Here is a 124383-nt window from a genome sequence, read left to right as displayed (position 1 = left end):
GTAGTTGTTGTTTTTGCTATGTCGCCAAATGTTGGAGTTTATTGTTTCAGGGTTTTCTTTTGCGTGGGTTGTAATGGGTGAGAGTTCTTCTTGAGGGACCTTCATCAATGTTCCGGGTGTAAACCATTTCATCAGAAGCCACGCCAGGTCTTCAGGAGCCAACTAGCCAACTGGAGAAAGAAGAATTTGGACTCATGACGTATTAGTAGGACTGTAAATGAGAAGGACTTGAAAATGCAACCCTGAAACAGGACCTTGCAATTGTAACGATTAAATGTTGATGTTTTAAAAGTGTTAATTGTAAATGAAAAAGTAAAAGCATTAATTTGTTGTTTAAAAATTGTTGTTTGCAAGCTCAAGATTATCCCAAGTACTGCCCACCAGGGCCCAAGTTTAGCAGAGGTTACAAATGGCCTTTTTTCCAACCAGTGGGGCTTGGAAGTGAGATTGCAAATATCAAGTAAAATTCGCCTGCAATGGAAATTGTGCAGCAAGTTAGGGTTTGATCCCCATAAAACTGTTTCTTTTGTTATGTAAGTTCTTTCAAGAGATGTTGCTGTGTTAATTTGGAAACTTACTGTTTTGGCAGTTATATGAAGGAAGGGATTCCAGCTTGCAACCCCAAGCATCCTCTTCTGCAAACTGTCATTGGCTGAATTGGCAACATTTACCAAGCTGCCAGTGCAGCTGGCTTAAAAGGGAAAGATTACACTGTTGGTAGCTTTCCAGATTCACCAAATGTGGTTCCTTCGCAGAATTACCGAGTCTACTAGGGAAATGGTACATTGTGCAATGATTTCAAGAGTTGCATTACATGATTACTGGTCGAGGCGATCAGAATTTTTTTTTTGGTGGGGAGAATGCTGTAACCCTCCCCATGCCCAGAATGGGTTGGCCCAGAAATGGAGTTGAGCCCAGTATAGGGGTGGAGACTCCAGAGTAAAACCATATTTGTTGTTTATAAATTGTTGTTGCAGCTCATTCCAAGCTACTAAGCCGAAACCACTGCTGGAGAACCCACAGTTAGAGGTTACAACTACACACCTGACCTCCATGGGCAGGGCTTGTTAGGATAATTATGTACTAGATACTATGGGCAGAGGCAATCTTTTTGATTTATCCTACTCCCAAGAGGAGCCCCGTGGCACAGTGACGAGCTGCGAAAGCTACGCCACTACAGTCAAGCTTTCTGCTCACTGGCGAATTCAATCCTGAGAGAAAGTTGGTTTCAAGTGATCCAGTCTCAAGGTTGACTCAGCGCTTCCATCTTCTGGGATCAATGATAAAATTAAGTATCCAGCTTCAGCTGGGGAGGTAGAAATGGAGAGATGACTGGGGAAGGCAATGGCAAACCACCCCATAAACATAACCTTGTAAATGTTGTGTTGTGATGTCACTCATAGATCAGTAATGACCTGGTGCTTGTACAGGGGACTACCTTTATCTTAAACCTTTTTAGGGTCTTAAAGGAATCAATGCTTTGAATCCTGTCTTGAAAAAACATGTCCAGCCAACATGGTTCTTTTAACACAAGGGTATGACTTCTGTATCCAGTCCACAACAATAGACTAACTGCAGCATTTTGGGCCAAGTTAAATTTATGGCAGTTTACAAACCAGCCCTATATAAAGAGCATCACAGTAATGTAGCCCGGATGTGATCAGAGCATTGATCGTTGTGGCTAGATCATGCTTGAGGAACACCCCCAAGCTTCATACCTACTACTTTGGGGGAAGTGCAACTTCCTCCTTAACAGATTCCTTAGTCTTTGAGCAAGCACAATCATTGACTAGCAACAGCCAAATCTTGACTGGATTGAGCTTCAGTTTACTGGCCTTTATCCATTCCATTACTACATACCTATCTGACTTAACATCTGTTAAAGAGAAACAGAATTGGCATCATCTGCATAATCCCCGATGACTCCCATGAATTTCATGTGTAGATAAACAGCATGGAGGCTACCATCGGTCCTAGACCACCACCTCCTAGAAATTGGCCACTCTAGTGGCATGGCTACCAAAGAATGATGCCCCCTACTCTCAACCTGGCCAGCCTCTCCAGAAGGATATCATAGTCGATGGTATCAACATCTGCCTAGAGGTCCAGGATAACTAACGATGACATATTCCCCCTGCAGTCACCTGACAAGTCAGATGATCAGGGCCACTTTTACCCCAAATTCAGACCTGAATCCATGTTGGAATGGGTCTAGATAATCCATCTCCAAAAACTCCTGAAGCTGCATAGCCACTACCCACTCAAGCACCATGCCAAAGAAAGGAATTCTGGCCATCAGACAGTAATTATTCAGATCAGTGAACCCTTGAGGCACCTTCTGCAGAAAAGTTTTCAGAGTTGTCTGAACTGTATTGTTAGCAGAGAACCTTTATTGCCTCCTGGACTCACTCAACAAACCTAACCTGGTTGGACATCAACAACCATGAAAGGCAAGGGTTTAATCTAGATATGGTGGGTTGAACAAAAAGCAGATTGTTCACTTCATCAGATATCATCAAATAAAAATCATACATATATCTAGGACCATATTGCATTCCAGAACACGCTACAAGATTTTCTCATAGCTATGAGATTTTCTTGTAGTTGAGGATATGGACCTGGCCTGTATCATGAAACCTAGGTTCAGGAGGGTCTTCCTCCATGAGATTTCAGGTCTTCCTCCATGAGATTTCTCCAGGCTTCGCATGTCTCCACCAGTTGTGGACCCAGGGCCAGGGTGGTGGTGTTGCCATCTTGATCCATAATTCCATCCCCTTCAGAACAACCCCCTTCCCAACGATCTCCGGCATTGAGGTAGTGGGCCTAGTGTGGGAAGCTGCTGAGAGGCTGGCTATCTTCCTGGTGTACAGGTTGCCTAGTGCACCAGGGGATAAGATGTCTAGATGCTGGAGGTGGCGCATTGTTGGGGGCACCAGGGGGGAGGCTCACGAGCATGCAAGGCAGCACACATTGCTTTTGCGGAAAGGGTACCCCAACACCGAGGCGGGTGTCTGAGTACAGCCAAACAATACACTGCTTGGAAAAGGCTCCTCTCGCGTGCAGCATTGGCCTTTCTCCTTCCCAAAGGTGGTTTTGAAGAAAAACTGCTGACATTACCCAGGTGACTCTCTGGGCCCCAATATGTTGTATGTGCAAATGCTTAATCCTCTTTGTTTCAACCCCGTGCTCTTTGCTCTCTCTCGGTTGTGATAGCGTTCCCCGCCGCATGCCTGCCCTGTTTATTTTTTTCTCTTGTAAACTGTCAATAAAAGGGCTTGGGGGGGGGGGAAGCGGGGGCGGCAAGGGATTGCTCCCCAGCTTCTCTCACTGGCTTTAAACGAAGCATGCTGTCTCCATTTGCTTGTGTAAGACACCAGCTTGAGCGATTAGGTGGATGTTGAGTTTTCCCGACCTAGTAATCTTTGGGAAACTTAAGTGTCCACATCGATGACACCTCCTCTGGAAGTGGCTGTGGACCTGACATCATCCATGGCAGAGCTGGGACTCTCACTTGCAAGAACTGGTCCCACACATTCAGCAGGTCACACCCTGGATTTGATCTTTGGGATGGATGTTAATATGGTCCTATACTGTATAGACAGAGTGCCATGGTCAGACCATTTTGTCCTGAAGCCATGGCTGGACTTGGCTACCCACCCCAGTCTAGGCGACAAGAGTATTTTTGCTTGCCTGCAGAGTCTCATGGATCTGGTGGGTTTCCAGAATGCTCTGTGGGACCCAAAGGCTGCAAGCTGCCTGGATGACATGGCCAATTACCGGAATACTAGATTTTCTGAGGCCATTGACAGGATTGCTCCCTGGCGTCCTCTTCACCCTCACCTCTTCCCGCTCCTTGGTATACTGAGGACTTGCAAGGTATGGAGTGGGAATTGAGACAACTGGAGGGAATGTGGCAGAAGTCTCATGACAAGGGGGCGAGAACATGTTATAGGACATTTATGAAAATCTATGAGATGGCAACAAAAGATGCGAAGAGGAACTTCTTCACATCTATGATTGCATCTGCTAGCTGTCACCCAGCTCAATTATTTAGAGTAATTCAGTAACTTTTGCCATTATTGTTGAGTTCAAAACATGAGACATTGGCCATTAGCTGTGAGACATTTGCAAGCTTTTTTGAGGATAAAATCTCATCCCTCCGCCACGATCTTCCTTCTGCCACTTTTGATACAGTAGTGGAACTGGAGGCTGCTTTGCCACCTTCTGGTCTCATCCCTCCGCCACGATCTTCCTTCTGCCACTTTTGATATAGTAGTGGAACTGGAGGCTGCTTTGCCACCTTCTGGTCCATTTTTAGACTACTTCTCTCTGCTCTCCCCAGATGATGTCAATAGGGTCTTAGCTGCTGTTAGACCCACTACTTGTTTGTCCTGGCTAATAAAGGCCAGTAAGGACAAAGTGAGGCAACCTGTTGGATATTGTCAACCGCTCCCTTATTTTTATTTATTTATTTATTGTTTCGATTTATAAACTGCCCTATCCCCTAGGGGCTCCTTGAGCAAGGAGTGTTCCTGGGTCAGCTGAAGGAGGCAGTGGTCTGGCCACTCTTAAAAAGACCATCTTTAGATCCTGGTGATCTGGTCAATTACCATCCAGTATCAAATCTCCCATTTCTGGGTAAGGTAATTGAGAGCGTGGTGGTGGAGCAGCAGCACATTTCTGGATGATGCATCAGCGTGGGATCCTTTCCAGTTTGGCTTCTGCGCTGGTCACGGGACAGAGAAGGTACTAGCCGCCATCACAGATGAAGTCCACTTACAACTGGATGGAGGAGAAACAGTACTGCTGGTACTGTTAGACCTCATTGCAGCTTTTGATGTGGTTGATTTCGATCATTTGATTCACTGCCCCACGACCACTGGAATTCGAGGCTCAGCTTTGAGCTGGGTCTCTTCTCCAGGGTCGGAGACAGCATGTTGCACATGGTGACATGCTCTCCCAGTGTCACCCGATTTGTTGGGGAGTGCCGCAGGGAGCACTTTTATTCCCATTGCTGTTTAACATCTACATGCGTCCCCTTCCCCAATTGGTGTTAAGGGGTTTGGGGGCTGGGTTATCCTGTATACTGATGACACCCAGCTCCCTTCTGTTCAATCAGAACAACTGCCCTGAAGCCTACTTCAGTGTTGTTTGGAGGCCATTGGGTGAAACACAGCAGACTGAAACTAAATTAATCTAAGATGAAGGTCCTCTGGCTGAATCGCAGTGAGAGACTGAAGGGTTTTCAGCTGCCGTTGCTAGAGGGAATGACTTTACAACCTGTCCCTGCTGCCCGCAGTCTTGGGGTGTTTCTGGATGCCTCCTCCTCTTTCTATGGAATTTCGCTAAGCACACAGCATTTTTTCCACCTGCTCCAAACACGGCCGGATGGCTCCTCGCATCTCACTCAAGCTTTCCTTGATCTAATACTGTGATCCATGCAACGGTCACCTCCAGGCTAATTACTGTAATTCGTTTTACGCTGGCCTGCCCTTAAATCTGATTCAGAAGCTGAAGTTGGTGGAAAATGTGGCCGCGAGGCTCCTAAGTGGGGCATCAATGAGGGGTGATGCATCCCCCCCTTTCTCCACTAATTGCATTGGTTACCGGATCAGATCAATTTAAGGTATTGGTTTTCATCTTTAAGGCCATGAGTGACCCGAGACCTGCATACCTCCAAAACAGCATTACCCCGTGTGTTCCCCAGGCAAACTTGAGGTCAGCAACTGTGAACCTCCTGGTGGTCCCCAGCCCTACCATTGTTAAATTGGGCTCAACCAGGACCAGGGCCTTTCAGTCCTGGCTCCGCTACCTGGTAGAACATTCTGCCCACTAACACCAGGGCCCACCAAGCCAAGGTTTTGATGCAATTCCACTTGGGGCCTCCGCAAGTAAGAAATGCAGCTGTTCCGCCAGGCTTTGAAGTTGAGGGGCCACAAAGAAAAAAAAAAATTGGAAACTTCAAAGAATTGTAATGGTATTTCATTCTGAAACTGCGTGCAGTTGCTGGCCTGAATTCTTAATCCCTATTGGCTTAAATAGCATCTGTTTTTTTTTTAAACAAAACTTTGTTTTGGAATTAAGCTTTTAGTTAATTTTAATTTAAATGTATTTTAACTATTTTAGATTGGATTTTAACTATTCTGTTTTGTTTGTTTATAAAAATTATATTTACTAATGTAAGCCCTTGTGAAGAGGGCGGCATACAAATCTAATTAAATAAATGAATAAATAAACAACCTGTGATTGAACTGAACTAACCATAGCATCCAAGTTGTGGTAGATGCAAACTATTTCATCTACAAAAGTCACTGCCAAGTGTTCATAAATCTAAATCTCACCGGATAATGGTCAGTTTACAACAAAGGTAGAACAGAAATTCCCTTTCCCATATCTTGCACTTTGTTCTTCAGAGAAAACCAAACCAAGTGCATGTCTGGCTACATGAATAGTGCCCAAACGACATTGTGAGACCACAATTAAGGTTCACTAAGGGAGATTTTAATTGATGAAGATTTGAGCTGTTACTTGAATATAGTTCCTTCTCCCACGGAAATCAAAGGTAAATCTACAATGGTAAAGGCTTCATAAATATATAGCAGAAAAGGTAGGCTACTACCTTCTGTTTGTACTCAAACGAAAGTAAAAGTATGTAGTAGTAATTTCCTAAATGCTTTCACTCTAATTTTTTTTCACTTGCCTATGTCTAAAAATGTCTGAATCCAGTAGATGAAGTTAAATAATTTCTCAAGTACAAATATACATTCTTTCAATAGTTTTATAATGAAGTTTTATGAACCGATCCTACCATTTGGTCCAAAACAAGATAGCTTATCCCACAGCATATAATGAAGGCAGATTTCCTTTTTCTATCAAAACCAGCTCCAGTCAAGAGCTTTTGTTCTCGCTCATGCATGCACACACAGCTTGCTAAAGTTGCACGTTATATCTTCTATACGTTGGAATAAACATATTCTTGAAAGTCTAGATAGCTTTATAGTCTAGATCAGGGGTAGGGAACCTGCGGCTCTCCAGTATGTTCAGGAACTACAATTCCCATCAGTTTTCCCTACCAGCATGGCCAATTGGCCATGCTGACGAAAACTGATAGAGATTGTGGACCCTGGGCTATCTGGAAAAAGTTCTCTGAGTTCTGGTCTAAAATAGTCTCTCAAAAGCTTTTAACTATTACGTTAGTTTTATGTTTCTCCATTCCTATGTAGAAAGGATACCGGAATAGCATTTTAACATGTAAAATGTAGCATACAAAAATATTTAACGACATTTAAACGCAGCCATTTTTCAATCTTTCCCAGCAGCGTGTAGATTGAATGACTGAACTCTGGCCAATTTTTCTAAGGTATTCTTGAGAAGACAGCCAGGCACCTTTAGCAGGATATAACTCATTACTGTCACTTTTGTAGCACAGAACATCAACAAAATAAGTTGTTCTGTAGTGGAACCAGTACAAGTTAGACAAATTGTTCAGTGAATACTGAAACTTGCAGGGGTGAATTGTGTTTGATCTTGAGTTTCCTATAAACCACTTTATATATCCAGATGCAGAATAATACTGTGACACATTTGCCTGGGAGAAGATCACCTGATAAACATACCTTGCTCGAGTTAGCAAAATATGTTTATCTCTTAGACAACTTGGGTTAGCCCCAGAAAACCTATCCTATAAAGAACAATGTCACCAATAAAAATATCAAGCTTTTATTGCTGACTGGTCCAAGAAGGGTCAGTTAAAAAGACAAAAAATTCAGTACCAGGCTCATGTCCTTTAGTCTTAATATCTTCTCAACCGTCAAAAGCAGCACAGCTAGGAGTTAGAGAAATATAGGCAAGTTCTGCCGAGCACAAAAAAGATGTCTGTGGGATAGCTTAAAGAGGCGACTGCTTCTTTTCACTCTACACCCAAAATAGGATGTCCAGGGGACGTCTTAAAAAGAGATAGCTGCCAGTTTGGTTCTGCCTTAAGGAAAAAAGATGCACTTGGCATTTTCAAGTCCTGGAAAAATGGTAATGGGTTACCTGTACATTCTAGAATTACCTGTGCCTACACAATGTGTTTTCCAATGCTGACATTACTGTTAAATGCCTGACCAAAGGACACTGGCGTTCCTGCCTAGGGACATGGGGTACCCCTTGTCCCCGGGCGCATCGATTGAGGTCACGTGGGGGGCGCCAAAACATCCTCTTATACAGCGAGGGATTGAGCAAGCCCTAGAAAGCAGGCACTGAAGCAGCCAGACTGCTCCCAGTGCCTGTCTTAGCCCTGCCCACTCTGTACAACGGTGGCCTGGAGTGTCCAAGGGGCGGGGGAGAAGTCCCACTGGGCTCTCAGGAGCAGAACTGGGGAGCTCCGCCTCCCCTCCCTCTGGGCAACTTAGCTTGCCTCTATTAAGCCTTAAATTAAGTGTGGCATTACTCAGAAGCCTTCTCCCGACGGGCACAGGAAAAGGCAAGCTGGAGCAGGGGAGCCCAGAAGCAGCAGCAGAACTGAAGATGATGCTGGCGTTTGCTTCCAGTAGAAGCAACTTCAGATGGGGGGTGACTCTGTGAGAGAATCTTACATGCTTAAAAGTTAATTCCCTTTGCACTGGCTTGGAGCTGTTTCTCAGGGCTAGCAGCCTACCTCACAGGGTTGGTGTGAGGACACAATGAATTAGGAAAGGGTGGGGAGAGAGCCATGCCTGTTTTTGCTGGGGGGGGTAGGAGGTGATTTGCGTGGGAGAATGATGCTGATGTTTGCTCTTTGGTAAGCAGCCTTCAGATGGGGGGGGCAAGTGACTCTGTGAGAGATTTTTTACATGCTTAAAGTTAATTCCCACTTGCACTGGGTTGGAGCTCTTTCTGAGGCTAACAACCTACCTCATAGGGTTGGTGTGAGGACACAATTAGGAAAGAGAGTTGGTGGGGAGAAAGCCATGTATGTTTTGCTGGTGGTGGGAGGTGTTTTGTGAGCTGGTGCAAAAAATCATTGTTTGGTCGTTGTGTCGGGAGGGTGAGTGCGATCCACATACCTGGGAATTGGGGGGGGTGGGGGGGGGCACCAAACTCAGATTTTGTCCCCGGCCTCCAGTTTGCCTAGATTCGCCCCTGCCAAAGGATGCAATTAGAATACATAGTAATATTTCAATTTTCTTTAAAGTAAGAAGAGGCCTCAGAATATAACATGTGGGCTAGACAGACTGTGAGCTTAATGTTACTTTATTCAATGAAACTTACATCCCTAGTATAATTCCTATTATTCTAAACAACCACTCAATTGTTTTATCACCTTCATTTGTATCTGCATCCCCTAGAGTTTCAATGACTAATCTAAGTCAGTCTACTCAACCTGTTTGTAAAATATCTTCTATGGATGTACAGCAGAACCCCCTGAGGCAAACAGCACCCCCCCCATATTGAAAGAGTTAAGCCATACTCTTAAAGCTATATATGCATGAAGTATGGGATAGGAAGTAGGGGAACTGAGCAAAAGAGTAGGGATTATATGTTGTACATTTCTTTCCCAGGGATTCTTTCAAGGGCTCCTCATTTTCAAGCTTCTCCTTACATCAAGAGTTAGATATTGATTTATTTAGTATGTCATTCTTCCCCTCACGGGTTCAGGATGGCTTCCAACATATAAAGAAAAAAGATACCATACAATAAATAACATTTAAAACACAAATAGTGATTTAAACCTCTACTCTTTTATAAATGAAAGTTGATTTTTTAAAACTCAGACTAGAACAAGTATGTGCAACTGTTAGCAATATCATTCCTACATTATTGAGCCTTGTTGTATGTGACTGGAACAAATGAAACATATTTTCTAAACCTTATGTCATCCTTTCCACAATAATTCTTCTTTTTCTGCTACTGTACTAATTAAGGGCAAAACTTGCAACCTGATATATATATGATCTTTGCTGACAGTCTTTAAATAAGGTAAAGGGTGTATTTTTCTAGAACTGTGCAGCACAGGTACAACAAATACACAATAACCTGCTTGGATATGCTGGGGTGGCAACCCTATAAATTAATTTCTGAAGAATCCATTCATTAGTAGCCTTGCTCAAATGTTGCAAACAGAAGCCCATGGCTTCCATTGTTGATTTGATCCTTTACATGCTGGGTCTTCCACTTTTCCTTCTGCATTCCAGTTTTTCTAGCATTACCGTCTTTTCCAGTGAGTCTTATCTTCTCAATGTGTGACCACAGTGCAATAGCATCAGTGTAGTCATTTTAGCATGTAGGTAGAGTTCAGGCTTGATTTGCTCTAGAATAATTATTGGTCTTTCAGGTGGTCCAACACATTTCAAATATGCTGGATTTGTTACAATTAACTGACATACAACACATGGGAAATAAGGATGTTTATAAAATAAATCAATAAACACAACAACTGTCAAAGCTGGAGAACATTTCAAGGAACAGAAGTCAGTTTCTGAAGTATAGAAAGAGAATTTCTTTCCCACTCAGCAGTACCAAATAGGGCTGAATTCTTCTCCTGTACCATTTAAAGTTGAAAATTTAGATGGAGACAATTAGATAAAATGGATTATATATAGCTTTCTCTAGTAAGGAATTGGGCATAATAGTTAAGAAAGCGGGCCAACAGAGAAACATTACTAGTTGTTACTTCTTTTCAGAGAAGAGTTTACTAGTCATTTTTCAAATACCACCTAATTACAGTGGTGTGCGCGCTAAGTGCTGAAGTCGCTTCGGTCACATGGCAACGCTATGAGTCAATATTCTCCAAAAGTTCCATCGTTAACAGCCTTGATCAGGGCACACAAACTGAGGGTTGTGTCTTTCTTTATAGAATCAATCCATCTCATGTTGGGTCTTCCTTTTCCTGCTGCCTTCAACCTTTCCTAGCATAACTGTTTTTTCCAGTGACTTTTCTTCTCATTGTATCGTGCTAATATGACAATTTCAGTTTAATAATTTTAGCTTCTAGGGACAGCTCAAGTTTGATTTGATCAAGAACCCATTTTTTTGGCAGTCCAACGTATCCGTAATACTCTCTTTCAACATCACATTTCAAAGGAAATCACAGTGATACATCTTATAAAATTGTATGACTTCTCCCATGACTGCATAGTTTCAGGGATCATGAAGTCCATTTTTCTCCTTACCAGTGTTCTCCAGTCCAAAGCCCAGATCCCTGCTTCAGGTAAGAATCAATGTTCCCATTACAATGGAGCAGGCCATCAAGCAATGTTCCAGATCTATATTGCCAAGAAACGTCACTGCATCTGTGAGTAGCTTCTTGGAATTTGCTAACACAAAGTGCTTCACAGAACTTTACTTTGGATAGCTCATTCACTGAGTGATACCAGCTACATGAAACATTCTTCTCAAGATCTTGGAAAACATGGCATTTCCCACTGATGTGGTGCAGAGAGAGAGAGAGCGAGCCAGCAATCCCTCCAAGGCTAACTGAAATCAACTGATGACACATGATCAATAATCTGAAGGAACCATGAAGTTGTCTGGTTAGAATTCCAAATGCTCAGTACGATCAATATGAGGAATGCAATGCAGGGCACACAATCTGGGAATATTTAAATATTAAATATTGCAAACTTATATTTAAATATTTAAATATTAAATATTGCAAACTCACTGCAAACTATTGTTGTGAAAACAGAGCAGCACAAGAACAGTGCTGTAAAAAAAATTCTATTCATGGGAAAGAAGTGATACTGTCCCCCTATATAAATCATTACAGTGGATTTAGTTCAATCCATAGCAGAAGCTTCCTACAAAAAAGGGGAAAATGCCAAACTGCTATGAGCAGATGAGACTTTTCTCAACAAGAAATAGTCTTCTTTCTTTCTGAAGAACACACATGTAAGAAGAAAATTCACATACAGGAAAGACTGAAATATATTTTTGTTCGACAAGTATTACTTTGCCTAATAATTCAAATTTTGGAACAAAGCAGAGTTCGCAAATCAGGTTCTCTCTCTTATTTTGTATAATTTATTTTGCTTCTGCAAGTTTTGGTAGGAGGAAAGAGCTACATATGGCACCGAAGCCATGCCTTTTGATAATAGGAAATCTTATTCAATAACTGCTCTGGTTTCTGAAATTTCACCAAACGTTATACATAAATATTCAAGCCTTCTTTTTGATATTAAAAAAAGCAGAGGCAATTTCATGGAAGTTGAGTTTTGTGGCAGTTATATTCTGCAGGATTTTTAGTTTTCTTTAATTGCAGTGCAGAGACAGCCCTGCCCACAGGAAATCATTATTTCCATTCTAGCCCTCCACCAACCTTACTATCATCTGGCAAAAATGGTCATTACTATGCAGACTCTTTAGAATCCCTCAAATAACCCTTAAGGTAGTCTACACATTTTTTGTTGAAGTTCTCATCCAATGCATGACGTTTCTCCTATCTGATTTTCAAGAGACTCTATATCTGGAGTGTTTTAACAGGTGCAGCAGGATTTGGAACCATGGTGAGCACCATGATATATTTTGCACGGTTCATATCATTACCTACTAATCAACAGCAGAGAGTGAACGCTTAGTAAATGACGCTCTAAAAGGAGCAATGAGTGGATCAGTCCATGAGGTAAATGGAATATACTTTGGAATGAGCAAGTTCCATCCCCTAACGTCCTGTCTTAGCAGATTCAAACCTCAGTAAAGTCACATATTTGCTCCCGGGACTTTTGTTTATGGATGAACCTTGCTCACTGCACTTTACACTGGGATTGCAGGATTCTTGCGTGACAGCCATCTGGGTTACGCATCCATACAGAGACTTGATCAATGAAGTTGGCCAACATTCTGGTCCTTCCAGCAGCGAATGCTACTCTGCTACTGCAGAGGCCACTCTAGCAGATGGATGTTGTCTTGCACTCTCCCACCTCTGTCTGCAAAGAAATGAAAGAACCCAAAAATCAGATGATAGGGACTTCTCCTCAAACTCAATAAATCTTTGAAATATTGCTTTTTGGCTATTATTGAAAAAGTCTTCATTGCAATAGCAGTAAGCCTGGTCAGACACTACACTCACTCAATCTGCAATTTTGGACCTGACTTTTTCACCACCTTCTCCCTTGTTTTATTGCTCAAATTATTTTTTAAAAAAACACAGGAAACGGTGCCATTGGGGTGTCTCACTTTAGTTTAGGGCACGACTACCTATGGTTAACAACTTGCCAGCGAAAAAGGACTTCCCACCTTGGGGAGGGATGAACCAGCAGAGGCTAGTGAGGCTAGTGGTTCATCCCTCCCCAAGAACCAGCAGAGGCTAGTGGTTCATCCTTCCCCAAGGGTGCCTGAGGATGCAGGACCCTGAAAAACACCCTGGCTTTCCTGCACCAGATATGTTTCCGTACCTTTGCATGAGGCTGGCTAAGGGTATTCCTGAGAAAGGGGGGAGCTGGGACACTTGACAACACTGGCAGGTGCCAATGGACTCCTGGGGGGACTTGGATCCATTAAGAGGACGGGGTGTGTACCACTGACAGCCAGCTAGCCTCCTTGGACACAGCTAGCCTCCATTTCCATCCCTGGGCTCTGACAGGTGCTTGCCTTGGACGCTGTGCTGGGTGGTTCTGATTAGTGCTGGCTGCCCTGTCCATCAGAGACCGGCCACCTCCCCACAACCTTGTTTGGCTTCAATAAGGAAATAGATGGACAAACACAGGCAAAATGAAAGACAAAAAATCTAACAAGCCACAGCATCAAAAATGAAAATGAAGAAAAAAGTCAGAAACAGTAAAATCAGCAAAGATAATTATAGCTGGAGAACTGGAGAATAAATCACTACTTTTGCACTGAGTGAAAGCAAAACAAATTTTAGCAACACTTAAAATGTTTTTTTTCCAGAACACTAAATAAGACAAGTGATAAAATAAGTCACAGGATTTCGTGGTTCCTAAATGGAGGAAAAGGAATAATAATAGCATTCTCAGTGAGAAGGAAAAGGTGGTGGTAGTGGTACAGATGCAGGAAGAAGATAGAACAGTGCAGCTTTAGCAATAAAACATAAACTAGTAAGAAAACAAACAAACATCCAGTCAAAAATATCAACAAAAAAACAAACAGAGAGTTGAGAGGCAACATAGTAGAGCTGTAAATCCACAGCACAGAAATTATTGACAAACAGACTGGTGCAGCTGCTGGGACCACCTTCTTTTAAATATATTTGGTTCACCTGTTGGCCCACTATTTTGGTGCTCCTGACCAAGCCAAACTAATCCATGCTACTGTAATCTCTAGACTAGACTACTAGAACACTCTGTATATGGGGCTGCCTTGGAAGATGTTTCAGAAACTTCAACTGGTGCAGAAAATCGCAGCAGGTCTTCTGCCTGGAATTCAGCTGCTTGGAGCGTGCTGGTCACCTATCTGCTTTTGGAACCAATTCAAAGTGCTTGTTATCACACTTGAAGTTCTCTCATAGCTCTTGAGCTGCATCACCAATACAGTCTCATGCACCAACTGTGCTCTTCTGATAACCTTCTCCTGACTGTACCCTCACATACGGTAGTCTGTCTGGCAGCAGTCTGCTCACAGTCATTCTTTGTGGTAGGTTCAGAGTGGATGCACTTGCTGTATTTAGGAAAGTGTGTCTGATCTATTCCAGAGGGCATTTTGTGTAGGGTAAATGGCTGTTTTAACTGCATTGGCTTTTACCTAAAGGCACTTATTCTTGAGTAGTGGTTTTAATTCACTGGACACTTACAAGGTGTTTTTGAGGTTATGTTAACCTCCCTGCGTTTGTGGAGACAAGGTAGAGTATGAATATTTTAAATAAAATGAATAATAGGACCAACGAAAAGGAGAGAAAGAGAAAAACTCCCAAGACCATTTCTTAAGAAACTCCAATGGATAGGGGAAGGAAAATATGGAAAAACAATGCCTGGAAGCAATAAAAATATAACAGCCTATAACCACCAAAACCCAAGGAACACAACAGAAAGTGACAATCAGCTTTTGACTCTATTGATTATCTACAGTATAGTCAAAACAAGAGATAACTGGAACAACATTAATTAGATAGGGAGAGCTGGGTTCAGTGTTCACTTAGGGTCAAACGACACGAGACTTTCAAGAATCATTTACAGTCTCGTGAATTGGTTCTAACCCAGGAAGTTCACTGAGTAGGCCTGGACAAATTACAGTTTGTCACGCAACCTAACAGATAGGTGCTGTTAAGATTAAGATAGGATAAACATTGCCTCAAGTTCCTTGGAAAAGAGACCGGATACCCAGGTGCTAAGTATCTAACATTCTTAGGCAACCAAAAGGTTCTAGGATGGAACCCATGTTTTCCTTTTAGAAGAAGAAACTTGAGGTCAGTTCTCAACAGGGTCAGGAGAAAAATATCATGCTGCCCTCTAGTGACCAGATCAGCAAATTGTAGAATGACAAAGATCTCCAGGAGACTTCTAAAGGAAACTGCCCCCTCTCCTAATCCAACCTCATAAAAGAAAAACAACAGTGGTCAATCAGTCTCTCTCACCTCTCAAAAGCATAAACCAGTAGGTTAAAGTACCAGAATGGTGCAAATATTAATGCTTTGTTTCTTTATAGCATCTGCTCTAATTTTGGGCTTTAAATATTACAATGCTGAGGGGCAGAGGATCTTCCTTTCTTCTTCGCAGAATCCCAAATGGAATCATTTCATGTCATTCTGCATATGTGGAGGGGGGGGGGTGTTCTGGATGTTATTCTGGATGTTACAAAGCAGCACAGGGTTCTTCTGTTTCCCATCCTTTACAGAATCTCTAAATCAACTCACTGAATCCTTTCAGTGAACCAACAAAAAGGTTACAGAAAAAGTAAAATCTCTCCTATTTGCATCCCATTCTTTATCAGAGGAACTCAGGATAGCATATTTGGTTCTCTCTGATTTCATTTTATCCTCACAAAAAGGGAACAAATTAGATATAACAGTAACCAGAGAGTATGTTTGCAGAATACAAATATGCTTTTACTCCTTAACACTGAGCAAATCTGACCATGATACCAAGCAGGAACAATTACAGAAATACCCTTCCACATAAAACATGCAGTTGTATGGTGCCACTGGATAACCATTAAACAAAACAAGCTTGTCATTTCAGTGGGCAACCAAATGAGTCCTAAAGTCAAAGTAAACTAGTTACTTACATTCTCAAGTCCTTGGTGTGGATTCTCTGAGATTTGCAAAGCTGTTACCCTGGCTCGTTTGTACAGTTCTTCACTGTGTTCACCTACAGTCTCATGTTTCCGTTTTGGAGAAGTACGGCCCAAGTAGGACTGTCTTGGCACTGCAAAAGGGTAGAAAATTTGACTTTAGAGAGTCAACAGCTATTATCTAAGCATGCAAGTGTTTGCAACAGTAGGAGGACACTGCAATGCAATAGCAGAACAAACTATATTCAGATGACCTCTTACGGTGTATCAGATTTTAGAACACACCCCTTTCTCCTTCTACTTTGAACATTAAAAATGAGCTTTATCAGATGTGAATTCCAGCTTTCCTACTTAAATATCCTATCAAAGCCTCCCAGATAGGGCACTTTTATGTAACAAAGGGCTTAGAAAATGTTTTACTGATTAACTTAGCTACTAAGTCTTACAGAACTTCTAAAGAAGTCTAATGGAAGTCAATAAAAGTTATACCTTGCTGCCTCTACCTCTTATGCAACCAGCCATTTATGATCTTCAAGTGCCCACTAAAAGATTGATGTAATTTACGGACAGCTCCTACTCACATGTACTAGTACTGCTTCCCTGTCCCTGAGATGGGTCTGTGACTGGGCTGCTGAGGTCTTCCATGCAGGAAGGGACAGAAGCCAATAAACCTGTAAAAAGTAACACAATGTTTCTATTAAAGAAAGGCATCACTTTTAATTGAAACACAGGCATATTACTGGAAATGTTAAACTGGGTCAAGACCCAGGTATTGGTTTGCAGAACATCCTGCCACCTCTTACAATTGAAGATCAGAATAACTGACCTTCCTTTGAAGCATCTTATTTAGTTCTTAAAAGCTTATGGCAGCAACTGATTTACACTTGTTTCTTGAAAATGTTTATAAACTTCTTTTTTCCAAACATAATCCCACAAACACTGAAACCAACAAGTTTCAGACAATCAACAAAACAGAAGGTCAATTTCCAAGGGTCCTTTTAAGTAATGTAGCCATACACCTCCCCTCTAAAGATCACCAGATAAGACATTTCCCATGTTTCTCATAGCCTCCCAACCCAAAGGACTAGGGCTGCCACTGAAAAAGTGCAAGTGCAAGCTGAAACCAGCATTTCCATTAAAAGAAAAATAGGGAAGACACCTGTCTGTCACTATTTCAACAGGACAATTGTGCAAGCTGTGTAAAGTGATGCACACATTTCCCATGAACAATGGGATAAAAGAATGGGATTAAGTTGCTGTATTATTCCTGTTACATTGACATGAACATTCAATTCAATGCCAAGTAAACACTGAAGGTAATGATCCAAATCTGGCTACCTACATCAGCACCATGTAAATTCAGAATTTTAATATTAACCATGTTGATAGCAGCCAGAATCTCAATCGCTCAGTAATGGAAAAAGGAAATTCTTCCCACATATGCAAGATTGCCTTAGGAAAATATATTACGCTTATGAGCAAACAAGCTGTTAAGTTTCTAAGAAATTTTACAGCAAGAAATGTTCACAGAACAGTGGCATTCACTTATTAGGTACTGGAACTCTCACTAAATCAGTGTTCATCAAGAGATTTTACTTTTTGCTTAGAACTGTCTATGCATGGTCTTATTCTTCAGTCATTACAATATGGCAATTGTATATATTCATGTGGCTTGCACAGTTGTAAGTGTATATATGTTTATAAATAAATATAAAAGATAGCGTATGCTTTTAAAATGATTACTCAGCCCACAAGCAGTAAAAGAATAAGCATTTTATTATCATAAAAGCAACAGTCCATAAGGGCTAATCTCATGTAGCAACAAAGTTCAGCTTTGAAAGTGTCCAATTGTGGCTACAACAGCTGAATTAAGATGCTGCTTATAGCAAGAAATGGCTACCTGAATTTCTGTTATCTGCTCTAACACTCACGCAACTAAAGCGCATTAAGATTATTTGGGAGAGGAAAGTGTAAAATGGAATAGTGTGGTGGTTAAATGTGGTATACTTATTGGAATGGGACATTTTGACAGGTAAAATACAAAAAAGGAACTGTTTCTAACATTGTGAATAAATGGACCTTATTTGTTGTGGAATTTGGCCAATGTACTACTGGGTAGAGATATTTTTAATTCCCAGAGGATAAGTACAATATTGCTGTTAATTTGACATTTTAAAGGGGAAAAATTGCTCATAATGTGGAAAGCAACACAAATTGCCTGAAAATGAGACATCTGGCAAAAAGTGATAAAGGTCTGAAGATTTTTACAAATGTCAGAACAGATAGTATAACATGCATATATCCCAGTATATGTTTTGTTTAGTTTTATACCAGTTTTGGCATCAAATTCTACCATTATCTTCTTTCTTCTGCCTTTATAGGTAAATATGCTGAGATGGTTTTCCTGCACCAACCACGAGAAACAGACTCTTTTGACCCAGCACAAAACACTGCTCACTTGCAAAAGGTAAATACCAGTTTTACTACAGAAACTCCATGGCAAATGAAGCTATCTGTACTTACAGAGGCCTCTATAGCGTGACAGCTGCTGGTAAATCTGTTTCATGCGCTCAATGTTCAGACGACTGGTTTCTGCATGATTCACCATGGGTTTGGGATAGTCTATACCAATGATACATTTTGCTGCCTTCTGCACTGACTCAGGGGCATTCCAGGGCTCATAGATATAACGTGAGGGAAAGCCTTTCAGTTTCGGCAGGTATTGTCTGTAACACAAATTGAGATAGACAGTATTGTTCATTCTGAATTATAAACAGAGCTTACATATGATCAGACAATCAAGCGCCCCAATTCTAGGGATGTTTCATTCTTGAAAAGTTCACTGAAAGAACTGGTCAGTTTTGCCATGGCCCAGGCAGACGCAGCTGAGCTCAGGGACTCAGAGGACTCTTCGGAAGAGGAACCAGATGCTCCAACACAGCATAGCAGTGGAGCTGCAGGAGGAGGTGGGCTCTGTAGAGTCAAACCCAGGGCCGCAACTGGACACTAGCATGGAGGCTGTGGGATCAGACTCTGAACCACAGCCAGGGACCTACTCAGAAGCCCCTCTGCCTTCCAGTAGCAGATCATTTGCAGGGACTCTGGCTTGCTCTCCCCCCAAATCCTCTGAACCCTGTCGGCATCACTAGAGAAGGTTGTGTAGTGACCTGCAGGGTCAAAGGAGGAGTGCTCACTTGGCAACCCGGCACCTCAACAGCAAAGAGGAGTGTTTGCAGGAATGGGGCTGACACAACCGCCAGGTGCTGGGTATCTCCAGCTTCTAGGGCAGCACCCTGTGAAAAGAGCCTGGGGACAGGATGCAGCGTGGAAGCACCATGACTGCTGTTGCTGCTCGAGCCGTGTGCGTCTGTGTCTTGTCTCTTTCGTGTCGACCTTGGCCTGGACTCCTGGATTTGTGTTGATTGGATTACCCTTGTTTGGACTTGACGCTTGTGAGTAGGAGCTATTGGTGTTGACCTAGGACTGAACTTTAGCAACGGATTATGTGTGTGTGAGTGACAAATATGCTCACCTGATAAAGTCACCACTAGGATCTGTACGACGCCCAAAGCCAACAGGACAATAGCAGTGAAAGAACTGTTGGAAGAAAGCACTACACGAAAGCCACATCCAGCTGCCTGCATTCACACTGAAATCGGCATCCAGCAGCAGCTCATCAAATACCTGTAACAAATCAGAGCAAGAATCCAAATGAAGATAACCTTTTAAGGCAGATTTCAACAGCAGTGTCATGCTAAATCAATGGTACAACTTTTGAGGAATGGATGAAGAACTGAGACTCACTGTAAACTCGATTACAATTACTTGGGTCTTGGAAAAAAGACAGAAATGTGTTGAACAGTCAACTACATCATAGCTTTATGGTATATAATGAAAGCCAAACTAATCTGTGATTGGGAGGTCAACATGCATTTATGAACATGTCTACCTGCTTAAATTGAAACAAAGGTCTATTTTTAAACCAACACAAAACAGGCAGCTAAACTCTGCCTCATTTCCCTCACTATATTTTAATTATTTTTTTGATTTCCAGCTCAAGGAAATAAAATGCAAAAAACAAAACAGTACAACAAGGCAAGGTTTAGTTTCTCTCACCAACATACTTATTTTTTTTTGTTTGGACCTTCCCACTCAGAAACTTTAACAATGGACACATGTTTATCAATGCTTCTAGCTTTCCCGCAAGTCTGGAAAAGTACCTCTCTTCAATCTCAAAATGCCCATTTATACTCTCATTCAATCTACAAAATTAGACTGCATCCCAAATAATGCTACATTGTTTAAACATACCCAGCTGAATTTGGGTTTTGAGTGTATGTCAGTTTCAGCTGGCTTTTAATTGGTCTTCAAACAAGATTCTTAGTTTTTCCTATTAAATTGGTAGTGGGATCTCCTTGATATATTTTAAGCCTAGACCAGGGGTCTGCAACCTGCGACTCTCCAGATGTTCATGGACTACAATTCTCATCAGCCCCTGCCACCATGGCTAATTGGCCATGGTGGGAGGGGCTGATGGGAATTGTAGTCCATGAACATCTGGAGAGCCGCAGGTTGCAGACCCCTGGCCCAGGCATAGCCAGAGTCCTCTAGAAGGGGAGGTGAATCCCGAGAGTGCATTTGCCAGCATAACATCTGAGCTGAATTTCTGCTTCCCTGTTACATCAGAACTGCCAGAGGAGCAAGAGCCTTCCAGCAAGAGCCAAACAGGGCTTGGCTCTTGACCCACAGCTCAAACCTGTGGCCAAGTCAATTCCTGACCAGGCCAGGATAGGATATATACTGAACTCTGTGTTTTGTTCTATTTACATTTTGTAGGCTGCTTTGGGTCACCTCAACAAATCTTTCAACCAAACCCATAAAGATGAACTTTATTCTGGAGGCCATTCTTAACACCTTTATTCAACAGTTTCTTTTAAAAGTGTTCTTCGGTCAGACTGTGGTTCTGTTTGATAAGCTTATCTCTTATAGGAGGTAATATGTGGCCGTGATGAATCTATGGAACCATTCTAGAACTCTCAGTTGCCAAAGCACACTTTCTGCCTCCACAACTCACCTTCACGCCAGCCTCCCAGCTGATCCACAGATCCCCTCTGGTCAGAAAGCAAGCCACAGCATGCCGAGCCAGATGATGAATCCAACCTTCCTGTCTCAACTGTGTCATAATGGCATCAATCCAGGGAAATCCCGTCTTGCCTTCTGCCCACTTTGCCAAAGCTTCAGGATTCCTGTCCCATGGGATCTGGATGCAGATAGGGTTTCCCTCCATATGATCAAATTTGGGATTGTTTGTTGCAGCTGTATAGAAGAATTCTCTCCAGAGCAACTGGCCGTATAGTGATAGTGGAGGAGTATTATTCCGCTTCACCTAGAGGAGGCAGGAAACAAAATGTGCATAAAACAGATAGAATTGGGACTTTTAAGTACTCAAACACTTGCAAAAGCTTTTACTGCACAAATTGATGGTGGAGTGGGGGGCCGAGGCAGTGGTATCGCCTTCCTTGACACCCTCTCACAGACAGACCATTTGTTTTGCAGATTTGGAAGAAAGGGAGAAAAGAAGAATAAAAACAGAGAGGAGATGCTACACCCCTCAGCCAGTTATATAGTTATGCATAAAACTAATGATCTAATGATTATTTTTGCACATGCTGACTGGCAAAGGGGACTGCAAACCCTTGGGAAAGAATAAAGCACAATCTTAGCCACTGCCACTATTTTAGGCAGTCTGTGGAGTATGGGAGTAAGTGAGAGGTATAAGAGTGTTGGGTAGTTCCCCTCACCTGCATGCTCGATCTTTATAAATCAGATTCACACCTCCTTGTGCCTACTCTGTGAGAACTTAGTTGCCTTAAGGTATAAAAAGTTTTCTTATCTGCCTGAAATGTGGGAATGAGGATCCCTTGGGTGAGTTATACAACCTCTGAACCCCAAAAGGTTTGTGTATGTGTATGTATGTGTTTCCTAGTAAAAGGGCCATTTGACTAGTTAATAAGTCTAGATTTAATTCCAATATTTTGAAATGCAAGATTCTGAAAAAAAGGAATCAGGCTGGTTATGCACACAAAAATGAAGTTCCTCCTCCATCCTCCTTTAGGATACACCAGGCTGATGGGCTCCTCCTTTAGTGACTGAATCATGGGAAGAAGAAAACACATTTAGCCAGATGCCATGCTCATGTACCCAATTCAGGGGACTAAAATAAGAGTGCAGGGACACTTTTAAAACTAACAATTTATTCCAGCATAAGCTTTCATGAGTTAGAGTTCACCTCAAGAGATGCACTCTTGTTTTATTTCAATGTTACATCAAATACAGCTACTCATCTGAAATTGCCAACTCAGTGGAGGACTTGTAAGCAGAGTACATGTTTTGTGTACAGAAAGCACTAAATTCAATCCTTAGCATCCCAAATTGAAGGATCTCTTTGACAGACCAGTCACGACTCTAAAGTTGTGGAGAATGGCTGCCAGTCCCAGTGGACAACACTACATGGAGCAGTAATCTGACTCACGCAGTTGAGTATGATCACAACTTCGGATATGTTTACCCAGCATAGAGATAAATAGGTTTTCTTTCTTTAACAGGATATTAATTAAACCAGGTCTACAACTGGAAATAAAGAACAATCCAAAAAATAATGCAGCTAAATAATGCAGTCACATTGTAAGGAATAACCAAGACATTACAACCTCTGCCACAGCAGTCTTTACTAGAGATGTGTAAGGTTTTAATTTACTAAAGATGGATTGTTAATGTTTCCTCAAATGCTCAGTCATCTTGATTCTTGGCCTAGATAACTTCCATGTTTGTTTCTCACCTTTTTGTATAGTTCCCAGAGACGATAATAGAATAAGCGACAGGATAAGCAGCCAAAACGAAGGTAGGGGCTGAGCCCAGTGGGACTTGCCAGCAATGATTTAGCATTCATCCTTGGCCTTTCATAATTTGCAACCCATGCCTGGCAGGAATAAAAAAGAAAAACATGATTTAAAATGAATATGAAAAATAAAATTCTGTAAACATTTGTCATCAAGAGCCGCTTACTGCTTCTTCAGTATTCAGCAGCTACATGATGGGAAGAAGAGAAGTACCTCAGCTATCCTATACCGGAATGACTACTCAACATGATTTGAGGCATATGACATACTTTTCCAATGTATTTCTTGAAAACATTTCTATGCTTCCTTTCTATCCTCATCTTTCACTAGTTCATGAAACCTGGTTATCCACCTCTGATAACAGCAGACCTTGCCTAATCAACTACTATAAAGTAAGATAAAAAACATGTCATGGATGCCAGTATAGCAATACGAGTACATATTACATGCACACCAACTTTTAAGCATAGCAAGCCAAGTCAGAACACCACAAAGAATATTTTTTACAGCACAACAGGGATAGAGGCACAGGTATAGCATGAAATGTGTGGGGTAAGCCACACTCAAAATAAAAAATCTTTGTAATAGGAAATACTATGAAAGGCAATTTAGGATGTAATGAATATTCAAGGAGAGAACAACAAATAATGAAGGTCTTTGGCTTGTGACACCTTGATGTAGCCAAGGAAGCAAAAACTGTACAGTTATTTTTTAACATCATTAAAATGCTGATGCATTTATCCCGAACATGTTCAGGACAGTTTGGCAGTTAGCAGTTTAAGAGCAAGTGGTATGGCAGAGGTGGTATTGCAATGCACACTTAATATGGGCTTACCTTTCTTTCCAGATGCTTATCCAGACGAGTTAAAGCTTCTGTCTCCCCTCCCTGCCAAATGGCAGAGGAGAGGCCATCAGAGGGGAAACCTAAGGAGTGAAGACAGGAGTAGTGGTTAACCTTAAAAACTAACTGGGGATTCAAACCTGGTTTTCCAGGTCCTAGTCCGACATCTTAACCATTGCACCACACTGGCTCTCTTTTAATGCAATACTGCTACACATTTGCTAACTGGTCAATTATTTAATGCAGGATAACAACTTCCTGTAGATAGAAGAGGGTGACATTGAATAAGGACTTGTACAAGGTAAGTAGAAAAGCAGTATTTTCTCAAACAGAGAGGAGTTAATTTTTGTGAAATTAACTTATGAGCCTTGAAAACAAACCCCATGATGAAAACTCAGACGGACAACCACAGTTTAGTCTGGAGACACCTCAGGTAACAGAATGTCATGGACTGGACAGAGAAAACAAAGTCTTTATGCTCATTTCTAAATTTAAATAGTCAGCATGCTGTAATTCACAACATTGCATCTACTTGTTAGGAATTAACTAAACGGCAAAATAGTTAGGACTGGGACATAGTAACAAAACTACTAGGGCACTAGAGCAGAATTAAAGGGCAAAGAATTGATAGATGGTTGCAGCAAAGCATTTAAAATGCTCGAATTTCCTTTCATTCTGCTTTCAGTTCATGCCATTTGCTATGTCTGTAAACAAAGCAGTGTCTGGTTCTATTTTTTCAGTATTTCCATAGCAACACGAAGGCCAAAGCATAAGGCTTTACAAATGATGGCCCTGATTTGCAAACATCCTTAAATAAGAATTGGTTTATTTGCTAACACTGCCTGTCACTAAATAAAGTGGCTGGACTCCATTATTTTATTTACTTAAATATCTTACAACATCTTTTTCTCTTCCTACATTTTATCCTAACAATAATCCTGCTGGCCAGATGAGGTCGCAAGAGAACAACTGGCTCAAGGTCACACATTAACAGCTTCTGTGGCAGACCAGGGACTAGAACCTGGCTCTCCCACACATTAGTTCAAGGCTCCCAACTACCACTCCACACTGAAAACAGCACAAGCAGGTTGCCCACAGATGGGGCAATGGTGGTATATCTACATCTTCAGCAGATTCCCCTGGTATGCAGAAAAATATAGTTTTACAAATTTACCAGAACAAAAAGATGCTGGAACAATTAAAAACAAATTAAGGTATCTGATCTGGTTATTAGTATAAATGCCCCCATTAGGAGGGGAAAACTTACAAACTGATGCATTCAACTAATTTCAACTCACAAGGGGCTTTAAAACATTTCTGGGCCCAGTTTTTCATGTATAACTTCCTTTTAACTATTTGCAATTAGGCAACGATTGCTGCAAAAATAGCCGAATTTGTGGTGTTCGGTAGAGTATAAGAGCGTTCTGATTTGTTTTCTCAAGATGCACTGATAACCTGAAACCTTTTTCTAAATCTAGGCCAAAGCAGGTCAGTCAAGAAACAAACTGCAGCCTATCTCGAATGCACAAGTCCAAAAAAAGTTGGTGAAACCGCCCCATGTGCAACCTACCTAGCTCCTCCAAGGATGGAACCCCATATGCCTCATCATGATTTTCCTGGATCTCTGTCTTACATTTTTCCATCTGATTGCTTGTTATGGCAGCAACTGGCTTTCTGGGAAGTTCCATACGACTAATGATGGCCTGGAAACGCTTGTATGTAAGAGGAGGCTTGTGCCCATTCAGTTCAATTATCCTGCAAAATAGGAAAATGCAGTTACAGTTTTGCTGCCATGAGATATACAAGGGAACTGCAGCTTCAACAATGATGCCTCTTTTTTTCAAATCAGATGTGGGGGACAGGTAAGACAAAAAAATGCACAAAACAGACATTCATATTTATTCTGGTATTTCCTACTTCTACCATTAAAACAGACCAGATTACCTAATATGGCCCCTTCACAGTTTTGTCCTGAAAATCCTACAGTGTCCTACAGTGTCCCAGTGTCCCAGATAAATTCCTCCTCAATAATATCAACACCTAGAAACAAACCTTACCATGAACCTCTTCTCATTTCTTCACTCTAGGGACAATATCCCAAGGTGTAGCATAATCAGGACACTCATTCTGTATATATTCTTGTACAATGGCTTCAAGTGTTCCATAGAAGCAAAACCTTAAGAACTTATAGCAAAACTACCTTTTTTTCCTCTGAGAAAAAAAGTGTACAGCTAGGAAAGAAAAGAAATGGGCTGCTCATAGAGCCTGAGTTGCCCAGATTCCCAACAATAGGTTTCCATTTAAAGGTTTGATAGCCCTTACTGATGCTCAGAAACTAACACTTCAACAGCATTTATGTATAGCCTGTTCCCCAGTCTAACAATTTTGTTCACATTTGTTACTGCAGTTAAGAAGGCTCAAACAGGGCAAGGTGCTATACAACTCAATTAATTTCCTGTATGGTTAAGGAATCATATGGTGTGTGCCCTTGGGAATAATCATGCTCAAATATAACCAGGGGATGATCCCTGGATGCCACTGAAAGATATAAAATGCAGCTTATGAGGAAGTTTTCCATTTTCCCCGAGTAGCTGAATGAGTTTTAGAACCTTACATATCACCACATTGAGCAAGATGTCATATATTCAGAATGGTTCCAGATACAGACATCCACTGTAGTGATGCAGGTTTTACACAAATTATGTCTAATATGAACACTATTCAAAAGTTTTTGGCTTTCAACCACCTTGGTATTGAAGAAGTTATTAACAACTAGGAAAAAAAGAGAGGCAATGGAAGAGTAAAAAGTGTTGCACAAAAATCAGAAGCAGAGGAGTTAAAAAGGAAATCTGAGCTGAGTTGCTAGCTTATATAAAACTGAAGCAGCCAAATCAGCTTCCTGCTCAGCATTTGCTGCAGCACTTACAGCTCCAATAGCCACGTCTTCCCAGTCAATAACTTACGCAAAGGGTTGGGCTTTTAGCCAAGAGTTTCAGCCACAGCCACGTGCTAGTCCTTCCCCCATAGGCTGCACGTGTGAGGAGGAGGAACTCCACACCACTCAGGCATCCATAAAGGCTTTCATCAGCCTCGTTCACATGCAGCGTTCTGTGAGCCAGCTTCTCAACAGATCAAAGCAGCTACCAAGCGAAAGATAGCTCCTTACTTCACAGAATTTCTGGCCCTTGAATGCAAGTAACAAATAGAATTTTCTCCTTATATGGGAAGGAAGGGTAGGACAGGGCACCCTTGAGAAATAAAATACCCTTTTCTCTGCAAAAGAAAATGAGTGAACACTGTGAAGACCTGAAAATGGAGTCATTTCAATATGCCCTCCCTTAGCTTAGTCATTACAGTAGGATTCTTAGGAAAGGCCTCTCAACTCAGCATTCCTTTCTTCCCTTTCCTCCCCACCATCTGAATTTTGCCACGCTTTCCCCCCCCACAGGATGGATGAGGCAAGAGCAGTATTTTAATTAGAATGTTTTTCAGGGAAAAATCCGCCCAAGAGGCAAAGCATGAATAAGCTTCGTTTCCAGAGGCAGGTACACTTTAATGTGTAATACTACGCAGACAGAGAGGCAGAGCCATATGGTAACATATGCAGCTTTCACTTCTGAAGTAATTCAGATTAACTTCTCTCTCCCCCTGTATTTCATGTCTTGACATATAATTTGTGGCCCAACTTGAAGAAACTATCATAAATAATGGCAAACAAAACACTGCCCTGGAACGGTGATTGTTCAAGGGGTGAATAAAGCTGGGGAGACCCAGGTTCAATCCCCAGCTCAGTCATAGGGCTCACTAATGATTTTGCACCTGACATTCACAGCATTGTAGTGAGGTTTAGCTACAGAGTGGAAAATCATATAGTTGCCTTCATCTTTTTCAAGAAAGAATAAAATGTAACTCATACACATTTTAAGCAGTTTCTCAAGTAGAATCACTCTTTCATAGGTCCCTGTGTTTTCTGACATATTTAGCATTGATATAAGAGTTAACTATCAGTAATGAACAAAGCTTTAGAATTTGGCCAAGACCTCAAAGGCAGCCTTTGACTAATATCTTGAATCCACGGCACGTTTAACTTACAAAAAAGCTGTCCCTGGCGCCAATACACGAGGAAGCAACTCTAGGAGTATACACCCCACTGAGGAGAGATCATACCAAAACCCAAATCTGAGGATAGTATAGCATAGTGACAAGCTTCCTATATGGTTGGTATCTTGTCACAGAATCATGCTGAAACTACCCTGAACACATGGAAGGCACAATACAAATTTAAAATGAATAAATAATTCCATCTGCCAAAACTGATTATTATTTACTAAATTTAGTATACTGCCCCATCCCCAAAGGGCTCTGGATGGTTTACAACAAAACAACAAAACTAATACAATAAAACCAACATAAAATTTAGATAAATACTTTAAAATCTAATACAGATAAAACCTGAATTATATGTGGCTACCCAGAGCCCTTTTGCCTCCTGCCAGGAGGCCGACATAAGTATCACAACCGACTGGATGGCATAAAAAGATGTTACAACAGAGGAAGCAGGAGAGCGGCCAATCAGCAACTGGCCCCCCCAAAGGCCCTGCGGAACTCGTGTAGGTCCCGCAGGGCCCGAATAGCTGGAGGAAGAGTGATCCACCAGGCTGGGGCCAGGGTGGTAAAATAGGGCTAATTTGCATTTGGTCACATGGCCAGAACACGAGTGAAATACCACAGAATCTCACAAGAAACTGCAATCTTCTAATGTGTTTTATAATTATGCTGTAATTGGCACTGGCTCATTGGTACTTTTTAAGCTACCTGGAACACACTCACTCAGCATCAAGACAAGAAGGGGTGTTCTAAAATGAGGCTGACAGCTTTAACACGAGGTAGCCATTGCCAACACTATGGCAAAGTGAAGGACATGTTTAGTGCAAAAAACCCAATAACCTTTTATGTAAGGTTTTTAGCTTTTATAACTTATTCCCACAAATTCACTTTCAGTAACAGCACGACATTCCATCTGAACATTCTGAAGAAGGCAAGTCAGAGAAATACCGGTAGCAGCAGTCAACCCTTGAAAACCAAGCTGTTGCTGAAAAGTGAATAGTGAATAAAGGCACTGCTTCAGTTCAAGGAGAAAGTCTTATTGAAGCAATCCCAACATTGGGGGTTGGTACTGCTCTACTCACGGCTGATGTCTGCCAGCCACATCCCTATGATATAGCTGTATAGATGGAAGACATACAGCCTCTAAAGAATTTTATATTTTGTAAAATCAAGAAGCTCAAAATGGTGCAGACAAAGGAGATATGAGAACTGATCTTCGACTATAATAATTCATTCAACAGAGATAAAATGAGCATTACAAATCACCTTCAGTCACAGCACAAACATTTAATAAGGGCCCATTACTTCTTGCAACCACATTCTTCACAAGAGTAATCACTGCACTATTAGGGCAGGGACGACATAATGCCGCATGACCACATCTATTGAGGAAACTGTGTCAAGTGTGTTTGATGAACACTGCACCAAGTTCCATATACAGAATAAAAAACTACTATGAGAAATTTGGACAGACATTAAAGGAAAATATCAGGCAGGTGGCACAAAAGAATTTAAAGCTACTGTCTCAAAACAGACACATGACATACCCAAGATATTTTTGTTTTAAGATTACCACCACTCCATTGTTAATACATCTGCACATGTAACTCACAATTCTAATTAAAACTCATATACAAGATGTTCAGAAATATGTAGAGCTATTATTACAAATATGGAATCTCCCTGATCTTCAAAGAAGGTGGCAAATGAATATATAACTGTGAGAATCTGTTTGTTTTTAAACAGAAAGGCAGAGTAACTGAATGAAAAACAGTGGAAGAGTTCAGAAATTATCTCAAGAAATGTGAACAGCTTGGTAAAACTACTTTCATTATCCCCTTGTCCTATACCACTACATATACTTTTTTCCTTTTAAGCTTCATCAATCTCCTTCTGTTGTCTATATTGAAACTATTCACACATACTCTTCCCCAATTTGTCTGATCTTCTTGCATACCTGTAATGACTCCTTCTCTTATCTTAATTATTGTAAAATTCTATGAAGAAGAAAAGAAGAAGAGTTTGGACTTATACCCCTTTTCTTGACCATAAGGAGTCTCAAAGTGGCTTACAAACTCCTTCCCTTCCTCTCCTCACAGCAGACATTTTGTGAAGTAGGTGAGGCTGAGAGAGCTCTGAGATACTTGTGACTCGCCCAAGGTTACCCAGCAGGCTTTGTGTGTAGTAGTGGGAAATCAACCCTTATTCTTTAGATTGGAGGAGGAGAAGAGTAGTAGTAGTTTGGATTTACACCCCCCCCCCTTTTTCTCTCATGTAAGGAGATTTCTAGGGGTTTACAAACTCCTTTCCCTTCCTCTCCCCACAACAGACACCTTGTGAGGCAGGTGGGGCTGAGAGAGTTCCGAAGAACTGTGACTAACTCAAGGCCACCCAGCAGGAATGTAGGAGCAGGGAAACAAATCCAGTTCACCTGATAAGAGTCTACAGCTCATGTGGAGGAGTGGGAAATCAAACCCAATTCTCCAGATCAGAGTCCACCTGCTCTTACCTACTACACCATGCTGGCTCCCACTACATCATGTTGGCTTTCTAAAAAAATGATAGATTTTCAATAAATAACTACAGAACCAATTCCACCTTTCCTCAGTAGAACCTAGAAATTAGTATGAAAGCAGCACTCCTGTTCCTGTGTGATGAACCGAAAACTCATTCAATATGAATTCCTGACCTCTCCAACGCACAGTTCTTTTCATCTCAAATATTAATAATGCCATCTACTTTTATCTTACCTGTCCAAGTCATAAAGAGTGTGAGAATTTTCTGTCATGACTTCCACACCAGCTTCTTTAGCCAACTTTGCTATAGCAGCATCTCTTTCTTTCCCAAATGGTTCTGAGTCATATTCAAAGGTAAGACGAGTTACCCCCCATTCCTGCAAGAAACCACACAATATTTAGCTCTCACTACTAACACGATGCTCTGTTGTCAGTGAAGCAGTAGCAACACTGAATACTAAAGAAAAGTCTTTTGGAAATCAGGCCAGTGTACAATGGGAGAGTCAAACAGGAATTTGGGAGGAGACATTGTTACAGGACAGTGGCTTTCAACCCACTAGGACCCCAGCGTGCAGTGCAAGACCCTCTGGAACCACTTTTTTTGGCTGCATTTAAAAAGGATCTGCAGTTTCTGCATATTCACAAAGACCATGCCTCCCACTCCTCTTTATATGCATGATGAGAGGATCATCAAAATGGAAAGAAGTCAATCCATAGTGGAGAAGATTCCTTTTTAGCAAAGGCAGGTTCAGGCATTTCTTGCCTTTCTTCCCCCTGTCCAGCACAGCCTGATCCAGCCACCCCCAGCAATTTGCCCACCAACGCTCTGTGCATGCTTGTGGCACCAAGTCCCTTTCCCTATTAAAAGTCGTAACTCTGAATTCTCCTTTTTCTGACATGCAAATGGGATGTTAAATGACAGCTTAGAGGGCATCATTCCACTGTATGTGGATTAAGGTGGGTCTTGAGTATGGGAAGATTCCGGTTTCAGAAAGCAGCATCAACCACTAAAGCATTCAACACCTCTCTCTAGCATACGTTGTAGCACATTTCTGCTTAACTCGGTTATCTCAGATAAAAATTAAGTTGTTCAACTTTTCTTTAAAAGTATTTTTTAAAACAGAGGCACCTTTTACTTGTGTGATGCAGCTCACCTTGGTTTTTTAAAGCATAAAACCATTCTAGAATAGACACTACACTGTTTTATGTCAATGATATAAGAATCAATTTACAGATTTTGAAGCAAGACTTTTGACTTTTTAAATTACCACAGAAATAATTTGTTTTATATTGAAATTGAGTCTCTGACAAGCCTCCTGTTAAGGAGCCATTAGAAAATCTGTATGCTCTACATACTCAAAGACAACATTTATTAGAGATGCAGTTTGGTTACCACCATTCTCCAGGCATTTAATAAAGTCATTTAATCACTGGTGAATCTTGTGCTTCACACATAGGATGCTTTGGTTCACTGGGCCTTTTTCATATCACCACCAATAAAATAACTGACACTAATATTATTCTTTGTAATATACAACTGACTTAATTTAAGATGGCTACCTCCTACCATCCTCAAAATAAAGCAATTCACTGAGACCAAACACAGGACTTGTTTATGAAATTGTATTATGTTTAGCAAATACTTGTGAAAAATTAACAGTCCAATCCAGAGCCCTGAGGCAGTCAGGGCCACTGTGGCACCACCCTACCACCTTCAGAGGGCTTTTCGGCGGTACAGGGAGGCAAATAACACCCCCCCCCCCCACCGGCTGCTAAAAAGATGTCCACTAGGCTCAATGGGCTTATGCCAGTCAAAAAGGGTGGCGTAAGTCCAAACCTCAGGTGCTGGGGTCCCAGGAGGCAAAGCAGGGTGGAGCTGACTACTTTTGGCTCCACCCCAGCCCATGCCTCTGGAATGCCAATTTGGGATTTATTTTGTCACATTTTTATCCTACCCTATCACAAAGGGCTCAGGATGGTTACAACAGTTAAAACACAATAAAACCTTTAAAAACAGCATTAAACATTAAAACTGTAAAAACACCTACAACATTCTAAAACAGTACATTAATAAATAAATGGCAACTTAAAAGAATCCAAACATCTCATACCCACTCCTCCCCCCCCCCCTTCCCATTCTGGAATGCCTCTGCTGTATCAGCGGAGATGCAGGAGCACCCATCATGGAGGGCCACGGCAGACACCCACTGCCTCCACAATTTCCTTTGACTCCCTGCTTCCCCCAGATTGGGCCATAAGGCTTTAACAAACTGATCAGCAAGTTTCATTTAGAGATGAAAGCAGCACACAGTTCTTCCAGAATAAAGAGCCACTCAGATAATTTAAAGATTTCTGTTCATAATTGAGAGGGTAAAGCACACACGGTGCGACTTGGTCAGTGCCCAGATAACTCGTTTTGTCTCCAAGGCCCCTTCCGCACATGCAAAATAATCCGTTTTCTAACCACTTTCACAGCTGTTTGCAAGTGGATTTTGATATTCCGCACAGCTTCAAAGAACACTGAAAGCAGTTTGAAAGTGCATTATTTTGCATGTGCGGAATGAGCCCAAGAGAAGTCAGACACAAGAGTGTGCAGAGTTTTCAGCATGGCTGCCTCAATCCTATTGTAGCTCTTTTCTCTATGCCTCAGTGTCAAGGCCTCTTTGCCCCACAAAACTTTGAGTGAAAGTCAGAGCAAACACACAGTACTGGGTAGTGAATCCTCACTACCCAGGGTAACAAGCCATCACCAGCCCTTCTGAGTTAGCTCTCAACTGGGAGACCAAGGGATCAGGTCTATAGCCCTACCAGGTGTCTATGAAGACATCAGACCTACAAGGTAAGGCACTGGCAAGTTGAGTTCCACAGACAATTACTTGAGAGCTGTTGCCAAACTAGGCCAAGGTACTCAGTTTATACTGAAATCCCAAAACCCAACCAAAGGAGTATTATTAATAAGGTTTATTAAGAGAAATGTGCTAAAGTGTGCAAATACTGAAGCAGTACAAAGCACAGAAGAAAATAATGAAGTTAAATATACGTAATAAGGTTGCACTGTCACAACAGTTCATGAACCTACTTGGATAAATGATTGGAACTGTGATCCATATTACTGTGGTCATCTTATTGTAACTAGGATCCTATTATGTAGTTCTAGACTTCTCAAATTCTGATGCATTGGTTGTTGAATGTCCCACTTTGTACTGACTCACTATGTGTAATCTGCCTTATGTCCCTGTGATAAAAGCAGACTTTAATTAAATAAATAAACATAACTACCCTAGAATATTTATTCATGCTTTAGTTCTCTGGTCAAACTACTGTACAGAGTCCAGACAGAACTCCAAGTCCCAAAGTCCGAGACTCAGGAGTTCTGGCCACACAAAGCCCAACCGACAATCAAAATGATAGCTCAAAAGAAGCAGGCCCCAAGGGGGTCCAAACTAGAATGAATGGTCTTGCTTTGTGCCAGGCTCCCGGCAGCCGGTCTGATCCTGTTCGACCGATCAGATGTGTTGGCAAGACAGGTGACATACAATCAAGCAATTCTCCCTTCTCCAGGGTTCCTTGAACTAATGAGCTGAATGTGAGGGCAAAACTTCCTTTGGTCTCTGACCTTGAAACTCCCAGGCCCATGATCTCACCTCCATTTGTTCCTTACTCCATCTCATTCCTTATCTCTCTGTATACCACAAGCCATCATGACATCAATTTCCCAGAGAGGAACCTTTAGTAACTTGACTAATCCCAAAAGCCTGAACCAAAATTTGAAAGGTCAACTAGACAAGGCCAGTTTCTTGACACCCACACGTTAGGATGTATTGCTTCCCATAACTCTTTTCATGGTGGACTTCCTGAGAAGTCAGAAAGGTCCGCTGCACTGCAAATCTATGCTCTTGCTCTTTGCCTTGGTGCTGTTACATCAGGGTCCCCTCATATTGTGGGGCCTGCCGTCCCCCTTCTTGGGTTAGGTTTTAATTGGGGTTTTCTGGACGCCTCTTGTTTATTTATTTATTAACTGTTATCCGCTGTTTTATATGAGTTTTTAGGTTGTTTTATTGATGATTAATGGGATGGAGCTTATGTATTTGTGTTTTGTGTATGACCTGCTCCTGCTTGATGTTTTTGAATTGTGTTGTTCACCGCCCGGAGCCCTTCGGGGATCGGGTGGTATAGAAGTTGAAGAAATAAATAAAATAAATAAATCCCATCAAGAGACAAAAGCTAACTTTTTAAAACTATGAAGCACAGGAAAAGCAGTAACCTTTCATTGTATTTTCTTCACAAATACAGAAATCCAAGAAGGAGACATTAAGCAAATTAAGAAATCCAAGAGGGCTACATAAATAATTTAAGTCAAGTTACAAATAACTGTGCTTCTAAAGCTAATTCCCACATGACAGTTTTCAATGTACCAAGGCTGAATTAGGATGCGCGTGCTGCATCATGTGCCTTGTACCCTTCCCATTCTTCCCACTGAAGGTGTAAAATCTGGAATCCTGTGAGGGCAGGCAGAATAGGCAGGTGGAACCATTAACGGAATGGGAGCCAGTACACCTCTCTCATCACCTAGTTCATTTGAAGGCAACAAGCCAAGTAAGTTTAAGATAGCACCCAAAAGGAGATTGAGTAGATTTTTGAAACTTATATTCTCCTAGAGAATAGGAAAAATCCCAGCAGACTGGAGGAGGGCAAATGTTTTCCCCATCTTCAAAAAGGGAAAAAAGAAGTCCCAAAAAATTACAGCCCAGTCTGTCTGACATCAATACCAGGAAAGATTCTAGAGCAGATTATTAAACAAACAGTCTATAAGCACTTAGAAGGGAATGCTGTGATCACTAAAGGTCAATATGGGTTTGTCAAAAACAAGTCATGATAGAGTGATAAGTTTGGTGGATGAAGGAAGAGCTATGGATGTACCCTACTTTGATTTCATTAAGGCCTCTGACAAGGTTCCCCATGATACAATTGCAAAATGTGGGCTAGATATTGCTACTACTATGTAGATTTGTAATAGGTTGAGGAGAGACTTAGGGAGCTGGGTATCTTTAGTCTGAAGAAAAGGTTAAGGGGTCTCCTGATTAGATGGATGTGTTACATAGGGTTCCAGAACCCATGGCAAACTGTTTATTGTTCCATGGAGGGAGAAACAAAACAAGAGATTTGGGTCAGCTGCCTGCCAAAGGGATCTGATGGATGGGCATCATAAAATTTGATCAAGGGAGAGACAGGAGTACTACAGGAGTGTTTTGTCCTCTACCCATTGGCAGAGAGCAAACGAGCCCCACAAGAACGAGATTCCTAACTCTGGATTGGCAGGGGAGGTTTTCACCAAAGCAGAACTATTAAAAGGGGAACTCTTTTGTTCTGAGTTCAAACACTTCACTCAAATGCCATGAACAGGCAATGCATTTGCTCCAGCTGAAGGTAACTACTATGATGCAACTCAGATATATGCTTTCTTTCATTTTCTTAGATTCTGTAATCTTCCTAATATGCCATGTATGTGCTCTGGTTTAATATTTAGTAATAAAGTTTATTTCCAGTTTAACGAAGCAGACTGTGCCTGAAATCCCACCCATATGCTAAGACCGCTCATCCACGTGAAGGACATGCACGCACTGGAGGAGTTAAAGTAACTGGAAGCTTTGCCCTTTGTACTTGCTCAGAGGCAGCCTTACCAGCATACCCCAAGGCACTTGTTACTAAGAGGCTAGAGGTTATATCTTGGGGTGATGGCAAACAAGAAAACACAGTTATAAGCCCAGGCAAACATGCAACATGCAAACCCAGTGCAGGAATTGGCATACATGGATCAGAAAGATCAGAGTAAAAACAAGAACTTTAAGGCCTGCACAGATCATGAGTTTCTCACACAGTTGTAAACATACTTTAAAGAGTCTTGGAAATACATCAGTGGGCTGGCCTCGGACTACAAATAAGCGAGAGTTGAGTTTTCTTAAACTGTTGTCCAAGTCTTCCAGGGACTGGAGCAAGAACCTATGGAGAAAAAAGAAATGAAATTAGCAGAAGTTGGACATGGCACAATTTATTCATACTCATGCAATACTGACAGGCTCCGGTCAACAAGGTATTTTTGAGATACAGAAAAATGTATTAGAGATGCTTACAACACTGTGGTACCAAAATTCAAGACAGAAACAGCCAAATTGCTGAGGGAAAAAGCAACTTTAAAAAAAAAGATAAAAGAATCCAGAGCCCTTACATTCCCAAGGACAGGGTAAACATGACAGGTTTTGCATATTGCCTAAAATATAGAAAAGAACATCACTATGATCTGAGGCCAAAACTTGTGCTTCACATTGTATCCAGAAATAAATACCCAAGTGGCTCCACTATTCCTTATTTGGAATAAAGTCTAATCATAATGTATAACTGAGTACAGTTGGAATATGTGGGGACGACTCACTGCCAGTCAACTGCCGTCCAGAACTCATTTCCAGCTGGCTGGAAGTGAGTGCTGTGTGGCGATTGCCCACCCCCACTTCTCCTCCTGACAGTGTCGCCAGGAGCCTGAAGAACCGCCATGGCAGTCAGGTAAGGCAAGAAGATGACGCTAGGCAGGGTGGCCCCCTCCCACCGCACTTGCTTGCCAAAACAGGAAGCCTCTTACTCCCTGCAGGTGCCCGAAACCGATGAAAACTGAGGCAAACACTGGAAAGCAATGGAACTGCATGGGTCGCCGTTTGTTGTTGCAAAATTAGTGTGCGCGCTCTGACGAAATCCGACGAAAACTGAAGCAAATGATGAAAACCAAGACAAAATTTTTGGGGAAAGAATCGGCGAAAACCGAAACCAACGAGAACTGACAACGAAAATCGAGGTTCCACTGTAGCTACTTAACCTGCACAGGCTGAGAGTATTCGTTCTCCCTTCAAAATTGAAGCCTCATTTGTACATAGGTATGATGAAGATAAAAGGTCATTTATAATCAAAAAGATTCAGTGAAAGTTGTGACATCTTATGTAATGCTATTTCACAACTAAGACAGCTTTCATGTTCAAATTCTACTCATACAGAGCAATTTCTGCATACTAATTTGAGTGCATATTATTTCACTGTTGTATTGAAGAGAAACAAGCAAACTATTCAGTCCATATTTTCTTCTTATAAGCAGTGATAAAATTCTGACTCCAGAGGAGAATTATGTCCACATGCACAATGAGTCAAAGGCTTCACAATACAATTTTGATGAATTGCATTTTGCCTGGGAGTAACTATCGCCACCAAGAAAAACAATACAACTAACATTCTCTTCTGCCAGTTTTGCCATTTTAGAACACTAGGCAAAGTGGAAGGTAGCTGGCTTCATCAGTAACTAGATGGGGGCACATGTTGTGATACACAATATTATGAAAAATACCCCTAAAGAATGTAGGAATTTGTTACATGAGAAAACAGAATTAACTGATTTTATATACCACAGACTTTCAGAAACACTCAAAGAGTTAAACTGCATCTAAGTTGTTAAACTGCATCTAAGAGAACAGACAGTAATCCTCTGGTTTAAAAACAGAATAATCCAAGTCCAACTGCAATAGTGATTACTGAGCGTGATATAACAGGGCTTTCCAAGTTTCTATACATAGGATTCTATATGTAGAGACTAAGTTAAGTATACAGCAGGCATTTTCAAAGCAGTAGAACAGAAATATCACCAACTAGAATAGGTAACAGCTCTACTCTATTAATTGTGCAATTCCAATAAGCCATGTCAGTTGCCAACAATAGCGTTTTCCCTTTCTATAGCCTTCCAGCATGCTTAGTTTCTCCAACTAAGGTTGTAAAAATTCTCAAGCAAGGAAAGCTTTTGATATAGTGCGCTGTACAATTCAGCCACACACAGCAACCACAAATCCAACCATTAAATCACACTGCAATCTTATGCACACTAATGAAGGAGAAAGCCCCAATGAATCCAACTGTATTTACTTTTAATTAAGTGTGAATTAGATCAAAATGTTTGTTAATCCCTCCATAAACCAGCATGTGAGCTATTACCTTATTTGTAAAACTGGGGGGAAGCTATACAAAGTAATCCAAAAAAGCAGCTAGAATAATGAAGTCTACAAAAGAAGAGCACTCTCACATGCCTTCCCAAAGGAAGTATCTAACTGCAATGTCACCCTTCTACAAAATGTCATAAAATAGGTTGCTGGCCTCTATTCTACGGCTGCTTCAACAAGGTCCCGAATGCTTTTTGCACCAATTCAAAAAGACAGAAGTCATTGCAAAGAGGAAAGACAGAAAGATCTGCAGAGATTACAAAGACTGGGAGCAGCAAGAGGCCCCACTCCCCTTCTGAATCTGAGACATGAAGGGGGAACATGTCTGGGCAGCTCATGCATTCACTGATTTCCAAGACTACAGAACCTTCCCTTTCGTAGCATTAGAACCACTGACATGTGGAGAAAGAAGGATGTATAAATCACAAGTATCAGTGAGGAAAGATCCACCAATATCCACAAAATTACCTAAACACATGTAAGCAATGAACAGGAACCTTACGTTCCCATACCATTTATAACACAATTAGCACCACAAAAGTGGTGATACCATCTGCACAATTCTTATTTGACATTTCAAATAAATGCAGAGCTATTCTCTTCTCTTTGTAAATTAGAAAGCCATCCTTTTCTACATTAGTGTTCTGATCTCTAAATACAAGGGCGGTGTACCTAGGAAGTGACACATTCAGTCTGCTTGTTATTTAACTCACCCTACAGCTTTCCTGGCATGAATCATCCCTTGTTGGCTACTGTACTGAGCATCCCATGCCCTGAGGGGAAAGTGCGAAGTTCTCAATTATCTCCCCCTCCCCACAAAAAACCCCAACAGAGGTTTTAAGACATATTTTTACATACCGATTGAAGACATATTGTTTGCCTGTCAAAAAAGTCCCCATAATATGGCCTTTTGTCAACTTTTGGCCCCAGAGCAAAAGTCATCTCCACTTTTAATTATATATTGCTTTCAAGGGTCAGCAGAGACTGAGCTGCCAAAGGCAGCCTGCTCTGAAAACTCATGTGCACCAATTTTTCCCAATATTTTTTGAATTTGGGTTTAATAGACCCATTTTTAAAATAAATCTGAAGGAAGCCAAACTCCCATACCAATATTGGGTTTTTCCTGGTTTTTTTAATATTCCAAAATGTACAGGTCTATTAAACCATATATGAAATCTTGGTGGGGCCCTGGGCTGGTGCTGGTTTTTCAAGGTACAGTCATGACATCTGAAGTGCAGCTTCAGGTGACTCCCATTAGAAGAACCCCCCCCCCCCCAAGTTTGGTGAAGACTGGGCCAGGAGGTCAAATTTTATGAGGTCTCTTTTTTCTCTCTCCAGTGCAATGCACCTTCTTTGGAGGGTGCATAAAATTGGATCATTTCACCCAACCTTCACCAAACTTGTGGGTTCTTCGTAGGAGAGTTGTGCTGAATATTTAGTTCCTCTGTGTCAAAACACAGCCTCTCCAGAGCCCCGCAAAGATTCCCCTAAGTCAGGTAAAATAGACCTGAAAGATTTAAAAACTTCCGCAAAATCCAGCTGGGGTGTGTGTGTGTGTGTGGGGGGGGGGGGGGTTTGCCTTTCCCACACCCGGCAAATCTGAATGCACACCTCTAGTTGCTACGAGCCAGCAGAACTTGGCTTTATTTTTCCAGAAGTGGTTAACTCAGGTACACTCTTTGCAAGCCTGAAAGAACTTCGGGTCCCCCAGTTCAACTTAGTGCGGTTACAGTAGGCTTCAAGGCCACTGATTCTCCTCCTTCTGCGCCAACACACACTCCCATTCGTGTCCTGGCAGCTGGGAACGGCCCGAGCTGCCCAGGAGGTGCGTCCACCCACGGCCGCGGCGAGGCCTGTCCTAGCCTAACACCCGCCTGCCTGTCGGCCAAAAGGCCAGGCCCTCCGATGCCCCCCACTCACCGCCAGCGGTTGATGCCCACAGCCGAGGAGGCCGCGAACCAGGGGTCCAGGATATAGATGCAGCGCACGGAGACGCCCTCCCGGACAGCCGCCTGCAGCGCAGGGTTATCGTGGAGCCGCAGGCCCCGGCGGAACCAATGCACCGTACAGCCGCCGCCATCGATGGACCGCGCCGGGGCTACCAAGCCGGGAAAAGAAGCCATCGCGAACCCCAGAATCACAGCAGCAGCCGCCTCACTGGGCCCGACTGCACGGAACGCAGCTCTCGCGCCCCAGCGCCGCCGCCGCCACACCGGCCCTTCCCCCACTCCGAGTGCGCACAGCGCCACTCGCCGACGCTCATTGGCTGGTGCTTCGGCTGCGTAACTCAGAAAGCCCAAGGAGGCGGCACCAGCACGTACTTCATGAGGGCGGAAGAGATCGCGCGATCGGTGGACGGAGCCATGACAGAGCCAGGGCCCCTTAGGGCTGTGCGAGCCTTCTTGTAGTGCATGTTATTTCCCGTACTCGTTGGAATGACTGGCCATTCCGTGCATGCATCCAGCCGTTATTCTATATATCTGCTAATTCACTCTGTTTAAGTTTTCGGTGGGCATTTATGCTCTATAGGCCTCCAGATGTTCTTGGACTACGATTACCATCAGCCCTTGCTGCCAGCATGGCCAATTGGCAAAGCTGATGGGAATCGTAGTCCGTGAACATGTGGAGGACCATAGGTTGGAGACTCCTGGACCACCAAAGAACTTTTCATTTATAGCAATGAATATATTGCTTTGTGCTAGGAACTTGTGCTGTGCTTTTTGTGTAGAATTTTTTAAAAAAATGTGAAATAGAAATTGTCTGTGAACGCAATCTGAAATTATTTCAAGAGTTGCGGCTTCACACACAAATTTGTTATTTAGCAGGCAGTTGCTTAACTAATGACAAATCCTCTGATAGTAGCTGGAGAATGCTCTTAGACAACCCTGGATGTGTTTATCATAAAGACATTGTGGGAACTGGGCCGAATGTCTTCAAATTGTATTTGATTGAGGAATATTAAGTTTGTATGAACCAAAGATTTCTAAGAATCAAAATGGGATTTCTGTATAGAGACCAGCAGGACTGCATGTGAGCAGATGGTCAAATGGCATGTTAGAAGCTTGTCAGTGATTATGCAGGCAAGCAAAGATAAATATCTTCTTGTCACTAAAGGTTAATACGTGACAGAAGACATATACATTTATAACTTTGTTTTTGTTAAAACCAGCTATAGGGGATAGCTACATGAATAAACAGAACCATAAAAGAGATCAGAGGTTAGAATAGAAATGAATGTGATTAGTTAAATGGAAAACATGTTTTTTATGACAATGAGAGATTCATATGTACTTGTATTTTACTATAATTCTATTGTATTAGAATCGAAGGTATAATTGTTAGAATCAACGTTTGTATAATCTGTTAATGTTAAAATAATTTCAAACTGGGAAAAGGGAAGTTTTATGTAAAATGTATGTAAAAACTTGCATACCCTGGGGAGATATCTCTCTTCAGGAGCAAACTTAGAAAAGTAGGAAAACAGGTTATTCTTGGAAACAAGAAAAGGCAGAAGTTAGTTTTATTGCAGCCGTTTGCATATGGGCAGAGGGACGTGAGCAAACAGCATGCAGTGTTTGTGTAACAGAAGGAATGTGACACGTAGAGTAGAGGTTGTCTTAATGTGACAAGGAGACAGAATCATCCAATGGGATTTTAAAGTTCATGCTTATAGCACGTGAAAGGGGTATGGATTATGTACATGGGTATGGGGATGAACTGTGATGTATGTATTCTTTGTATCTATAAAGACTTAAGGTATTTTGTATGGTGGGCGTGTCTCTCTTTCGAGAGCACCCAGAAGGGGTCACCTTCTGTCAGAGATCTTATGTTCTTATCTATATTCTGTTCAGTAAAAACGGTCTGTCTGTTTCTGATGTCAAATGTCTGATGCTTTTTTGGGAGTTTGTTTCTAACCTATCTTTTCTCAAAACAGCTGTGCAGGCCGGACCTGGGTTCTGGCCTCACAACACCTTAAAAATATGTATAGCAAATATGTACAAGTAAAGGCAGTTTCACTGAAAATCTGGTTGCTCTGGTGCTTACCCTGGTTACGCCTAGATTCACTCTACATGGGGCTGCCCTTGAAAAGTTCAGAAACTTCAGTTGATACAGAGTATCAACTATAGCCAGGGTATTGACTGGAATGGATTGTAGGGACCATAGCACTCGAAACACTGGCCATCTACACTGGTTTCCACTCTATTTCTGGGCACAATTCAAGGCTCTGGTGTTGACCTTTAAAGTATTGCATCACTGAATACATGATACATGAAGGATTTACTCCCTTACAAGCGTACCCATCCACTACGATAATTTTCAAAGGCCTGCTTCAGGTGCCCCAGCCCCAGCCGTCAGAAGGGTGGTAACCTGGGAGTTGTCCTTCTCTGATGGCACATCAAAATGTTGGCACTCTGTCCTCAGAAACACTCTTCAGTCTGGAACTCTCGTTTTTCCTGCTGTTGCCATCTCCAGGAAAAGGCTGAAGAGGTCTTTCCCCCAACAATCCTTTTCTCTATGGTTTCCATATTTAATATGTGTGTGTATTTTAGCTTGATTTTGAGTCTTTCAATGATGTGTTTTTGTTTGGTTTATTTTTGTAAAATGTCTATTCATTATGATATTTCTATTAGCCGCCTTTGTATCCCTGATCAGGGAAGTAAAATGTAGAATAAATTTTGTAAATAAAGAAAAACAGAGTTTGTAAAACAGTTCTGAAGAACAAAAGTTTTGCCTTGCTGGGTAAGACAAATGGCCGTTCTGACTGTGCATATGCACCTTGGGAGCAGGGGTGAAAACAGCTTAAGTTTCTTATTGGTACTGTGCCTCTCAGTGGAGTCCCCAAGCAGAAGATGGGCGGTACCGCTTTTGCAGTGGCTCCCCATACCACACTGATCCTGCTTTACTTTTACCCCTGCTTGTGAAGCTAGTCAAATAATTGTTGTGCGTAGATAAGCATGCTTAAGCTAGTTGATTCCATCTTATCCATCATGTAGTTATGAAATCCTTTTTAAAAAGCTAATTCTTCCTGTGTCACTATAGCATCCTGTAACTCTCCTGTGATCAGTATCTTAGATGGAAAGTGGAAGGTGCATATAAGATAGCAAGTACTTATTTCAATGGGTTTGGGCACACCAGGATCACACGAGACAAAACACAGGAAAAGTATAACCAATGTTAGAGATAGTGTAACCCCTATGTTAAGAAAGGGGTGGAGTCTGAAAGGAGCAGAAGGCTGAAGAACTCATGAGGTTGGAGGAAGCAAGGCTACCAGACTGGGACCTGGATATATTATTACAAGCTCTTAACACCTTGTTTAAGGTAACTGCAATGTTGTTGGGAACTAGTGGAAAGGGAGCTGTTTATTTTTGCTATATCGTAAATGTTAGAATTTATTGTTTCAAGGCTTTTTGTGTATGTAATTGGTGAGAGTTCTTTTGGGGACCTTCATCACCTCGAATCCAGTTCACCAAGCCTCTGGAGTCTTCATGAGCCAATCACCAGCAGAAAGAAATGGACTTGGCATTATCAGACTGTAATTAGAAGGACTTGGAATGAAACTTGAACAGACCATGAAGGTTAAATGTTAATGTCTGATAAGTGTCATATGTTAAGGAAAAGTAAACCATTTTGTTTAAAATTTAGTTGTTGCAAACTCCTTCCAAGTTCTGCCCCACAGAACCCACAAGCAGAGGTTACAATAACAATTTCCTTTGTTTATATCCAGCCTCATTAGTGGTATGATGGTTATCACTTCCATCTATTATGTCAGGGATTCAGCAGCCGATCTAACCACCATGTAGTGATGTAATCCTTTTAAGAAGCTAGTCAGGAGTCATTGTAACATCCTGTAGTATTTCTGTAATCAGTACCTCAGGTGGACGGAGGAGGGTGCAGCTAACATTGAACAAACAATAACTAAGCAAGATCTTAGAAAACATGTGACAATAGATGTAACATTTGGGCTGCATTCTGAAGCAAACCTGGAAGAATGACATCACTAAAATCAATAGGATTTTAGTTTCTAGTAAACATTGTTAGAAACAGCATTAGGTACAAGACAGGGTCTTCAGGAGAAGGAAGAAAATGGCAGAAATTGTACCCACCACCGCCAGTGGATGTTCCCTTTTGTGGGTGTAAAGTGGGTGCTCCTCTTCCCTCCCTTGCATGCCACCCCTCCCTCCCTCCCCTTCCTTGCATGCCACCCCTCCCTCCCTCCCCCTCCCTCCGCGAGGGTGGGTGGGCCCTGCCCAGATGCCGGGTCCCCTCCCCTTGCCTCCCTTGCATGCCACCCCTCACTCCCTCCTCTCCCTTGCATGCCACCCCCTCCCTCCCCTCCCTCCGCTAGGGTGGGTGGGCCATGCCCAGATGCCGGGTCCCCTCCCCTTCCCTCCCTTGTATGCCACCCCTCACTCCCTCCCCTCCCTTGTATGCCACCCCTCCCCTCCCCTCCCTCCGCTAGGGTGGGTGGGCCATGCCCAGATGTCGGGTCCTCCCCTCCCCTCCCTTGCATGCCACCCTCCTCACTTCCCCTCCCTCCCTTGCATGCCACCCTCCTCACTTCCCTTCCCTCCCTCCCCTCCCCCCCCCTCCCTCCCCTAGGGTGGGGGGGCCATGTCCCGATGCCGGGTCCCTCCCCTTCCCCTCCCTTTGCATGTGCCACACCCTCACTCCCCTCCCCTCCCCTGCATGCCACCCCTCCCTCCCCTCCTCCCCTTCCCTCCGCTTAGGGGTGGTGGGCCCCTGCCCAGATGCCGGGTCCCCTCCCCCTTCTCCCTTGCATGCCACCCCTCCACTCCCCTCCCTTGCAGCCACCCTCCCTCCCCCTCCCTCCGCTAGGGTGGGTGGGTCAAGTGCCTCCAGGTGCCGGGTCCCCTCCCCTTCCCTCCCCTTGCATGCCACCCCTCCCTCCCTTCTCCTCTCCCTGTGCATGCACCCTCACTCCCTCCCTCACTCCTTTGCATGCCACCCCTCCCTCCTGCTAGGGTGGGTGGGCCATGCCCAGATGCCGGGTCTCCCCTCCCCTTCCCCTCCCTTCATGCCACCCCTCCCTCCCTCCCTCCTCCTCCTCCCGCTAGGGGTGGGTGGGGTGCATGCCCAGATGTCGGGTCCCTCCCTCCCTTGCATGCCACCCCTCACTCCCCTCCCCTCCCTTGCATGCCACCCCCCTCCTCCCCTCCCCCCTTCTCCTCCAAGCTAGGGTGGGTGGGCCATGCCTCCAGATGCTGGGTCTCCTCCCCTTCCCTCCCTCTTTGTACATGCCACCTCTCACTCACTCCCCTCCTATGCATGCCACCCCTCCCTCCCCTTCCCTTCGCTAGGGTGGGTGGGCCATGCCCAGATGCCGGGTCCCCTCCCCTTCCCTCCCTTGCATGCCCCCCCTCACTCCTCTTTTCCTGCCTTGTATGCCACAGCCCTCACTCCCTCCCCTTCCCTCCGCTTAGGGTGGTGGGCTGCCCAGATGCCTGGTCCCCTCCCCTTCCCTCCCTTGCATGCCACCCCTCACTCCCTCCCCTCCCTTGCATGCCACCCCTCCCTCCTTACCCTAAATCATCAATCCAATGCATACTTGCTTGGGAATAAACCCCAGCAAATTCAGCAAGACTTATTTCTGACTAAACATATATAGGGTGTCTAGATTTATTTATATTTATTTGCTTATTTAATTTTTGTAATGCAAGTGAAACACTGCATTGCCTAGAATAGAGCATACATTCACTTTAAAATGGTTCATTGCTGCTGCTAACAAGATTTATAGTGACATCCTCAGTAAAGTTGCACTCTTTCAATTCCACTGACTTCACTTTAAACAGAAAAGCAAGTAGCCTTTTCAGCATATCATGAAATTTCAGAGAAGCCTCTTGCTCTTCAGCATTATGTATCTTACCACACTTAAGACTTAAGAGCATATACATCTTTCTAAGATGAGGCAGTGATTCCATCCAATTTCCCTTTTAAATTTCAGATCCCCATTGTTCTGTGCATAAGGGTTCACTGACTCCAAGAAACAAAATCTTAGGGAGTAGGTGTGGGGTGAAGCAGGAGGGGGGAATTGCAGAAATTAAGGCACCCTCTTAAGACATGTAAGGGTGCTTCAGATTTCTTAATGTATGATGGGATACAGGCCAGTATTTTGTTTTATCTCCTGGCCCAGATTGCATTCACCCAAGAGTTCTTAAGGAGCTCAAGCATGAAATTGCTGAACTTCTCACTTTAATATGCAACTTTTCCCTGAAATCAGCCTCCATCCCTGAAGACTGGAAGATGGCCAATGTCACACCAATCTTTAAGAAAGTACATTGATAATAATTCAGGCTGAAACTTTGGTCTGCTGAAGAAGGGGTCAAATACAGATGTTAAATAACATTGGGAAAATCACCCCCCGCCCCCCGAGGTACTACTTCACATAACAGTAGATATTGTGATGACACCTCTCCGCCCTCATTGCATGTATTACTTAAATTGAAAGTGACATTTTTGCTGTTATCCTGTGTGGTGTAGTGGCTGGAGTGCTGGACTTTTGCCTGCTTTCAGTTAGCCAAGAAGTTCACTGAGTGATCTTCAGCCACTCTTAGCCTAGCATACATCACAGGGAGATTAAGAAAATAAGATTGGGAAAGGGAGCTAGCTGTTGTGGGGGTTTTTTGGCTGTGTGTCATGGTCTGGTAGCTTTTTTTCCTAATATTTTGCCCGTATCTATGGCTGGCATCTTCAGAAGCATGCCAGCCATAGATGTGAATGAAAAATTAGGATCAAAACTAGACCACAGCCACACAGCCCAGAAAATCCACAACAGCTGGTTGATTCTTGCCATGAAACTCTTTGACAATACAGAAAAAGGGACCCTTTGTATACTGCTTTGAATTCCTTAGAGGAACAGCAGGACATGTGCTAGATGATTTGCTACTCACACTTGAGGGAACTGAATCCCACCCTCCCCATGCCTGACCTGCTCTTGTTTCTTGAATGGCTTGTTATGCAGAAATGAACAGATGACACTTTTCACAGCACAAAGATAACTTTCTAATGTCTGCCCATTAAGTTCATTGTAAAGGTACAACTGCAATGGTGGCTGAACAGTTGGCAAGCACAATTCTGCAAAAAAATCTTGATCCCACTCCTTTCCCTTCTCTTTTCTGCTTGCAACTTTGTGGGCTGAATTATGTGGAAGGACAGCCACAGGGAAGATTCTGGCTAAGGATAGTAAACCGAACTTGAGGGCTTTTGATAGTTCCATGGGAATGTCAACTCAATGCATGGCAGCTGTGAAAAAGGCAAATTCTATGCTGGGGATCATTAGAAAAGGAATTGATAATAAAACTGCAAAGATTGTCATGCCCTTATATAAAGCAGTGGTGAGACCACACTTGGAGTACTGTGTTCAGTTCTGGTCACCACATCTCAAAAAGGATATCGAAGAGATAGAAAAAGTGCAGGGAAGGGCAGCGAGGGTGATTGAGGGACTGGAGCACCTTCCCTATGAGGAGAGGCTGCAGCGTTTGGGACTCTTTAGTTTGGAGAGGAGACGGCTGAGGGGGGATATGATTGAAGTCTATACAATTATGCATGGGATAGAAAATGTTGACAGAGAGAAATTTTTCTCTCTTTCTCACAATACTAGAACCAGGGGGCATTCATTGAAAACGCTGGGGGGAAGAATTAGGACTAATAAAAGGAAACACTTCTTCCCACACCATGTGATGGTGTTTGGAATATGCTGCCACAGGAGGTGGTGATGGCCACTAACCTGGATAGCTTTAAAAGGGGCTTGGACAGATTTATGGAGGAGAAGTCGATTTATGGCTACCAATCTTGATCCTCCTTGATCTGAGATTGCAAATGCCTTAACAGACCAGGTGCTCGGGAGCAACAGCCGCAGAAGGCCATTGCTTTCACCTCCTGCATGTGAGCTCCCAAAGGCACCTGGTGGGCCACTGCGAGTAGCAGAGAGCTGGACTAGATGGACTCTGGTCTGATCCAGCTGGCTTGTTCTTATGTTCTTATGTAGCTTTCCCAGCCCTGTGATTTATTTGTAGTTAAAAGGTTACCTAACCAGTTCATTTGGTAGCCTGTAATTTGTTTCTATGGTAATACTGACCAATTTATAACAGCTTTTACATTAAAAGGAAATGATGAAATATTCCTGCCAGCAGCTTTTTGTAAGCACAGCAGAGCTTCCAGCAGTTCCAATGCCAGGCTTTTTCAGCAGCCACTCCCATACTACAGAACAGTCTCCCAGGCCCCTTCCGCACATGCAGAATAATGCACTTTCAATCCACTTTCAATGCACTTTGCAGCTGGATTTCATTGTGCGGAATAGCAAAATCCACTTTCAAACAATTGTGAAAGTGCATTGAGAGTGCATTGTTCTGCATGTGAGAAGGGGCCCCAGAAGATGTTACAAGATGCATTTCCCTCTGCAGTTTCAAAGGGGAGCTGAAACTGAATGTTTTAGAAGGGATTTTGGTTGATTTTATTTATACTCCATTTTTCTCCCCAATAGAGGCACCAAGAGTGACTTACATCATTCTTTCCCTCTTTCATCTAGATGATTCTATTACTATTTTAACAGTTATACTTCCATTTTTAAGACATTTGTTTTATTGTTTTGAACTACCTTTGGGTTCTAGTTTTTTTGAAAGAGAATGTAGGTCTATAATATTTTTAAATAATTATATTAGATGAATATTTGTTAGTCTGTAACACCAAATCAATCAACAGTCCAATGGCACTTTAAAGCCTAACAGAAATCTATTCCAGCATAAAGTTTTGTGAGTCAGCAGTTATTTTGTTTCACAAAAGCTTATACCAGAATAAATGAAGAAGAGTTGGCTTGTCTACCCTACTTTTCTCTACCATAAGAAGTCTCAAAGTGGCTTACACTTTGCCTTTCCTCCCTCACTCACAGCAAGCATTTTGTGAGGTAGGTAGAGCTGAGAGAGTTCTGAGAGAACTGTGACTAGCCCAAGGTCACCCAGCAGGCTTCATGTGGCGGAGTGGGAAATCAAATCCAGTTCTCCAGATTAGAGTCCATCACTCTTAACCACTATATCATGCTGGCTCAATGATGTTAGTCTATAAAATGCCTCCAGGGAAACTGATCTTTGTCGCTTAGAGATCAATTGTAATTGCAGGAGATCTCTAGCTACCATCCGATGTTGGCAACTTTACCAAAAACCTTGCGGATCTTTAAGATGCACTGGAGTAGAACCTAGCTCTATTTCTATTGCAATCCTTAACAGGTGCTCAACAAGCAGAAATTCAGCAATGGAAGCTTTCCTAGCCATTGCATCTGAATGCCAGGAACAACTTCCCCAAGTTTTATGTCTGCTCAGCAGAGTCTTGTTAAGGAAGAGTTCCTTGTGCATTTAAAAAGAGAATCTGAGAAATGTAACAATAATCTAGGGAGGAAAAGCAGAGTACAGGTAGCAGTAACTCACATATGCCTCACGTTCATAGAAATCAAGAATGTTAAGGCTGTGTTATACGTGAGAGGCATTGCTATCTGTTCTTTGACCACAGACACCTGCACTTCCTTCTCTTAAATTCAATAAGGACTTGTGCTGACCCACGGAGGTTAGTTAGTAACAAAGGAGCCAGCATCTATGTAGCAATAATGAGTAAAGAAGAGGCTTTGTCTTTAAGATGCAGAATTGTGGGAAATGTAGCTTAGAGGCATGGGAGTAGTATTTAGACAAGATTGGTTAGTTATAGAAGCCTGTCAGTTTAGAACCCGCCTTTTTTCAGTTGTTACAGTTACAGTATTGAGCTTGGTGGGTTCATGCTTTTTTCACAAAAAAATTAGGCAAGATTACATAAGATAACATTTGATTAGAAAAGCAAATGTACCTGCATATTCATTCAAGATAAGGCAAGTAAGGTTTGAAAGCAACAGACCTCATAAGTCAGTGTGAAGTTGCACGTTTGTAGTTGTTCCATTTAATAAACTTGAATGAACATAAAGGATTGTGTTGAATCGTGTCTTGTTAAGCTGTGACACTTATAGACGTGAGACTGGTCTACTTTGGATGGCTGTATAGGAGTCAGTAGGACTTCTTGAATCCACAGTTATCTTCCTGCCTTCAGATGCAATAAAAACTTGCCTATTATCACTTAGTGAAAAAAAAGTGTTTTCCCAGCTGGTCCCTCATATAAACTTCTAGCAAGATCTGTGGCAACAATGACCTTCAAGTATCCTCATCTTTTTTTAAACACAAAGCATAGTTGCTTTCATTGCTTCTGAATAATCCAAGACTGGTGACATTCCGACCTTCAGATCAAGAGTTGATCCAAACTCAGGGTTATATAGCAGATGTCAAGGAAATTAGTCAGACAAGAGGTTTGCAAGTTGATGCTAGCAAACAGCCCAGCCCAGTCTTGTGGACGGGAGCCTCCCAGTTTAAACACTGAGTGAGTCTACGTAGATGCACGGCAGTAGCCTCCTGCAGTGGGAACGATGCAGTGAGTTTTTTCCAAGCTATAAGGGTTTTTGTTTTTGTTCTAGTGACTCCACACTCCTTAATTAAGCTACTGACCAATCACCTCAAGTAAGCAGACTGGGGAGGAATACATACTTCAAATCTGTCTGGCAACATATCAGCTTGAATTCTCAGTCATCAAAGGAGGCTTAAATGAGACAGTTTTTATAGTTGCATGTGGGTTTGCCACTACAAGTTCCAAACAACTCTCCCTAAAAATATGATTATAGTGAAGTATGGAAAAAGACATGATAAAATGGATGTAGAAAAGCATTAATGCATGAAGCTGTCTTGTATGAAGTCAGACCATTGGTACATCCCAACTGTCTACCCTGCCTGCCAGCAGCTCTCCAGGTTCTCAGGCAGACATGTTTCATGCCCCTCACTACGTGATGTTTTTAATTGGAAGTGCTGATGAATGTACCTGGGACCTTCTGCATGCAAAACTAATTGTCTACCACTCTGCCGTGGTCTTGCACCTCTTCATTTTCTAGGGCTATTTTTGATTTTGCATTCCTGTATAGTAGAAAATATTGAATGCCCTTTCCTTTTAAAGAGCTTTCTTAGTTGACAGCAAGAGAATTTCTCTCGCTATCTCAAAAATGAACCTTCTAAGAGGTTCTAGCAAAATGCAAATTTAAGCAATCTGTTGAAAGACAAAATGATTGTCAATCAACTGGAATGCTTTAAACAACTTATTCTATCACATACACATGGTTTCTTACACTGATTCAGAACATTGCTCCATTGAAGTCAGCATTGCCTACAGTGACTGGTAATGGCTCCCCAGGATGCCATGCGGAGGTCTTTCACATCACTTACCACCTGGCCCTTTAAAGTGGAAAATACCAGAGGACTGAACCTGGGAAAAAACAAATGCTTTTCCACTGGGCCACAGCCCCTCTCATATATTCACATTCAACCTGAAAGCCTAGCTTTCAGATCAAAGTCATATAAACAATTATCCCATTGTTTATATAGATGCTGACATCGGCCATCAGGTGCCTCAAGCGGTCCAGAAGAGAGCAGGATTTAATCTAGGAAATGGGTCACAAGGGCCACTCTACATGCCCCCCTCTCACTCTTTATCCAGTATTTCTTACCACAGCCACCAGAGTCCTCTGCTCTACTTCCCACTACTACTACTACTACAAATCAAGCCGCTCACAAATAGAAATCATACTTTTATTAAAGTTTAACAATGACAAATCAGCAAAGTAAGTCAAAATTGGGTTGGGTTGGAGAGAATCTACTCCTGCTGCCAAAATATCTAGCCAAGGTAGCAAGTGGGTCCAATCAGATTTGGGCTCTTGGAGCCCTTGGCAACGCACTCAGCAAAGGAGAAATTTTTTTAAAAGAACAAAAGACAACAACCTGAAACCTATTGTTCTGAGAACAAAGGCATGCTGACTTTTTGCTTCCTTCATTGTGCATTAAGTAAGTTAGGTCAACAAATGATATCTCCCACTTCATTATTAATCTTGGAGTTGGGAACAGGTTGTATTACAGTATTACTCAATTGGAGCTAGAATTTGTCCATTGGTTTTGAGAAAACCAGATCATCGCAATTTCAAAGCCCCTTTCTTCTTACACTGGCCTTCATTTCTACTGAGGACTATTAGAGTGAGGCAATCAACAGGAAAGGTTTCCTCCTACAAGTAAACTTGCTGGAAAAAATGCCATTGACTAAAATGCTCTTCAGCATTCATTTGACTCATACACTCAAATATTTCCATTCACTGACACGAGGCCTGATACTTCTTGCTAAACATATGCCCCATAGGGGCAGGAGGAGTTAATAGCCAACCTTGCATGTGCCGAGTTGGCCAAGAGACTAGCTGGCAGGAAAGGCTTCCCCTTTAATACACTGAATTGCTCAGTATGTTTGGCAAGATGCCAAATAATAAAAAGATACACCTGCACAGACAACTTACTCCCAAAAAGTAGAACCACAACCCATCTAGGATTCATTGGTGTTTGAATAGAATACGCCTTCTAATCAAGAGAAAAACCCAGTTATACATCCTTGAGACTTACAAGGGACAACAGCCATTTAAAAACGGGCCTTTGTAGACACAGAGATCTTTACAGTAGCTGACTATCCCACCACCACCGTGTCACCTCCTATATATCACACCCTTCCTCCTTTTACCATGATTACTGCTGCAAATTCTTGTTAAGTGTGGAAGACTTTAGTTCTGCTCCCAGCTCTCAGGTCACGGAATTGTCCTGCCTTGCAGGCCTCAAACCCAGTCCCTTCCAATGAGGTTCAGTTCCGTGCACATTTGGATATGAGACATTCACATAGTTAGGTGCAGGCTGGATTAGTTTAGACACCAGTCTCATTTTTCTCATTTGCTTTTGGAACAGGTTCTTCTTGGATCTTCTTCATTTCCAACCCTTTCACCCATGTGTAGGCAAAGGAGCCACCTAGAACCATCATATTGCTAGTCCACCATAAAAAGCTCTTGGTTTCTTCATAGTAGCAGACAGCTAGTACTGTCTGGGCACATGCCTTGGCTGTCCCAGAGACATTGTGAGTTAGAGGGCTAGTAAATTTTATCTGGAGCCCTGTCACATAACCAATGGCAAATCCAAACAGCCCACTTAGGGTCATCATGCCCCAGAAGTAGAGGTTTCCCAACTTATCAAAGTGGTATAGAGTTTGAAAGTCACCAGAGAGCAACATGAATGGCAAGAACAAGACACAGGCATTGATGTTGTTATAGAAAGTCAGTCGCCAAATGCTGCCATCCACAGCAGGAAGGACTTTTTTAGTGTAAATTGCATTCAGTGAGACGCAGAGACTGGCCAGGATTCCAAAAACTATGCCAGCCCATGACAAAGTACCTTCTGCTCCCTCTTGATCTATACCAAGCCAGAAGCCACCTGGAAAGTAAACAAGAGTGATGACATATTGGAAACTTTGGAAAAGTATGAGAGAATATAACAAACAATTGCAGATTCTTAGACTTCATGTTGGACAAGAGGTTAACAGCCCAATTTGGGGGGGGGGGCGGTGAGTGGGCAGACCCACCTGGGGAGCCAGTGCAGCCTTGCACCGGCATGAGCACCCACCCCATCGGCGCAAGGAGCAAATGTGCCAGCAGAGGGATAACTTACCTGAACAAGTAGGCGCTGCGCAGTTCCATGGCATCTGACCCAGATGCCACCATCCTTCCCCAGGCCTGCTGGTCAGAAAGCTGTGCATGCCAGCATGTCTGGGGGCATTTTGGGGGTGGGCCAGGAGGTGGAGCCGACCTTAGTCTGCTCACCCAGCTCCCACACACCAAAAGAGCCAGGTTTGGAGATACACCACATTTTTTGTTGAGTATCTCTGTTATCCCTATGGGGGATTTCTGCCAGCGGTTTTTGTTTTTGCTTCCATCACAGTGGAGAGGTCCTGGGGCGGGGGGGAGAGACACCAGAGAGGCGCTGTCCCCGCCCACTTGCCCGATCTGGATTGGGCTGTAAGAGTGCTTTTTAAAATGCAAGTTCATATTATCTGGGTGCAAATCACTATGCTGTGCTTCCATAGTAAATTCACACATTATTGGGTAAAGGTAATCTGAATTTTTGAAATAAATTTTTCTAAAACAAAAAAATGCCTCTCAGTTGCTCAACCTCGGTTCTTCTAGCACAACAACTGGGAAGGGGTGTGGTTCAGTGGAGGAACCTCTACTTTTCATGCAGAAGCTTCTCATTTCAATTCCCAGTATCTCCAGTTAAAAGAATCAGGCAGTTGGTGATGTGAAACACCCAGCAGCACCACTGCCAGTCTGAATATACAATACTGACCTTGCTGGACCAACAGTCTGATTTTGTATAAGGCAGTTTCATGTGTGTGAAAAGCAGTGCTCTCATCTGATACCCTTCCGTCTGTTACTTTTCTAGCCCAGTTATCGTATGACTATTTGAATTTGATAGGAACATCTCATATACAGTTTACTCATCAGATATTCCAGGCCTTTTTACCTCTTCAAAATACAATTTGTTCCTTAGTTTGCCCTTCTGATGACTGGCAGCGGATAACATTTCATACTTATAAATTACTTCAAATCTGCACCACCTATTAAAAATCAAGTTTCGTGCATATTCATGAAAATTGGGAAGCAGCCATTTTCAATCTCTCTGATCACCCTCCATAACTATAAAGATGTATTGCACAGGGTGTCTACAAAAAGAACCTTTGTCCCAAAGCATCAGAGATATTTTTACTCACCTATGATCACCCCACAGGTCAAAAGCGCATAAAGGGAAGTGGTTTGCTTCAGCAGCAGGTAAGAAAGCAGCACGTTGAAGACAGTGGTGAGGGATCGGCCCACATTGTAGAAAGCCACGCCGACATATTTGAGACACAGGTTATTGAAAGTAATCATGCCAATAAAAACCACAGAGAGGGGTAAGACACTGCGGGACACCTTGAGGTCCATGCGGATGGAAGGGAAGTCCAGATAGCTCGGTGGGCAGAAGGAGGCCAGAAGGCTCAACAGCTTACAGATGAGGACGGTGATAAGGCACTGGTAAAATGTGACAAAAAGAGGGGCGTCGAGGCGCAGCGTGGGGCTGCCCAACAGGTACTTATTGAGGAAAACCATGGTGATGGAGATAAACCAGTACAGAGAGACCACCGTGGCAATTTGCACAGCTCTGAGCAGGAAAGAAGACTGCCTGCTACCACTCTCCCCCTCTTCCTCCTGGAGCAGGGGGTCCGAGATGCCGCTGAGGGCCATCTTAAGGATCCCGGATCGCTTCAGCTGGATCCTGTTCATCATGGAAAGGGGGGGGGGGGGAGAAGAGAAGCAGGAAGTAGCTTGTCAATACTCACTCGCAGAAGGTGCCGCTCAGGTCACCGCCATGCAAAGCAAGATCTCACTCTCACTTTGTGCAAGCGCGCGCGCGCACGCACGCACACACACACACACACACACACACACAAGCACATACACAGAGCACTCCTTCCAGGATCTGCAATGTTAGCGAATAAGCGAAAGCTGCGATCTGACGCTGACTTTTCTTGGCTTCAAGGCCCGTTGCAATCAATGGGATTTGCTTCCAAAGTTACACGCGTGGAACAGACATGGGGAAGAGCCCCCAGGCAACGAAGGCCGTGCTCTGACTGCCAAGCTCAGCCCTCGACCCCGATCGCAGGAGCGAAGCCCCATTCCTCACTTCCTCTTTCTCCCACCAGTTCCTGCACTTAGCTCCGGTTGCGCAGACGCATCATGCTTTTAGGGGCTTGGTCTGCTTAAAGGAGCCGGGTCCTCCCGATGTGTGTGTCTCCTTCTAGTGGACCGCTCTCTGGAGGGGGTCGCTCACCTGGGCAGCCGGAGGCTCGTCTTCTTCCTCCTTTAACAGTGACCCGCACTACCAGGCTCTTCGCTTCCTTATTCTCCCCTCGAGACCGCCCCACAACGGGAAACGCGACACAGATTCCTTCTGTACACAGCTGACTTGTTAATTCCCTCTGCGGCGGCCGCGAGGCACAGTTTTGCCCTGCCACTGCAAGACCATGCCAAGAATAGGCCGACCTGCTTCATTCTACTACCACCGAGCAGCAAGGAGCAGCGTCTGTTCCCACCCCGGGGACTGGGATTCGAACAGAGGGAATTTCAGGCAGTTCAAGGTCCAGGAATTCTAGTTTTCGCGTGTTCAGGTCTTTGTGTGAAATTCGTGTCCTGATTAAATCATGCAGGAGCATATCAGAACAAATAAGAAAATGTTGGCTCAGGAGAAAAGAAAGCCAGAAAATCTGTACCCCTCAGGACAATGGAGAGCTATGCAAAGTAGTAATGAACTATGCGAAGTAGCAACGTTGACTGTTGTGCCAACAACTCGAAATGGTGTCTGTTAATCAAGAAAAGCTGGTTTAATATTCACAACCGCTAGCACACATTGACTCCCTTACGTCACTTCTGAGTAAGGTTACAGATAACTTGGAATGAATACAGACAACCACTTAGAGTGGTAATTTATCACCAGTGTACCTGTAATAATTTGACCAGCTACATCGCCCTATTAAGAATTGAGGATAACTTTCCAATTCCCTTTCTTTGGAATAGATGCAATTGTGTGGTAAGATTTCATCACCATTTGGCAAAGCAATAGAGATTATAGTTTACCGACTTAAAGCGTGGAATAGGAATTAGGGTATCAAACTGGGATTGGCAGTAAGTGGACTCGGATCTCCAGGCATGGCCTGGTGACCTTGGATCCAGGCATTTAGTGATTACCAGAGAAAATTTTTAACCACAGCATGATTCTACACCACAGGTGTCAAACTCACGCCCCTCCAGATGTTATGGACTACAGTTTCCATCATCCCCTGCCAGCATCATGCTGGCAGGGGATGATGGGAACTGTAGTCCATAACATCTGGAGGGCTGCGAGTTTGACACCTATGTTCTACACGGATCAGTGAAAATTCTCATAGAAGAAGGCAGATTCATATGTAGCATTTGGTCAATCAGGAGTAACCCTGTTTTACCACAGTTTATCATACATCTGCAAGAGATTTGAATTTGATATTTTATTCTGGCTTCCAACTAGAAGTGTTTCTCAACTGTTATTGCATGCCACTGTTCAATCTTTTCTGTACTGCAAGGAAGGACATGTTGTAAATATTTTAATAAATAAATAAATGATGCTGTTGGGGAATTTCAGTAATTTGTGTGCAGTGACAGATTAGGACAGTGATGGCGAACCTTTTTGAAACCGAGCGCCCAAACTGCAACCCAAAACCCACTTATTTATCGCAAAGTGCTAACACGGCAATTTAACCTGAATACTGAGGTTTCAGTTAAGAAAAAATGGTTGGCTCCGAGGTGTGTGTTACTCGGGAGTAAGCTTGGTGGTAGCTGTTGGCTTTGCTTTGAAGCAACCATGCAACTCTTCGAACGGGTGAATCACGACCCTAGGAGGGTTTACTCAGAAGCAAGCCACATTGCCAGCAACCGAGCTTACTCCCAGGTAAAGGATCACGCTTTAGTTCTTTGCATGAAAATCAGTGGGGTTTAACAGTGCTTAACAGGGTTACCTATAGTGCTTCCCCAAAACTAGGTCTTAGGTTTAATGCTAATAATCGAGCCCAGTGGCCCAGGCCAGCCTAGATGTGTGCGGGGGGGGGGGGGGGCTGTTTGCACGTGCCCACAGAGAGGGCTCTGAGTGCCACCTCTGGCACCTGTGCCATAGGTTCACCATCACTGGATTAGGAGAAGTGATCCATCCTTTAATCATCTCCTGTCTGTGAGTGGGACAAAGTGGTAAGGATCTTGATTATGCACTCCAAGTGACCAGTGCTTCACTTCTCCCAGGAGTGCATAGAACAGGAGGCTATGTAGATAATTCCATTGCCAGATGCTCATTTCTGCATTCTGATTGTCAGAGATACAGGGGGCATCCTGATGGTCACTATGGTCACATCCTTCCAGCCATTTAAGTCAAATAGCCACTTATGATCTTAAGGGCTTAGTCTTAATCCTCTCACCTCCTTTTTATTATATTGTTGGCTTTTGTTATTACTGTCGTATCCAGGCTTTTCAGAAGAGCTATTACCTATTTCAGAATTTTAACAAAAGTCAGCAGACAGCACAAATGTGTATGAGGCTGCTGTTGTGCACTCCTCGCAAGCTGTATGCTGCCATCTTCTGGTCCAGAGCACACATTTATGTTAGCTGTTTATTTTCCCCTTGTTTGTCCATTAGTATTAATTACCCTGCTCTCCTTAGCAGGGTTACACCTTTCGAAGACCACTGATGTCAATGGATTTAGAAGTGAATAACTTCATTTAGAAATGTTAGTTTGCTATCCTATGCATGCTTTGCTGTAAGTAAATCCCACTGAATGTTATGACTTTTAATGATGCTAGGCTAATGGAAGCGCTCCCCATTTCCCCCCTGCACATGTTCAGTGTATATTTCCCCCCTAAATGCACATGTTCAGTGTATTTTTTTCTATCAAAAAGAAGATGTGTAAGCATTTAAGGACTTGGGAAGTGGAGGGAGGAACAGGATCTAAAGTGCAAGATCAAGTTTAAGCTGTATCAATAAAAGAAAATGGGATTATGGGTATGGCAGAGCACAGGGCTGTGCTTGCTATAGTCCAACTTTCTAATTTCTAAGCATCCATGACTACCCAACCACAATAGTTACATATAATCCTTTTCTCAGAGCATCACACTACTGAAATGCTAAACAGATTTGTCACATTTGTGCCTCACATGGTAAAATAGGACACAGACGTCAATTAGTAAGCATGCTTATTATGGAGTGCCTTATTTAGGGGATAAATGACAAGAAGTCATCATGATATCAAACAGGTAGCTTCTCAGTTACACAAGCTGTAGCATCAAGGTAATAATTGATATTGGGGGAGATGTTACTTCTGGCATAGCTTGGAGCTATTCCAGCAACTTACTGTTCTGCACAAGGGAATTGTGAATCAGTGAAATAAGGGCTGCATGTGCCTCAGATATAAACTATACTGTAGCTATGGCTCCTTTGTACTACATAAACTTTTGCAAAAAATACCTATGCATTTGTAGCCTATATGACTGAAAGCAGCCCTCTCACAAATGAACAAAACCAGAGGTTGGTGATTTCACTTATATCGTCATCAAATGTAACAGATATCTGCTAGATGCTGCAGCTCTATGGATACTTATTTTGAAGCCCCCAAAGTCTATGTTTGGGTAAGCATATAGAGGATTATGTTGCAAACTATGTGGAGATGCACACACACCCAAAGGCTGAGAAAAGATGAACATAAGACAGATGGAGGTTCTGAAGGGTGGTTGAAGTGGGTTTTTTTGTGAGCCATCTTCATTTCTGCTGTGGAAAATTATAAGGGCAATAGATACCCATAATTCAACCAGCTTCTCTAAAATTAGATTTTGTAGTGCTTTTTTCTAAGTGCAAAAAACACTTTATATATCAGGAATCCTTAAAATCTGTATAATGTGTAGTACTATCAGCCTCATGTTGCGGGGAAAGGTTTGCACATGGGTGCATGTGTGTGTGTCTGTGGCAGGGGTTGGCTTTGGCCCCCACTGACAATGTAGAGGTGAGAATGGAACCAGAGTGGTCTGTCTTCTGATTTTAGTGGGAAAGTTAATTTTGGAGACAGGTCTGCTAGGGGTAATAAGATCTATAATCTGTGTTTATGGGGATGGTTTTGTTGAAATCTCTTAAATGAGCAGGCCATTGAAATTAACAATTGAGTTTTATTAATAAAATAATGAAAAACAAGGAATATATTTTCAAGCACTAAACATGCACGCACGCACGCGTGCATGCACACACAAGTATACAAGAACTAACTAAGAGAGAAATGGAGGAGTTGGATAGGGTTTCAGGTATGGGTGATATTTACCGGTCCAGTAGAGGAGGGGGTCCAACAAAATCCATAACCAGAAGGGGAAAGGAGCCCACACTATGAATGGCCACAGGAGTAATATTTATAGTCAGAAATGGGTCTTGAGGCAGTTTGAGGGAAACTAGGAAGGCCAGAAGCAATGCATTGGTTGCTTTTTCAGGGTTCCAACAATAAGACGCTTGATCAGCTGTCAGGAACTAAGAGAATGCCTGGACTATTCTCCCAATTACTAATTAATGGCTGTGATAAGTGCAAATGAGTGCTGGGATAGGTGCAAGTTTTTAACCTGAGTACTGAACAATTACTGTGATAGAATAAATAATGGTCATCTTGAAACACTGATTAAATCACTTTGCCATCAGACAATGGAGATTAGCTAGCCCCATTGTTCAGTCAGGCACACCTTGTGCCATGGGAAAAGTACAGCCTCCAACTTCTCCCCTCACCCTATCATTTGACACACAAGTCGAAGGCCCAAAGTCTCTGGAAAAACTCCATTTTGTATGGAGCAGTGTCTTGTTTTCATGTCAGTTCCTGTTTCCTGGGCCACTTATGGCACCCTACAGCAGGGTGGGGTCCAGGAGCTTACAACATGTCATTCACACTCTTAACCATTACATTATACTGCTGTGATAAATGGTACAATGGGCAGTGTTTGATTGGCTTCACAAAAAGAGCCCTAGAACAAACATTTAGGCCATTTATGCATGCACAACTTACCCTGCAACTGTTTGCTTTGCAGTAGAGTTTTCCCATAGTTTTTGGGTTGCATAGGGATTTTTCCTCCTGCAAAGCGTCCTTAGGCAAGCTGGCCTGCCATTTTGCCCACCTGCTGCTTCATTGTTGTTTCTATGCAACCTCCATTTGGGGAAGTTGCCTGCAGCCTTTTTTTCTGCTCTTTGATGTAGCATTAGTTTGCTAGATCATGTCAATATCTTGGCAATCTCACTGGGTCTGTTCCTTCAGCAATAGACCTTTAGGGTGATTTTTTTTAAAAAAAACCCTGATCTTTCTGAAATGGTGGCCTAACTAGTGGGAGGAACAATTGCAGTGTGGTCAGGGGAAGGCAAGGACGAGCAAGAAAACCTGTAGAAAATTAAATGCCTGCTCATCTCCTTCACTTTCCCTGCGAAGGGAGTGGAAAAATAACAGTTTCAGAGCTTTCAGAAACTGTGGAGATTCTGTGATCTGAAGGCGGGGTAACTGTCAAAGAGAGGGAAATGTTTGCGTAACAGAGAATCAAACCTGAAGGGGAATGTAAAGGAGACCAGAAGTGCATAACTGGCCTTAGAATTAGGGGTTAGATACATTTTGCATTCGATCTGTACCTTTCAGAGAAGCTGAAAAACCACATTCCTTACAATAGTATTATTGTTGTATGCAACTTTCACATCTGTCACTGAATTCCATCTATTGTGCTTTTGCTTAATTAGCATGATCTAACTATACTAGTTAGATAATGGAAAGACTTTTTGTATCTCATCTCCTTGTGTCTCCTCAACAAACAAAGGGTTGTTTCATGCACAGTTATTTATCACTGTCTTGTCAGGATTGTTTTAAAACAAGTGGTTCTGGTAGTGAGATGATTGCTAGAATTATGTTGTTATGGAGTTTTAGTCAATTTTGTGATGTAAAGGTGGAAGAGAATAGGAAAGTACAGAAGCACAACAATTTAAAGTACACAGCTTGCGAATTTAGTCCAGGCAGCACATTATCAGGGAAAAGGGATGTGTAATCAGGTCCCAGGAATGTACTTAAAATTAAAACTTTGGGAGAGGCAAAGATTGGATCAGAGCTGTGGCTTTACAGCAAAGGAATTTAGTTCTTTGTCCTGTGCCATTTCACCTTAGGAATCCTTCCAACAGCTACCAGCCTTAGCAAAAAAAAAAAAACCCCAAACCCCCCAGACACATGTACTTTACCAGTTTTTTCCTCTACTGGAGCTAATAGCAGCTTGGGAGTTGCAAGGGCCAATTTCTATTAAGGAAAATAGTATGGAAGAAAGAGTTAAAACCATGATTTAGTGTGGTGGCCCTGATTCATATCTTGAAGCATTGTATGAATAGAAAGATAGACTAGAAATTCACTGACAAAGAGCCCCTGGGTATTTTTAAAAGTTGAAATACACATTAGGAGACCCAATCACAAACACCAACATAACATGTAGCTTGATCCAGTCACAAACACCAACATAACATGTAGCTTGTACCATTAGGTAGCAATGATATCCGTGTGCTAGTAACATTATTCTGGCCCTTGATTTACCTTACAACTGTTGATTTCCTTTTTTTCAATTGGCTTAAGGCCAGTTCATTCAACCAAACTGGCATGTTGAGAATATGGGGTGCAGTGTCTGGGCATAGATGACTTGATGTTTCTTTCAGCTTGCAGCACAGCTCACGTTCCATATATTACCACAAAGTGATGCAAAATGAATCAGGATTTGCCAGTAGCACCACAGAGAGCAAAACATTTTATTCTACCATAAGTTTTTGTGAGACAGAGCTCCCTTCACCAGAAGCATGAGCCAAACAGTTATGCATATGATGCAGTGTACTTTTTTTTGGCCTATAGCCCTATCATGCATGCTTACTTGGAAATCACTTCCACAGAACTCAGTGGGACACAATTTAGAGTAAATGTGCAGTGGACTCAGCTTGCCTTAAGACTGTAGACTTACTCAAACTCTCTTCTAACGAGAGAACCCCCCCTCCAATTTTCATTTACTGAGACAAAGAAAAAGATTTTAGGATACACTCTTACTCTCAGTTTGCAGCAGCTGTGTGTTCAAGTAAGATTAGTTAACCAACTGTATTGAAGGATGCTAGCTGAGAATACCACCTTCTATTCTCAGATGCGAGCAAGTATGATAACTAGCACTGATATGAACAATTGAGTATTTAATGTGGACCAAAATGCAAGGTGGAACAATGGAAATGTTTTAATGCCTAGTATGTATATCTATCTTTATCTGGATATTTAAAATCTTTTGCTTTGGAACACCATGTCTTTTTGTTATTCCCGCATTTTAGATTAATGGAATAATTAGATCTGTGCTGATCAGGACGTTGGTATAGATTTTTAATGGGGTAGGTTTGGGGGGAGGGGCCATGCCCCCACCCACCCCTGGGGGTGTGGTCACGCCTCCCCAAGCCCCGCCCCCACCCTCAATGTTTATAAAAGCAGCTCTCCAAGGCAGGGATGGCAGACTCCCCTGCCCCGCCCGCCCACTCACCCCCACCGGCTGGGCTCTCAGCCGGCAGTCCCTTCTGCCCTGCACTCTGGGCAGAGGCATAGCCAGGGAAAATGGAGCCCAGTGCAAAGTCTGAGTTTTGCACCCCCCCCCCTCCTGGCAGCCGCTGTGATGCTGGAATCCACCCCCAAACAGCCTCACTTTCAATAGTATTTAAACTAGGAAGCCCAGATTCTACTTTTAAATCCATCTTAAAGGGAGAATCTGGGGTCCCCAGTTAAAACAACATTGAAAGGGATGCTGTTTGGGGGTGGATTATCCCCCACCCTTAAACAGCATCACTTTCAATGTTTAAACTGGGGACCTCAGATCCTCCCTTTAAATCCATGCCGAAGGGGTGGATTTAAAAGGAGAATCTGGGGAAATTTGTGGGAGGTGCCTGCTGTCAGGGGTGCAATTGTTAATCTAGCAACACCAAACTTTCAGGGTATCTGTAGGAGACTCTCCTGATGGTACCACCCAGGTTTGGGGAAGTGTGGTTCAGGGGGTCCAAAGCTATGGACCCTCAAAGGTGTAGCCCTCATCTGCTATTAGCTCCCATTGAAAACAATGGCTGGATGGGGCACCCCCTTTGGGAGTCCATATTGGGCCCCCTGAACCAAACATCACCTAACTTGGGTGGTATCATCAGGAGAGTCTCCCAAACAATCCCTGAAATTTTGGTGCTGCTATCCTAAGAATTGCGCCCCCTGCAGGCCAAAAACTGAAAAACATTTAAAATACCAAAAAACCCACAAACGGGGGGGGGGGGGGGGTTCTGACATGTAATGGGGGAGGCTTAAACCCGGGAACCCCCCCTCCTACATCCTTGGTGCTGATGCTATTTTAGATTCTGTGTCTATGTTTGCTAGTTCAAGCACAGCCTTCCTGCTGCATGCAAGTTGCTGGAATAGTTGATACTTGTGTGTATGTAGTAGATTAGTGCAGGCCTTTGCTATTTGTGATCCACTAAGCCAGACACAGCCACATGTGACACTGCTACTCTGTGCTGGAATTCTAACGAGCCAAGGTGAGGCAGTGGCCTCAGGTGGTAGATTTTGGGATGCAGCAGCCTCCACCTCCTCCTCTGCCGCCGTCGTTTTGCCCTCACTGCCCTTGGTGCTCCACCACCCTTGCCTCCACAGGAACCAGAGCAGCTAATGCTCCTTCATTTCTTCTTTGTTCGTTTCAAAGCACAGCTGGGCAAGTTCCCCATAGAGCCTCATGGGGCTCCCTGGAGCCTCACAATCTAAATGCAGGTTGCTATGCTGTGTTTCAAGATGTCTGAGGAACAAGGATGGGTAGTTGTTGTAGCTCCTGGACAGCAGTAGGGAGGGTGGGTGGGTGCCAGGTGGAACAGTGGTGGTGACTGCGCTGCAACATATATCATTGTTTTTATATTGTCAGACAGGGAGCAGAAAAAAGAGATGATATGCCTTTGGTGGCCACCATACATGGCTCACAAGGTGTTATTCATACAGATGGGACATAGGTTGTGTGGGCCTAGCAGAGTGTCATTCCCATTATGTGTTACTTGTAATATACTCTGATGATTATTAGTTTTAGTAGTGGGTCTTTTCATGAAGATCAGTTCTGTCGCTTAAGCGGCTGTTTTACCAGCGCTGCATCTATTCTGCACAACTGGTGCTAAATATTTGCCAAATAGCAACAGAGGAATTATGCACTGTAGACTGAAATAACACTCACACAGCACTACTTGCATGAAAGTACTACATAGAACTGATTAATAAAGATTAATACACGCAGTGTGTAAACAGTTATGGAGATAGGGAGCTGGAAAATGAAATATGGTGTTGTAATCAGACAACCACACTAGAGGGCAGCAAAAGGTATATCTTCAGAAAGCAGCATATCAAAGGAACAGGTTCTGCTTCCACAAATGGAATTCTGTCAACTGTCTTCTACCAGGATTCTAATTGCTATTTCACACATTATGCAACAAGAAGAGTAGGTTTGAAATTAAGCATAATTAACTTAGAGTCACCAGCTCTGACTTCTTTACAAGTCTACTTGTATGAAATAAGTTTGCAAAACACATGTTGACCACATTCACTCACAGTCTGAAAGGAGCTTGAGGACATAACTTCTAGAAAATAAGGTGTGAAGAGTGGAGTTGAAACTTTCACAAGTGCAATGAAGAGCTGAAAACACAGTTACCCCTTGCACATCTGTTCTGCCCCCCAAGTGAATCTGTTTTTGGTGCCCTGTACTTGGCTAGGACAGAATGGGGGAGACACAAGCCAGGTTCAACAGTTGAACAACAGGTTTATTACTTAAGAAAATCAAGACCCTAACTCCTCCCTTGGGTCTATCTAAATCAGAGTACTTGCTTGTCTTGATCAGATTTGAAGCTGTAGACTGTGTCTTCTCTTGGCTGCTTTCAAGAAAGTCCACTGTGTCTTGCTTCCTTTCAGTTCTCTTGGTCTTTGACTGGTTCTAACTGCTGTTAAACTTAACTTGTGCTCTATATATCCCCATATACTACTATGTACATCACGAATATTCCAGTTTCCAACTACCCTTGGCACCTCACTCTGACTGCCTGGCTAAAACAGAGGATTGCTGGGTGAAAAAGGAAGACTGCCTATTGGGAAATGTCTTAAAGGGACAGGGGCTAACTAAAATTCCCTCGCTTAAAAGACTTAACAATGAACTAAAACCATGCTAACTATGGGGAAACTGAAGCTTAATGGGGAACTAACAAAAGCCTCTGTGGGGGCATGACAACATCAATGGGGTTAGGGGCACTGCGGCCCTTGCAATCTGAAAATCCATGTAAAATTTTTTGGCACTTCCTTTGTGCTAGCGAATAAGTCTGAATGTTTCTTTTTCTTTTATGTTAACTTAAAGAAAAGAAATTGTGTATATTTATAGTATTCAAAGATAAAGTATGTTGGTATTATACAATACTATACATATATTTTATGCATTTCTGAGTTTCTAAACTTTTTCTGTGTGGTCTGCTGACCTTTGCATGTCATCTATGGCTTCTGCAAAACTCCCCCTAAATTCCATTTAATTTCTTATGCTGACCAGTGATATATCAAAACTGTGATGGAGGAAAGTCATGATGTGGAAGGGATAACTGTATTTAAAAGGTGTTCCTCTACAGTTTTAATTATCAGTAGAGTTCTGTTGTCCTGGCTGCTATGAGCAAAACTAGAAGAGTTGCCCTAAACATTCCTAATAACAAGTTTTGCTGGCTTAAATACTTGAAAATAGAGGACATAGCCATTAGTGAGACATTGGGTTCAGTTATCAGTGGAAGATTGCTTGTGAATTAATATAATTCCTGTCTGTCTATGATTTCTCCAGTATATACGGCCTGTGTCAGACATACAGCTGGTCTATCTCACCCTCTGACTGGTAAAGGTTCCTACAGCTTCAGCTATAGATTCTCCCAAACAGCACCCAGTGGGTGATATAAATATCTAATTTATTTACAAGATTCATATCCTATCTTTAAGCTCAATCAGGGCCACCAAGATGACAAACAACTAAAAACAAAACAATATAAAACAAGTTAAAACCAAAATTAAAATATCTGTACATGTCTCTCTCTCCATAACAACTCAAAAACAAACATTAAAACAGAGAGCAGGGGCATGGGGGAAGGGGGAAGGGATCATTGAGGAAAGACCAAAACAAAATGAAACAAAACAGTCTTCATTCTCTGGCAGAAGATGGTGCCTTGAAAAATGATCATAGTGGTCAGATAAGGAAGTAAGCCACTCCTTCAAGTTTGCTTGTCCCATTGGAATGATGGTCCCTTCCCTACAACACACTCCGGTCATCATCCTGGTTGCAGCTTTCTGTATCAATTGAAATTTCCAAACACTTTTCAGATGCAGTCTGCACTTCCCAGCACACTGCAGAAACCTGATCTAGATGTTAGCAGAGCATGTACAACTGTGGCTGGACCTTTTCTGCTCAGGAAAGTGCGCCGCTTATCAGTGAAAGCTGTTAACAGGTACTCCTGGTCACAGCCACTATAAACAGCGGTTGATCTGGGTCCAAGAACACTCCCAAACTATGGATCTCAAGGGAAGTGCAACCCGACCAAAATGGGTAATACTTTAAGTCTCAAATAAGACCTTCTACTCCGTAGTAGAACTTTGATCTTATTGAACAAAAGCTTCATTAACCTGCATCCACTCCAGAACTTCATCTAGGTAGTATAGTCCTGATTTTGTCAGAATTGTAGTTAGTGTGTTCCACCCCTTATAGGTTTTCTATAGTTAAAGAATTTTGTATATTAGTAACAATAGAACAAAAAATGGGACAGAACTACAAGGATCACTTTGGGATTTCACTATACCAGCCATTTTTTATTATCTGCATGGGGCTATTTTTCAAGAACCATGCAGCAGGAAGTGCTGAACACAGCCCTATGGATAAATAGTCAGTATTTGTTTATGTATGGTACCATTAACAGACATTGCACTTTACCATTTTGATCCCATTTTCATTCATATGATAATCTGTCAAATAGACGACAGTTATATTATTCACAATCTTCAGATGAGGAACTGAAGTTAAGACAGTGACCTGACAAAGTCCTTTGTCATCAGGCCAGGTTAAAGGTATTTCAGTTTCTCAAGGAAGGGACACCCATTGCGTTTTCCTGTGCTGCTACTGCTGGGGTCTAAACTAAGCTTGGATTGGATCTGCCCAGTGTTGGTTCAGGTTCAAGAGGAAACATTAATCACCTGTGGTGATTCGATGCCTTCCTCGCTGTGTGCCGTAAGTAGCGACCAGAGTGGCTTGACTGGGGAACTGATCCTAGCAGTAATTCAGGGAATCCTATCAGAGGACATGCCTGCATAACACATTAGCTTGTTTTCTTTTGGTATGCCGTTACGTTGCCCTTTTTGATTTGGTGCTGAAATTGTCCAGTGAAAATATGACATCTCTTCCTCCAGTGCAGGAATTATTGCCTCTGGCTGATTCCTGGGCTGTTTTAAAACAACAGGTAAGTTGCGTGCATAGCTAGGGCTCCTGGATTATGACAACCTTAAAGGTTCTTGCTTTCCATGATTGGAACAAGACCACCAGCAGCAAAACATCCAACTCTGCTCACAGTTGTCCAATTATGCATTCCCTTCTGCTCCTTTGTATTTTATTTTTCATCATGAAGAGTATTGTGGCTGGATGCACATTATTGTGTAAAATTTAAATTACAACAGCAGAAAAAGGATACCATCGTGTCATGAAAAATTGTGATTGCATCTGATCTGCTTCTTTCCAGTTTTTATATTGCTAATCATGATGATTATTGGGACTGAACCTCAACAATCAAAGCATCCTAAGCGGGGGGTGGGGGAAACTCCTCTAGGAGCAGCAGTGGCGTAGGAGGTTAAGAGCTCGTGTATCTAATCTGGAGGAACCGGGTTTGATTCCCTGCTCTGCCGCCTGAGCTGTGGAGGCTTATCTGGGGAATTCAGACTAGCCTGTGCACTCCCACACACGCCAGCTGGGTGACCTTGGGCTAGTCACAGTTCTTCTGAACTCTCTCAGCCCCACCCACCTCACAGGGTATTTGTTGTGAGGGGGGTAGGGCAAGGAGATTGTAAGCCCCTTTGAGTCTCCAAACTCCTCCTCCTCCTCCTCCTTCTTCAGTCCAAGGATCTTGCCTGTACATCAGTGTTGATTTTGAGCAGGGGAGGCTCAGCAGGTGACCTGTGGTCTGTGCTGGGAACTGGTGTAGGTAGTGCCAGGAAAAGCTGAGTTCCTTTGCACAGTTCATTTAATAACTTTAAAGAAGGGCTGGCTTTTCTGAGCCTCTGGGCATATTTGAAATTCTGACACAGTGTGGTGGGCCCAGCAACTAAATGGCTGCCATAAAATGATTGCCACAGGAGGAAGGGCCAGTCACAGAATGATCGCCTTAGCTTAATTTCAGTAACACAGTGTAGATCCTTGTGCTGTGGTGACAGCTGCTGCCAAAGCAACATTTTAAAAAATCTGCACAGCCAATCAAATCTCGAATAGTCAATCAGAAACCTTCTTGGGTGAAAGCCCCCCTGGCCACACCCACTTCCTAAATATTCTTGGCAGGCACCAGAAAAAATGGTGGTGGGCATCATAGCATCCACACTTCCCTCACTGGGGATTCCTGCCTTAAGCTGTGTGAAGGAGATTCCTCAGTCAAGAAGGAGAACAATTTTCCTATTCCGGTCTCTGTTTTGGGGGGTGGGGGGAAGGGGGGTGTCAGTGAATGATTGAAAGGGATCTGGTCAAGAAAAAATGCCATGAAAATCAGGACCCCCGCACCTTCTGAAAGAGACAAGTTGACCCAGAGAGCCTCTTCCAGACCTGTGCTTTTTGACAACACGTGCTTATTAAGACAAGACAGAGTATTACTTTCTGTTAATACTTCCTTCATCTTTCCACTCTCTCTCAGCAAAATGCTCTGTTTTCCCTTATTCATTTCTGACAAATTGTCTTTGTCAAGCCAGTTTTCTTTCTCCTGCATAGCTCAACACTTAATTTCCCTACCATCACCAGGTCTACAGAAAATGGCACCTGCAACAAGCCCTCAAATTGTGTCCCTTCAACCTCTTGGGAACTGAATATTATTCCCCTGTTGATTTACCCCAAGATTGCATTAGCTTCCTTTTGTTGCATCACACTGATGGCTCATATTCAGTTTACTGTTCATCTGAACCCCAAGACTGTGTTTGCACACACTACTTACTACTCAGTAGTATTCTCCATCCAGAGAGAAAGGAGGGGGGAAGTGAAGAAGGGGGAGGAAGAGAGAGTTTCAGCAGCAATAGCAGGAAGGCAGGCAGCAGGAAATGTCACCCATTCCCCCCCTTCAACAAAAAAAGCCTCTGGTTGCTTTAAAATTAAGCTTAACTTACTTCCAGGTGAAGAGTGTTACAGTCAGCAGGAGGAGTCTGGGGTCCGGGACAGGCCAGGGAGGGCAGTCTTTCCCTGGCCTTGTCTCCATTCCCAATCTCCTCCCAGTCATAGCACTTGAAAGTAAGTTAATCTTAATTTTAAAACAACCAGAGGCTTTTTTTGGTGGGGGAAATGTGGGCCACTTTTCTCCCCCCACTACTGCTCCCACTACCACTGCTGCCACAAAAGCTTCAAAATTAAGCTTAATATACTTCCACGCAGCAAAGCTGTAATTCTATCAGGGTGGGTACTCTTCCTCCACCCCCCAGGAGAGATTGGGGCTTGAATCCCCTGCCCCCCATTACATGTCTGCCTACCACATGCCTGCTGCAATCTGAATATGGAAGGCTGACAGCTTCAGCCACTCATTTCTCTGTGACCTCTTCCCCCCTCTTGTTTCCGCCGCACCGTCACTTTGCTTTGTCAGATTCACAGCTTCACAAACCTTTTTGCCCTCCTGCTGCAACATTCTACCTATGGCACTTGTCAGGCCAAACTGTCTCCAACATGCACTTCTTTCACACTTGGTCTCCATCTCTTTCCCACCAATCCTCTTTCTTCCCCATCCATATTACACTTATGCAACCAAACACAGGGAATGTGTGTGCAGATTCTCTTCTTGCCAGAGAATTGTCTGTTTTTCTCCTTCTTCTGCTTACTCCTTAATTACAAATAATGTTGTTTTCTTGGTTTAAGAAAGGTCTTCCCCTTTCTCGGTACCATATTTATATCTCTAGGTACCAAATGCTAAGTACCATTGGTAATACAAGGATCCAGACATTCTAGATACAGCTCAGGTGTGAATGCATGAATGTACAACTTGTTTGTTTCCTTAACCTACTGCATCTGTGTATGGTTCTCCAGTTGCACAGTGGCAGATAGGAAGGCGCTCCAAAGGGTGATCACTACTGCACAAAGGATTATCGGCTGCCCTCTCTCCTCCTTGGAAGAACTCTATAATTCCTGAAGCCTAAAAAAAGCCCAAAATATTCTGAGGGACCCGTCTCATCCAGCACACTCTCTTTTTGAACTGCTACCATCTGGTGGGCGATACAGGACTATCAAATCTAGGACAAAGAGGCTTAGAGACAGCTTCTATTCTAGAGCTTCTTGTGTGCCATCGTGTTGATGTGTTTGGGGCTGTGTAGGGATGGGTGGAGGAAGGGGAAAGTGAGGATGGGGTATGAGTAAGAAATTGTATGAGTATGATGTATTGTATGAAATTGTATGAGTATGATGTATGAGTCTGAAATTGTGTGCATCGAGGAATGCGGCTGTAAATTTCGTTGTGCGTGCACAATGACAATAAAATGCTTATGCTTATGCTTTATCATGTGGTAGCATAGTAAAGGGGCACTGGTAAGCATTTTGCCAAGGGTCCCACAAAACCTGGCTCAGGCCAAGCGGAATTGTTCTCTTGAATATTCACCCCTCTTAAGTGTTGGGGGGGGGGGGCGGGGAGAGCGGATAGTTCTACAAACTGGAATCATGTGAGGCCAGGTCATCACTTCTAGTTGCATACATGCTTTATTTTTATATTTATTTATAGTTTGTCTTTCTCACAGGGACTCAAGACAGATTACACAGAGGGTGTTGGTGCAATGGATAAAATGGGACCCAAATAATTTGTCCAAGCAAGTTTGTAAAACCATTTTATACAGTGAAATTCAATTATCTTTGCAGAAAATAGTTCAGTTCAGTTTTGAATAGTTCAGTTTTACATAGTTTGTGGAGAACCAGGAGCGTGGGAGCGTTCCTGACCTTCTTGGGCAAACTGCTCCAAGGACGATTTTCCCTTGTCACTTAACTGAGTGACTCTTTTGTTCTTCTTTGTTTCACTGTCTGTCCCCCCTCCCCCAGATGTTAAAGCGTATGTAGATATATTCTGACCCAGTCTAGGAAGCTGAGAAACTGAAAAACCCCTTCATTGTTATATGTGTAAAGATGGCACACAAGAAGCTGATATTGATTCATAACACATAAACTGTTTTATTTCACTCTTATGGGGAAATGGTCAAGTCAGACTGTCAGGGAGGTTTCAGTTTAAAATTTGGCAGGTGAAAAGGCAACACGCATAAGGAAAACTTCATATAACTATATACAATAAATTGTCACAAGAATGTAGGTGTATTGTTCTACCCATAGGTGTTGTAACTGTTGAGAGAGATCACTTGGCTGTCACTCCTTAGTTTTAACAAGCATAAGCTTATTTGACACAACATATCTAAACATATCTAAAGTCAGTGGAGGCAGGAACAAACACACAGGTTTCCCTTTTTAAAATACATTATAGAGATTACCCCTTTTCTTAGGAGCTATCTCTCTCAGGCAAGAACTATCTGTTTCACTTCCCTATTTCAGGATTCTCCTCAATCCTTCACTCCTTTCCTTCTCTACTCCTTCTACCTTCCTTCCTAACTACCAGTCTTGACTACCACTCCCTTAGGTCAACAGTAGAACTCTTTTGAACCCCCTGTCAACCAGTGTTTTCACTGGTAAAAGGCATATGTGGTCAGCTGTCCATCACCATCACAATGGTGAAAACATTAGAGAGTTGGGAATTTCCTAGGGTATTGCATGGCAGGGCAATAGTATTTCTGAGATACACAGATGGAAGTATTGACATGGAATCATGCTGATTGCACCCTGATTTTTAGCTCTCACTGCTCCATTATGTAGCAGTTTAACCCCAGAGTGTACAGGGTGGGAGGTTGTTCATCATACAAGGCAATAGGAAAGCCAACTCGCCTGCTCCTTGCCACTGCCACTCAGCAAGGTGGTGGGAGAAAAGTGTGTGTGGAGGGAATGGGCAGAAATCACAGGTGTTAGGATGACATTACTTCTGGTGCAACAAGACATCACATCCAGAAATGTCAGTATTTCATTAAGGAAGTGCTCTCCCACATGGGTCTCCCACCAATTGCCATCCATGGGCGGGCCAGCCCAGAGGGCAACCTTGCACTCCCAATGGTAAGCTCACCCTTATTCAAATTTTGGTACTCAGTTGAAACTGCAGCAGTTTTCAAGTGGTTGCAGTTGAATGGTACAACCTAACCTGCACTTAGTTCCACTCATTTTGCTGTTGTAATATAACCAGTTCAGAAGAGGTAAAAGTCATCATACCATGATAAAAACAGCTGTGATTGGCTAAAAGAATCACACAAATCAGTTTGAATACAATGGCCCAGTCAGTAGGGTTGGTCAATACCAGCCAGATTCGTTCCAATTCGGATTCGGCCCAGATTCGGATCAATGGGTTCGGATTGGCCGAATTCCGAACCTTGCAGGTTCGGACTGGGCCGAATCTGTGGGAAAATCTGGGAATTTTGGGTGCATTTTTATTTTTTTGGGTGTTTTTCACGTTTCGGCCTGCAGGGGGTGCATTTTTTTACATATTGGCACCAAAATTTCGGGGTATCATCAGGGGACTGTCCTTATGATATCTCCCAAGTTTGGTGAAGTTTGGTTCAGGGGGGCCAAAGTTATGGACCCTCAAAGGGGTCCAATGGGAGCTAAGGAGATGGGGCTACCCCTTTGAGGGTCCATAACTTTGGCCCCCCTGAACCAAACTTCACCAAACTTGGGGGGTAGCATAAGGACAGTCTCCTGATGATATCCTGAAAGTTTGGTGCCAATATGGCAAAAAATGCGCCCCCTGCAGGCACCCTCAGAAATTTGTCCAAGATTCTTTGTTCTACATTTACACAATCCATTGCTGTCAATGGAGAATTTCTGGGGGTGCCTGCAGGGGGCGCATTCTTAAGGCTAGCAGCACCAAACTTTCAGGCTATCATCTGGAAACTTTCCTGATGACACCCTCCCAAGTTTGGTGAAGTTTGGATCATGGGGGCCAAAGTTATGGACCCTCAAAGTGGGTGCCCCTATCCCCTATTGTTTCCAATGGGAGCTAATAGAAAATAGTGGCTACCGCTTTGGGAGTCCATAACTTTGGCCCCCATGATCCAAACTTCACCAAACTTGGGGGGCATCATCAGGACAGTCTCCAGATGATACCCTGAAAGTTTGGTGCTGCTAGCTTTAAAAATTCTGGTTTGTGTTTTTCACCGCTCACTCACTCCAGCAGGCTTCATGTGGAGGAGGGATGAAAAACACAAACCAGAATTTTTAAAGCTAGCAGCACCAAACTTTCAGGGTATCATCTGGAGACTGTCTTGATGACGCCCCCAAGTTTGGTGAAGTTTGGATCATGGGGGCCAAAGTTATGGACTCTCAAAAGGGTAGCCATTATTTTCTATTAGCTCCCATTGGAAACAATAGGGTTTAGGGGCACCCTCTTTGGGAGTCCATAACTTTGGCCCCCATGATCCAAACTTCACCAAACCTGGAGGGCGTCATCAGGACAGTCTCCAGATGATACCCTGAAAGTTTGGTGCTGCTAGCCTTAAGAATGCGCCCCCTGCAGGCACCCCCAGAAATTCCCAATTGACAGCAATGGATTGTGTAGATGTAGAACAAAGAATCTCACAAACACCACACACAGACCTTCCCCTTCCCAAGACACCTTCAAGCACCTCTGAAGATGCCAGCCACCTACACATGCAGGCCAAGCGAGGGGAGCAACAGCTACCAGACCCCGGCCACACAGCACAGAACTCCCAAAACACTTCCAAGAACTGGTTGCAAGTGGGCACACAGCCCTCTTGCTCCTGGTGGCTCCTTAGGCCACCTTCAAGCACCTCTGAGGATGTCAGCCACAGATGCATCTGAAACAATAGGAGCAAGACCTCCCCTGCTCCCACACACAGCTCCTGTAAACTACAGGTGGGAGACCCACAAACCTGGCCACCTGTAAGGAGACTCAAAGGGGCTTACAAGCTCCTTTCCCTTCCTGTCCCCACAGCAGACACTTTGTGAAGTAGGTGGGGCTGAGAGAGTTCCAAAGAACTGTGACTAACCCAAGGTCAACCAGCAGGAATGTAGGAGTGCAGGAACACATCTGGTTCACTAGATGGAGGAGTGGGGAATCAAATCCAGTTCTCCAGATTAGAATCCACCTGCTCTTAACCACTATACCACGCAGGCTCTCTAATTCCTTATTCCTGTGCTGGCATCCTCTGATAAAAGTCCAGTTGACTGTAAGTCAATTCAATTCAATTAGTGAATGGTGGTAAGGTGGAATATTTTTTTTACAAATGCCAGAAATTGTTTATTAGCCGTAGGCTTCAGCCATTCAGCTTTAAGAGGATTCTCAAGGTGTTCTTGGCATGGGAAAGACCCTTTGTCAATGTTGGCTGTTATAAGGAACATTTTCTGATTCCCCTTGTGACTGTTTTTTTTTTTACCAGTGGATGGTGGCAGCTGATCTTTCCCTCACTCCCATGATCTCCTACAGTTCTAGGGCAGCTAGGGTTTAGACAATAAGTAGTAGTCCTCAGCCTTAAAAAAAACCTGGTGGCAGGCTCAGGTAGCTTAATATCTTCCCTCCCTCATCAGGATAGGAATCCTCCCTCCCCTCTGCTGCTCCCTTGCAATGGTAGCCTGGTAGTCTCACTGCCCTGTGGAGTATAGGACATGTATTTAGCTCACTTCGGTTGGCTACTTGGCAAAGGAGTTCCTGGCTGTCTAGGGAGGTAGTGTAGGAGAAAAAAGGGTGGTTTGGATTTGGAGAGCCAGCCCTGCACTTCTCACAAAAGGTTTTATTTCTTCATCATGACAGCAAGTGCAGATGGCACCTCGAAAAAACTGTTTGGTACTCCTGGAAGAAGATGGGGGAGAAGACTTGGGTATACTCAAAGTGGGTGGGGGTAGAAGCGCAGTCTTCCTGATCCCACCGCTTTCCATGCCTGGCTGATCTTTCTCACTTGCTTCCTTTTCAGCACAAGCTTCCCTCCTCTCAAAATGAATGCCATGGTTAGTTGGGGCCCGGCTGACAGCACTGTCTAACTCTCAACTTTGCAGCCAGCTCCTTTTTTGACAAGCTTTTTCCAAACCGGCCTATGCTGAATTTTTGGAAAGAGAAGCTAGACCAGTCCATGATGACAGGGGGGGACCATCTTTGCTTACGCAATCAAAGGCCCTTGAGAATCAGTTACCCTGCTTACAGTTTTGATAGGAAACCCTTGGTTTAAGCGGCCAAGGAACATTTTCCAAGCCAGAAGGGAAGGGAGGAAGCACAAGTGGGATGGAGGGTGGGTGCTGGATTTATTTGAAGGAGGAGGAAGCAAGCAGGGTGCCGTTTGGGGAGGGAAGCTGGGAAGCACGAGTGGGATGGAGGGTGGGTGCTGGATTTATTTGAAGGAGGAGGAAGCAACAAGGGTGCCGTTTGGGGAGGGAAGCTGGGAAGCACGAGTGGGATGGAGGGTGGGTGCCGGATTTATTTGAAGGAGGAGGAAGCAACAAGGGTTTGCAGGGTGCCGTTTGGGGAGGGAAGCTGGGAAGCACGAGTGGGATGGAGGGTGGGTGCTGGATTTATTTGAAGGAGCAGGAAGCAACAAGGGTTTGCAGGGTGCCGTTTGGGGAGGGAAGCTGGGAAGCACGAGTGGGATGGAGGGTGGGTGCCGGATTTATTTGAAGGAGCAGGAAGCAACAAGGGTTTGCAGGGTGCCGTTTGGGGGGGGAAGCTAGAGGAAGCCAACAGAGTGCAGGATGGAGGGGTGGGTGGTGCTGGATTTATTTGGAAAGGAGCAGGAAGCAAACAAGGGTTTGTAGGGTGCCGTTTGGGGAGGGAAGCTAGAGGAAGCCAACGAGTGGGGATGGGAGGGTGGAGTGGGTGCTGGATTTATTTGAAGGAGAAGGCGAAGCCAAACAAAGGAGCCGCTTGGGGAGGGAAGCTGGTACAACGGAATGGAATGGAGGGGGGGTGCCGGATTTATTTGAAGGAGGGGGAGGCAACAAGGGTTTGCAGGGTGCCGTTTGGGGAGGGAAGCTGGGAAGCACGAGTGGGATGGAGGGTGGGTGGGTGCCGGATTTATTTGAAGGAGGAGGAAGCAACAAGGGTTTGCAGGGCGTCATTGGGGAGGGAAGTTGGCCATGAGTGGGATGGAGGGGTGGTGTAAGCCGGATTATTTGAAGGAGGAGGAAGCAAGCACGAAGCCGCTTGGGGAGGAAGCTGGGACAGCCAACGAGTGGGATGGAGGGTGGAGTGCCCGGATTTATTTGAAGGAGTGAGGAAGCAACAAGGGGTTTAGGGAGGAAGCTGTGGAAACACGAGTGGGATGGAGGGTGGGTGGGCGCCGGATTTATTTGAAGGAGGAGGAAGCAACAAGGGTTTTACCAGGGTGCCGTCATTGGGGAGGGAAGCTGGGAAGCAAGGAAGTGGGATGGAGGGTGGGTGGAGTGCCAGGATTTATTTGAAGGAGGAGGAAGCAAGCACGGTGCCGCTTGGGAGAGAGGAAGCTTTTAAGAGCTCTCTCCAGTCGGCTTTTAGACTGTGTGTGTGAATGAGTGAGTGAGTTGTTTTGAATGGAGGGAAGCCTGCCCGCACCAATACCGGGCGGAAGAGGCTGTTTTCCGCGTCTGGAGCAACAAAAGGAAGGGTACTGCTATGTTTTCCCATGTGTTGGGGGGACTCGGGTCGGGAGGGAAGGTTTTTATTTTTTGTTGGGGGGAGGAAGGTCTCTTTGTTGTTATTTTTTACAGCGAGTCAGGCGGCTCAGGCCTGGCTCGGAAATGGCGCCGTTTCGGATGACGGTGTTTCGGGGCCTCCCTGATGCAGACGCCGCTGTTTCGGACCTTGCTAGGTCCAAAACAGTCCGAATTGGGCCAGGCTCGTTCCGAATTGCTGATGCGGACGAGCCGAATCGCCAACCCTACCAGTCAGATCAATTCCTATCTTTGCGCAGTTTGGTTTAGTAATCCTATTAGTTACTAGGCGTAGCATACATACACCAGGTCACAGAAACACACACCAAACTAGGAAATTCCACGGAGCTCATGGGCCAGAAAGGAATAACCTTTGTCAGAAGCACCTGCAGCCTTTCATCTGTAAATAGCTTACCGTCACTGAATTTTCTCAGTTGCACAAGACAGCAGAAATCATCAATAAATATAGAGGCTGTGGAGCCATACTGTTTCCTGTTCAAAAGACACCAGGTGCCTCGGCTGCTGCTCCCACCGGGAACTCAATACTGTGCTACACTGAAGATTAAGTGAACAAGAAGCACTTCCTCTCCCAGAGTGCTTCGGGCAAGGAGGTGCCTTGTGATTTATCACTCAGACCCTTGGAAGATCTCAAACCGGAGGCCTAAGTGCTCCTGAATGGTGGCATTAATTACTATTAAAAACACACATTTATATCTCTCTTACCTGCTTTAAATCCTGTGAAATTAGATTTCCCACCCTCCCCTTCATCCTCACTGGCAGCTTGGGGTGCTTTATGGGCCTATAAAGCCCTGCAGTGCCTGTAGCCAATGCTGGCTTTTATTTACGAGGCCTATAACAGGCTTCCTGGCTGCACTATCTGAGTCCCCTGATGATTTCATCTCTGTTTCCCTTGGATGAAATGATCCCCACAGCCTCTATGGCTTTGAGAGTTTTTGGAGGCAGAGTAGCATAAAGAGTATGTGAGCCAGCAAGATAGAAATTAATTTGCTGCAAACACCAGCACAGTGTTGTTTAGAGTAACATAGCACTTGTGTGATGATGACAGCCGAGACCTGCAACAACCTGGCAATCCATTACCATCAGTAATATTCTGTGCAGCCTCTCCTGCTGGGAGAGGCTGGGATGAGCACAGGGTGGTTCATCCAAGAATGCCTGCTCCTTTCCTGGCATGTTTCCTGTACTTTCCACATATTCAGATGATCGCTGAATGCACATTAGAGTCGCCAACCTCCAGGTGGTGCCTGGATATCTCCCACCATTACAGCTGATTTCTAGCTGGCAGAAATCAGTTTCCTTAGAGAAACTGGCTGCTTCGAAAGGTGGACTCGATGGCATCATACGCCATTGCAGTCCTCCCCTCCCTAAACCCAGTGGAGTAGCACCAAGGTGGCTGGGCGGGGTGGGGTGTGTGATACACCAGGCGTGCGCCAGTGTGGGGGCGTGGCAGAAGCATTCCAGGGCGTGGCGGGGGTGGGTGGGGGCGTAGTGCAGGGTGGTAGGGGTGCAGGGCACACACGTGTCTTGGGCCCAGTTCCCCCTTGCTATGGCTCTGCCTTCTTCAGCCTCCAACCCCAAAATCTCAATCCATAGCTGGCAACCCCAATGCACATATTATATTTTGGGGTGAGGAGGGTGTTACACTTGCTCTCCCTGATTTCAACATCACTTCCTACACACATTCAATGATCACCTGACTAGGCTAATATAAAAAACCCTTCCTGAGCCCTATCATAGTGTATTGTAACAATAATTTGACCAAGAAATAGCTTTCAGGATGGAATTGTGCAACTGAAAGTGCCTGTAAGGAATTCCATAGAGCAGAAATAAAAGGCTTTTTTGGTTGAAAGACCGTTTATTCAGACATCTTAGAAAGCTCACGTACACGACGTGACAGGAATGAAGTCTCCCGCCAGAACCACAGGTTATAACCTTCTCTGTCCCATCCCCTCCGTTTCCAGTCCCATTCTCATGGGAACGCATTCTCATCTCTGTGAGATAAGGCTCTACCAGAGTAATTAAGCGCCGATTCTGGCCCATCGCCCGAGTCCTGAATCCAGTCAAGGCCAGCTGCTGTGCTGGAGAATCAACACCATTGAAACCTTTTACACTCTGCCTCCCTAAGAAACCCCTGGTTTGTGCGCGCTATTTTGAAAGCAGAAATAAGAGGGGCTACTAATATTTTCTGAATACACCCATTGATTATGTAACCAGAGGAATACCGCACCCAGGAAACCAAGTATTGCAAGCCGCATTAAGTGTTAAACGAGAGTCCAGGATGGCCACTTCATAATGCTTGTAATATCAATTATAGTCGGCGGCATTCGAGGGTCGTGGCCAGGCATCGGAAGGGAGCCTCCTTGAGCAAACTGAATGAAAGACAGGGATGGATATTACTTTAAAGAATTAGGCAGATCTAACCGGCAGTAACATCATTAATCACTTTCAGAATTTAAAAGGTCCCACCTAACTTTTTTTGCCCAGTTTTTGAGAATTTATGTATCGCCTCTGGAGACTTTGTAGACAACAGACCCAAGCCCCAACACGCGAAAGGAAAGTCAGAACGAGCGTTTATCCGCCTTCGGAACTTTGGCAATCTTTAGCTTACGGAAACCTTTACAGTGCCCCAGTTTCTGAAGAATTATTATTTATTTACTTTATTTATATCCTGCTGTTCCCCTGCAATGGCGGCTCAAAGCAGCTTACTTCATTCTCCTTCTCTAATCCTATGAATAAGGTTGCCAACTCTGGGCGGGGAAATACTTGCAGATTTTGTGAGTGGAGCCTGAGGATGGTGAAATTTGGGGAGGGGAAGGACTACACAGTCCACCCTTCCAAGCAGCTATTTTCTCCAGGGGAACTGGTCTCAGTTGCCTAGAGATCCATTGTAAGAGTGGGAAATCTCCAGCTACCACTTTGAGGTTGGCAACCCTGTCTGTGAAGTTTGTTAGGCTGAGAGTGTGTGAGTGACCCAAGGTCACCAAGCAAATTTCCATGTCAGAGTGGAGATTCAAACCCGGGTTTCACAGTTCCTAGTATGATATGCTGTCCATCTGTTAACTTTCTTAATAGTGTTATGTTCTATATAAAGCTCCTTTTAAGTTCTGTGAGCCAAGAACTGCCACTGGCAAAACTGAAAGGGAGATCTGATCTCTGCAGTAGGGTAATTGGGGGAAAGCAAGTAAATTTAGCCCCCCCCCTCCCATTTGTGTCTCTGAACTAAACTCTTTACTTTTTCTTATATAAGAGGAACTGGGAGAGCTGATTGATTAAGCAAAAGAACTATGATGAGGGAGAAGCCTGTTTCAAAAGTCAAGAACTCACCAGGGGGCTGAAAGCAAACCTCTGATCCTCAACCTTAGCCATACATCTGCAACATGGGGATAATAGCAGTCACCTACGTTATAGGATTACAAGATATGGCGTATGTGGAATTCTGAAAGTGCCATACACAATGCTAATTTTTGTTATTAGATGAATGGTGGTGTGGGCTACATTTGAAGATGGGAGAAAATCTGATCCTGGCCCTGACACTGGGCAGACCAATAGCCACTGAGGGGACTTCATAGAGTAGGGCATGACATCACTGTTCAGAGAGCACACAGAAATTTCATATGCACTTTGCAGCATCCCTGAGATGCACCAGTCTTTTCCTTACAGTCAAAAGGGAAAGCATTTAACTGCTATATCATAAATAACCTAACATCAAACTTGTAATATCTGTCTCAACTTGTTAGAGCTGGGATACAAAATGAAAACAGAAATAAAAATATTTTTGATCATGGATTAATGTGACCTTATCAGAGTTGAGTCCTTTAATTTCAAGGCTCAGCCTTTAATACTAGTAATATAGTAATATTAATCAGTAATTGCTAGTTTGCCTCTGAGCATGGGCATGGTGCTTGCTCCTTAATACGGTTTGGAGAAAGGATTTTTGTGGCAAGATGCACAATTTCAAGACAGATTTCAGCCACAGCAAGTGTTGTTCTAGAAATGAAACAGTGCACTGGGACATCATCACCTTCCAACTCATATCTGTGACTTTCCTGCACAAATTGTCTGACTGATATTATGCCTAATTGGTCAGTTAAGCTTAACAGAAATATGCTAGATTCTTCCACAAGGACAGGCATGTATCAATGATAGCCCCACTAAAGTCAATTGCCTTTGGTTATCATCTTTCAGATTTGCCATTTGAAGGTAGCATGATAGAACTACCATATGACTCAGGGTATGCATCATGAAGGGCAGGAGGTCACTGTCCAAGCAATTAAAAGTAGCTCTCGGCTCATCTTCTAGTGCTGTTACATTCAACTTTTTCTCCTTGCATTTTTTCTGCTTCTTCTTTTTCAATTAAAAGAGGAGGAAGTACATATCTTTGCTCTAGATGGAAAAGTGACAGCAACTGTACCTTTTCCCATCTGCTTCCTTCATGTGCACACACACTCCCCCTTACTGTGGTTGATAAAGGAGTATGCTTCCTAATGTATCAAAGCTGCTATTTCCCTTTTCCAGGGGAAGAAGTAACCATATAATTCCCCCAGTGCAGGGCAAGTTACAATCTGGAGGAGGAAGAGTGGTTTGTTTTATAAACATAACATAGGAAAGGCTTCCTCACCTTACACTGCTGACTTGCTCTGAAACTGCAATTCTACTACAAGATGCCATTTTGTAATTGACTCCATTGCAGATGGTCAACTTTCAGGTAGGGCTTGAATACCCTGGAATTACAACAATTTTCCCCAGGTAAAATGGCTGTTTTGGAGGATGGATTCTATGTCATTATCAACTGTTATTAATCTACTTTATTTGTAGTCTGCCTTTCTCACTGACATGGAAGGTAGGTTACAAAATAACAACCACAGACTTATTCAGCATATGATTTCCAATTAATAATGCTATATAGTACAGAACAGTACAAAATAACAAATGACTTTTGGCAACATAGACCACAAACCATGTAGTAACAAATGACTTTTGGCAACATAGACCACAAACCATGTAGGGGGGTACAAAGGTAGAGAATAATGCAGTAAAAGGAGGATAATAGGTAGATTAATTACTGCAGTAGACTATAGTCCTATTCCATTATGAAGGTACCTTCCTGGACTGACCCATGCTATTACAATTCTATTCAGTTCGCAAAATGTCCTGTTGAATATTCCTGTCATGTACATTCTGTGCAATGCCAGAAGTGTGACCTCTTAGGCCATACCACAAGGTGGGAATCGCCCAGAGGTGGGATCCAACCAGTTCTCACCACTTTTCTAGAAGTGGTTACTAATTTTTTTCTGAGTGCCAAGAAGGGGTTACTAAAGCAACCTCCCTGCCCAATAGGGACTGGAGGTGTGTGTGTGTGGCGGCGCCACTGTTTGAATCCCACCACCATCGGAACCTGTTATTAAAATTTTTGGATCCCACCACTGGAATCGCTACTTGAAATGCATGACAATGGGCAATTGCTGATCTCACCCATTTGTAGGGCGGTATCTTCAGAAGGTTTTGCTCAGTTGAGCAAAGCTGTCACGGTGCAGCATAACTGGAGAGATGGCCCTGCAGGTATGTGGCTCTAAGGCCATTAAAAGCAGGTGATATGTTGAATTGTACCCAGGAACTCCAACTCCATTGGAAATCAATGGGATATCTCAAGAATGAATGTGGCATAGAGCTATCTTGCAGTGGAGCTTGAATTGACAGACTTTTTTTTGTGAAGTGCTAGAAGGGAGCAAGAGAAGTGATTCTTTTAAGGGTTATCTTATTTAATTTCTCTGTTTTGTGTTATGACCTCTGAACACTTCCAACTTCTCAGATCTTCTACAGACATGTCTCACCAGGGAATTGGCTAAGTTTGTGGTCTCGGGCCATTCTGCCAGGGAGAAATTGATACAGACTCCTCTGGCTAAGCACTTTAATTTATAGATGGAATCTGTCACCCCTGATAAATTATATCTCCCCTACCTAAGGCTGTCTTCAAAATGAGTTTTTAAGGCTGCGCCATTTGGGGAGAGTGTGGGATCAACTTACATTGCAATTCTAAGCACTGTTACACCCTTCTAAGCCTATTGACTTCAATGGACTTAGAAAGTTGTAACTCTGTTTCAGATTGCACTGACATTCTCTTGCTTTGGTAAATTCAAGCCAAGCATAGAATATAGGTTGAGAGCATGAACGAAGAACCAGTAAGTCCCAAATTATTTCTTCTATATGAACTGACTGAGAGGCAAGTCATTATCTCTCAACTTAACTCCCCTGCCCAATCTGTAATGTGGGAATAGTGCTGGTCCACTGATACATTCTTTGTCACAATAAGTTCTGAGGTAGTTACATGCAGCACTTAAAATGTTTAAGGTCCACTCAGATTACAACTGAAACCAACTTTCCACTGAGAAATGATGTATAAGGGGATATTTGTTAATGAAGCACTTCCTGAATTCCTAGGAATGCTGAAAGACCTTGTTTTTAAGTGCTGTCTCTTAAATGAAAGAATATGATACGTTGGTAGAACAAAATGGGTATTTGTCATTCCAGATTCCCATCTCTTCCCACAGAGCTGGCACTTTGGGGCCCAGAATTTCCACTTTTGGCCAGTTCTTGTACCATCTTACTGAACTTGGGAGGACATTCTGATTCTCTATAACCAAGAGTTCTGAGCTGAGCAGCAGGCATAACAGGCAGGCAGTGGAAAGACTTTGCTTGTGTCCACGGGCAAATAGGCAAAACAGTTTAATGTCCAATAGTCAGGGATTCCTACCCCCCCCCCCCTTAATTCCTACCTCACTGCCAGTTTTCCAAAAGGCATTTATTGGTTAAGATACTTGTTTTTGCAGACATCTATAAATATGCATGATCACACAGTTAGCACTGGACTTCAAGGTATTCGAAAGGAGTAAGGAATCCCAAAGTAAGTAGCCTGTGGTTCAGCAGTGGCTGTTGAATCTATTCACTTCATTTTTACCCCTCTTGGTGGCACTAATAGTTTTGTTTTTGGATGTTATTGAATCTCCTTACATTCAGTACTTTGGTGGAGAAATAAAAAAGGAGGCTTGTAGGAAAGAATTTTGGACTGTACCTGAGGCACACAACTTGTCATGGTAGGCAAACAAGCAGTTATGGATGCTATGGGCAACAAGCAAACACAGTAAAGAACAGCCTAGTGAGAAGAACAACAGGTAAGTAGGCCAACGGAAAGCACAAACTACCAGGCACTCCTTTCTACCTCACCAAAAAATGTGTGAGAAGGCATAGTTGTCACCACTTTATATAAGGGTAATTCTGATGGGGTAATGTGATGGACAGGAAGCTGTCCAGCCACTCAGAAGAGCTTAGAGGAACGCTGTTTAAGCATCCAATCACCTTTGAGAAGGGGGATGCAATGTGGGAGGAAGGTACAAGTGGAGGAAGTTAAGATCTGCCTTAGGGAGAGAGAAGTGACAAATCAGATCTGGCTCAGATAAAAGAGCAGACAAAGTGAAGAATAGCTCTGCCTGGTAGTGTGATAGAGTGGTTGTTTAGCTCTATCTCTAGGAGAGAAGGTAATACCCAGTTGTTAGACTTGACTCTGGGATGAGCAAACCTTGTACAATTTAATCTGACTCTTGGGAAAGGATAGGCTGGTATGGGTGGAATCCTGTGTGTGTGAGAGGATCCAGCGCTAGTGGCTGGTCAGCAAAAGCCTGTTTGTGCCTGAAAGCATTATAGAAAAGTCGAACTACTCTCAGAATCCATAACTACTATACATCTATGTGCCTCAGCCAGGTTTCTCATTTGTCTATATGATTCCCAGTTTCCCAGTTATGGCAGGCAATTGTCCACCAATTGCTTCTGCTGTCCATTGACTACCAGCTGGTTGGTGGGCAGAAGCAGGTGGAGGGGAGGTGGAGCAATTGACTTCACTTTTGGTTAATGTAGAAGTTCTGACATTGCACTAGGGGGGACACTCTAGCACTCATGAAAAAACTATGGAGACCATAGAGTCTTTTTTGGTGAGTGTCAGAATGTCCTCCAAGTATGATACTGGAACCTCTGCTTAAATTAGAAGTGATGTAGATAATTGCCTCCAACCCTGTCTCCCAAAACCTCCTGCCATTTGTGAGGAGGACCTGGAAACCCTATTTGTCTCCCTTAAGACCCGTGCTGCTGATCTGTTCTCTTGAAACCAACCAGTAAACAAATGAAACTTCTTAGTTGTTTATACACTGATGATAGGCATGCCTTTTAGCATTTTAGAAAATTTACACAAAATATATATTTTCCAGGCATTGGCAAGATATTTATTTGTAAATGTGGGTTATAGTAGATTTAGAGGGGGTCTGGTGATGGTGGGTGTACCCTGAGCCTCCTCTTTCCCCCAGGTTGGTTCTTAGCTCATCCTGGGCATCCTTGGATAGAGAATCTGTTCCTGGGTCCAAGTTTGGCCTGGGAGAGATCGTGGCAGACTGTCCAAAGATACATATGGAAAGGAAAATCTCATTTTCTTTCTTTTCACCTCTGCCTCTGGTTTCTCTCTCTCCAGCAGCTCACTTGCTTCCACTCATGAATAGCTGTGCAGACGCTGTAATTAACTTTGGAGGGTGTTGTATCCCACAAAGTGAAGATTTTTCTGCATGCCTCTTACCTGAAATGCTGGGGTCTGCCCCTTTTAGAGTGGGGAATTATTTAAAGGCAGACCTTGCTTATCCAGAGGTGGGCAAACTCAGAATCTTGGTTGCCTATGTTTATAGTAAGTTGCTTTTGCAAGAAATCTGCAAGAGAATGAAATAAAATCAACAATTCTATTAAAAGGTAAATAATAAAAATACGGACACACAATAATCAAAGCAATAGAGCACCCACACACAGTTCTAGGATGTATAAAGAACTGAATGGATAGGTTTGAAGATAGAGAATTTGGGGAATTTTTAGGGGTGATACTTTACCAGATCTTGAAAAGTCCCATTACCTGCACTGAGCTTCAAGATGGTTGGGGAGGAAGTGGATGGCACGTAGCTCAACTGAACTAAAGATTATCTCAGAAGTACTGGGCACTGAGTGTTGAGGCACAGCTATTTTATAGGGAAGGTTGGGTCCTCTATCTATGCTAACAGAGCTTAATCTTCCTGGACAAAGAAGGGTCCTTGTCATCATGGGGGAAGACAAAGAGGAACATTACACTTAAGTGTTGGGTTGGGTAGTTAATCAAATGGTTTGAGAAGATTTACATGGCTAAGCCTGGCAGTGCCCAAAATGGGGAAGGTAGCTGATTAAATTACAGCTGCAAAACAATGGCAATGTAAATAAGGTCAACTGCACATTTCTGGTCATGGTGGCTTGAACAAGTCAGATAAATTGCTGCTGGTTGTTATGCAATTGCCGCTTCACATGACACATTTGGCTATGTCAGTGATGGCAAACCTATGGCACTCCAGATGTTCATGAACTACAATTCCCATCAGCTCTCAATTGGCCATGCTGGCAGCAGCTGATGGGAATTGTAGTCCATGAACATCTGGAGTGCCATAGGTTTGCCACCACGGTCCTATGTGATTTTTGGCCAAGGACAGCCTAGATGGCTTGTGTTTGTAAGAAAATTCTGTGTAAATTAACCCTCAGATAATTAGCAATCTTAAATCAATCCAAGCCAAATATATTTTATTGGCATTGTAAAAAATTACTATACAAGACAATACTTATTATAGTAACAAAACTAATAAAACTAACCCAGATTTATCAATGGCTGTGAATTGGGGTGCTAAGGTCCCTTCCGCATGGGTCAAATACAGCGCTATGCAAATGGTGTAAATAACACTGGTGTTGCCCTGACCTGTTCGCACAGCTGGCCCTCCTGGCAACAGCAAGCACATTGACAGGGCCACGAGACTTTGCATGATGGTGTGGCTTTTTTTGTTGGCCACTCCTTTCTGCATAGCTACTCAGGAATGCACACATGTACCCTCCCCCCACAGATCTCATTCCATGAGATCCTGAAACGACTTTGGGCGCCTGCGTAGCTACACAGACATGAACCGGAATTTTTTTAAAAAGCAAGCGTGGCCAAAGCAGAAGCACCTCCTGCTCGTCCGTTCGCTTGGTGCCAGTTACAGAGCACCGTTTTTTGAAAGAATAGCTAGTTTAGCGATTCCCCAATACACCATTTGGGGGGGGAAATAGAGCATTGCAGCTTCATTGCAGCAACAGTGGCTGTGCAAAGTTCTCTCCCCAAAAGGTGTTTTTACCTTCCCTAAACTGCTGTTTTTGGCCCATGCAGAAGGAGAGAGGCCCATCATTCCATTAATACTTTACTACCTCTCTGGAGGTAGAATATCAGGAAATCTTGTCACTAAAGAGTCCTGTTTGAAACTTCATTTGAACAAGGACCAATCCAAAAGTGAGCTTTAACTCATAAAAATTCATGCTTGAATAAATGTTATTTGTCTTTAAGGTACCATTGGAGTTTATTTTATAATGAGGCAATATCCTATGAATTTTCAGTCTTACTACTCATGTGAAATAGTCATAAAGGGAAGGCATCCAACCATGTACACTGTGCCTTTCTAACTTCTGAGCAGCCATAATTAATTCCTAAATTATTAGGATGGTAGGAGTTTTCAGATCAATCCAAGTTTCATGTTTTTCTCCCTGGGAAGCTGAGCTAAGCTATAGATTGGAAACAAAGGTTGGGGGTCATGAAAGATAAAATATAAGGGGGGAAGGGCCATGAAGAAGGAATGGAAGCTATACAGAAGGTGCACTCTCTAGATATGCAGTCTTCAGGTTTTTATTTTAGGGAGACATTCTCTGCAAAAATGAGAGCTAAAAATCTATTTTACACATAAGAACTGTTGAATTAGCCTAGGAGTTTGCAGGAGATGCTAGATTCTGCATTAGTTGTCTGTTTTGTGATCTGGGGATGCCTTTAGGCTATTAGAATTCCTGGGTGCATCACTGGGTGGTTTAAGAAACTTCAATCTAGTCAACAAACTGACCACCAGGTCCACTTTTAGTATTCAGCCTGTATTCTGTACTCTGTGATGGGGCTAGAGCCACCTAACAGGGATTGATGGCTTTGTGTTTCCTGAGCCAACAGTATGTGATTTCAGCTCCCAGCCAAAACAGCGCCAGTGGGAAAGGCAGGAGGAGGTGAGAAAACAGATGGAGGAGCAGTTTGTGGCTTATTTCCCCTCTCCCCTGTCACACTACATTCTCACAGAGGTGAGGATTTGATGAGGCATTTGAGAAGTGTTTGGCAGTGGAAGGCAATGTAGGAAAGTGAGCATGACAGAAAAATATGATTTGAGAATATGGGAGAAAAACCAGAGATTGCACCCATGTGGCCCTGAATTCTGAAAGCTACATCTTATCACTTGGAAGTCTTAACCATTTGTTCCAGGTGTGCATAGGCGGTTGTGATTACTTTGCATTTATTCTATATACAGAGGCACTCTACAACACAGGTGTCCTTGGATAACTTGTTTTTCTCTCAGCCTAGCCTACCTCACAGAGTTGTGGTCGCTTGAAAAGTGCATTAATATGACTTCATCTCTGGGCTTTTCCAATGAGAACTATTTTAGTATGGGCCACAGAGCTGCAGAATGGAAAGACTGGCTAACTCAGCTTCAAAGGACCAGGAAAGAGGACCAGGAAAGAGGAGTCACAGTAGCCTCGTAATGTTTTTCCATCCAGTGGGATTGATAAAAGGAGGGATGAAAAGTTGCCCCTTGGTCTGTTCACCAAGGACAATTACTATTCACCTTAGGGGAGTGGTTAATTGTATAACCGAGAAGCCGTGGTAATGAACAATAGTGTAAAGGCTGGAGGTAGCTTTAATTGTGAAGGTTCCAGGTAACTTTATTGATCCAAAACAAAAGCTATTTAATTATTTTTATCAGGACCAACCAAATGACACAAAGCTTTTAATCTTTCTAGAACTCTTCCTCAGACTGAATGATGCTGTTCAAGCTTATGTTTTGCTTCCTGTGTTGAATGCTAGGAAGATTCGAATAGATACATTAATGTAGAGGGAAGCTGGCATTCGATTGTACTTTGGCATTCTGGGAAGGAAAAGAGGAAATGATAGCATCCAACTGAGAAACTTGGGAGTTGATCAGTTTCTCTGTGACATCAAATGGAATGCACAGATCCCTTAAAAGGCTAAGAGCAGAAGGAAAATGTCATAGTCATCATATAACAATACTGAAGATTAATTTTACATGATGAACCCTGTGAGGAGTCTGCAGTATCCAGAATGGGTAGTATTAACCCCCACCCATTAAGAGTGTCTCACTATTTTTGTCATATTTCACCCAATTTTCACACCCTCTCCATTCCTATTGTGACATCCACTCACAAACATACTGCAAGTGAGCCACATGAAATGAAAAACTGGGGCAGGGAATAAGAAGGAAGCCGAGACTGAGAAAAGTGGAGTAGATAAGAGTATAATAGAGTGCTTCATTACTAAGTAGCATCATACAAAATGAAATCTGGCACAGGTTTCTCACTCAGTTATGCACGCTTCTGTGTGATTGTCATGTTGGTAAAATTCTGCAGCTCGCTGCAAAATTTCCAAGAAGAGGAAAATGCAATTAAACTTCAGTTTCCTCTATTTTAAACTTAATGCAATATTCTCCTTTTTTTTTTAAAGTTTTAGTCAAAGCTGCTCTGTCATTTTCCTCTTATCTGCACCAAACATTATAGCATACAAGAGCTTGGCTTAAATATATAGGTCATGTTTTGCACAAAGTCCACACATGACTTCAGTTCTTATTGGACACATTCACATCAAGGCAACATCAGGGGTACAAGTTCAGGCACTTGAGAAACAATGCTCAGAATTTTGCATCCAGAGCCAGAGTGGAGGGTGAAGGGTGCGGTGGGGGGGATGTAAAGGAATGCAGAACTGTTCCCTGGTATGTTACATCTGCAGCTGGAAGAGCAAAGTCGCTGTCCAAAGTAGGCAGGGGGTGTGGGGGCTGAGCTGGACAGATGCTGCTGAAAGCATGCCAATGAGCTCGCCCAGCCCCTCCTGCCATTCCAGTTGGCTGCGCAGGGGCATTATCGCCTTAATTATATTTGTACTTTTTAATCTCTGGCTGTCGTTGAAGTGATGCTGAACAGTCTTGCGCCCAGAATATTAACCACAACATTACAAGGAATTAAGGTGCCCAGGCACCCTGGGAAAGAGTCCAAGTGAGGTGAGACCATGGCGGGTGGAAGCTGTGCTTTCAGTTCCACTTAGGAGACCTGAAAAACACTTTTGTTAAGTGTCATCCCAGGAAAGTAGGCTTCTTTGCTAGGCAGAGTAGATAGCAAACTGGGATGATGGGAACAGTTACTAATTCATGGGCAAAAAAAAGAGGCACTCTGTATGTAAGCCTAGGCTTAGAGTGCCTTGTGAGCTCCTATTGTTGATTAGTGACCTGCTTGTAAGGTTGCCAACCTCCAGGCAGATAATGATCACATCACTCTTCACCTGAAAGGATGAAAACACCCTACAGATTCCAAAAATACATTTCAAAACTTCTTCCTTTTACTCACTGGTATACAGTGTATATGGGTATATATAGGTGATATAATTATATAATTTCCATTTTCCACTCAGGCATGCACAGATGTCTTCACAATAATTAAGTATGTACAAGAATGACGTGTATTAGGCCCACTGCCTTTACAAAGAAGGGTTGGAATATAGTGAAATATACACTATATAGGGGTTGGAATATAGTGAATACAGTGGAATATACACCACAGGAGAAGAATAGGTCTGATAAAGCCTGGGGGAAATAATAACTAATCCAGAAGTGTTATTGCCTATTGTGTATTTTCTCTGAAAAGGCAGTTGGCCTAACACACATCTTTTTTGTACACATTTAATTATTGTGAAGGCATCTGTGATTGCCTGAGTGGAAAATAGAAATGATAGAATTATATCACCATATATTGTACCGTATACCAGTGAGTAAAAGAAAGAAAAAGTTTTGAAATTTATTTTTGGAATCTGTAGGGTGTTTTCATCCTTTAGCTTTCATGCGCAGAGTGGTGTGATTATTACCTTATGGTGCACCAATCCGCATAATTGTGATGGCTGAGCTTTCAAGTAGGGCCTGGAGATCTCTTAGAATTACAATTGATCCCCACATGACAGAGCTCAGCTTCCCTGGAGAAAATGGCTGCGTATCCAGTCAACTCTCCAAAGTATTATAATGCTGCTGAGGTCCCTCCCATCCCCAAACCCCACCCTCCCCAAGGTCCACCTGCAAATCTCCAGAAATTTCCTAACCCTGGCAACCCTGCAGCCAAAGACTGAACTATTTCAAATCCACTTCAGCTGTTAAAATATGTAATGGCAAGAATGCTAACAGAGTCAACCAGTTCTAAATTAACTGTAATGGCTCCCAGTTTGTTTGTGGACTCAATTGAGTTTGGACTTTAAAGCCCATAGTGATTTGGTCCTAAAGTACCTGAAGGGCCACCTTTACCCATACAAACCTGCTCAGCTTCTGTGTTTGCCATAGTATAGAAACCTATTTTTTCAGACATGCGCTGAGTAAGATCCACAGGAAGGCCTTTTCCACTGCGGAGGATGGGGTTGGTGGGTGGATAACTTACCAGGGGTGAACTGAGGCTTAGTCTCCACATTATTGGCAGTGCATTGAAATTACTTCCCAGGAAGTGATGTTGTCATGTTGCCAACAACATGGGAATGCCTGGTTTTTGGGTACTCTATGGCAGAAGTGTTTTTACCATAGAGTTTTCCCCCAAATACTAGAGCATCCACATGCCATGAGCAACATGATGATGTCACTTCCAGTGAGAGCTGAAAGTGATGTTGACATGTTATCAATTATGTGGAGGCTAGGCCTCAGTTTTCCACTGGTAAGACCCCTGCCAGCCAGCTGAATGGCACTGGGGGAAGGGGGTCCAGAGCAGAGGATTTCCTGCCCTAGCAATGGCATGGCAATCTTACTGCTCATTTATATATGGCTAGCCAGCAGAAGGGCTACTGTCCTACTAAGTCTAAGTCTCTGACCCTTATGAAGAAGACTCCCTGGAGTATGCCTGCCTGTCATGGCCTCTCCTGCTGTAGCTGACAGCTCATCCGAAGAAGAGTTAACTGAGCTTCGCAGAGAGATGCCAGCTGAATCAGCAGAACCTGAACCTTCACAGGCTTCTGTCTCATAGCTAAATGGCATGGCTAAGGGAGTTTCTAGCAACTAAGTCAGCATTGCAGACTGAGATTGAGAGTAGCCATAAAGGAGAGGTGCCGCTCAGCAAGACTGCAGGCTAGGCATCACCCAGAGTCTTTGCAGCAGCAGTCCCAGTTAAGTAGCTCTGAGGAATAAAAGGTCTTTGGCAGGAACTGCAGTTGTGGTTGCAAAGTGGATTCTACCTGACTTTGTCTGCACACCACTGCTGTCTCCAGACCTGACTAACTACGACTGACTTCTGACCTTGATTCCTGGATTCTCCTGGTTACTATATGTATTCCTGGCAATTGACTCCTGATCTGATTGATTCCTCTTTGGACTCTCCCCTGGACTTGGTAACCTTGGACTTTATTCCTTGTTGAACTGTTAGCAGCCCAGCCCTGAGCCTCCTGAGTACTGCATGTTGCTGTGACAGCCCACCAGCCCTGCCCAGTCAGCATACTGCCTCTTCCTGTCTTGGTGAGGGTTGCCCTACCCTCCTGAGTTGATTGGCAGGAGCTATTGCCAATTGGATATGACCAGGTCACACGGGCCTCCTCCACCTCCCTTAAATGGCTGCCCCATCTTGCTCTAGCCAGCAAGTGCCAGTTCATTAAGGCTCAGGCTATCCCAAATGACAGCTGTTCCTCTCTTCACCAGCTCATCACCCGGAGGGAAGGCTGCTCTGTGTTGACTCACAGTTGAGCTGCTCTAGCTGGCCCTCTCCTCTTCATTCTCTGGTAAGTATGGGACTTCTGGGGCTACTCCTAGACAATACTGTTCTATCCTGTTCAAATATCACACTGAAATGAGTAATAACAGCTAATTTTAAATCTTGATCAGCCAACATTCTGCTCACCTTCAGGTCCGATTTACCAGGTTTTACACTGTCACTTCAATCAATGCAGCTTCCATCATACATAGAATTAGATCCCATCAAAAAGATTCACACATGCATGGGTGGTGATTTATCCCAATTACCTCTACCTGCAGCAGTTCTCCAGTTCTTCCTTCATGCTATTCATCAGAGTTCCTTGCATTCAGGGGGCATTTTGTGCTGCAATGGGATAGATAAAGCATAGTGTTCATTCCAACCCGCAGACAATATTTTCATGTCCTTCTCCAGGATCATTAAGTCTGTTCTGGGGTGCAGGGGAAACTAGATATAGGGAATCCTTGAGAAGAGAATCATGTACAGTGACTTCACAGTGCCAAGAAAAACTGTTTCTTTCTGTAGGTAAGTAGTTTAAGGCAAGAGCAGAAAGGGCTATCCATTTTGGTGTGCGCCTGAAGTCCTTACCATGCAAAGGTTTCCTTAGAAAGAAAATGAGAGACAAAATATCATCCCTAAATATGGGTACATGAAATGCTTGAAACAGAGCACCTGCAACATAGGCAGCCTTTGGAAAGAACCACTATTCATTTTGATATCTTTTTGCCCTGTCCCTTCTCAATTTCTCTTGGGATGATGTATTGAAGACTGAACACTACTATTTGAAACTGCTTGATAGTTATTTTGTCCCTTCACCCCCAATATAATCAGAGGCAACCAATGAGCATCATACACCCCTCGTGCTGCAAGCTACTTCCTTCTCTTTCTGCACCCTGACTCTCTAACATTCTCTGCTGCTTTCTGTTTTGCAAAGAGGGCAGATGCCAGAGTCATGGACTCAGGTTAATATGACATTGCTTAAAGAGGGGCAAGATCTAATATTGACAAGAAACTATAGGCCAATGTCATTACTGAATAATGATTATAAGTTGTTTTAAAACAATTTTAGCTGACAGATTGAAAATAGTTCACAAGAGTTTATTCATGAAGATCAAGCTGGATTCTTGCAAAAAAGACAGTTAAAGAACAGTGTCAGAACAGTATTGGATATTTGGGAATATTTGGAGAAAGATAATGAAAGACAAGCAGCTTTTATTTTTTTAGATACAGCGAAAGCATTTGATAATTTAAACTGGTCGTTTCTGTTTAAAGTTTTATAAAATGAGTGGAATCAATTTATATCTTCACAGTCAGTACAAATAATTGTTAAAAGAGACCTAACTCAACCTTGTCAGATACGTAAGACAATGTTGCCCAATGTTTGCTCTCTTCTCTCTTCTTTATTTTAATACTTGTTGAATAGAGGTATAAGATATGATGAAGGGATTGGGGGGTATAAAAATTAAGAATCTTATAAATGAAGAGCTTTTGTGTTTGATCTGATGTTGGTTTTGGAAAAGCCCTTAAAGGGAGCTGAATTTGTAGTGGCAAAATTGAAAATATTTGGTGTATTAGCAGGTTGTACAATTAATAATCAGAAGACAAAGATTTTAATAAAAATATGAAATTACATTATATAGAGCTGATGAGTAAAATGGGTGTTAAGGTTGGAAAAAGGTGAAATATCTGGGTATTATGTTGACAATATGAATTGTATGTTATTTAAAAATAATTATATTAAAACATGGAATGAAGTCAAAAAAGATTTGTCAAGGTGGAGCGAACATCAGTTATCCTTGCTAGGGAAAATTCCTGTGATTAAGATGAATGTTTTACCTAGAATATTATTTTTGTCTCAAATAGATGAAAATGCCTGGTAGACTTTTTGCACAAAACAAAAAATGAACTGATGATTTATGGATTTGATCACTAGGAAAGAAAGAAAATGGTCATAATAGAGAAAAGCATGAATTCTATTTAGTAATAAGTAAGAATTAGTTGAATTGTAATTTCATAATTGCATCTAGGGAGCAAGTGGTAAATTTTTAATTATGTTTCTATTTGGCACAGAAGAAATCAGGAGCCATTCTATTTTCCACTATAGTAGACTTTTTTCTTCCTTTGCATATAGGTAGCTTTTGTTTGTATGTTTCCTCAAAAAATTAATAAAACTATTTCCCAAAAAACAGCATTCTCTGTCTGCTTCTGGATTATGGCAAGAGTCCTTTTTTAATACTTGGTAGTTTATTATTCATTGAACTTTTGTATTAAAACTGAACTCTTGTAGAGAGCCCAGGATGTGGCCGACAGCCTGTCTTAGGCAAGAGTACACAAAAAGAGCTGGGTTATGTGAAATGTTTTGGTGACACAAGGCTTTCAGAATGTATCTCATTATCTGAGGTAGTTGTCTATTAAGTCATCCATTCTTTATTCACTATTAAATGAAACCCTAAATAATGTATTAATAGCTTAGAAAACCAGGCATAGTACTTTCTTGAAGGCCTAGAGCAAGTCAGCTCAACAGCAAGAGCCACCAAAATCTTGATTGTTTATATTCAGGCCACATTACACGTTAAAGCTAGCAATAGAATAACAGGGAAGCGAGGACATTAAGTTGGAGGTCCCACCTAAGAAGCCCATGTATAGAGCTACTTTTACTGAAATTAGGCAAAGAATAGACCCAAAAGTATAGATCAAAGATACACATCTGAATTATGAATATTTGTTGGGCACCCACAAGGAATTGTAATGGGGGCGGGGTGTCCCACATAAAAGGAGGGAGCATGACTGGCATCCCTAGTGATGATGTTTCTAGCATGATCTGGAAGTCATGTCTTCACACTATGTAATGCTCTGGTATTTACTCAAATATCTGTGATTAAACCAAAGAGTTTTGGACAAATGCTAGAGCATCAACCCTGGCATAATGATAACACTTCCAGGCTGCTCCAGTGCTGGCAATACTAATCAGCTGCCAAATGGAAGATCCCACCTTCCCCTTCTCCTGCTGGTTGCCAGGCCAGGCAACCCTAGCTTTGCCCTGTGCTTGGAATAACAGTAAACCCTATCAGTGGAAATTTAACTGGAGTTTGCCAACAGCTTTGATAACTGAAGCCAGATCTTCTTGGCCCTGATTTTACAGCATGTCCTCGTTTTTGAAGGAGGGGAGGAAATGTCACAGATGTTTCATTTGCTACTTGGACACCATCCTTTTTTCGTCCTATGTTGGTTCCAGGAATGGATTGTATCTCTTGTCAAAACGCACCTCAATGTCAATGCTATTTTAACTGTGATTGCTCATAACTCCTTGGCGATGGTGAAACAAGTAGGAGGGAAGATGAATGTGCAATGCAACCATTCAGTGCCAAAGCCAAGGCCATGCTACAGGAACTCTGCTGGTTTATTTGTGGAACAAAGGTAATAGGCAATAGATGTCTTCTCCATTCACAGGTTGTTTCATACATATGTTCTTCAGCATGTTGTTACTTCGAAAACCGCTTGGAACCAGCTGCTCTGCCTGAGAAGCTGTTTGTATGAAGTGTCTCTATTCCAATTTCACTATGTCATTTCAAAGTGTCATTTTTGTGGTGGTTCTCAGACTACATGGAATACTGTTTAAATCCCACACTGATGTGTTTCATGTGGTTGGGTTTCAGAAGCCTGTGCAGTAGTGGTTAGAATGTTGAATATGGAAAATCCAGGTTTGAACACCCTTTCTACTGAGGAAGCTTGCTGGGTAACTTTGGGTTGGTCATACACTCTCGGTCTAACCTACCTCACAGGGTTGTTATGGGGATCCAATGAAGGAAAGGAAAATGCTGCAAGCCATCTGGGTCGCAGTGGAGAGAAAGGTGAGTAAAATAAGGGCTGGCTCCTGGGGGGCAGGGCTTGGTGGCATGCGGCTGTGGTGCACGCCATTTGGTCATGTGGGGGGGCGCGTCCCCATGTCCCTAGGGCGGTACGCCTCTGCCTGGGTCCCAGCAGTTGGCAGTCCCCAAGACCTGCCCTTAGCCCACTGGCAAGGGTAGGTGGCCAGGACCTGGGTTGTTGCCATCCTCTCTGGACTTCTACCTCTCTCCAGTCTGCTTGCCTGCTACAATACGTCTTTCTCCCTCTGTCTTCCTTGCTTCCTTCTCTCCATGCTTTCCCTCCATTCTCTCCTGCTGCCTCCATTTTATTCCCTAGTGGTCTATAGGCTGTCTGTTCAGCTCAGCTGCACCCCTGATGGGTTTCCTGGCCCGTGGTCTCACCTTCCTTCTTGGTCCAGGGAGGGGAGAGGCTTCCTCCCGTGGCTTCCCTGATGTTCTCCTGCAGTTACGAGCTGAGGCAGGGGCCTTAAGGATGGGAGGATTCTCACTGAGGAGGGCAGGCCAGGTAAGCTGGAGTTCAGCAGGACGTCCCAGTGGCAATGGTGTTGCTTTGGTCCACTGGCCCACCCAGCCTTCCCTCCTTTCTCCTAGAGGTGGCTGGGCCTCTGCCTGGCCCTGTGGCTCAGCGTCCCTTGGCGGGCCTGCCTGGGAGTTCTTGGTACGTATGTGGATGTGGGTGTATGTGAAGAAGCTGAGGCTGGCAACAGCTGGCCCCAGAGCAGTGGTAGTATCTGGAGTGGTGACTGCAGCCATCTCTAGGCACCCATCCATACCCAGAAATATTTTAAGCTCATTGTCAACATTGAGACATGTTTTAAAAGTAGCCCAGCTCAGCAATTGTAAAATAGCACCTGCTGGAAGTAAATCAGTAGACAAAATTAGCAAAGTGTTATGGTGACTAAATCTGAATGTAATGACAAAGTCACCTTTTCATTTTTATTTAGAAAGAAACTCTACAGTAATGGAGATGAGGTTGGACAATAGCCCAGAGGAATATGGACCATGCAAAACTAGTCTGTTTTTGGATTGCCAGCTTGCTGTGGCACCTGTAGATCTCCCAGGGTGACAACTGATCTCCAGACTACAAAGCTCAGTTTCCCTGGAGAAAATGGCTGTTTTGGAGGCTGAACTATATGATGTTACACCCAACTGGGGTCCCTCCCCTCATCGAATGCTTCTTTCCCCTGACTCTGCCTCCAAACCTCCAGGAATTTCCCAACCTGGAGTTGACAACCTTAGACTCTATCTAGACAAATTATCTATCTATCTAGACAAATTATCACAAAATCAGGTACCTCTAAGCATGTACCTTTGTTCTGTCTCTTTCCTGAAGTGTGACACACTTGGTGGCATTGGCTTCTGCCGGCTATTTTGGGCAAGGACTTTCACTGTTTTCATGGTGGCCTAACACTCTTTCATGCACTGGACTTTCCCTTCTTGCAGAAGCCTCTGGGAACTGGCCTTTGAAGATACTAGTTGCCATAGCAACTAGTTTCTTTGCTCAATCTTGAGAGTTCCTGTAACTATAACAACCAGATCCTTAGCTTCTTCCCAAGCCATGCTTTGGAGAGTACAACCCAACATAGAACCAAATCCAACTGCTTTCTGATTTGATGGACAGATCCACAGGAAAGAGAAGGGGGATTCTCACAGCTAACTTATATTCCTGAATCTGTGATGTTCACATTTTCAAAAGACATTTCAGCTCTTCAGTAATGTCAGGATTTCTTCTACATCCTTCAGAAAGTGGTTTCTACTGCCACATAGGCCCATCATACTATATAAAAGGCAAACTGTATTGGCAATGACTCACTACTTAAAGAGTCTAGGAGATATAGTCCAGAGGCACCAGTTCTCCTGTACAGAGGGGCTGACAACTCTACAACTCCTAGACTCCTTTGCAGGGGTGCCATAGAGGAAGGCCTCTGAGGTGGGCAAACTGGGCTGAGGGGAGCGTGGTGGCAGTGGCTATTCAACATGGCAATGGTGAAAGGGCCAGGCAGTGCAGTCTGAGCCCCCTGCTCCCACCTCCAGGGATGCATGTGAGGGCCATTGTCTGAGAAAGCTGACAGTTTTCTAGAGTCCAGTTGGACAGAGATGCACCACTTGAGCAGCTGGCTGGAGCAGTGAGGGAAAAAGGATGGCCATCTGGCAAGGAGGCACTCTCAGAGGGGGGAGCCCCTTGGGTTGGTCACAGGTACAGCCTCAGCCCAGCAGAGAGGAGAGGAGGAAGAGGTGGAGGAGGAGAAGGAAGGGCAAAGAAGAGGAAGAGGAGAGCCTGGTGGTAGTAATGGGAACTTGGGAAGCATGGAGAGGTCACTGATCCTGGCTGCAGAGGAGGACCTCTTCCACAAGAGTAAAAAAACAGAGTGCCCTTTCCCAACATAGCTCAATGGTGTCCAGCTGGCCAGCTGTGCCCTTAGCTGACATGGTGTCTGTAGTTTCACAAGAGCCCCTGAGGGGAAGATGGGATTTGTTCTAAGTGATTCTCTCCCTCCCTATGGTCAGGAGGGGACAGCCCAGACTCTCTTCCTGGCAGCCCATGGCTGGTGACAAGCTGTAGTGTGGGCAAGGCCAGGGGTGGATGAGAGGGCAATAGGGGACAGGATGTGTTGCCTGGCTGCTGCCCTCAAAGGGGTGAGTGACTGAGGAGGAAGGGGCTGACAGACCCCCAGAGGGGACAGGGAGGGACACAACATGAGCTCCTCAGACAAGCCTGGCTGCAGCAGTAACAAGTTCCCTTGGCACACTGTGGTCAGGCACAGTGACTACAGCTAGCTGACAAAGGTGCTGGAGAAGCTGGTAGGAGGAGAGGGAGGGACACCTGAGGGGTCTCAGTGGGTTGGTCTGCATGGCTTATTTTGTATCCCACCCCAACCTACTTTCTCTCTACAACAGCTTTGGAAGGTAAGTCTCTGTTTGTAAAGAAAGGTGTGCATAAAGTAAATAAATAATAAATATAGCTGAAGATGGAAGTTCTAGTTTATTACCATGTATACAGTGGTTCTGAAAATTTTCTTAAGGGATTAATTTTTTGTGATTTTCCCCTTTTCAAGATACAACAAATCCAGACGAATTATTAAGGAATGCTATATTCATGGTTTAAAAAATTAAGATTAAAAATAAATAAATACAGCAGTGTTATCTCAGTGGTATCTAAAATTGCTCAGTACGTAGATGAAAATTCAGGGTAACTCAGTGGAAGCACAGAGACTGTTCCTAGTGTGCCCTAGCAAATCTCAAATCTCATCTCAAGCAGGGCATGATTGGATGACTAGAGATAAAAGATGGATGCCTAGATGGGTTGGAGAGAGGACATGTTTTCTTTGCTTCACTACTATTGTTGCCCTGCAGTTGTGCCTATTTTTCTACTTTTCCTTCTCAGTTTATTTGGGGGTAGGTGTGGGAGGACTGAAAAATGCTTGTACCACTGCTGGCAGGAAGGCAGAGTGGAGCAAAAAAAATGTTATTTTTACAAGACCTCTTATACATGGGGAGCTTACTGCAACTAGAAAGAGCATTCACCATGCAGTCTTTTCCCTCTTTCCTTCACAGAATGTTTGCTGTTATTGCCCATTGCCCTGTTTCCCTGCATTTCTCACCCTGTCTGCAGTGGGGTGGACACTACCCTTTACACGGGTGCGTTTCTTGTTGTGGGATGAACAGCATCATGTTCATTGGATTGACAGTTCCACCCTGTATAGCTCCACCCTGTACAGTCCAGCCCAGTTGCATGTGTGTTCTCATTGGATGTGATCAGATATTCCCTTCCTCCCTCCCCCTGAAAAAAAATCACCTCATCTTAGTAGTTCAGTAGCTATAATAATTCAAACATCTTATGTGTATTGCAATATATGTCGTGATTTCACTATTGAGATTTTGGGGTGGGGGAAGCACTCTTTTCACCAGTGGGGGGTGGACTCCAATACAAGTGCTTATCCGACCACATTAAGAGAAATTCCCTTGCAATAATGTTGCCCCTTTTTTGGAGGGAGGTGGGAACTTCCATCACGATGCTGGGGGTACACTGCCACAATCTAACTGTAGCCTGCCAGTAGAAATTCATCCTGCAGACATCCCCACCCAACCTGTTGATAACTGCAATGACTGCTGGAAATGAGAAGAGGAAAATGGCCAATGCACCATTTGGAGCCAAACATCACCAAATGCAATAACAGGAAGCAATTTTTGCAATGATTCTCTGTTTATATCACTATATTGCTGTTGTACTATAATAACAAATATTGAAGTAAGAACAAATCTGAAAACATTCTTTTCTTTCCAGTGTTTGCCCACTGGTCTGCCTTTCGACACACTCCCCACAATCCTCCCTTTCCCCTACAGGCTTTGAAGCTGGCAATGTGTTTTGTTTAATGCAAACTGCTTAGTCTCCCATTTGTCCAAGCAGACAGCACTAAAAATCTTTCTGTGTCCAAATACTACCTGTCTGGGTCAGAAAACAGTTGGTTGGGGTGGTGGGGGAGTGGTCAAGGCAGAAGGAGGAGGAAGGAGGCAGCCACAGGGAAAGGAGGAAGGGATGAGGCATGTACGGGAGTGCAAGGGGTGAAGCTAGATAGGCTGGCAGTGAGCGGAGCGAAGTTGTCAGGGGCAAAGCTGTGCTTACTGGCAAATAACCATCACTCTTGACAGTGAAGAATATTAAACTTGTGCTCAAAGTGGTGTCTCATGGTGCGGGGAAACTGGAAAATGAATGCGGGAGGGGGGCTTGGGAAAATATGTCTGTACAAGAAATCTTGCCTTGATGTACATTCACCCTAATATTGGTAAATATAGACCTATTGTTTATGGGTATAATGGAAAATAAAATTATAGAACAGCAGAGAAAAACACTCTATAAAATAAGAGCAGCCCATGCAGTAATAGCGTTGGGATGGAAAGACAAAAAGTTATGGGCAATACAGAAATGGCTGGAATATGTATGTGAACAAATACAATTAGAAAATTTTGATATAATGTCAAGAAACCAAATATGGCAGGAAAAACAAATGGACATGAAGATTTGGACTGAATTTGTAGAGTGGAGGAAAGAAGCCTGAATCAACGTGGACAGATGGGAGAAGAGAGAAGAATGGATGAACCTGCTGCTGTGCACTTAAAGAAAAAAGAACCAACTTTGGGGGAGGGAGGGGAAAAAAGGGAGGGAAAGTATATTATGGATGTAATAATAAAATATGTTTGTAAGAGAGATCCAAATATACAAATAAAAAATTATTTTATAAAAAGATGTACATTCACCCTTTCTGCAAGGCAGAGACCTGTGCACAATCAGCTTAAGAATACAGTTAGGAAATGGGGTGAAGAGAAGGTGGGACCAAGGGGAGAATTCTATACTCCTGAAAACTAGATTAGATGTGAGGGTTTGCTGATATTATGCCTGGGACTTAAACTGCTTGAGATGAGAAGAGGCAACTTTTTAAAGGCCCATGGCAGTGGCAATCATACTACTATTAGCCAGTTTCCTGAGGAGAGGAAATGTGTGACGCTATTGACTGATAAAAAGGAGGAATGGAAGAAGAGCTTATGGCTGAATACCTCTGTCCTGTCTGAAGAAATTTCAGAATAAAACCCCAATAGTTTTGAGGCTCTGAGATGAGGATTCCAAAGTGAGTATCTGGCAAAACTGATAAGGTTCACAGGGCAGCTGTGAGGCGAAAAGCTGCCTGCCACCAGTATGCAATAAGCTTGGCCCAAACTTTCTCTCTTGGGGTTCTGAATGGGAAAGCTGTACACAAGGCTCTACTCTCAAGAGCTCACATTTCTGCACTGCTGAGCTCCTTGTCATTCCCCTCCCCGCCAAATATATTTTAAGCTCCAGTCTCCTTTAGAAGGGACCCTGGTTTGACCATCTGTGGCATCTTACAGGAGGCTGAGCAGAGAGGGGTCATGGCTGGCCGGAGGAGACCAAAGAGATTAAGGACATGTTAAATACAGATATTCCTTTGAGCTCTTCCCAGAAGCTGTTCAGTGATCTGTAGGAAAATTGTTTAATTGAGGCATTTGCAGTAACTGTTGCAGAAAAATGTCTACTGTTACTCTTATGGGGCATGAGGACAAAGAAGTGAGGTGGGGCATGGAATCTCTGTGGTCTTGGTGCAAATGAGATGCGTTTTGGAAAAAGAACACATGCATTTGTTATCATCCGCTCTCACATACGGCCTCCTGGGTCTCTGTTCCAGATAACTGGTCATGTCTGAGTCAACTTGTTTTCACAAATGCTACAGCTCCCCAAAGGAAAGTACTATACCTTGCAAAGGTGCCCTTGATTCTTGTGAGTGTGTGTGTAATTGGGCGCCTGCTTATTCCCATTCAGATAAGCAATAGCAAAATCTCTTTGTTTCTGCCTGTTTAATTTGCAGCTGATGTACTTCTGCAGTCATAACTTCAGATCCATCCCAGCAACTGGATGACTTTACATGTGCTTTCAAGCCTTCCATTGGCTCCACCTCCAGGAACACCCCTGGAACACCCCCAGCACACACCCCAGCCATGCTGGCATCTAGGAGGATGCGCTGGTGCGGTCCCTTCCTCAGGGTTGGGCTGCCCTACCTCTAGGAGAATCATGGTGAAGGGAAAATTCTTCTGTCCTAGTTTGTCCATCCCTTCCTTTCCCTCACTGTTGTATAACTTACAGCTATTTAGCAGCAGAGAAAATGTGGTGCTCCTACTAAAATGGCAAAATAGCTTTGAAGGTTGCCAGGTGGTTCTATTCCAGGGAATGATCTAGTAACCATAACCACTCATCCTGAAATTTGGGGCTTCATGAGCAGTGGCAGAAGTGTATGATAAGAAGGTCTTGAGACTACCAGACCACAGACACACAGCCTGGAAAACCTACAACAGCTTGCTTGAGTCATTCTTTGAAATCTCTTTGGACAAAACGATGAATGTTTGTATCCAGGGCTGTTAATGCGTAGCATACTAAAATTGCACACTGAGGGTTGATGGAAAGCCAGCACTGCCTGTGGAGCAGTGATACTTTATATAGCCAGCACTGCTTTTGTACTGGGTCATTGTGTCTACACACATATGGCAATAGTATACCAGGGATCCATGGTCTGGTGCTTTGAATGAGAACCTTGCTATGTGGAAATATCTTCTCCCCCTATTTCATGCGAACCTGAAAAGGATCAGCTTGGGTAGTTCTTGTTCACAAAAGTTCTGTAAGATTGAGAATAGTTTGGTTCTATAATTAGTGAGTACTGGAGTTCTGCAATGGGAACTTGAGAGCAGCCAATCTACTATTCCTGTTGCATCAGTCTTTCCACCCTCCTCTTAGTTGGGTCTTAGCTGGAGGGTGTGAATTCATTGAGGAAATAACATGGGGTAGGGAAAAGGAAGTGTTCACTGCTCCCTGCCCCAGAACTGCTGTTTTCACTCAAATTGGGGTTCCCCATGGCTGTTTTGTCAGCATAAATTATACATTGGGAAATGTGATTATGGATTTCGAATGTCACTTGTAATTACTAATTTGGCCCAAAGGCACACCATGACAAATGTACTTATGACAAAAGAAAGAGGCTTAGAAAAACGAACAAACCTAAATGGTTCAGGAAAATGGTGGCATATGATACAGTGAAGTGGATGACTGTTCAGCCGTTTAGACACCTAGGTGGCTTCCCCACTAGTCAGTCAATGGACTTTAATCCTACCCTTAATCCACTTAAACACTACTATTTTCTGTATAAAAATAAAGTAGGCCATTGTTGAGTCAAAGTTGAGGCATAATATTGAGACCAAACTGAAACAAAGCATTGTTAGGGGAAGAAATATCCAGCCAAGCCAAATGAATTCTGACAAAATGGCAGTCTTGCACTGTTGAACCAGATCTACTCCACCCAAGTCTAAGGCAGTTTATGAGACAGGTTCATTTCTGACAGAAATCAAGGAAAGCTCATATTCACCATGCTCCACACCGAGGATTCTGGGGCCATGTTTGAAGGCGCAAATGTTTTAGTCAGTTTCCTAAATGATATTGGGTCTCACCATTGTGTCACATGACCAGAACATAATGTGAAATACTCTCCAAACACTCTACCATGATTATACGTTGCATGGGGAGATTGAAAGCTGTCTGCTACAGGGCTGCAGAAAGCCACCATGAGCTCCCCATGATTCTGTTGCAAACCATTTGTTTAATCTCATTTGTATTTGTACACACATATGGTCACATAAGTTCAGAATGATGTAATATAGGTGTAGAGGACCATTAGTTTGAACACCCTAAAAAAGGGAACAGAATGGGGTCAATCCTCTTGGTAAGGGAAGTTGCTGCTGGCCTACTTTTGGAATGCCAGGCACTGCAGCATGCTTACAGGTCTACCTTATCTCTGTGTGTTCGTGAGTCTGTAGTAGACACTCTCCTATCTTGAGACGTGGAAAAGAGCCAGTTTTGGGGAGGTGTTGCTCTCCCACCTCAAGGTGGCAGAGAGCTTGCTAACAGTACTCTAACTTTGGGCATTAATGTTCATTTGGGCATTATTGCAGCCCTGCAGCAGCTGCCTGTTAGTGCAACGGAGGCATAGGCCCTTGCACTGGCATGGTTGTGGGCAATTTTGAGAATGAGGTCTCAGTTAGTTGGCTCCCTAAGCCCTTTCAGCCTGGGAACACCCCTGACAGAGTAACAAAGTTGCTCCAACACAAAACACAGCATAGTCCATAGATGCCAATGCATCTTGCAGTGCATGCAGAAGTTGTGTGCTGTCTTTGATCTAGCATTAGTTTGCTAGACCTTAGTCAATTTATTTTCAATTTCTCTTTGTTCAATTATGCAACAGGCATCTGCTACGCTCTGGGGGCAAATGTCAACTGCAGCAGGATTTCTTGTATTGACGTATTTCCTCCAGCCCCATTTTCACTTTCTATCCTCCCTGCAGCAAGCGAGACAATTTTTAGCATGACTTTTAGTTTGCTTCACTGCCAGAGCCTAGAGATTTGCCAGTGGTCACAGCTTTGTCCCAGACCTCTTTCTTTTACACATAATAAACCCATCTGTTCTCACCTCCACTCTCCCTCATGCTGCCCCAAACCCAGGGAACCTCCAACAACTCCCCTATGAAGGTTCGCAGTAGCTGTTGGTTGATGACAATTTTGTGGCGCATCACTGAAACAATGGCCCGGCCTGCCACTACCAGAGAAATTGCTTACCATTCTCAGCTTTCTGATAAGCTTCAAAGGGAAACAAGAGACCTCTCATGGTATTTTAAAATGGCAGTTATATTAATTGCAACCACGAGGATGCTGTCATACTTACTTTGGCCCTAAAATTCCAGATATTATACTTGAGAACTATTTACATAAACAATGTGTAAGAAAGCAGCAACACTTCTTAGTCACATTGGCATAAAGTCAATATTTAGGATCAAAACAGTAACTTAGTAAAGTCATAGAAACAAACTTCTTTAAATAATGAGCCCAAGAGATATAAGATCAGTCACGGTAAAAGCCCAGGTGAAAAAAGATCAACACTATCTTTAGTAGAGGCAATCTGATAAGATCCAATTAAAAAAAATAGATGCAGGAATGGGGATGGACTAAACAGTTGTTTATAAGAAATAAAGGAGGTCATGACTAAACAGATCAGGGTTTAACCTATGGGTGCTGTAAGAGAAAAAACTTCTGTCAAGGAGACTGGTATATACTTTGGTCTTTACTACCATTGACAACAGTGGTGAAATCTTAGCAGCCCCTCCAGCAGTATTGCCACAGATCTTTCTCTCTTCCCAGAATCCCATCTGTCCTGCTTGGCTTTATTTCTGGAGGCAGCAACACAGTGGAAAATTGAATCTGAATCCCTATGGATTCAATTCTTCCACATTAAGTGCTGCAGAGCCAAGACTAACTAACAGTATGTCCCTGGCTGTGGCCGTTCCAATTAACACAGCCCCACTTGTGTTAGCAATTACCTGAGGTGGCTCACAGCCTGCTTCCAGATGGAGATCGGTTGGCAATGTTTAAAACAGGCAGGCTGAGGAATTTGACTAGCAACTGGTCCTCTGAGGCATGTGTGGCACAGCTTGGTTTTGGAGCAAACACTTTTCCAGAATATTCAGGGCAGACAGACTTTTCAAATGGTGGCAACATGTTTCATGTTTTTATATTATAGAGTGGTATACCACCTGCATGCTCTGGTGGTTTACAATATGACCTGTATTCATACTCACATTTAAAGTATACATTATTGGATTTCTGTGATTCTTTTCTCCCCACTTTTCTTTAAGCAACAGCAGCACAGAGCAGGCTGGGTGTGAAGAAAAGGATGTCGTGAAAAATGGCTGAAATTTGCTGGCAGGCAAGATTGATGTTCTGGAAAGGACTGTACTTCTCACTCTGCAGAGAGTCAGGCTGGCTTCAAAAGACTCTGTGAAGACTCTGCAAATTTTAAATTTTCTTAAATTCAACTTTATTGCTGGGGAATTTGTTTAATATTGTTAAGACATGCTTTCCCCGCATATCTTGCAGTGCATGCACAAAACTCCCCTTCTAACCTCAACCATGCCAATCCATGATTTTTAAGCCTCAAGACTGCATTATGGCACCATGCTCTATCTGGGGCTACCCTAGAAAATAATGCAGACATTAAAATTTATGTAAAATGAAGCTGCTTGTCTTTTGACTGGCACATACAGGGTTAGCTTATTTTGAAATAAACAGCATTATTTGCTTATTTGTTTCTTATTCAAGATTCCAGCTTTTTCCTTTTAAAAGACCCTGGAACCCACATACTCTCCTGTTACACAGCACTGGACTGTCCACTAAACATCCCTAGGCAATCCCCAGAGATGGAAGGGAACCGTCAGTGCTGAAACCACCCTGCTTGTGGTGTCTGGGTTGGCCGTGACATGGGGCAGTCATGGAGGTATCCCAATAACCCCAGTGGCCAGACACAGGGAGCCTGCTCTTTTCCTCCTGCCTTCTGTCAGGGTGGGTGGTTTGCTGGAGATCTGGCCCTTTTTCTCCTTCTTTCACCACCTCGCGTTGCCTCACCACCCCAATGGAGGGGGAGTGGTAGTTTTCTGCTCTGCTCAAGTGTAGGGGGAGGAGGGAGAAATGTGAGCTGCTAATACAAAACAGTGCCCCTGCTTTGCTCTTCCCACTAATCTCTTCTGACCTTAACAGTTTTCAGGATAATAACGCAAGTTAGCATTGTTCAGAAGAAAACAGAGTCTTGTAGCAACAAACTGCAGATGGCTAATTATGGTAGGAAGTTACTACAAAGAGAAATCTGAAAGCCCAGTGTCTCAGGATTAAAAGCAAAATCCAGACAAAAATCCAAAAGATCTAGTTAGATCTGCTAACTGCTAACAAACTGACAGTTTAATCTGAATAGTATATAGGTGTCCACCAATAGAGTGAACAACTCTGGCTCGGGATATTCCTGGAGATTTGGGGATGGTGCCTGGAGAAGATGGTGTTTGGTATGGGAGGGTGGTTCAGCATGGATGTAATGTAGGATTGCAGCTGCCACTCAGCTGTGTGGTAGGAAAAATATCAGAACAAAATGGTGGGGGCCAAATTGGTATCTCAGGTGTGATGAAACCACTTTGGGCACAACCCAGAAGTGATGCCATCTTGTTGGGAGACATTCACTCAAAACTCTATGGTGAAGTCACAGAGTTTTGAGTGATCAATAGGGACTCATGCCCAGCACAATGACATCACTTCACTGAAAGTGATGGCACTGCAACAGACTGAAAGTGATGGCACTGCAACACACACCTATTCCAAGTCTCACTTGCTATATTTATGGCAGATTTAGAACAGCACTTCCTCAGAACACTTCCTCAGATGAAATGACCATCTGGACCCATGGGAGGTCCTTGAGAAATTCACCACAACATTAACTTTTTCCAGGCAACTATTATTCTCAGCTTGGACTAGTTCATGCAGCAGGTCTGCTTTCTCGACATTTCTGTACAACAGCACAATGGATGTACAAACATTACTTCACGGCAAAAACCTGCTGTTCATTACTCCTACCTGCATGCTTCTAACTACCATTTAAAACATACTGCACCATCCATTGGGTACTGTCAAGCCCTAAGATACAATTGTATCATCACCAAACCTTTAAGTAGGAACAAATGCTAAGCATTCCTGAAAATTACAGTGCTCCACTGGAGAAGTCAAGAGACAGATTGAAAGACTAGACAGCTACCCAGGAGTCACCTTCTCCACAAAAGGCTCATCAGGGAAAAACAGTAGAGTACCACTGGTTGCCAAGTCGAGCCAGCAGTTTAAATCTCTCCAGTGCATCATCAGGATTTTACAGCCTCTCCAGGAAGGTAGACTGTCTTACATAAAAATCTTCATTGCACCTTTGGCAAGTACATTGTCTTAAAAAGCATTTCACTAATTCCAGAAGAGAAAGTTTTCAGAGTTTCAAATTTTCAGAATGCTCCCCCAAATTTCCATTTTTTTTGGTGTTTGAAAAATTCAAAAAATTCCTTGGGAAAACAACCCCCATTTTCCCACAGACCGTTATACCTTGAGATACTACTATATTTTCCTCTATAGGGGAGGGGAAATAGGGATTGTAGTGTTTTTTGGTAAACAACTACTGGAGGAGAGGAGGTTGAAATGACCCTTACACCACCTCGCCATAGCAGGGGATGGAGGAGTGAGGGGTGGGGTGGGGTTTCCGATCCAGATTGGGAAAATCCTAGATATTTGGGAATAGAACCTGGGATGGACAGGGAACTCTGGGGTACAAGGCCATAGAATCCACCCTCCATAGCATCCATTTTCTCTAGGAGAACTGATCTCTGTAAATTTGGATGCAAGGTGCAAATCTTGGAGATCCCCAGATCCCACTAGAGAGTGGCATCCTTACTTTTTTACTCACATGGGCCTCATGTCCCATATTGTAACCACTGTAGCAATAAATTCCATATAACTAAGTGCATGTGTAATTTTGACTCCTGAACATTAGACTATCCTCTTCTCCTATCTTTGGTTTAGCACTGTAGTGGCACACTGGAAAGTAAGGTGAAGTATTGCTTGCAAGAGGTTTTTAGATTGTAAGTCAGACTAGCTTCTGGTCTGTTGTTCAGACTTCCAGAAATCACCACAGGACATAGCACAATTTTCAAATGTAGTGGCTGATTCCTAAAAAGGACACTGCTTGAAGATTCAAAATTGTGGTAGGAGGCCTAAGACTGAAAAGATGTTGAAACACCACCCTTTTGGGATCGGGCGGTATAAATATCTAAGTAATAAACAAACAAACAAACATTTGTTGTGCAGTCTTATCCACTATTTCATTTACATGCTCTCTAACTTGAGACCATGACCTTGATAACAATATTGATGTAGCAATCCCATAAGTGTGCTGAATAGGTCATTTGTCTAGAAAATATTAGTATAATTAAACAAATGATAACCACTCCTTTCCACATGAGAAAGACACATTTCAAAGAATTATCTTTAAAGGATAGTAAGATCAACTTTGAATTATCTATATGCCCTCTAGTGTAAGTTCCACATTTTTAAAAACTGAAGTAGTAGAAGTAAAATCAAAACTTCCTTTCTTGAAGTACCCTGTATTTATTCTCTGTTTGTTAACAGATGTGTGTGTGTCTATGCATGCCACATTTTATTACTAAGTTCATCTAGGTGTAGGGGTGCCATTTACATGGGAAAAAAGTGTCCTGTCCTGGCCACCCGCCTTCTCCCCCCCCCCCGGCACTTCTCCCAGCATTTATCCTGCCCCATCACTCACTCTGGGGTTGACCTGGCTCTCTGCCGCTGCTCTGTGCCACCACATCAGGCCTTGCAGGTGGGTTGCTGCGACTAGGATGGGAGCCTGAAGGTCATGGCCTCAGACAGGAGGACTGGGTTATTTTTGGGGGGGTGGGTCAGGGGAAGGCAGGTAGGGGTATGGGTAGAATGTGAGGAGGCAGCCCTTCCATCAATGGGCCTGCAGAACTGAGTTCTTTTTGCCGATTGGTGGGGAGTTTGTTGGAAGGCGGCGATTTGTGGGTTCTTAGGGAATTATATATGATAAGATAACCATACAAAAATACAAATCGCCGCCTTCCAACTGCTGATGTTAAAAACTTTGAAAAAGCCCCAGTAGCAGACAGTGGAAGGGAGGTTAGGTTGACTGTTTCTGAGGGACTGGGGCAGAGGAAACATGCAGAAAGTTGCCTTGTGGAAGCTGTACTACTGCTGTTCTGTATAAACTACCACAGCAGCAATAGGGAAACTAACCAAGACTGTCCCCGCATGGAAAACACTGAACACGGGGAGGGGGGGGCAGGGTTCAAATCCACATTGAGCATTAAGGTCACTGGGAAACTTTGGAGCAATCTATTTCTTTCAGCTAACCTATCTCAGTGGGCTGTTATGAGGATAAAAGAGAGAAGAGTGGGACAGAAATATACGGTAGTTAGGTGAAGGGGTGCCGAGGAAGAAGGGAATAACCATGTGGTCTATTGATCTTATACTAGTGATCTTCTTGGACAACCTAGTTTGCTGAATGTTCTTCAAGCCTGATTCTATTCACTATTTGAAATTTAGACAGAAAGATGTGCCTGCTGTAGTACCCTGAGCTGTCGTACCCTGAGCTGATCAGGAGGTGATAGCAGAATACCCTCCACATTTGCTTAACCACAGCCTTCTAGCTTGCTTTCTCTATCTGGCAGCCCCCCCCCCCCCAAAAAAAAATTAAACTTGGATGGCCTTGGCTGCTGCTTGGAGAAAGATGTGGCATCACTGAGAGGGCTAGTTCTCCTTTTACAGTTAATGGCCTATCCTGCTTGAATTTATTTTCCTTTCTTCTAAGCCATACACTGACTGCTGCAAATGTAATCCATTTTCTAGGTTAGCAGAAGAACATAGCATGCCTCTACCTGGCCTTTTCCTGCATGAATTAATTATGATTTTTACAAGTGTCGTGAGATTTGTCAGTGACTAAAAATTATGAGGCATTTGAATAATCAAAATAGCTGACCAACTCAATTAGAAAAACATCTCTTTTTGAATCCCCGGTGCCTTCACTTGCAGTTGGAAATCTACAGACATGTTCTGCCCCTGAAAGAAAACCTTAACCTAGCTCAGAAAGTCTTCCAGTTGGCTGATGGACCCAGATGCTTCTCATCACAGCTCTTGCTTCTGCCATCATTAAGACAGGAGAACAAGACATCTCTTTTTGATGCCATGGGCTCAGCAGTTTCATAAACACAGCACTCTTGAAGGATTTGCCCTGAAACTGGAGAGGTGGGCTCTTTCCCTGAGGAGATGACAGATATAGCAGTCCAAAGCGATGTTGTACACCTCAGAACAGTGTTACTTAAAATATATGTTACTTGTTTGGTAGAAATGAAAGAGAGTGTATTTATTTCACATAAAGCTCATTGAAGCATTACAGCTTTTAATTGCAGTTTAGAGGGGATAACACTCCCAAATCCTCTCCTTTTATATATAGCAAATGTACAGATTTAGAGCATTAAATATCCCTAACAAATCATTTATTACATTTTAATCTTATCCTTCCTCCTGAAAACTCGGGGTGCCATCCATATTTCCCTCCTTCCATTTTATCTTCTAAACAGCTGTGGGATAGATTGGGTTAGGCAAAGTGACTCATCTAACCCCCCAGTGAACTTTAAGGCAGAGTGTGTGAACTTCTATTACCTCAGTGTGTATGAACTTGTATTACCTCAGTCTGCTTCCAGCATGGGTTTCTAACTGCCTAGAGAAAAAGATACCCTGTCCCTTTAACAGAGACAATGTGTGAAAATGGTGAGGCTTTTCATAGTATCAAGGTAAATAACAGCATCTAGTAAATCTCTCATCAAGATTCAAATGCCCGATATGCTACTTAACATGATGGATTTGATTATGATGATGAGAAAACAAAACAGACCCAGACAGGGGATCCCACCTCCCAGTCTGGAGACATGACAGGATCGAGCCGGAGCAGGACCAGATCATGACACACACCCCATCCCCAGCAATTAGCAATGCAAGTATGGTAGTCGTTAGTTTTCAACTAGGATTTGAAAGACCACGTTCAGACTCCTACTCTGCTGGCAACTCTAGCTCTGTGACTTTTTTGTTTTCTCTGCAGAAACTGAGCAATTTCTATACAGCTGAACTTCTTTAAAAAAGAAATTAAAATGATATTAGCTACCTTAAAGGACATATAACATATGTTTATTCTACACTATATGAAGTGTCCTGAGACAGGAGGACTGAAAACTGGCAGGTAGGGTAGGTTGGTTGTTGGACTAGTCAGAAGTAATCTCAGATTTGTCACCAGACTTACAGAATATTGGCAGAGTAATTAATGGAGCAAAGATGCACAACCTGATTTAAGTGTAGATAAAGGTTTATTCAGGAACTGATATACTTGATAGTGAAGAGGAGAGAGAGAGAATGTTCTGAGTACATGACTAGCTGAGATACTTTCACTTTTTAGTCTCTCCATGGCAAGTGAGACCACTTGTAGCACGAATTTAATTTTGCTTTGCTGGCAGAGTGGGGACATTTTTCAGTGAGCATACCTTTTCTCTCAACCCCATGGCCAGTCTGCCTAGCTCCACTCTTTGCACTCCTTGCACTGCCATCCATGCCTCCCTCTTTGCCTTGTTCCATGTTGCTGGCTCCTTCCTGCTTCTCTAATGCTCATTTTGATATATCAATGTATCAATATAATAGAGTTGGCTTTTGCAAGGAACAGCACAAGCAAGATTTATTTCTTGCTCCAGTCCACCCCTCTCACTCTGCTTCTGCCCTACCCGACATTTTGGAAGGTTTTTTAAAAAAACTTTTTTTCAGAGACGCCTCTTTTAAAAAACTAGCCTCTCTCCTGAGGCCACAGTGAGACAAAGGCTGGGAGAGGGAGAGTAAGTGTGGAGGGGAAGGAGGGGAGAATGTCAGCTCTATAGTATTGGGAGTACTGAGTATTATGAGATCTGTGCCTTTAAGAGGGGCAGAGTTAAGAGACAGAGAAGCCGGTTGAGACTAGCTGCAGTGGAGGACTGGACTGCCTTCTCACAAGAAATGAAGAGAAATGGGAGGAGACCTTACTTCAGCCCCACCACACAGCTAAAAGGCTCATGGTAAGTGGTCTATGAGTAATGGGCCAGTCACACTAAAAATGCACACAGGTTCTAGTTTGTATTCTCTGAAGGGAATCCATACTCAGATACTAAGCAGGAAAGCTTATGAGAGTTGTCAGATTTTTAAAAGAAACGAGAGGAAATTTACTTTCTGAGCTATAGAAGAAAATCCTTCTCTGGAAAACAACATGTGGGCGAACCATATCTAAATAAGGGGATCTCTAACAGTTTGTGTGAGGAGAAACTGTTTTGGGATATTTTGGCCACCGTGATCCACGCAACGGTCACCTCCAGACTGGATTATTGCAACTCGCTCTACGCAGGCCTTCCCTTGCGTCTGATTCGGAAATTAAAATTGGTCCAGAATGCGGCGGCACGCTTGCTCACAGGAGGTGCCGCCAGAGACCATATCTCACCTGTGCTGTGCCGCCTGCACTGGTTATCGATTGAATTCCGAATCATTTTCAAGGTGTTGGTTTTGACCTTTAAGGCCTTGCGCGGCCTGGGACCCTCGTACCTATGGGACCGTCTTGCCCCATATGTCCCACATCAGCTCTGCCCCCTGCCTGGTGGAACGCCCTGCGGGATCTTAATGAATTTCGCAGGGCCTGCAAGACGGAGCTGTTCCACCGGGCCTTTGGGGAGCCCGGCCACTGATGCCCCCCCTCTTTCTAAAATCTGTGGACCCTGCCGTTCCCCCTCCCTCTTCTTTCCTCCCCCCCTCTTTTCTTAGGGGACTACGAGTAGGACGCCATCGGTAATTTTGATAGATGCTGCATTTTAATGGGGGTCGATTGTAACATATAGAGCCATATTCAATAACTATTTAAAATTTGATTTTATTCGTGCTCTATCTATTTGTTTGTTCACCGCCCTGAGCCCTTCGGGGGAGGGCGGTTTATAAATAATAATAATAATAATAATAATAATAATAATAATAATAATAATAATAATAATAATAATATTTATCTGAGAGTAAACTGAAGGTCCTTCTACCAAAGGAGGAGAAAAGCACAGTGTTTCTCAGCTACCGGTACTTAAATATATATACAGATACCTATATATGCAGATATATACACATCTGTATTTAACAGTCTGATTGTAATAACTGCAGGAACTAAGCAAGAGAGATGAACCAAATTATAACCAAATAAGAAGTGAGACCCAGCAACAGGTATTATTGTTAACATCAATATTTACCTGCTTTATGTTTCATATTTAGTACTTTATCAAAATTAGTTTTGTTCTTGTAAGTAACTTTTAAAAAACTTTTTACAGTTATAAAGTCTCTGGTGCCTAAGTTTTGTTTCTGAAAGAAGGGAAAAGGTTTATGTTGTGTTTCCTAAGTATAGACCTCTGCCTGGCAGAGAGGTGCCCACACTGAGCAGGCAAAGAATATTTTTATTTCATTATAAAGGTGGAAAAACACAAAGTGACAATCTAAAGAAAAATCACCACATTCATGCTACCTCTTTATTAACACAAGAAAATTGCACTTGGAATTTTGGAGGGAAAAACTCCTGAGGGGAGAACAGGGGCAGAGGGTATGCCTGATGGAGCCACAGCAAGCAAAGGAAAAGGTAAGTTCCCCAACTGGGCTGCAAGGCCCTTATGCAGCCCAATGGGTTGTGCCTGCCTTTTTATTGGCATAGGTCTATGCTTGCAAAAGTGGGTGTTCTTGGATTGAGGAAGCTGACAGAGCTCCCTCCTCAGCACCAGTACAGGCTGCTGGGTCAGAAGAGTGCTGGCACCATGGCTGTTTTGGCACCTGTGCATGGCGTGGCTCCCTAACCAGGCGTAACTGCCCCTGCACTGGCACATATGCCACTTGCTCTGGTATTAGGAGGCACCTTCACCAGCACAAGGGCACACTACATCCAGAACCATTACCTCCTCCTTGCCCCCAGGATTGCACAGTAACCTGAAAACTGTAAATCTATACAGAGATCTCATGCTTTTCTTTTTGTACAGTGTATAGATTTACTTATTTATTTGAAATGCTTTCCCCTTTTCTTTTTCCCACTAGAATCATAGAATCATAGAGCTGGGAGAGACCACAAGGGCAATCAAGTCCAACGCCCTGCCATTCAGGAATACACAATCAAAGCACTCTTGACAAATGGACATCCAATAAAAATCTCCAAAGAAGACTCCACCACACTCCTTATAAGGCATGGAATCCAGACCTTTTATCATTTTGGTCGCCTTCCTCTGGACCTGTTCCAGCTTGTCAATATCCTTCTTGAGTTGTGGTGCCCAGAACTGGACACAGTATTCCAGGTGAGATCTGAGCAATGCAGAATAGAGTAATATTATTATGGCCCTTGATCTAGACACTATATTCCTGTTGACACAGCCCAGTGAACAGGTCCATGATTTAAATTGAGGTTGTATCCCTCAATTATAACATTCTAATCATAAGATTCATCCCAGCCTCTGGATAGATTAGCACTGAACACCTTACACAACATGTTTCAGGTGAAACAGGCCCCTGTCCTTTTTCCCAGATGAAAGTTCTTTCAGTGCCTCAAACACAGAGAAGGATGGGGCTGAACAGCTGGTTTTCCTCAGCCATTGCTGGTTCCCTCTGAAAGAGAACGGTCCATTCTCTAGTTCAGTGGCCCCAGCTATATTCTGATCTGGAGTCAATGTGTGAATGGAAGATTGCCCAGGAAAAAGTCTAGATTACTGCTGGCTCAATAGAGAAGCCATTGCCTTGCACAGGCCTGTAAAAATAACAGATCCTCCATCCATAGCAATAGGAATATCCCTAAGCTGACTCCTTGGGCACACTGCTGAGCAGGCTAGTGGAATCTGACACATTGTGCTGGTACTAGATTGATGATCTTTTTGTTCATGATAGGATCTGAAGTCTCCTTTGGGTTTCACTAGTAATTCTTTTATCCTTTCTGATTGTGTCTTCCACATGGTGGAGAGTCCCCAGAGACACATCAATCGTGGAACTGCAAGCACTCTTCCTGCTATTGGCAGAGATGATGGAAGAGTTTACAGGAGCAACTGTCATTTCTTCTTGTTTGCATTTTGTTCTCAGGCTATCAACAGAATGTTTTCCGCCAGGCACCTATCAGTCTTATGCTGAGTTCAGTCTGCCTTTCTGCCTCCCCAGGAACAGGCAGAATTTGCTGCAATTGCTTTTCATCAGAAAATTAGAGCCTAGGGCCAAGAATTCCTGATTTTGGGTCCAAACTATGTATATCCTCTGGGGTTTGAAGTGGAGACCGAGTGTGAAATGGGCCTTGCTTATATGGACCCTAAAAAAGAAGCCCTTGTCTTGCATATTGAATTCTCATTGGTGTTCCCATGATGTGACTCCCATCTCATTTATATCCCAAAGTGCCTTCAGAATTCTCTTGTCCTCTATTTTATCCTTATAACAACCCTGCAGGGTAGGTTAGGTGATGTGATTGCTCCAAGGTTCCTTAGCAAGCTTCTTCGGCAGTGTGGGGATTTGAACCTGAGCCCCCCCTCTCCCTCCTTTTCATCTTATAGGTAGGGTCCATTCCATCTGCAGGACCCACTCTTTTTCTTTCCCCCTCGGGAGGGTCTAAGAGGGACTTTGCGGGCATTGCTGTATCTTGTATTAATTTGCTGCATTTTAAATATGTTATTTAGTGATTAACTTATATATTGATTTTATGCTTATTGTATTTGAATTTTATGTTGTCCACAGCGCAGAACCCTTCGGGGGTTGGGCGGGATATAAGTTTGAAAAATAAATAAAAATAAATAAATAATGTGTTTGGTCTCAAGAGTCAGCATGATGTAGTGGTTAGAAGCAGCCGACTCTAATCTGGAGAAGTGGGTTTGATTCCCACTCTTCCACATGAAGCCTGTTGGGTGAATTTCTCAAACTTTCGTACCACCTTCTTTACAAAGTGTCTGTTGTGAGAGGGGAAGGGAAACCATTGAAAGCTGTTTCAAGACTCCTGAAATATAGAGAATATATAGAGAAAAAGCAAGGTATAGTAGGTGGGCCTGCTTTTCTTTCCACAGTTGCTTGATGGCTAGCAGTGGCACCTCTTGAGAACATGCAGAATATCATTCCCTACCGCTCCAGTGCCTACTCAATGTCGCCAAGTCTAAGCTTCTTCCATTAGTATAAGGCATTCCCAGAAGAATAAAAAGCTCCTAGTTTCTATCCTGTTCTTATCTTGTTGCTTTACATTGGTGAGCTGTGATGCTTTCTTGTTCAGCTGAGTGTCTTGACATTCTTTTGCGTGGCTTTTCCAGAAATGACTCAGCTCCAGAGTGACAGTAGCTGATATACCACGTAGCATGTGATTTTCACTGCAACTGTTATTCTTTTGGATTATTTTTTATTTATATTTATACCCTGCACTTCTCAACAGGGCTAAGAGTGGCGAACAGCAATAAAATATTACAAAATTAAAACAATGATAAAACGTCAATCAAGCACATAGGGGCAAAAAAACCAAACTTCACATACACACTTCATGGGTCAGTGCTATCAGTCACAGACCAGGAAAGGGATTTGGGCGTCTTAGTTGATAGTTCCATGGGAATGTCAACTCAATGCATGGCAGCTGTGAAAAAGGCAAACTCTATGCTGGGGATCATTAGGAAAGGAATTGATAATAACACTGCAAAGACTGTCATGCCCTTATATAAAGCAGTGGTGCAACCGCACTTGGAGTACTGTGTTCAGTTCTGGTCGCCACATCTCAAAAAGGATATCGAAGAGTTAGAAGAAGTGCAGAGAAGGGCAACGAGGATGATTGAGGGACTGGAGCACCTTCCCTATGAGGAGAGGCTGCAGCGTTTGGGACTCTTTAGTTTGGAGAGGAGACGTCTGAGGGGGGATATGATTGAAGTCTATAAAATTATGCAGGGGATAGAAAATGCTTGACAGAGAGAAATTTCTCTCTCTTTCTCACAATACTAGAACCAGGGGGCATCCATTGAAAATGCTGTGGAGAAGAATTAGGACTAATAAAAGGAAACACTTCTTCCCACAACGTGTGATTGGTGTTTGGAATATGCTGCCACAGGAGGTGGTGATGGCCACTAACCTGGATAGCTTTAAAAGGGGCTTGGACAGATTTATGGAGGAGAAGTCGATTTATGGCTACCAATCTTGATCCTCTTTGATCTGAGGTTGCAAATGCCTTAACAGTCCAGGTGCTCGGGAGCAACAGCTACAGAAGGCCATTGCTTTCACATCCTGCATGTGAGCTCCCCAAGGCAACTGGTGGACCACTGCGAGTAGCAGAGAGCTGGACTAGATGGACTCTGGTCTGATCCAGCTGGCTTGTTCTCATGTTCTTATGTTCATTAAAAGATGCCAGCTTTAAAATATGCATTAAAATATGCCTGCTGAATTAGTCCTATTAAAACTGTCTTGAAATTTTGCATAGTAGTGATCTTTAAGTGGACTGGCACAGTTGCTGTGCAACTAGCTGATGTTGTCAGGGGTACCGGAACATTGTGTTTGATTCTTGAATACCACTCTGCTTGCAAGGGGCCCTCGACACATGTTTGCATCTTCCCAGTTGTTTTGTCATTGCTGTTCCCCATCTTAGCCTAATGTTCCTTGGCCATTCATCTGGATAAAGATCTGGCTTGTGTTTTGGAAGAAATGCTTGGCTTCACATAGCACCTGAAGGCAGAAGAGGAACCTAGTGTTATGGGGGAGGGGGAGTTTCAAGGCAGAAAACATGCCCTTTTGTGTGCAAATGGAGTTAAATGCAAAGTGATACACTAGCTCTTAGGCATGTGAGCTGTATTATAATGCAGGTTGTGTCTGTGAGGCTCCCTTTTGGATTTCACAGGGATTGTAGGGGACTGGGAACTGTTCTAAATTGATCATATAAGCATAGTTCTCATATTGTTCATAAAAATAATAAGAGCATTTGCATTTGGGGTTGTGGGGGGAACACTATGCACATATACAGTGTGTGTAAGATTCGGGATAACTGAGCACGTTCTCTTATTTATTTTCATAACCCTCGCTACTTGGAAGACATGTAGGGCTGACTGGCTCTAAAAATCCTATTGGCTTTAGGAATCAGCTGTTTTTCATTTCTGTATTTATGATCTGACATTTAAGATGCATTTATTTATTTATTTAACATATTTTTATTTCACTCTTCCACCGAATATGCTCAAGGTAGCTTTCAGTATATGACAATTTAAAATGAGCCCATGTAACACAGCAATATGAAGTAATTAATCAAATGAGAAGAGGACACCAAACTGAATCAGCAGCAGAAGCAGAGATGGCTGTGATGCCAATGATCAGAAGCTCAGCAAAATAAAAATAGTCTTCCCCCAGCACTTAAAAAATGGAATGACCACAAAATGGTGGCCAGGAATCGTTTTGAGCGGGTGAGTGCAAACAAACAGGGGGGGGGGGCGGGGAATTGAAAATGATCTGCAAACATTTTCAATTACTTGTGCAGAATGGGTTATGGATGGTTTAGAGGGGATGAGTGTGAACATACATTCTGTAAATTGTGGGGACTGAAAATGTTTTAGAAGTATTTTAGGTGCATTGTGTGGAAAGGGCCATTGTCTCTTGAATACAAAATACTTAAGAAACCATGTATTAGTTTACACAGAGCTTGAATTCTCAGGCAATAAAACTGAAACTAGGATGAATACAACAAAAGCTAGAGGGATAAACTATAATTTAGTTTCTGGAAAGACTGTCTCTCCAGTACACATGGTGGCTCACATAAATTCCATGATTTTGAGCACTCAGAGGGTTGACTTACAGAACTCCTTACTAGAATCATAGAATCGTGGAATTGGAAGAGACCACAAGTGCCACCAGGCTCAACCTCTTGAAATGCAGGAATACAAAATCAAAGCACTCCTGACAGATGGCCATTCAGCTTCAATTTAAAACCCCCAAAGAAGGAAACTCCGAGGTAATGCATTCCACTTGTGAACAGCCCTTACTGTTGGGAAGCTCTTCCTAATGTTTAGGGGGGAATCTCTTTTCTTGTAATTTGAATCCATTACTCCTCCTCCTGGTGCAGCAGAAAACAAGCTTGCTCCCTGTTCAACATGAGATCTCTAAAAATATTTAAACATGGTTATTGTTCTGCCCCCCAAGTGAATCTGTTTGACGTGCCCTGTACTTGGCTAGGACAAAATGGGGAAGACACAAGCAAGGTACAACAGTTCTTACAATGGGTTTATTACTTGAGAGAAACAAGAACCTAACTCCTCCCTTGGGTCTATCTAAGTCAGAGTACTTGCTTGTCTTGACCAGGTTTGAAGCTGTAGACTGTGTCTTATCTTGGTTGCTTTCAAGAAAGTCCACTGTGTCTTGCTTCCTTTCAGCTCTTTCAGTCTGTTTCTAGTTCTAATTACTGCCAAACTTGACTTGTACGCTATGGACCACTATATAATCATATGGTCATCATGAATATTCCGGTTTCCAACTGCCCTTAACACCTCTCTCAAACTGACTGGCTAGAACTAAAACAGGGGATTGCTGGGTAAAGAAAGGAAACTGCCTATTGGGAAATGTCTTAAAGGGACAGGGGCTAACTGAAATACTCTTCCATAGAATACTTAACAAAGAACTAAAACCATGCTAACTATGGGGAAACTAAAGCTTAATGGGGAAATAACAAAAGCCTCTGTGGGGGCATAACAGTTATCATGTTGCTTCTCTTCTCCACACTAAACATACCCAGTTCCCTAAGCTGCTCCTCATAGAGCGTGGAATCCAGACCTTTTATCATGTCGGTTTTATCATTTCGGTTGCCCTCCTCTAAACCTGTTCCAGCTTGTGGTGCCCAGAGCTGGATACGGTATTCCCGGTGAGGTTTGACCAAAGCAGAATAGAGGGGTACTATTACATCCCTCGATCTAGATGTTATACTCCTATTGATGCAGCCAGAATTGCATTGGCTTTCTTGGCAGATGCATCACACAGCTGACTCATGTTCTGTTTGTGGTCTACTAAGACTCCCAGATCCCTTTCACATACAGTGTTGTCAAGCCAGGTGTCACCCATCCTATATCTATGCATTTCATTTTTTATGCCTAAGTATAGTATCTTACATTTATCTCTGTTGAAATTCATTTTGTTAGTTTTGGCCCAGCTCTCTAATCTGTCCAGGTCATTTTAAATGCTGACTCTGTCCTCTGGGGTATTAGCTGCCTATCCTAATTTGGTGTCATCTGCAAATTTGATTAGCATGCCCTCTATTCTATCATCCAAGTCATTGATAAAAAATATTGAATAGTACTGAGTTGCGGAGAGAATCCTATGGCATCCCACTAGTCACTTCTCTCCAGGATGAAGATGAGCTAATGGTGAATACCCTTTGAGTTTGGTCAGTCGACCAATTACAAATCCATCTAACAGTAGCATTGTCTAGCCTACATTTTATCAATTTGCTTGCAAGGATGTCATGGGGAACTTTGTCGAAGACCTTACTGAAGTCAAGGGATGCTACAGCCACAGCATTCCCTTTATCTACCAAACTTGTCACTCTATCAGAGAGAGAGAGAGAGAGAGAGAGAGAGAGAGAGAGAGAGAGAGAGAGAGAGAGAGAGAGAGAGAGAGAGAGAGAGAGAAAAGATTAGTCTGGCATGACTTGTTTTTGAGAAACCCATGTTGACTTTTAGTGATCATGGCTTTTTCCCTCTAAGTGCTTACAGATTGTCAGGCTGACTGGGAGGTAATTGTTTGGGTACCTGTTCCTTATCCTAAATGACAAGAGAGAAAACTTTAAATCGATTCTGTAGCTTCAAACTTACAGAATGCTCCATGGTCCATCAACTTCTGTGTTTCACATTCCTCCAAATGCCCACCTCCTGAGAGTTGCCCTACTCCTCAAAGAACTCCCCAGTGTGTTCTCCACCCAATACTGTCTGCTCCACTCTGTCCATTCATTCTTCTTAATGTGCTGAAGAGTCACTTGTTGCAGGTATAGCTACCCACATCCTCTGGCAAAACAACCCAAACAACCCACAGCTGCTGCAGGTGACTGCAGCAACTCCCTGACCACCCATATTTAGTAGTCTTAAATAGTAGTCTGAAATAGGCCTCCTTTTCAAAAAGTCTTCCTCTAAAGACCTCCACAAAACAAATGTTAGCCTTGTCTGTTAGCCAAGCTCCAGCTCACTGAGCTCCAGGAACTGAGACCTAATGACTGAAGCTGTTGCTCCCAATCAAGTCACCAATTCACCTTCTACTCTGGTTATGAATGATTTAAGGACAACACCCCCCAAACCCCATCCCCCAGAACTCACCTTTTACTCTCAGCTATGCCCCCTTCTGCTGCCTCTCAGAGATTATAGCATATGCTGCTACCTGTCAGAGACTGCTCAAAAGAACTGGATGGCAGTTCATTAGCGCTTGTGACTCACCAGAATCTCTGTCTCCCAGTAACCTCAGACAAGCATACATCAAAAACAGACCTCCCACAAACAAAAGCCCTCCCCAGCCCTCAAG

The 124383-nt window shown here is 43.2% G+C and overlaps 2 protein-coding genes across 5 annotated transcripts; both read right to left on the bottom strand.

The window, feature by feature from the left end:
• Nucleotides 1-9200: 9200 nt before the first annotated feature.
• On the bottom strand, nucleotides 9201-40787 carry CRY2 (cryptochrome circadian regulator 2). The gene is made up of 12 exons (XM_048483768.1): nucleotides 40454-40787; nucleotides 36398-36506; nucleotides 30741-30883; nucleotides 25454-25638; nucleotides 23878-23966; nucleotides 22982-23122; nucleotides 21218-21529; nucleotides 19676-19827; nucleotides 18667-18869; nucleotides 16725-16814; nucleotides 16138-16277; nucleotides 9201-12887 (listed from the first exon to the last, which is right to left on the bottom strand). The coding sequence occupies exons 1-12, from the start codon at nucleotides 40654-40656 to the stop codon at nucleotides 12849-12851; spliced, it is 1806 nt and encodes a 601-aa protein (XP_048339725.1). The 5' UTR covers nucleotides 40657-40787; the 3' UTR covers nucleotides 9201-12848.
• Nucleotides 40788-52180: 11393 nt separating this feature from the next.
• On the bottom strand, nucleotides 52181-78616 carry SLC35C1 (solute carrier family 35 member C1). Of its 4 annotated transcripts, none has more exons than XM_048486730.1 (3): nucleotides 78498-78616; nucleotides 55232-55773; nucleotides 52181-53898 (listed from the first exon to the last, which is right to left on the bottom strand). In XM_048486730.1, the coding sequence occupies exons 2-3, from the start codon at nucleotides 55740-55742 to the stop codon at nucleotides 53339-53341; spliced, it is 1071 nt and encodes a 356-aa protein (XP_048342687.1). In that variant the 5' UTR covers nucleotides 55743-55773; nucleotides 78498-78616; the 3' UTR covers nucleotides 52181-53338. The 4 variants fall into 4 exon arrangements, with proteins under 4 accessions (XP_048342687.1, XP_048342688.1, XP_048342686.1 ...); XM_048486731.1 differs by lacking the exon at nucleotides 78498-78616 and adding an exon at nucleotides 70501-70516; XM_048486729.1 differs by lacking the exon at nucleotides 78498-78616 and adding an exon at nucleotides 56329-56600.
• Between the last annotated feature and the right edge of the window lie 45767 nt (nucleotides 78617-124383).

Source organism: Sphaerodactylus townsendi, linkage group LG02, assembly GCF_021028975.2.
Source record: "Sphaerodactylus townsendi isolate TG3544 linkage group LG02, MPM_Stown_v2.3, whole genome shotgun sequence".
NCBI classification, from domain to species: Eukaryota; Metazoa; Chordata; class Lepidosauria; order Squamata; family Sphaerodactylidae; genus Sphaerodactylus; species Sphaerodactylus townsendi.
The sequence above is the reverse complement of the archived record's forward strand: the minus strand, read 5'-3'. Positions and strand labels throughout refer to the sequence as shown.

What these genes read in the sequence shown, in the direction of transcription:
- CRY2 (XM_048483768.1), bottom strand. Translation starts at nt 40,656, where the DNA reads ATGGCTTCTTTTCCCGGCTTGGTAGCCCCGGCGCGGTCCATCGATGGC. An exon ending in ATAAGCATCTGGAAAGAAAG is followed by an intron (nt 23,123 to 23,877) that starts GTAAGCCCATAT and finishes TATTCCTGCCAG; the next exon opens with GCATGGGTTGCAAATTATGA. An exon ending in CACACCAAGGACTTGAGAAT is followed by an intron (nt 12,888 to 16,137) that starts GTAAGTAACTAG and finishes ATTTCTTTGCAG; the next exon opens with ACAGAGGTGGGAGAGTGCAA.
- SLC35C1 (XM_048486728.1), bottom strand. Translation starts at nt 55,784, where the DNA reads ATGATGAACAGGATCCAGCTGAAGCGATCCGGGATCCTTAAGATGGCC. An exon ending in GACCTGTGGGGTGATCATAG is followed by an intron (nt 53,899 to 55,231) that starts GTGAGTAAAAAT and finishes TTTACTTTCCAG; the next exon opens with GTGGCTTCTGGCTTGGTATA.